Raw genomic sequence first — 117,353 nt, forward strand, 5'->3', positions numbered from 1 at the left:
TTTTGTCAGTCATCTTGCAGGGCCTCCAGAATACCTTTGGGAGAAAGGGAGGGAGCTGCAGGGTGAGTCCTCCTACCCCGCAACCACACAACTTGGGATGACCCATCCCTGGGATTTTTTCCCCAGCCCTGTCCTTCCCAAATACTTTGACCTTCCTTCAAGGTAGCTAATGGATATGTGCCCTCAGGATATTTTTAATCTGGTGGCTTTTGGCACCACCCTCCATAATCCACTGAGATCCTCTGTGTAAGAATAAGGAGTGAAAGAGGCACCGGGTTTTTTGTTGTTGTTGTTTTAAATTTATTTATTTATTTATTATTTATTTTTGGCTGTGTTGGGTCTTCGTTTCTGTGCGAGGGCTTTCTCTAGTTGCGGCTAGCGGGGGCCACTCTTCATCGCGATGCGCGGGCCTCTCACTATCGCGGCCTCTCTTGTTGCGGAGCACAGGCTCCAGACGCGCAGGCTCAGTAGTTGTGGCTCACGGGCCTAGTTGCTCCGCGGCATGTGGGATCTTCCCAGACCAGGGCTCGAACCCGTGTCCCCTGCATTGGCAGGCAGATTCTCAACCACTGCGCCACCAGGGAAGCCCGAGGCACCGGTTTTGAAGCTTATTCAAGGGATGGGGTAACTAGCTGAGGGAGAGATGGGGAGGGGCCAGCAGTATGAGTCTGGGTCTCACAGTGCCCAATTCCAGTTCCATGGAGCCCACACCAGAGATCACCCCGTATACTTTTGGCAAGGTTCCAGGCTAAAAGCAAAGTGTTGAGGGAGTCAGGAAATGAGAGGTGAGGGGTGTACTGGGTGGCAGCAAGTGTCTGAGGCCTCCCACCACCGCCAGTCCATCCGCTGATGTAATTCCCTTGTGAGGGAGAGGTCCATTTCAGAACAGAGCTCCTGGATGCCTCGGCCCCTAGACTAAGGAAGAGAAGCTGGGGCCAGGATACTGGGTCCTTCAGGAAACGGGAACTTCCCGAGGTGCCAGGTGTGCCTTAGCTGCTCACTCTCCTGGGTCAACCTCTTCCAGCTCAGGATTGACCTGCCCAGGGTGCTTCCAGTCCCACCTCATCCTGCTGACTCAGTGCTCCTAGTGCCCACAGGTGTCTGTCCAAAAGGACCTGCCCCGTGTCCTCTACGCCCATCTCTTGCACTGGCCCAACTTGCAGGGTAGTGAACTAAGACCAGGTTGGGGCTGCTGTTTCTAGCACCTGTGTGATCTTTACTAACTACGAAAATGTCAAACAGATCTAGTGGTCAGGGGACCCTGAGGCATCCTGGGGAGGAGCGGGGCGGGGGGTTACTTTGTGGGTCCCAGTGAAGATGGGCAGTGAGGCAACCACTGGAGCTTAAGGCCCCTTCCCTTTCTGCCTCCTCTATATCCCTCCTACCACTTGAAGAATTCATCCCCAACAGTGGGCAAAGGAACTTCCCTACCAGTCATGGACCCTCCAGCTCCACTCACTGCTCACTGCAGTTCCCAGAGTCTCCTTGAGGCCTGCGCCCACTTCTGCCATCCTCGATCCTTCGTGAGTGTCCCGGGTAGAGCAGAGTGGGACAAAGAGAGTCAGCCTGGCTCCTGGGTCAGCCTTTCACTCATTCAGCCACCATCTGCCAAGGGCTTGCCAAACAGACACAAACAAGGCATTGTTTGTTAGAAAGGCATTGGGAGTACAGAGAAGAGATTGATGAGCCAGAATATGAAAGTCAAGGGAAAGTTTAACAGAGAAGGGGGGAAGAATATTCAAAGGAGAGGGAACAAATACAAAGGTGCAGGGAAAGTGTGTTCAGTGGTCCTTCAAAGTAGGGTGGGAGACACAACTGATCAGATTGGGTAGCCTGGAGCCTAATTGTCTGCTAAAGACCTTGGCCTTTATGCTCTGGGTAGTGGGGAGTCATTGAGGACTTTAAGTAGGAGAGTGCCATGGGATGATTTACACAGAATGGTGGTAGGAAGTGAAAACAGGCTAGAGGGAGGACCATGGAGACTGGGAAACTATTAGGTTAGGCTAAAACAAAACAGAGCTGGCCTGAACCTGGGCAGGCCACACCCTCAGCAGTTTCCTAGCTATCTGACGTCTGGGATGCCTGTCAGCCCAAGAGACAGGAGTCAGGGGTGGCCTGAGCAACCACAGTGGAGAAAGCATATGGCATATGCCTCTCCCTGGCCTGCCCTTGTTTGTCTCCTTAGTGTCCCCGTGTGGTGACCCCATGATGCCTGATCTGCCACCCAACACAGCCTCCACCACAGCTACCCACTCACTATGGCCTCATACCCTGGAAAGAGCTAAGCTTCCAGGCAAGAGGGGCTGGCAGAGGACAGGCCTCCAGCCCCCATAAGTCCAAATGGCAGCACTTTCCTCCCCTCCTCCAGGCCCCCTGCGGCCTCGTCAGGTAGTTTCAGCTAATACCCACCCACCAGCAGTGAACAGCACCCAGACCAGCACTGTAAATGGGACAGGCCTAGGGGGTGGCTCCTAGAAGGGAGGCAAGGGGCCCAGAGAGGCTGGGACCTGGGAGGAGACCTGGCCTGGCCTGGCCTCTGTGTCCCCTCTCCTCTTCCCGTGGGCTGTCCTGTCCATCCCACTGCAACCCCAGCCCTCCCACTACCTCTCACACTGATTCTCCAGGCAATGTTGTTACCAAAAGCTCAGCCTCTCTGTACACCGGTGCCAAATCCAGTCTCGGAGACAGAGTTTTGGGTGAAATAAAAAGGACAGCTTTACTACTTTGCCAGGCAAAGGGGACACACTGGACTTCTGCCTCACAAAACTATGTGTCCCAACCCAGGAGGATTTGATGAGGGTCTTATATGGTTCAGAGGGGGGTCTCTGCCAAGATTAGGGTGTGAGCAGGACTGGCACTCCCTTAATCTCCTCTCAGGTGGTCGGTCGCCTAATCTTGATGAGCTTCTCTGGTCCCTTTAATCTTGCCTCAGGTGGTTTCTTGGCGGCCTCTCCCTTGATTAGCAACTGTTGGAATCTGGAACTCAGGGAAGGTCATGGAGGCTGAAGTCTTGCCTACAAGAAATGGGGGACAAAAGGGCCTCCATGGCTGGGAGCCCCACAGGGCCCCACTCGGTTTCAATGTGAGAAGGGCAAGGGTGCCCAAGCCTCCAGTTCCCTGGGTTCCGGGCACCTTTAAGGACTCACCTCCTGCTCTCTCCCTCCCCACGAACACACATATAGACACAGTTGTCAACAGTGGAGGCATGAGGAATGGAATATTCCCTGCCATATCAGTAAACAAAGGATGTCACAGTCATCAGCTTGCAGCCCTCCAGTGTGAGCTGGTGAGCCTTGAGGGAACTCAGGAAGGAAAGAATACCTGCCGTCTAGCAGCCATCAGCCTGCAGCCACTCCCTACGGTGAGCACGGAGGAAACTCAGGATGTGAAAATACAGGATACTGGCCCCAGATAGCTGAGGTGCATATCAAAGGAATGATTTCAGTGAGCCCAGAACTCTTGCATCTTCCCATACATAGAAAAGCACTAAACTCCTTAACTTGGGATATCTGGTTTTCTTTTCTTTTTTTTTTTTTAATTAATTAATTAATTTATTTATTTATTTATTTATTTATTATTATTTTTTGGCTGTGTTGGGTCTTCGTTTCTGTGCGAGGGCTTTCTCTAGTTGCGGCTAGCGGGGGCCACTCTTCATCGCGGTGCGCGGGCCTCTCACTGTTGCGGCCTCTCTTGTTGCGGAGCACAGGCTCCAGATGCGCAGGCTCAGTAGTTGTGGCTCACGGGCCCAGTTGCTCCGCGGCATGTGGGATCTTCCCAGACCAGGGCTCGAACCCGTGTCCCCTGCATTGGCAGGCAGACTCTCAGCCACTGCGCCACCAGGGAAGCCCTATCTGGTTTTCTTTAACCATAATCTTTTGATGTTCCCGGCTACCTGCCCTTTGTTGCAAAATATCTGTAGAACTTGGCTCCCCCCTTCGCCTCCTCTGAGCAGTTCTCTCAGGGTTACTTGAGATGCTGCCTCCCGGGCTTGAAGTCCTAAAAATTCCCTCTGAATAAAACATAACTCTCAACTTTTAGGTTGTGAATAATTTTTTAAGTCCACAGGCATATCATCTCGTTTCTGACCCTGAACCTTCCCCAGGCACCACCTCCAGCCTCTTATCAGGAAATCACATCTCCAGACTGCTTATGTTCTGTCTCCAACTTTTAGCTGGTAGTGTTAGGGTTAGAGTAGGATAATCAAACAGTTAGCTCAGAAACCTCATTAGGGGATTGTAGATAGAGAGAAAACTTCAGGGGGGCTTTGGGAGACCACAGTAAGATTAATGATCACTCAAGAAATTAATGGGAAAATCCTGCAACAATGTGGGCTTGCTTGACTCATAAAGCAGAGCAAGTCGTTTAGCATCAAAGCCAGATTGGCTCGCTTAACAACAAAACCAAGCTAACTTGATTAGCAACAAAAGCATACAACAGAAGAATGAGACATGCCCCAAAACAATTAAATAATGGTGACATGAGACCACATCCTTCCCAGTGAGCTCGGTAAGTTAATGACCCACAAGACATGTTCTTTGGCCCCTAGGACATGCTCTTTGCACACAAAAAAACAATCATTATGGAAAGGTGAAAGACCCTCATTGTACTGAGACCTGAAATAATTTTTCCAAAGTGCCATGACAGTCCTGGCCTGGCCATGTAGGGACAAAACTCCCCTGCCCAAACTGGAGGAGGAGCTGATGATGGAAGCGTGACACCTACTCAAGAAAGACAAAGAAGGTCTTCTCCCCCTCCCCTCTCTTCCTTTGATTAGAAAAATGTAACCCACTAAGTACTTGGGGCAGCACAACGCTCGCCTACCTGCTTGTTAGCCTCACAAGCATCCTATTCTAATAAATCACTTCTTATCACTTTGCCTCTCACTGAATTCTTTCTGCATTGAGACATAAAGGACCAGAGCTCTTCAGAGCCCCCGGAAATACCACCGATCTGTTTCAGTAGTGCAAGTGGGAGAGGTGTTGCAGGTGACCTCTGGCTGCCCTATTCTCCTGCCTGGGTGCGCTCTCTAACCTTACCACACCCATTCTAGTGACTTGGCCAGGCAGGATGACCCCCGAGGGTGGAGACTGAGGTGAAGGTGACAGCAGTCTACCACCACTAATCCCCAGACAAGGGCCTCTTACTGTGTAGGGCAGGCAGGCCAGTAGACCTGGGGCAGCTATGGCTCCATGAGCCCTCTTTAAAGGATTCTCTTAATTCTCCATTTAGGCTTGACTTATTTAATTTCTTTACCCTTTAGTGTAAGGTGATTATCAATTTAAGATTTAAACACATCTTTGGTGTGATATTATGAGGTATAAGAAATATATATTTGGGGCTTCCCTGGTGGCGCAGTGGATAAGAATCAGCCTGCCATTGCAGGGGACATAAGGTTCGATCCCTGGTCCGGGAAGACCCCACATGCCGCAGAGCAACTAAGCCCGTGCGCCACAACTACTGAGCCTGCGCTCTAGAGCCCGCGAGCCACAACTACTGAAGTCCACGTGCCTAGAGCCCGTGCTCCACAACAAGAGAAGCCACCACCCGCACACCACAACAAAGAGTAGCCCCAGCTCGCTGCAACTAGAGAAAGCCCACGTGCAGCAACAAAGACCCAGCATAGCCAAAAATAAATAAATAAAAATTAAAAAAAAGAAAGAAATATATATTTGGTGGTCAGCCCCAGTTCCTGGCACAGAATTCCTAAAACCCTTAGAATTTCCTGTGATAAGAGCAATAAAGGTGTCTTTTGTTATGTTAATAAGGTGACTTTTGAAAAGCTCCAGGTAACCTAAGGGGGGAGGGGGATAGTTGCCAAGGGAATCAATCAAGTGATTAGAGGGTTGGAAATTCCAGTCCCACCCCCAGACCTCTGGGGAGGGCAGAGGGGCTGGAGATAGAGTTATGTTAATGAGGTGGTTTGGACCTCACCAAAGGATGGGGGCTGATTGCCAGAACCAACCTTGTGGTTAGAGGGATGGAATTTTCAATCCCACCCCCCAATCTCCATGGAGGGGAGAGGGGCTGGAGGTTGAGTTCAATCGATGGCCAATGATTCATGCCTATGTAATGAAGACCTCACAAAAACCCAAAAGCGTTGCAGGAAGGGGGACCCCTTTCAGGGCCCGAGAGTGGGCTCTTGTCTTACACTGAGAAATGAATTGTCCAAGGAGACACAGGTGCTGACAAAGCAAGAGACTTTATTGGGAAAGGGTGCCTGGGCAGAGAGCAGCAGGGTAAGGGAAACCAGGAGAACTGCTCTGCCACGTGGCTCGCAGTCTCAGGTTTTATGGTAATGGGGTTAGTTTCCGGGTTGTCTCCGGCCAATCATTCTGACTCAGGGTCCTTCCTGGTGAGGCGCGTATCTCTCAGCCAAGATGGATTCCAGCGAGGAGGATTCTGAGAGGTTGGTAGGACATGTGAACTGGAGTCTCCTCTCTCCTTTTGACCTTTCCTGAATTCTTCCGGTTGGTGGGTAGCTTGTTAGTTCCGTATTCCTTACCAGGACCTCCTGTTTAAGATAATTCATGCAAGTGGTTACTACGGTGCCTGGCCAGGGCGGGTGGTTTCAGTCAGTCGTTCCCCTAACAAAAGGACTGAGAGCTTACAGAGCCTCCTTGACCTTCCCTGAGTTCCAAAATGTAGATTCAAACAGTTGCTTATCAAGGAAGGGCGGGAATGCAGAAATGAAAAAGCAGCAGTCAAAAAACAATAGTGCAGCCATAGGGCAGGGTTCTGGTTCCTCCTCAAGGGATATACATAACAAAATACCTTTGAGTTCTTCTGCTGGAACAAGGCCCCCACCCAGGTGGAGGATGGTGACTTGAGGCTGAGCACAAGACTCCTGGAGCACCACGCTATCACCTCACCACCAACCAATCAGAAGAGAGTCTGCACACAGCAGAAGACAACAAAGACTCTGGACCCCTCCCCAGATGATTCTCCCTTTTCAAACTTCATGGTCAAAGCAGAATCCTCTGAGTTAATCTTTGGACATGAGTCCACCATCTCCCCAGGTTGCCGGCCTCCTGAATAAAGCAAGCTTTCCATTCCTACCAGCACTTGTCTCTCCGGTATTGGCTTTGGAGCGGCAAGCGGCCGAACCTGAGTTCAGTAACACTAGGAGGGGGTCGTGGGAACCTCTGACTTATATCCAGTCTGTCAAAAGTACATGTGACAACCTGGGCTAGTGATAGAGACTGGTGTCTGAAGTGGAAAGAGTTGGGGGGGTGGAGGGGCACTGGTGGCAGTCATAGGACGATCTTTAACCTGCTGTGGACAAAGAATGTCCTGCCTTTTCAGTAAACGAAGGATGTTGAGGCCATCAAGCCCTCAGCCACTGCAGCTGTGCGAGGGTGCACCCTGAGGGGATGCAGGATGGAGAAAAACAGGATACTGGGCCTATCCTTTGATAGTTAAGGGGTGTATCAAAGGAATAATTTCAATAAGCCCAGACTCCTTCATCTCCCCATACATAGAAAAGCGCTAAATCCATTAACGTGAGATGTCTGTTTCTTTAATTAACATCTTTTGATGTTCCACTAAGTAGGGGTTTTTTGTTTGTTTGTTTGTTTGTTTTTGCAGAAACTCCTGTATAGCCTGGTTCCTCCCTTACCTCTTCAGAACAGTCCCTCAGAGCTATCTGAGGAAGCTGTACCTCGGGCTTAAGTCCTCAGTAATGCCCCCAATAAAACATAATTCTCAACTTTTAGGTTGTGCTTTTTTTTTTTTCAGTCGACACTGGAATCTGACGCAATCTCGGGTAGTGTCAGAATTGAGTTAAATTCTCGGACACCCTGCTGGTGTCTGAGAATTGCTTGTTGAAAGTGTGGGGAAACCCACACACACGTTGGCATTGGGTCAAAGAAACCGAAAGACGTGGGGATAAGAGACACACACAGTGAAAAAGCTTATCTGGAAGTGTTGGGTGAAATGAGTTCCCCCAAAATGTTCTGAAGATTTACCCTTTGGATTTTGTGTGTGAAAGCACATCCTCTAAGGGAATTTCATTTCAGAGGGGACACCAGGTCAGCAAATGGAGAAGAGAGAGGAGACGACGGAAAGCTAGACAAGAAAGATAAAAGAGGGGAACAGTCCTCCTCAGCCTCCACCCTCCGACCCCTTTGGGATAAGCAGGAGTCCTGGGGTCTGACCTGATCCTGGTCTGAGGATGGAGGATGTGGAGGTGGTGGATCCCAAGCACCAGTTAATAAAACAGCAGGGGGCCTCCCTGGTGGTGCAGTGGTTAAGACTCTGTGCTCCCAATGCAGGGGACACGGGTTCAATCCCTGGTTAGGGAACTAGATCCCACATGCATGCCGCAACTAAGAGTTTGCATGCCACAACTAAGGAGCCCGTGAGCCACAACGAAGGAGCACACCTGCCGAAACTAAGACCCAGTGCAACCAAATAAATTAAATAAATATTAACCAAAAAATACAGCGGGAATCTCGGGCCTCCTGGCTGCCTACCCCTTCCCCACTCCCACCCCTACTGCCGCCCCTTCAGCTCTGCCATTGAAGCATTGTAGGGCTCCCCAGACAAAGTTCTCACCTCCCAGAAATCAGGGTAGACCAGGCAATACCCATCCCTTACCTGGACCTGACAGAGGCCTGAAGAAGTCTGACTCTCGGGTCCCCCCCATAGTTAAAGCTGTCACCAGACACCATTCTGTGCCCCACTCCAAACAGGAAGGACCCTCTGACAACCCTGAGCACCCTCCTGCCACACTCGGGCTCCACGTGGGATGTCGGGGTGCTGCTAGCCTGCCAGGGAGAGGGCACAGTGTGGCTGTGCAACGGATGTGCGCCTTCCCGCAACAGACCCCTCCCCCACGTCCTCTGCCTCCCTCTTCTCCTTTTTTTTTTTTTTTAAGTTTTTTTTTTTTAATCTATTTTATTTTTGGCTGGGTTGGGTCTTCATGCTGTATGCCGGCTTCCTCTAGTTGCGGCGAGCGGGGGCTACTCTTCGTTGCGGTGCGCGGGCTTCTCATTGCGGTGGCTTCTCTTGTTGCAGAACGCGGGCACTAGCCACGTGGACTTCAGTGGTTGTGGCACGCAGGCTCAGTAGTTGTGGCTTGTGGGCTCTAGAGCACAGGCTCAGTAGTTGTGGTGCACGGGCTCATGTGGGATCTTCCCGGACCAGGGCTCGAACCCGTGTCCCCTGCCTTCGCAGGCAGATTCTTAACCACTGCATCACCAGGGAAGCCCCTGCCTCTTCTTTATGAAAGTTGTAGTCTCCCAGGCCTCCCATGGGTCACAAAATCCTAGCTCAAGAATTAATGAGTGAGGGAATTCCCTGGAGGTCCAGTGGTTAGGACTCTACTTTCACTGCCGAAGGCACGGGTTCAATCTCTGGTGGGGGAACTAAGATCCCACAAGCCACGTGGCAAGGCCAAGATAAATAAATAAATAAACAGTACAACTTTAAACATTAAAAAAAAAAAAAAAAGAATTAATGAGTGAAAGGATGTGAACATGTAGGGACAAAGATAGCAGTTGGGCCAGGAGAACTGGTAAGAATTTATACAGTAAATCAGCCATATGTTGGTCACAGAATCTTTAGTTCCCCCCTGAAGTACCTAGATAAAAGTATCTGATGCACATTTCCTGAGCTGTTTTACAGATGCTAAAACCCCCACCAAATAGAAGTTAAATACTTGATGACCATGAGCTTGCAGTCCCCAGACCAGCTGGAGCCTGAGGATTGATAATGTTAACCCCTGTGACACCACCCTATTACCTCACCATCAACCAATCAGAGAGTTGTGCACATTCTGATCACATACCCTGTGACTCCCCTCCCTCACCTTTCCCTTAAAAACTTTTCCCTGAGACCCTTCGAGGAGTTCGGGTCTTCTGAGCATGAGCCACCCTGTTCTCCTTGCATGGCCCTTGCAATAAACCTCTCGCCGCTCCAAACAATGCTGTTTCAGTTTGCTTGGCCTCACTGTGCATCAGGCACACAAACTTGGGTTTGACAACAGCTGTGTTGCCTGAGCCAGTGCAGCGCTCAGCACAGCACAATGCAGAGGTTTCTCGTGGACATACTCCCAGACCCACCTTCAGGTAGCCAGCAAGGAGGGGGCAAGTCAACCTAAGCACTTAGAGTCGGTTGAATCAGCAGATGTGGAACCCGTGGATACGGAGGGCCTACTGTAAAAGCGATTCCTTAAAAGTTTGGACAGTAATTGCAGTGGAGCAAGAAAATCTTCTTGTTTGGTTTTTCTCCCAAGATAAAAACCTGTGCAGATTTGAAGGCACTTTTACCAGTGTTACACAGATGGTTCAAAGTTTTTAAGACTCTCAGAGTCAAGGTTTCTTTTCATTGCAAGTATGTGACTATATCTCTGCAGCTAGTCTGTATTCAAACTACTAGAATAAAATATCTGCCAGTCAAAAAAAAAGGGGGAGGGTAGACTTCCCTGGTGGTCCAGTGGTTAAGAATCCGCCTTCCGATGCAGGGGACACGGGTTCGATTCCTGGTCAGGGAACTAAAAGATCCCACATGCAGCGGGACAACTAAGCCCGTGCACTGCAACTAGAGAGAAGCCTGTGCGCCACAACTACTGAACCCGTGTGCCACAACTAGAGAAACCCTTGCGCTGAAACTAGAGAGAAGCCCGCACATCGCAATGAAGACCCAGGGCAGCCAAAAAAAAACAGGGGTTGGGGAGCTCAGAGACAGAAGAGAGGGGGAGTTTTTATGACTTACATCTCCTTCGGCCTCTGTGGAAAAGTGAAGGACCAGAGGACTACTGCTATGTGATACTGGCGCAAGCAGGGAGGAGGGGGAGTTTGCACTGAGTACCTTGTGCCATGATGCCTGGAATTTGATAAGTGTTTAGAGAATGAATAATTGAACCAGCACTGGCTTTCAACCTGTTATCCAACTTCAGGGTTTCTGGAAGAGCCTTGCCCAGTCTCCCTCACCGAGGTGTCCAAGGAATCAAGAAAAGATGGATTCTAGAGTCCCTTTCAGCACTTATTTTCTCTGAGCAGGGTTATTATGTAATCTGACTGATATGTTAGCGTGCAGGCTGACCTGGAGGGTACAGAGACTAGAGGCAAGAAGATCAGTCAGGAGGCTGATACAATGCCCTCTTGAGATATAAGAGCTAACTCAAAAAAAAAAGCTAAGTCAATGTGATAAGGAGTGAAAAGGAAAGCATAAAAACAAAACACAGAGTGATTTTCTTCAGAGAATCAGCCTTTGAAGTAGGATTACCAGATAATATACTTATACTAAAAAATTATTTGTTGTTTATCTGAAATTCAAATTTACCTAGCATCCCAGAGTTTTTTGTTTGCTCTGTTTTCTAAATCTGGCAACCCTACTTCGAACAGTTACCTGAAAGGGCTGTGGCCTAACCTGGGGGCTTCCTGTCTAGACACAGATCATAAACCTCTTTTCCAGCCAAGGCCAGCCCCTGTTCTCTGTCCCTGGCACAGGCCTCAAGGACTTGGCCCTTTTTCCTTTCCTCTTCAACATTCACACCGCTTTGTCCCGGGCTTCCTCTTCTGAAAGCCTGATTATGAAGCAGGCTGCCGTTGCCCTAGCTACCCCGCTTCCTTGCCACTTACTCCCCAAATAAGCCCCCAGCCTCTCCTGAGAGTTTTACCTCTAATCACTAGAGGGAAAGATAGAGGGAAACAAACACAGTAAACAACAAAAACTGTACAAGGCTTTAAAAGTTGCCACAGTTGGGGTCTCAGGTTTGCAGCTGCTGACCACCACTCTCCCACAGTGATTTAAACACCTTTATTCCTGAGGACGAAACTGTCAATGAAAAAAATTAATCAATAGTCAATCTAAGAAATGGAAATGGAAAAAAGAAATAAAATGGAAAATTTTATTCAAACCAACCTGAGGATATGTATATATATATATTTTTTAACATTTATTTATTTGGCTGCACTGGGTCTTCGCTGCAGCACGCAGGCTTTTAGTTGCGGTATGTGGCATCTAGTTACCTGACCAGGGATTGAACCCAGGCCCCCTGCATTGGGACCGTGGAGTCTTAACCACTGGACCACCAGGGAAGTCTCCAACCTGAGCATTATAAGCTGAAGACAGTCTTTCAGAAACTCTGAGAACTGTTCCAAAGAGCTAAGGTGGGAGGCTAGGACTTAACGTGATTTTGACGAAGGGGTATGTGCAATCAAGCTCACGTCTTGGTAGACGGTGACTGCTATTCTCCAGAAATAGAGAGCTTAGTTAATGGTTTAGTGCTTTTCTAAGAATGGGAAGATGCAAGAAACAGAGATCATAAAATTTTCTCCTGAAAACACATAACTGAGGGCCAGTTCTGCCAGTTTTCCCAGAGCATGAAGTGCCTCATCCTGATCCTAAATTCCTTTCAGGGTGTACTGTAGGTCATTGACCGCAGTGGCTAATGACTTGATTCTTCTAGAACTGGCTAGTGGGCAACATTCTTTATTTTACAATCCTCTACCTTTCAGTCTTTATTTCAACCAAGGTTTGGGAGGCATTTCATGGCCAGCTTGTTTCATGGTGCTAGGAATGCTCATTCCCAGGTCAGGCAAGGATTTCATTGATAGGCCAATGTGTTATTACTGGACTAGGCCCTGTTAACAGTAACCAAAAGCCTCTGGACTGTCTGTCTTACTTGTCTGTTACGGTCTGGATAATGATTCGCTCTTGTTGTTTCTTCCTATATCTAGAGTTACGCTATTACAATCATTGATCTTATAGAACTATATATTTGGTCAATAGTTTCAAGTTGCCTAGTCATCATTATTTTTATCGGAGGCTCAGTCACACATTTGGTAATGCAAGAAACAATAATCTTGTAAAATAGGCAGAATACAAGTAACATAGTTAGTAACATTAATGAGGTAATAAGTAAACATTTAAGCTAAGAAATTCCATTAGGTATCTCCCCAGGTCATCTGACCTAGTCTGTTCTGCAAGCAATCGCTGTCATTAAGGGCAATGATATATTGGTATTGTACATAAAGTTTACCAAAGATATCTGCACGTACAAGGTGAGTGGTGGGTCATCCTGACGCCTTACAGGATTGAGAAAGGAATGTTATCTTCTAAGGAGTTACATGGTTGGCCTCAGAAGAAGAAAAATTTATCTTTATGGTTGAGCTGGTATTTCTGACATTGGAGAGATCTGGTTAATGCATAATGCAGACGCACACTGCACACTAGAGGGAAGAAAAGAGGCCCAAACGGGGAGAACTTTTTTTTTTTTTTTTTTTTTACTAAACCAGCAGGGAATTCCCAAGCAGAGAACATTTTCATGTTTAAATTTTTCTTGTTTGCCTTAAAATAAGAACTTCATTTCATCAAAGCTCAAGGCTGAACATTCTGGTGCCCATTTATTGTGAATCACTGGAACACATTAGGGCTTAAAGGACAGAGGGCTGTGCCTCTTGTTGAGAATTCAACAAGAGATGTAAACTCTCTGGAAAGCCATGAAAAACAAAATAAAAGTAGGGAAACTTTTTGAGGGTAGATAAAATTAAAATATGGAAACATGCAGGTTAAAAACAATTTTTTTTACTGTGGGAAAACCTATATAACATAAAATTTACCACTTTAACCATTTTTAAGTGTACGGTTCAGTGGCATTAAGTAAACTCACATTATGTAACTATCACCACTACTAGTCTCTAGAACTTTTAAATCATCCCATACTGAAACTCTGTATCCATTAAGCAACAAGCCCCCATTCCCCCTTCTCCCCAGCCTCTGGCAACACTGTTCTGATCAGGAGATAAAACTACATTTTATGTCCATGAATTTGACTGCTCTACGCACCTCATACAAGCAGAATCATTAAATATTTGTCCTTCTGTGTCTGGCTTATTTCACTTAGCATAACGTCGTCACGTTTAACGCATAGCATGTACCAGAATTTCATTCCTTCTTAAGGCTGAACAGTATTCAGATGCAGTTTTGCACATATTTTAGCGCCATTAAAAAATACACTTAAATTTAGAAATATACTATACTATGACTATCATCTGGCTTTCCCACAAAATTAACATGGGAAAGCTATGGACAACTGGGGACATAAGCATTTATTTTTCACCTTTGGAGAAAACAAAACGTACGCTTCCCCAAAATGGTTCCTTCTAGCTCTTAAAGTCCGGAGACTTTCAAAACCTGCCACTTCATGGCCTACAAAGAACTACAACTCCCGGTAGCTCCAGGGCCCGGCCCTTCGCCCCACCCTGCTGGGTCCAGAGACTGCGTTTCCCAGAAATCCCAGGCCGGGGTCAGAGCTGGCACTCCTCGGGCGCCCCCTGGCGGCGCACTTCGGCGGGGTTTCAGTTCCCGGCGGCCCTCGCGGCAGGTTCCGGCCGTAAGGGTAGTTCGTGATGGCGGGAGCTGGTTCTGCCGCTGTGTCCGGGGCAGGAACCCCCGTGGCGGGGCCCGCAGGCCGCGACCTCTTCGCCGAGGGGCTCCTCGAGTTCCTGCGACCGGCTGTGCAGCAGCTTGACTCTCACGTCCACGCCGTCAGGTGCCCTAGAGGGAAGGTTGGGGCGGGGCCTCTCCTCGATTTGGTTTTGTAGGGGCGGGGCCAAGAAAGGGCGGAGACAAGACGAGTTCGGCTTTCGGATGGGACTAAGAATTTGGGGAAACTGATTGGAGGCGGGGCAGACCGTCGGAGGGCCTGCCGGTGGGGGCAGAGGCTGGCTTTTCTGAGCACTTAGGAAACACATAGGGGAGTAGGTTTTTGAGTTCCATTAACTGTCTGACCGTGTAGGCCTTGTACCTCTTTGCAGAGAGAGCCAAGTAGAGCTCCGGGAACAAATTGACAACCTAGCTACCGGTGAGTAAGCATCCCCGTATACCCGGGATCCTACAAGTCACTACAGGACCTTATGTTTTGCCAACCTCTGGGGCTGGGCTTCTGTCATTTGCTTCCGGGGCTGCCGATGGACTCTTCTTAAGTTTCTAGTGACTGTGACCATGTGGAACAAGAGTGCTTTCCATAGCATTTACTAACTTACTTGTTCCAAGAATGAGAAGGCCATTAGGTGTTTAGTTGCATCTTCCTTCCATTTCCCAGAACTGTGCCGTATCAATGAGGATCAGAAAGTGGCCCTGGATCTCGACCCCTATGTGAAGAAGCTCCTTAATGCCCGGCGACGAGTCGTCTTGGTTAATAACATCCTACAGAATGCCCAGGTAAAGGAATTTCCTACCAACAGTAACTCTTTCTTCTAAGTCCTTAAGGTATTCTCCGATTTTCAAGGGGTGTCATGAAGTCCTCAACACGAAAGTCACTGTAATTTTTAGTCTTTTTGGGGAAAGGGAGTTGTCAACTAATGCCAGCCAGAATAGAACTTACTGTTCTTATTCTTAACCCCCAGTTGCTCTCATTTATGTTCTTACATACCTTAGAAGACTTAACGTTGAGATGAAGCAAGCCTAAGACATTTTCCAGCCTAGTTGACAGCAAGCTCTAAATCCTTTCACAGGGCAGTTAATTTGATTCCAAATCTTGTTTTGTAGGAACGGCTGAGGCGGCTAAACCACAGTGTTGCCAAGGAAACAGCCCGAAGGAGGGCAATGCTGGATTCAGGAGTTTACCCCCCTGGTTCCCCAAGCAAGTAACAGGCCAGAAGATGGGCCCATGGCCACAGAATAGCACAAATACCATTCCCCGGCTGCCTGTTTCCTCCAGGACTCCCTGTAGGTGTTGGGACATCAAAAGGGCAGCCCTGTGGTTTGTTTGAAGCACTTCAGTCTTACCCATTTATGTGGGGCCCAAAGAAACCTGTGTAGAGCAGGACTCAGGATCCCAAAGGATTTATTATGGCTCTTGCTTCCAAGAATGAGCTGAGGCCTCTACATTTTTTTTTTTTTAAGCTCCATACTCAAGGCCCACCTCCTCTACCATCTCCGAGCCACATTAACAAGGGAGGGGCTTCCTCTTTTACATGCGAGGTTGTTGGACCTGGGCAGAATGTCCTCTACCTGTGACTTCCAATATTCCTTTGTTTACACTAGAAAGGGCAGGCAAAGTCAAGGTGAATGACCCACCTACCCTCTTTTGTTGACTGCACTGGCTTGACTACTGTAGCAGTGTTACTAGAACCATTTAATTCAATAAATGCTTAAATGGTATTCCAGTTTACTCTGGTATATGGAAAGGTTCCAAGAGTCTTATGCATTAATTCACATATAGCTTCAAATTGAGATCTAGTGTTCACAATGAAAAGACTCAAGTATCATTTTCAATGAAGAGTACAGAAAGCAAAAGGAAGCAAAACAGCTTGCCAGATGCCAAGGAAAAACAAGACCAAGAGCCCTACTAGGAAGTACTTTAATCTTTTTTCTTAGTAAAAAAAACATTGCAAACACTAACAGTTCACAACATTTCAACAACGAAGTACTGGTTGAGAGAGGTTTCCAGGAGCTCGGGATTCTAGAGTATTAGGAATAAAAGTTGGTATCCTGCTTCACTATAGATGGATGGCATAGGTCATAAATGGGAGACTTCTGGCTACTAAGCCAGTTTCAGAACGCAGTGGAATGACAATTCCTTCTATAGTGTCTTTTTAATCTTCCTTCCTGTCTCCCCTATCCCTCAGAAATGCCACCACATAAAGCCCAGCAGCAGTTAGCTTAGGCTCCAGTCTTCTCCTTGGGTAAGAAAGGGGGTGAAGAGACAGGGAGGTCATTCCTGAGTCTCCATGCTTTCCTCTTCCTCTCCTTGAGGTGGCTCTTCTGTATTCTCCTCCTCTTCCTCTCCTTCCTTCTTCTCTGGTGGCTTCTCATAAGCCTTTTCTGAAGGTGTCACTATCACTCCATCCCAGGTAGATATTTCAGAAGCAAGATCTAGAAGAGAAAAAAGGTGACTTCAGACAAGTAGCCCAACATACAAGTCATGACCCACACAGTGGAAACAGTAAGACATGAGTAGTGTAGAGTTTCTTTGTAGATCACAGAGTACCGTAAAGAACCCCTGTCCCACAGTGGTCACTCACAGCTGGCATCACCCTCCTGGCCAAGGATCTTCCTAAAGCCACCATGTGAGAGGATTCGGACCAGAGTCTGAGCTGTGTAGCAGACCATATCCTGAGGGAGAGCAAAGTAAGGGTAAATTAGCAATGAAAATCAAAATACCTTATTTGACTAACATTCTCATGAAAAGTGAGATAAAAACAACTTTTAATTTCAAGACCAAAGTCTGTGAGAACCCCCAAATCCCTGACCACTAAAAACCACATTCCCTTTGCCTTCTGACCAGATATTCAAGAGTGGGGCACAGCAGACCGTTTCAGAGCTGTCCCAATACCTGCTGTTCCAGAGTCATGACTGTGTGTACTCTGAAGTTGCCACTCTCACAGGGGTCAGTGATACCCACCGACCCTGGCAGGAAGAGTCCTGCAGCCAGAATCTGCAAGCATCGTCTGAAACATGGAGAGGTATTAGAAGAACACACAAGACAGCTTACATCCAGCCCCAAACCCAAAGCAGCATGCTATACCTGTATGCCACATTTAGGGCCAAAGGCTGTCTGGTGGGGTTGTTCATCACAGCATAGTGCCCCTAGAAGAAAATGAATGTGGTAGGTGCGCCATAAAGTGGCAATTCTATCTTCAAACAAATTAAAACTTTAAACCATCATGAAGAAAACTGGTTAATGTAAAATTTTAACGTTGAGAAGCAGTTCTGAAATGACTGCTCATTCGGTAACTTCTCTCCATTACCACATTAATGAAATGACAGCAGTAATGAGAAAAACAAAGGTGCAGTAATAACTACTCATTTAGCTGAATACTCCAAAAGCCCAAATAAATAATAAACATTGAATCTTTATTGGAGTACTTGTCCACTAATGAGATTTCTTTTTTTTCCTTTCCCTTCTCCGCCCTTCCCCCCCATTTCTTTTTAATCTGTACCAAATTTCATATTCTGGTAGGTTTCAGAGTAACTGCTGTAACATAGGGAGGATCAGGAATTCCAATTGCCCTTCATTACTTACAAGTAGGTCAAGTATCCAGGGAGTGAGGGGCTCAAAGCCAGGAAAACGAATCCTCAGGTCCTTCAGCAGTCTGATGAGAACTTTAACTCTGAAGGTAAGAGGGACCAAGGATTGAAAGTAATAACAGATCATGAAACAAACTAGTGAATGTAACAAAAAGGAAAGAGACTCACTGATATAGAGAACAAACTAGTGGTTACCAGTGGGGAGAGGGAAGGGGGGAGGGGCAAAATAGGAATAGGGGATTAAGAGGTACAAACTATTATGTATAAAATAAGCTACAAGGATATACTGTACAACATGGGGGATATAGCCAATATTTTATAATAACTATAGATGGAGTATAACCTTTAAAAATTGTGAATTACTATGTCATATACCTGTAACATAATACTGTACATCAACTATAGCTAAAAAAAAAAATAAAGTAATAAGATTATTTACTTCCACACCTAAGGTACAGAGATGAAGCTATTTCCAGATCTATACATTCCCTTCTTTCCCTCAACCTAAGTTTGCTCACTTAAGGTAAAAATCAAAATCCAGACAGAAGATCACAGCCAAAAATGTTCTGTGAGAGGAAGTATTGGTGGTGGTGTTGGGGGGGGTGGTATCCTGCTGTTCAATGTAGTTAGAAGGATTAGGATATATCTTCACTCAAACAGGGAGGGACTCACGTGGACTGAGAAGCATTTTCCTCAAACCAGCGGGCATGTCGGATGGCTGCTAAGGCACTCTGCAACACCTTGATATCCACTAGAAGACAAGCATGACGTCCACTAAGATGAAACATTCCCATTATTGAGCAAGCAATTCAATCCCACTGCCATAGTCCAAGAACGTGGAAGGAGGACAGGATAACATAGTAATTCCTTAAACCACCCCCGTGTTCCCCAGATCAGCAAGTCATCTGTCCAAAAATCACTATTCCTCCCCAAAACCAAATCTGGAAGATGCAAGAGCCCCAATTTTCTCCGAAAGCCTACCCCCCTCCATAAATATTTCCTCAGTCCTTTTTCTTAAATCCTCAAACTGCTTTCTTGGCCATGCTGGCTCTGACAATTTCACTAGGAAGCTGGTAAAACTGTTTCCAAATTACAGAGAAAGACAGCAAAGTTTGGGGGTAAACTTAGTTTGTTGCTATTCCACATGTGACCTTTTGGGACCTAAGTAAACTCAATAGCACTTTATACCATATTTTGAATTTCTCCAAATTTAACAGCAACGGAATAAAAGAACTAACAGTGGAGTTCTGGGTCCAGTTTTCGGAGATTGGGTGGCACTGTTGTAATGAGAATCTTCACTGTAGCATCAGAAGAACTGATTTCAAAGCCAGTTTCATTGGTCAGCATGGTCAAAACTGCAAACAGAAAAATCAAAAGCTGTAACTCATATCTCCATTAGATGACCAAAGGTAAATCCAGGATGAGGGTGGGGGAACAGATAGGGTTTTTTTAATTTATTTACTTATTTATCTTTTTGGCCACACCGTGCGGCATGTGGGATCTTAGTTCCCCAACCAAGGATGCAACCCATTCCCCTTGCATTGGGAACTCGGTGTCTTAACCACTAGACCACCAGGGAAGTCCCCTAGATAGATTTTTAAAAACAGCAACAGTCCAGAATCAGAACTGAGAATACAGAGTTTAAAAGTAAGGGACATCAACTGGATTTTGAACGCTGGCGAACTCTGCCCAAAACTTCCCCAACCTAAAACTCTACATTCGCTCTTCCTTCTAGCCTGACCTGACTTTGTTAAAATGAACTTATAATCATAGACCTGGCTCCTGTGACCACTAAATTACATGTTCAGCAACAAACTCAAACCTTCAGAAGGATCCTGTGCCCTTAGGCTCTCCACGACCTTGTTCCCTAGTGCAGCAACGGCTTCCACTAGATTGAGACAACAGGAGATAATGAAGATTACAATTATTTATGTAGATTTTCTATACATCTCTGTACTCTGATTTCTGCTGGAGCAAGGACAAGCAGCTGAATGAACACTTTTACAAGGGGAAGCTAACACCTGGACAGAGAAATCGGAAGGCTCAGGAAACAGGACACCTCCTCCTATATACACACACCTTTTTCCACAGCAGGGTTTCTTGTCAGTGGGACTAATGCCATATTGGCCTGGATAATTCTTTGTTTGGGGTTGGGAGGTAGGGTCTGTCTTGTGTACTGTAGAATGCTTAGCAGCAACCCTGGCTTCTACCCAAAAACGTTAGCCCCAGGACATCTCCAGACACTGCCAAATATCCCCTAGGGAGCAAAATCACCCCCAGTTGAGAAACACTGTCCTATAGTAACTGGCCATATTCTTTCAGATACAACACACATTAAAAAACTAAATTTCCCATTTGTCTTCCAAACAGCCTTTCTCTCAAGAAATTTGGGCTTTAAAGATCCCTATGCCTCAAATCCAACTGCTATGTTCTGCTCCTAAGGCCAGAGAGAGGCACACTCACATGTTGGCAAAATCTTTAGGATCACCACCAGGTCAGCCACATTGTGTCCTGTAGTCATCGTTCCCTTTTTATACGATCCGACTTGTCGGACTTCTTCAATTTGCTGTTTGTAAAAGGGATTTCAAAAAGAAAACTCAGAAGTGAGAACACTGCCTAGTTCCCCTCAGAACTCAGTTACAACACAGCTTATTACCCGGATTTGGAAGTAGCACAGTTCAAATCATATCCCAAAATAAGCACGTGAAAAGCCTGGTTCATCTTGGTTAGCTGACAGTAACGATATAAGTCTGGTCCCCAAGATCAGCACTACAAAGGAATTCCACTGTACTTTCCTATTTTAAGAGTGGCTTTGAATAGGCACCTGAAGAATTAAGAGACAGGAGCCAAGGAAAGTTCCACAAGGCTCCCCTTTCCTAGGACTAAGTCATCAAAAACTCACCACTTCAAATGTCCCTGGAGCCACAATCAAATTGTCAATCACATTGTTAATTTTTGTCACCAGAGAAAGGATAGAGGCCTGAAAGACAGCAGGAAACAAAAATATCCTCAGGTGAAACACTGTAAGCGACTTCTCATCAAGCTTGACTATTTCCCCCTAATCCCTTCAATAGGAGATGAAGCAATACCTGCACGGGCTCTGAGAACATCCTGACCCTTCCAGCCTTGAATACTTTTTGATCCCAAAGATAGATTCCCCAGTAAAAATATGAATGCACATGTAATTTGTTTATATATTCACCTGGCGCTCTCCCTCTACCCACAAAGAGAAATAAGGAGAACGATTAAACTTTCTGTGGAGTTCAGGCTCTGATAACTGTAACCTCATCAGTAGTTATTTACTTCTTTAGCTTCCTTTGAGGAATCTCAGGAGGGAAGCCAAAATATACCTGTTCAGCAGAGTTAGGAGCAAGGTCCTGATTCCTCTTCAGCAAGGCCTCACTGAAGGAAGTTTCATCAGGCGCTGGCTTGACCCGGGGAAAGGCCATTTCACACTAAACCAGAAATAAACAACTACATACTACTTACCAAAAATAATATACAATAGAGATTTTCTTTCTGTTGCCACAACACAAAAAAATTGAAAACAGAAAATTCTACAGCACTTATTTTTACTCCTTAAGATGTTCAAACAAGGGTAGAAGCTGGAGGGAATATCCATAATTTAAGCTCTTACTGCCGTTACACTAACAGGTAAGCCAGAGATACCACTGACTGTTCAGAACAAAGATTATAACCATGTTACTGCCCACTGTGGCCGAGGAACTGTCTTCCCCATCCAGCTTACACTGTTTATGTATGTAAAGCAACACACGGCTGACTCAAACCCACCCCCAACTCCACACACAGATCCCTTTTTCTGCTCCAACTACCACCTGACTTCATTAATAGGGAGATGCTGGGCTCAACTACAAGTGAACAGTGGCCAAGGTACTCACCAAATAGAAATCAAAGGGGATATGTGGCACAAAGGGCCTGAACCTAAAATACAGAAAACAATTCAAATTACTCACCACAGAAATCAAACTGACTTCGCATAATGGGGCCAAACTCATCTACCAGGAGAGCAAGCAAAGAATGCTTCTAACCCACAGCTGGATCTCACAAAGGCAGGTAAGATTAGTCCACTCCAAACTCCTATTTAGATGACTGAAATGGAAACTAACGGCTGCAGAGATGCTAAAAACTGGCACTCACCCTCCTCCTGGGCCTCCTCTGGAACCAAAGCGCCCGCCACGACCGCGGCCTCTGTCACCCCTAGAAATGCATGAATAGATTTTAACTTTGTTTTGACCTCGTTGAAGCAATCTCCACCATACCGGCCACAGGATTTCGAGTTAGCCTACCTCCATCGCTCTGCACTTCCCTTTGGAAGCCAAGCGATCCCATTCCCACTTACACTTCTCCCCCCCAATTCCAAGTGCCCAGCCTCACCCCCCATGACCTCCGCCTTCTGGATAAATTAATCACATCAAACCTCACATTAAATACTGACGGGGCTCAGTGAACCCTACAAGAAATGCCCCATAATTGCTGAGACACTCCAACCCTAAGACTTCAGAGACTAACGTGACTGCTCATTTATTCGTTCATGTGGTAAAAGCATCAGGCATATCCGATATGTCAAGCACTTGGCACTGAGGATGCATGAGGCACGTTCCAGCCTTCTCAGTCTAGATGGCGGGGTTGGGGGGAGTGCTCCTCCTGAGACCTGAGGACACCCCCTCATCTGAACACCCCAGAGACCTAACTGTCGAGCCTGCCTACCCACTCCTGGGCCCCACCCCCATCCCCGGCCCGAGTTTCCCCGCCTCCTCGGCCCCCGACCTCCGCCACTCTCCCAGCCCAGGAGCTCTCAGGTTTCCGTGCAGCCCCTAGAAACACGGCCCTTTCAAGTCCTCCGACTCCTTTCAGCCCAACTTCCCACAGTTTTCGGTCGAATACCCGAAACCTCTCTAGAGCACCCCACAGCCCTTACCTCATGGCGTCCTAGAGCCCGAACAATGGAAGCCACACCAACCGCCCCTTTCCTCCAAGGGGCAGACAACTGGAGAGGCAGCCCGCCGGCGTGTCCCAACAAACTCCGGCGCGATTGGCTCCCGCCGTACTCCGCCGCTTGTGCCTATTGGTTTACTTTGGTAAACCGGTTTATGAACCAATGAAAAGCGCCTACTGTGTCAGGAACTAGCCAATAAGAACGGACTTGACAGTAACGACTTTTGCAGACGCTAGGGGGCGCTGTGTAAAGAAATCAGGATGGGTAGCATTCAGAGAACTTTCTGTACACTTCATGGAAGATTACACTTCGAGGCAGCAGAGTGGCGCAGCGGAAGCGTGCTGGGCCCATAACCCAGAGGTCGATGGATCGAAACCATCCTCTGCTATTTTTTTCTCCCTAGGAGTTTAAATTTCTTCAATAAATGTAACCGCCATACTCCTTTTTCCTCTCTCAAAAATGCAGGCTTTAGAAGCTGTTTTTGCCATCAGCAAGCGAAATGGAACAGGAAGGGACTTTAGGTGACTGTGAACACTACACGTCTGGGTGTGGTTCACAGCGGCTAGAAACTTGAGACAGGAGAAGCGGATTTGAGTATGTATATTGATTGAATCAGAGGGGGAAAATACTGATGGTGAGGGACTAGCAGGGAAACTGAGACAGACTTTGGAAAGAGAGCTCAGAAAAAGAGCGCAAGGGAAGTGACAGGAGAGAAGGACCAAGACCCCCCTGCCATTTGCCCAGTTTCCCCTCATTTCTCTTTTCCTCACTCTACAACCTCCCTGGCGGATTTCACCCTTGTACGAAGTTTCACAGCCACAAATATGGATATACTATGGTTGCATTTACATCAAGCATATTACTATGTGCTTTTCGTCCTTCTGTAATCTTGTTTCTCCCCCTTCTTGCCTTGTTTTGCATTGATTACTATTTATTATTCCTTCCCTGCCTCTGTCAATTGGAAGTTACACACTCTTTTTCTACTCTTTTAGTGGTTACCCTAAAAATTACGACGTGCCTCCTTGAACTGGAAAGCTCTAATTTTATGTAATACTTTTACCCTCCTCGTGAAAAATGAAGGAATAATTTAATTCCATTTACCACCGTCACTCCCTCCAGAACTATATATATTGTTGTGTAACTTTTTTAAGTACTATATTGATACTAATATACTAATTGTAGTATTATTTACTACAGCAAAATGCACAGATCTTAAGTCTACAAATCGATTAATTTTGAGTAATGTATTCTGCCCATCACACAGATTAACATAAAGAACATTTTTATCACCTCAAAAAATTCACTCATACCCCTTTGCCCTTCCCTTAGAGACAATCACTATTCCAATTTCTATTATCATAGATTAGTTTCGTCTGTTCTTCCCATAAATGGACTCACATCCTATGTACTCTTTTTTGCCTAGCTTCTTTTGCTTGACACATTTCAAGATTCTTCCATGTTTTTGCATTTATCAGCAATTTGTTCCTTTTTATTTATGAGTAGCATGCCATTGCATAAATATTCCACAGTTTGTTTACCCACTCTCCTGTTGATGAATTCAGGACCTCCAACTGGCTGAGACACAGGTGAGCACATCTGGGCTGTTTCCAGTTTGGAGCCATTATGTATAAAGCAGCTATGACCATTTTTGTACAAGGTTCTTGGGGTGAGATGCAATTGTTCCTCTTGGGTAAGTGTAGGTGTATACGTTTACAGAATTTAAATTCCATATATATGTTCAATCCCACAAGACATTAATGCTTATTAATTAAAGCAGTGGTCATTGAGATTTGCCATTTTTAATGCTCTTTATTCCTTCCTGTATCCCCAACACTCATCTGGAATAATATTCCTTCCGCTTGAGAATTAGTGCCCTTCTGCTGGTGGCTAACTTTCTTGGTTTTGGTTTTTCTGAATACATCTTTATTTCACCTTTGTTTTTGAAGGACATTTTCTCTAGATATGTAATTCTAAATTGGAAGTCATTTTCTTTCAGCACATTTACGATATTATTTTACTATTTTATGGCTTCCATTTTTGCTGTGAAAAAAAAGTTGTTAATCAAATGGTTGCTCCTCTGAAGGTAACCAATCCTCTTTTTTCTGCCTATTTTTAAGATTTTATATTTGGTTTAATTTCCTGCAGCTTCACTCTGATGGCTCCAGGTATGGATTTTTTTTTTTAATCTTGAGATTTGTTGAACTTCTTGAATCTGTGGCTTGATGTATTTCATTTATTTTTTAAGTTTCTCAGCCATTATCTCTTTAAATATTGCTTCTACCCTATTATTTCCCCCCCTCCTGGGCTCCAAATAAAGGTGTGTCAGACTTTCTCATGGTATCCTTTATATCTCCAACCCCTCTTTTATATTTTTCATTCCTTTGTATCCATGCTTCATTCTGAGTGGTTTCTTCTGTCCTTTCTTCCAATTCATTACTTACTCCTCAGATGAGTCTAACTTGCTCTTAAACCCATGAATTGGTTCTTAATTTTAGCTTTTGACTATTTCAGGTCTGGATTTTCTGTTTACTTCTGGTTTATCCTACTCCTAGGTTTCCCCTAGGAGTGCAGCCTTTCAGGATCCTAACCCTAAATAGGAAGGTGGTTTACCTAAGCAATCACCTTTGGGGACATTTGGACTCCAAATTTTGTCTCACTTGCCCCACACAGCCTATTTTCTGCCACCAATTTTGGATCAGCAAATGACTCTAGGGTAAAAGCTCTCCTACTGCTGGTCTCCTGCTTTCCTCTCCTTCCATGCTCTCACTGTCTTCTTAGTTAGTTTATTTTAAAAAGCATTTCATCTAACATTTTTAGTTGTCTGCAGCTCAGCTTGAGGATTGGACAAATTATTTAAGCCACCATTGTTGAAAGAGAAGCTCAATTACTAAGTTGGATTTCTAGTCTAGTTCTCCTGAGCTCCAGTTCCACTAATCCAATGGCCTATTGGACACCTCCACTTGGGTATCTACAGGCACTTCAAAAGCAATAAACTAAAATTATCTTCCCCCTGAAACCTTTCAGCTTCTCTTAGCTTCTCAACTAATGAGTCAATGTCACCTAGACTTCAGTTATTTGTATGCTTTTCCTGAATTCCAGTTGATTCTACTTAAAAAGCATCTCCCTATAGTGAACAAGACCGTATTATACATTTAAAAATTTGTTAAGAGGGTAGATCTCATGTTAGGTGTTCTTAACACACATACACACACACACACACACACACACACACACACACAAAAGGACACAAGGAAATGTTTGGAGGTGATGGAAATGTTTATTACCTTGGTGTTGTGGTGATGTGTTTCACGGGCATATGCATATGTCCAAACTCATCAAATTGTACATTAAATATGTACAGCTTATGGTATATCAATCATACCTCAAAAAAACTTTTAAAAAAATTTTCCAATCTCCTATCTACCTCTATAGCCTCTGGAGCCCTCGTTATAGAACAAAGACATTATGCCTGTCCCACAAAAGCTTGCATGATCTGCCCTCTGCTACCTTTTCTTGCCTCTCCTCCTCAGTCATTCTTACACCCATAAACCTTACATCCTAGATCAGGGTTGAAAACATGCACTGCTAATGCAGCCAGTAATGCAAATGAGTGAACAGGGTGAATAGGGACCATGATGAGCTAGACTCATCTCAAAGAAGTAATGGATACTTGGTTCCAGATTATTGTTCATGGAGAGATGCAGGACCTAGATTACCAGCTCTCCAATATTTCAAGACAAGTCAGAATTCCAAATATTCATGTGCCATCTGCTGATTTTAAAATATGGGCAATAAATTTATGGGCAAATTTTATATATATATATATAATATACATATATAATATATAACATATATATATTTGAGAGAGAGAATACATGCCAGACAAAACATGCCTGCCGTCTGAAGTTGGTCCATGGGCTACTTTTGCTCCAGACCATAAGAATATTCAAAATTCTCCTAAATATGTAGGAAACAGACTTCAGTATTCTGCCGTCTCTGCACAGAATACCTTTCTCATCCTCCTACCCTTGTTGAATTATTTCTCGTTGGAGATTTTCCTGGCCCTAATGCAAGCAAAATAGCCCTTATCTGGGCCTCTTAGCAATTTACCTATCTCTCTGTTGTAGTGTTTAACTATATTACATTATGGCTATTTGTCCCAAATAGAGCTCCTCAAAGGTATGGACTATATATATATGATATATATGAGACACATATACACACACACACACATATATATATAGTCTTCATCTTTATGCCTTCAGCCGGTGCTTAACACGTACCAGGTCCTCTGGAAATCTGCAGTACGGAAGAAGTTTCCTGATCTTTAGTCTTGCCTAGGTACAGGCTTGCAGAGGTTGGCAGCGCAATACGGTCAACGACTTCTGCTGGCCATTAGAGGGCAGACTGATTCCACAGCTCTCCGGCCCCCAGCCCAGCCGTCAAGGGCCCCAAAATACTCTCCCCAATTTACCCCTCCGCTTGTCATTTCCAACACTGTCTCCCACCGCCCCGACAAATCCCATTTTAATCATCCTCCTCAAGACACACACTCACACGCTGGCAGGGACCCTGAGAACACACCTCTTCGCTCCTCCAGCCACCCGCAAGCTCTCCCTCCCCGTTCCTACAGCCTTTGGGGAACTAAAGAGTTAACTCCGCCCTTCTACCTGGTCCTTTTTCTCCGCTAATCCGCTCAATCTGGAAAACGGGCCGGGGGGGGCGGGGGGGAGATCCTAGATGGACTGGTTACGGGGACCCTGGATTCACCTACTTTAACGCCTTTTCCAGAAACCGTCACCCTCCCGCACCACCCCGACACACATCCAAACACTCACACTTTTTCCTGCCAAGATCCCAAACCAGCACCTCTTTCTCTCTTCCCCAGACGGAACCAGGTAGGAGGGGAGGGAAAGGTGGGGCGCAAGAGGCCCCCTGTTGCTCCCACACACTTCTCTATTCAGTTCTCCTTCCCGACCCCGCAACGGAGCCCCTTCTACCGGTGCCGCTTCTCGGAGGAGGAAGAAGTTTGGCCGCCGAGAAGCGCGAAGAGGGTCTAAAGGAAAGTGTGCGGGCTGAGGGGCTCGGAAGAGCCCGCGACTTCGGGGCGGGGAGGAAGGAGTTAAAGATCCAGGATTGGTTCTACGGTCACGAAGTCTGGGAGGGGAAGCGGCCGGGAGGGAGGGTTCGGAGCTTGGCTTGGGTCCTCCCCAGTCCCCCCCGGACTGCCGGAGACTTGGGCCGGCCGGACGCCCCTTCTGGCACACTCCCTGGGCCAGGCGCTCACGCACACATACAAACCCTCACACTCCCCTTTCCCTCCCTGGCGCCCTCTCCCATCCTTCTCCACGGAGCGCTCGCTCGCGCTCTCGTTTTCTCTCTCCTAACACACTCACACACACACACACACACACACACTCTCGCTCACACTCGCGTCTTCTCGGCCCCCGCGCTCTCCTCGCACCCACCTGCTCTGCAGCGCCCTGGGCGCACCCCTCGGTCGCGCGCCCCTGGCGCTCCTGGCGCAGACTGTCACAGCTAGAGGGGGCAGCGTGCCCCGGGGTGAGCGCCCCCGCCCCGCTCGTCCTCCCTCCCACAGGGGCGCTCCTGGTGCCCAGGACGGGCCGCTGAACCGGAGGGGACGCAGGAGGCCATGGTGGGAGCGCTTGTCCGCCTCGGTGCCCGCTGAGGCCATGCCGCGCCCCGGCTGCCCCTCCGGCGCTCGCCTGCGCCTGCTTCTCCTCCTGCCGCCGCTGCTGCTGCTCCCGGGCGGCTACGCGGGCGACCTGACGGTGGCCGTGGTGCTGCCTCTGGCCAACACCTCGTACCCGTGGTCGTGGGCGCGCGTGGGACCGGCGGTGGAGCTGGCCCTGGCCCGGGTGAAGGCGCGGCCGGACCTGCTGCCGGGCTGGACAGTCCGCACGGTGCTGGGCAGCAGCGAGAGCGCTCTGGGCGTCTGCTCCGACACCGCCGCGCCCCTGGCCGCCGTGGACCTCAAGTGGGAGCACAACCCCGCGGTGTTCCTGGGCCCCGGCTGCGTGTACGCCGCCGCCCCCGTGGGCCGCTTCACTGCGCACTGGCGGGTGCCGCTGCTGACCGCCGGCGCCCCGGCGGTGGGGTTCGGGGCCAAGGACGAGTACGCGCTGACCACCCGCGCCGGGCCCAGCCATGCCAAGCTGGGCGACTTCGTGGCGGCTCTGCACCGACGGCTGGGCTGGGAGCGCCAGGCGCTAGTGCTCTACGCCTACCAGCCCCGCGACGACCAGCCCTGCTTCTTCGTGGTGGAGGGGCTGTACATGCAGGTCCGCGACCGCCTCAACATCACGGTGGACCACCTGGAGTTCGCCGAGGGCGACCGCGACCACTACACCATGCTGCTGCGCACCGTGCGACGCAAAGGCCGAGGTGAGACGGGCACACCCGTCCGGCTGCTTTGCCTCCGGGCCTTCCCCGGGACATCCTCTCTCTTCTCCGGGCCAGACTTCTCCTCCCCGCCAGACTTCTCCTCCCCGCGGCTCCTCGTTCCTGTCTCAGCCTCCTCCGCCCTTTCCACCTCTGAGTTTCTATTTCCCTCTTTTTCTCCATTACCCACCCCACCCCTTCCAGTTCCTAGGCTCTCCTCTCTTCTCACCTCCCCCCTCCCTCACCTCCTTCCCACAGGTTCCTCCGGAGTTAACCGGAGGGAGAAAATGCCTCCGGCCACCATGACACTTAGTAGGGCCCCAGCGTAGTTCCTATCCCTCATCTCTCCCCCATTTTCCTTCTCTTCCCAACAGGCTTCTCCCCTCCTCCAGCTTCTCCTCCCGGTGCTCCCACACGCCCTCTCCTCTTCCAGTCTCCTCTCCAGCTGGCCCTTCTCTGCTCTCACCCCCTCCTGACCTCACCTTGCCCACCTTTGGCTCCACTATTCCCTCTCTCCCTATCTGGGCTCCTTCCACCTCCCCCTCCCACTGCCTCCTCCCTCCCTTCATCTTCCTCAGGCCACAGCCCAAACTGAGCCAGGAGTTCCACTTAACTACCTCGGGGTCTCTGAATTTCCTCCCCTGGGTGCCCCAGCTTCAGTTCCCCCTCCACTCCCTGACACTTAGGCTTTTCTCTCTCTCTCTGACCCCCCTTCCTCCCCAGTTGTCTACATCTGCAGCTCCCCAGATACCTTCAGAACCCTGATGCTTCTGGCCCTGGAAGCTGGCCTGAGCGGGGAGGACTATGTTTTCTTCCATCTGGACCTCTTTGGGCAAAGCCTGCAGGGAGCACATGGCCTTGCTCCCCACAGGCCCTGGGAGAGAGGGGATGGGCAGGATGTCAGTGCCCACCAGGCCTTTCAGGTGAGTGTTCAGCTTGGAAGCCCAGGCTGTGGGGCTCTGGGCTGGTGGCACATTGTTTCTGGGTCTTGGGTCCCTCAGGGTCTGAAAGGATTCCAGAAAAGGGGTTCTTGATGCTCAGAGGGAGTTAGGTGACAAAGGGCAGGGGGCTGGGGCAAGGGGTATATAGAGGGCCAGGGGACTTCAGAACCACAAGGCTAAAAAGATGAGAGAATACCCTTGAGGTGGGATAATGTTCACATCTCACAGACCATCTGGACTTGGAAAAGCCCTCCCAGTTCATCCTCTGCTTTGAAGCAGGCAGCACCTCACGCAGGACATAGGGTCCAATTTGACCTTGAGCAAGCAGAGATGCAGCTCTGGGAGGTGGGCACCCAGGGTACTGGGAGGACTGGAGTCAGCACCCAGCTCTCCCCTCTCCACTGACCCCTTCCTCAGGCTGCCAAAATCATTACATATAAAGAGCCGGATAATCCTGAGTACTTGGAATTCCTACAGAAGCTAAAACACTTGGCCCATGAGCAGTTCAACTTCACCATGGAGGATGGCCTGGTAGGAGGGGTTCCTGGGACCCTGCAGCGTGGACCTCCAGCCCCCAGTTCACGGCCCTCTGCCGGTCGCCGCCCTGCTCTCTCAGCCATCCCCGTATTCCCAGGTCTCCCCTTCTTTCCCTTCCCACTGTTCCCGTATCTCTCCTGATGATGGAGGGCGGCATTGACAAGTTGTTCAACCTCTGAAACTCAAATCCTTATCAGTAAAATGAGGATGCTACGTCCTGCCCTATCTGCCTAGCAGGATTCAGAAGCAGTGATATACGCGGAGGCGTCTTACAAGTAGTAAAATCTCTCTGTGCTGTGAGCGTGTTTTCTCCCATCCTCTTCCAAGCTCCCAGTGCCTCCCATTCCCCACCCCACAGCGCCCCACTCTGTGCCCTTCACACGTCCCACCCCAGCCCAGCTCTGCCTGCCCCTGCAGGTGAACACCATCCCAGCGTCCTTCCACGACGGGCTCCTGCTCTATGTCCAGGCAGTGTCGGAGACTCTAGCACATGGGGGAACTGTCACCGATGGGGAGGGCATCACTCAGCGGATGTGGAACCGAAGCTTCCAAGGTCAGGCACTGGAGGTGGCAGGAATGGGCTACCTTGGGGTGCCCCAGGCAGGAAGCAGTGAGAAGCCCCTAGCCCTGCAGTGCAGGTACTCACTTGCCCACACCAGTCTCTTCCTCTCTTCTGCCTCTCTTCTTCTTTAGGCTCTTTTCCCCGTGTCCCTAGAGCCATCAAGAAGTCTTCCTAAGTGCCCAACCCCAACCATTCCTGCTGCTGAAATGTCTGTCTGTCTCTTTTATTCCATATATATATATATATATATATATATATATATATATACACACACATATTTGGAAGGCAAGACAGAGAAGATCAAAAGATCAACAGATAGAGATGAGGTGTGGGAACCAATGAATTTCCACCCTGTCAAAACACAGCCATCTTCCTCCATACCCCCAGGTGTGACAGGATACCTGAAAATGGACAGCAATGGAGATCGGGAGACCGACTTCTCCCTCTGGGATATGGATCCTGACACTGGCGCCTTCAGGGTAAGGCTGTGCCCCCAGAAGACAGTGCCAACTGGGAATGACATTTCACCCTCCCACCGCCCTGGATAAAAGAGATCCAGCCAATCTGGAGGAGCAACCAGAATGATAGGGACTCACAGGTGTTATCCTTGGGGAACCCCATGTCTGAGGAGGGAGCACAGTCCTGCCCACAGGAAACTCCATGTCTCCAAAGGTAGGCAGGATCCCCTCCCAGCAGAGACAGACTGACTCAGGGCCAAGATGAATGCACATCATACTGCTCTATAAGTGCAACAGGAGCAGGAAGGGATTGAGACCACAGGCACCAAGGAGCAGATCATCCAGGGAAGGCTTCCTGGAGGAGGGGGTACCTGGATTAGGACTGGGAATGTGTACTGAGAACACTGCATTTTCCTATTTCCTGTGTGCTTCAATCCAAGATTATAAACTCCCTGAGTGTAGGGCTGTGATTCCATACAGTTTTCTTTATAAAGCCCTTAAGTCATTTTCAAATTTGTCCACTCTGATAACATGGGGCATAGGTATGAGGCTCTCTGCATCCAGTCACGGCAGGGACTCGTTGAATAGTTGACAGTGCAGACACAGTCCCTGGCAGCAGAGATGGGGTAGGTGGGGGGCAGGATTTCTCCCTTGGACAGGAGGCCTCACCAAGGGCCCTTGCCCACCCACCACTCCTGCCCTCCTATAGGTTGTTCTGAACTTCAATGGAACCTCCCAAGAGCTGGTGACCGTGTCAGGGTGCAAACTGAACTGGCCTCTGGGGTATCCACCTCCTGATGTCCCCAAGTGTGGTTTTGACAATGAGGACCCAGCCTGCAACCAAGGTGACTGCCCCTTGCCTTCCAAGCCTCCATTATGGAGATGCTGCATCCTTCCTGCTCAGGGAGTCAAATACGTGCTCCTCTCCCACACTGAGGGGCTCCTGGAGAGACTCCTCCTGCCTTTTTCTTCCCTTCATCCATCATCCCAGTTCACTGATTGAATATTTTTTTAAACTTTTTACTTTATTTCATTATTATATTAATTTTATTTATTTATTTATTGGCTGTGTTGGGTCTTCGTTGCTGTGCACGGGCTTTGTCTAGTTGTGGCGAGCGGGGGCTACTCTTTGTTGCGGTGCGCGGACTTCTCACATGCGGTGGCTTCTCTTGTTGCGGAGCACGGGCTCTAGAGCGCAGGCTCAGTAGTTGTGGCCCACGGGCTTAATTGCTCCACTGCATGTGGGATCCTCCTGGACCAGGGATCAAACCCGTGTCCCCCGCATTGGCAGGCGGATTCTTAACCACTGCGCCACCAGGGAAGTCTCTGATTGAATATTAAAAGGTTCTTCAGGGAATTCCCTGGTGGTCCAGTGGTTCGGACTCCACGCTTCCACTTCAGGGGGCCTGGGTTCAATCCCTGGTCAGGGAACTAAGATCCCACATGCCTGTGCAGTACAGCCAAAAAAATTTAAAAATAAAAAAATAAAGGTTCTTCCTCCTGGTGTCCAATGTCTAACCCAAATCTCTCTTGCTGCAACTTGGACTCTCCCCTACAGACCACTTTTCCACCCTGGAGGTGCTGGCTTTGGTGGGCAGCCTCTCCCTCCTCAGCATTCTGATCGTCTCCTTCTTCATATACAGGTAAGCCTTGGAATGAGGGTGGTGATTGAGGCTGGGAGACCTAAAGAACCAATAGCAGAGGAGGTGGCAGGGACCCAGAGGGAAGAGGGAGGGGTAAAGGGACAGCACCGCAAGGCCCAGGGAGATGGGGGAGAAAAGAGACTAAAGAGCCTCAGGACACCTGGAAGAGAGAAGGAGGAGGGGACAGAGGTGGAGTGACCAGCGAGGATCTGGGAGATCCAAGAAGGAGCAGATCTGTTGGGGGCATCATAGGGTGCGGATTCCGGCCTGAGGCTCGTTTATCCTCCCTTCCTGCTTGTACAGACCAGATGGGAAGCAGTGGTCCAACACCTGTGGGCTTGGGCCTATATTAGTTGAGCAGGGATGAAGGCTCTGCTGTGTACCAAGTGCTGAACCCAGAGTGGAGGAGAGAGAGAAGGAAGCCCCACTCCCGCCTTCCAGTGGGAGGCTGACAGGAAAATGCAGGAAAAGTTAAAGACAGAGGGAAGCAAGGAGGGAGAGAAGGAAATCAATGCTGGTCAAGCATATACTGTGTGCCAGGCACTTCCACACACAGTTTTTCTTTTCATTCTTATAACAATGCTTTGAAATAAATGTCGAGGTCCCCAATTCCAAATGAGGACATTTAGACATGAACCTGAGACTCAGAGAAGTGCAGTGACTACCCCAAGGTCCCCAGTGAGGCAGAATTTCACCCAAGCCTCCTGACTCTCAGCCAAGAGGATGTAATTGCCCCACCCATCTCTTAGCAAACTGCAGTGGTCCCAGGGCTCTGAGGAGAGGCTGCTGAAGCACCCCCCAACCCTGGGTCAGGGGCTCAGACATGGACTTAGGTGCACATTTCATGCCTCAGGAAGATGCAGCTGGAGAAGGAACTGGCCTCAGAGCTGTGGCGGGTGCGTTGGGAGGACCTGCAGCCCAGTAGCCTAGAGAGGCACCTCCGGAGTGCAGGCAGCCGGCTGACCCTGAGTGGGGTAAGAACTCCGGTACTGGGGGAAGCGGGCAGAGTTGGGAATGGGCGTGTGGGTAGTGCCTGATCGGTGGGGTAGAGAGCAGGCTTCTAGTCCCAGCCCTGCCTTCGCTTGCTGTATGACCTTGGGCAAGTCACATTCCCTCTCTGAGACTACTGCAGGTAATGATTACATCTACAGAGCTCCCTCACAGGCTCTTTCAAAAGTTAGAGATAGCATATGTGAACATACATTTTACTTTATTTTTTTATTTGTTTGTTTTTTTGTATAATCATCTGAAAGTTTCTGCATATTTTTTTTTAATTGGGGTATAGTTGTTTTACAACGTTGGGTTAATTTCTACTGTACAGTGAAGTAGTAGAGTTCCCTGTGCTACACAGCAGGTTCTTATTAGTTACCTATTTTATACATATTAGTGTATATATGTCAATCCCAATCTCCCAGTTCATCTCACCCCCCACGCCCCACCCCCCTGAAAATACATTTTAAAAAAGTAAATAAATGAGCAAAGGATTTTATGATGTGGAATGAGAGGCAGGGCGACACAAAGATAAGGCAGGGTAGTGAAGATCAGAGCTCAAGCGGTTAACCAGGATGGAGAGCCAGGTCCATGGGCTGACCACCCCTCCTGCATTCCGTCCCTTCAGAGAGGCTCCAATTACGGCTCCCTGCTGACCACAGAGGGCCAGTTCCAAATCTTTGCCAAGACAGCGTATTATAAGGTGGGTCTGGGGAAAGACCACTGGTCCTCAGGACTGGGGCAGAGCTTTCCTGTGATGGAGGACTGGAGACGGTCTTAGCACAGGGGTGGGCTGTCAGGGCTGGGCCATCTCCTTACAGTGACAATCTCCATTCCTCACTCAGGGTAACCTCGTGGCTGTGAAACGTGTGAACCGTAAACGCATTGAGCTGACGCGGGAAGTCCTGTTTGAGCTGAAGCATGTAATGTGGGGAGGGAGGCAATGGCCTGGGGAAGAATCTAGGGACACAGTGGAGGTTGGCCAACAGAATGGGTAGGGAGGGACTGCAGGGTATCCTAGGAAGGGAGGGGCACTGTAGCCCTGGGATGGGCCCCTGCGTGATGTGGGTAGGAGTAGGGGAATCATAGATGGGAGAAGGGCTGGAGATTTTGTAGGGGCTCCATTGGATGGGCTTAAGAAGCAGAGGGAGTAGGGAGCAGGTTCTGGGGAAGGGTTCTTTAGAACAGGAGTGGGAATCACCGGGGAAGGTCCTAGAATGTCTGCAGAGAATGCATAGGGACTTAAGGAGAGTGAGGGGTCCCCAAGGGTGGGGGCAACTTGGCAAGGAGTGAGGTCTCTGTCAGGCTCTGATGCTGGCTCTCACCTGCAGATGCGGGATGTGCAGAACGAACACCTGACCAGGTTTGTGGGGGCCTGCACTGACCCCCCCAACATCTGTATCCTCACAGAGTACTGTCCCCGTGGGAGCTTGCAGGTGAGGCGACAAGGGAGTGTCAGGACAACTAGGTCTAGCCCTGGGTCTGCCCCTGACTCAACATAAGGCCCTGGGCAAGCCTCTCCTTCTTTCTGACCTTTATTTTCCCCATCTGTAAAATGGGAGTGGGGGGAGGGTGGTGGTACTAGAGTAGATCCAAAGCTTTGTCCCGTTCTGCCAGTTTATGTCAGTGGAACCCCTGCACTCCTCCTCCTGGGGGCATGTGCAGGGTACAGGGCTGACTCTCACTGCCCAGCAGGACATCCTGGAGAATGAGAGCATCACCCTGGACTGGATGTTCCGGTACTCGCTCACCCATGACATCGTCAAGGTAGGCCCAAAAGGGCCCACTGGGTGTGGGGGGAGGGGCCAGGCAGTCTTCTCCCCTGGCTATGGTTGGTTGGAGGTCTCACTCATGCCCAAGACCCCTGCCTCCCCAAATGTCCCAGGGTATGCTGTTCCTGCACAATGGGGCCATTTGCTCCCATGGGAACCTCAAGTCATCCAACTGCGTGGTAGACGGGCGCTTCGTGCTCAAGATCACTGACTACGGGCTGGAGAGCTTCAGGGACCCGGAGCCCGAGCAAGGATACACCCTCTATGCCAGTGAGCCCCGACCTGACTCTGACCCCTAACACCACCCCCAGCACAGCCCAGTGGGGAGGCTGATGCCTGGCCTGTGATGGGCTCGGGCCCACCTTTCCTGACTCCCTGCTCAATTCATCATCAGTAGAAAGCGGAGTCAGGGCTTCCCTGCTGGCGCAGTGGTTAAGAATCTGCCTGCCAATGCGGGGGACACGGGTTCGAGCCCTGGTCTGGGAAGATCCCACATGCCGCGGAGCAACTAGGCCCGTGAGCCACAACTACTGAGCCTGCGCGTCTGGAGCCTGTGCTCCACAACAGGAGAGACCACGACAGTGAGAGGCCTGCGCACCACGATGAAGAGTGGCCCCTGCTCTCTGCAACTGGAGAAAGCCCTCACACAGAAACGAAGACCCAGCACAGCCAAAAATAAATAAATAAATAAATAAATATTAAAAAAAAAAAGAAAGAAAGCAGAGTCAGACAAAATGGTCTCAAGGCCCCTTCTAGCCCTAGCACCCCCTGTGATGTCTCCAGATCAGTCCCAGTCACATCCTCTGGGACCTTGTTTCCCCTCATCCCTTAGCTTTGGGGCCCTTCACCCTGTGACTACTGACCTCTGACCTGCAGAAAAGTTGTGGACAGCCCCTGAGCTCCTGCGAATGGCCTCACCCCCTGCCCGGGGCTCCCAGGCTGGTGACGTGTACAGCTTTGGGATCATCCTTCAGGAGATTGCCCTGAGGAGTGGTGTCTTCCATGTGGAAGGTTTGGACCTCAGTCCCAAAGGTGAGAGGACCATGCTTTCCCCTAATGCTGCCACACTCAACTAACCCCAGCTCCAGAGAGAGGGAACCCTGGAAATGCCACCGCCCTTTGCTCCACTGCTGCCAGTGACCCTGAGCATGACTAGCCCAGTTCCCTGCAGGGCTCCCCTGCCCCGTGCCTTGGTCCTGGACCTCCCCACCCCGTTTCTCAACAGGCCCTGGGCTGAACCTACCCCTTGGCCTCTCTTCCCCCACCACACAGAGATCATCGAACGTGTGACTCGGGGCGAGCAGCCCCCCTTCCGGCCCTCCCTGGCCCTGCAGAGTCACCTGGAGGAACTGGGGCAGCTGATGCAGCGCTGCTGGGCCGAGGACCCGCAGGAGCGGCCACCCTTCCAACAGATCCGCCTGATGCTGCGCAAATTTAACAGGTCGCTGGCATTAGTCCTGGATCCTCCCAGCCTCCTCTACCCTCCACAGCGACCGCGTGCCTCACACTTAAGTCTTATCCCTGTGGTGGCAGAGGCCACGCACAGCCCCCCATACACAGGCTGCTCCAGCCCGCCACAGCCTCGCAGCCCCCTCTGTGAATACTGTAGGACCCAGCTGGTCCCACAGTCCCCTACCTCTCATACCCTGCTCCTCCACTGGCCCCTACTCCATCAGCCTTCAGTGGCCGCAGAGTAAATGGCCTCCCACCTCCTCCCTACACCTCTCTGCCCTCCGTGGGAGCTCCCACCCGGCCCTTTGATCCCCTTTCCCAGTGTGCCCCTGGGGGCCGGTTCCTCCAGGCACACCCCTCTGCCAGCCTGTGTGCCCTCACTCTGTTCTCAACTGGTCCCTGTCCCTTTCTGCCTCTTCTACCTCCTTCTAAGCCCCTTGTGTTCAACAAAGATGTTCAAAATAGCCAATACGTCTGAAGCTTGATACTTGACCCTGGGGTCTCAGGGATGAATTGTACTTTCCTCCGACCCTTTTCCCCTGCCACCCCCATCCTGCTGTGCCCCCCAACCCTGACTCTCGCCAGGGACCCCACTGCAGTGGGCTGACATTAAGCCTGGGTAGGGTGAGAGCCTGGGGGAGGCGCTTCAGGGTAGGGCGTGCTGCTCCTCTCTCACCGCCACCCCTGTCCCCAGAGAGAACAGCAGCAACATCCTGGATAACCTGCTGTCGCGCATGGAACAGTACGCCAACAACCTGGAAGAGCTGGTGGAGGAGCGGACCCAGGCCTACCTGGAGGAGAAGCGCAAGGCGGAGGCCCTGCTCTACCAGATTCTGCCTCAGTGAGTGCCCGTGCTTGGTGCTCCCACCACCCCTGTCCCAGCCCCACCTCCCCTTCTGATCCTGCACCTGTCCCTGACCCCCCAGCTCAGTGGCTGAGCAGCTGAAGCGCGGGGAGACGGTCCAGGCCGAAGCCTTTGACAGCGTCACTATCTACTTCAGCGACATTGTGGGTTTCACGGCCCTGTCGGCGGAGAGCACGCCCATGCAGGTAAGTCAGGCACAGCCCCAGGTGGCAGAGCAGCCGGGTGTGCTTGGCTTGGCACCTCCATCCCATAGGCCTGCCTTCTGGTTCCGCTTTTCCCACCCGAGCCCAGGTGGGGTCCCTTACTCCCCACCCCTTTTGGCTTCTCTTTTCTTCCAGGTGGTGACCCTGCTCAACGACCTGTACACTTGCTTTGATGCTGTCATAGACAACTTTGATGTCTACAAGGTGAGAAAAGATGGGAGGGGACAGACAGACGGATGTGGAGGGCAGAATGACATAGTCTTAAGCGAGAAGACCAAGAGACATGGACAAAGACAGTGTCACAGGGAGACCCAGGAACAGGCAGAAAAACCGCGCGGGGGACGGGGGATGAGCGAACACAGTGGCTGGTAGATGGGGGGTGGGGACAGGAAGGCGGTGCCCACATTGTGGGGGCCGCACCGGGAGGAGAGAGTTCCAGTCCTCAGGTCCGGCACCCTCTCGCGGCCCTCACAGGTGGAGACCATTGGGGACGCCTACATGGTGGTGTCCGGGCTCCCAGTGCGGAACGGGAGGCTGCACGCCCGCGAGGTGGCCCGCATGGCCCTGGCGCTGCTGGACGCGGTGCGCTCCTTCCGCATCCGCCACCGGCCCCAGGAGCAGCTGCGCTTGCGCATCGGCATCCACACAGGTGAGGCCGCCGGAGGGGAGGGGAGGGGAGGGGGCTCCCAAAAGCTGGAGCTGCAGGTGAGAGACGAGCCGGCCACGTCGCCACCGCTCCCCATGCGCGCGTATACCCACACCTCTGGGCTCCCACCGACCGCAGATCCCACCTGCTGCCTCTCCTGGAGCGCCCTAGCCCTGTCCTGTGGCCACCCTCCGTTCCTCCCACCTACTTCCCTAAACTGATGGGCTTCCCTCACTGATGGGCTTCCGCTCCCTCCAGGACCCGTGTGTGCAGGTGTGGTAGGGCTGAAGATGCCCCGTTACTGTCTTTTTGGGGACACAGTCAACACGGCCTCAAGAATGGAGTCTAACGGGGAAGGTATGCTGGGTCCCCGAGGCGGGACAGGGAGGGCAGGGTGGCTGTGGCTGAGGAAGGCTCTCCTGGCAGCGGGTGCCTATCCAATCCATGTTCTCCCTCCTCCCAGGCTCCCTTTTCATAAGGGTTCAACCTGGCCAGATCACCTTGAATCTAATCAGAGACTCAGGTCCCAGCTGCACCCTCTTGGCAAATGACTGAAAAGTCTTTCCAGACCAATGTCCAGCAGTTCCCAGCTGGGAACTACCTTTAGAGCCCTCTTGGGTGTGGTAAAGAGGGCTCCAGAGCAGCCCACTTGGGTGTGAATCTCAGCTCTACAACCGACTCAGCTGTGTCAGTTTGCTACACCTCCCTGAGCCTCTGTTTTCCTCACCTGGAAAATGAGAATTAAATATCTACCTCAGAAGAGTTACGTGAGAAAGTCATATAACACGACTAGCAGATAATTGTCATTCAACTTTTCTGAGCCTTAGCTGTTGCTCTTTATTTTTTTAATTAATTAATTAATTAATTTATGGATGCGTTGGGTCTTCGTTGCTGTGTGCGGGCTTTGTCTAGTTGTGGTGAGTGGAGGCTAGTCTTCGTTGCGGTGCACGGGCTTCTCCTTCTGGTGGCTTCTCTTGTTGCAGAGCAGGGACTCTAGGTGTGTGAGCTTCAGTAGTTGTGGCACACGGGCTCAGTAGTTGTGGTTCGCGGCCTCTAGAGGGCAGGCTCAGTAGTTGTGGCGCACACGCTTCGTTGCTCCGCGGCATGTGGGATCTTCCCAGACCAGGGCTCGAACCCGTGTCCCCTGCATTGGCGGGCAGATTCTTAATCACTGCACCACCAGGGAAGTCCCTGTTTATCTTTAAAATGATGCCTGTCTCAGTGTTCTAAAAAACATAGCCCAACCCCTGGAACACAGTAGGTACCTGATAAATGCTTGCTCCCACCTCTTCCCTGGGGCTTGCTTCCTGTTGATCTTCTGCCTCCTGCTGTAGTCAACACAATTAAATTCAGTAAATATTTATTGAGCAACTACTGAGTACCAGGCCCTGGAATACTAAGATGACCCAGACCAAAGTTTGCTAGGGAGTCCACATGGACCCCAGCTAAGCCTCGTGGTGGGCAAAGGGCTACTTGGGAGCCCAGAGGGGGTCTGGTTCAGCAGATATTCCCTGGGCACTGTGTTGAGGCCATCGAAGTGGGAGAAAGCTTCTCACTGAGGTTCAGTCCTCAAGGAGCACATTCTCAGAAATCGTTTAACAGCAGAAAAGGGCCTCTGCGATGCAGACCCCAGGAGTGGTAGGGGCGAGTTCAGAGGGAGGTCAAAGAAGGGCTGTGGGGAACAGCAGTCAGGAGTCAGGAGTCTGGGCAGACCTCAGCAGCTTTGGGCAGGTCTCCTCCCCGAGGCCTGGGCTCCCTCAGCCCTGAAATAAGGGTGTTGAGTTAAGAAACGATGATAGCAAACACTTGTATAGTGCCTCCTAAGTGCCAGACTCTTTTAAAATATGTAATGAATAATGTTAAATTTAATCCTCACTAGAAGGCTTTGAGATGGGTCCTGTTGCTATCAGCATTTTGTAGACTAGGAAACTGAGGCACAGATAGTTTATACTACTTCCCCAAGCAAGTGTCCAAGCTGGGATTCATACTAGGCAGGGCAGGCTCCAGTGTCTGAGCTCCTGACCACTACACTCTACTGTCTGTCTAGAGCCTGGTGATGCTCTGGCGTGCTGTCCGATAGAACTTTCTGCAGTAATGGAAATGTTCTATAAGCTGTGCTGTCCAATATGGTAGCCTCTGAGGCATTGCATTTTTCACTATATTTCAATTACAGTTTAAATAGCCACATGTGACTAGTGGCTTTCATGGTGGACAACACAGTTCTAGAGTTCTTAGGGAGAGGCCCGTGTGGTCAGACACTACATGGAGGGGGTGGGACTTTGAATTAGGAGGCTTTCTGGTCCAAAGGAAGGAGGGAGAGCATCTTTCTAGCCCCACAGTCCCTGATCTCCTGCTCCCATCTCTTGCATCTCTCACCTCCCTTCTCCTACCCAGCCCTGAAGATCCACTTGTCTTCTGAGACCAAGGCTGTCCTGGAGGAGTTTGGTGGTTTCGAGCTGGAGCTTCGAGGGGATGTAGAAATGAAGGTAGAAAAGGAAGTCCCTATCCTTACCACCCCTTAGGGTCCCCGAAGGGCTTACCCTCCCCCAGGCCCCTTCTCAAGCAGCCAGCCCCACTCCCAACATTTGGGAAAGTGGATGAGTCACTCCCCACCCCAAACACCTCTTTTTCCCTCCAGGGCAAAGGCAAAGTTCGGACCTACTGGCTACTGGGGGAGCGGGGGAGTAGCACCCGAGGCTGACCTGGCTCTCCTCCTGGCCTTCCACACCTCCCTTCCCTGTGCCAGAGGTGAGAGAGAGGTGCCAGGCCTCAGCCTCGCCTGCAGTATCCCCACCATTGCCAAAGAAGTAGTTTGAACAGCTCAGATGTGCAGACCCCAGTGGAGACACCAGACATTACCTCTGAAAGTGGACTGGTATTGAGGGAGAACTTGGAGCTCACAGGACCAGACCAGAACTCACAGCCATGCCCAGGGACACAAACACACACACACACAAACACACACACACACACACACACACACACACACACACGTAGGCACACGCACCTGCTCTCCACCCTGACTCAGGCCAGGCCAGGCTGGGATATGGATTCCTGGATCCTCCTGCCCCTCCCTGTGCCCTCTTCCCTCAACCTTGCTACACTGTGACTTTTATGGGGAGGAGGAAAAGGAAAAGGGATTATAGGTGAATCTAGGGGCTGGGGGGAGTCCACATCTGGGCCTAGCCCAGATGGGCCACAAACATGCCCCCTGTCCCCCACCACCCAACCTAGGATGCAATGCACAGGGGAGAAAGGGAAGGACAGAGGGCTGTGGGCTTGTATGCCTTGCTTCTCCTGTGAGTGGAGACCATTAAAATCTTTATTCCAGTGACAGTGTCTTTTCTTGAGGGAGAGCGGGTTGCCAGAAAACACAGCCATATTCTCCATCCTGTGCTTCAAATAAGGTGTTTCTCAAGTCGGAATGCAGTATCTGAAAAAGGCTGCAGTGCCCCTTCCGTTTTGAGGAGCCAGTGTTACAGCCTACGAATTACCCCAGCAGTGCTGATGCTGTTGGTCTCAGGACCCATTTACTCCCTTAAAAGCTACTGAGGGCCCCAAAGAGCTTTTGTTTATGTGGGTCATATCTATCAGTATATTCTGTATTAGCAATTAAAACAAGTCTTTGTTAACTCATTTAAAATAACTATAATAAACCCATCACATGTTCATTTTTTGCAGCTTTATCAAAGACAGTCTTAAGAGAAACTGGCTTTTTTTGAAGACTACAGTGAGTAGTTTGGTGCTACTGCCTTGATTTATGCTAAGACACCAGCAGTTTTAACCCCACTGTTTTTGCACCATCAGTGCAAATATCAACACAGTCAATAAGGCAAATAATATAATTAGTAGGAGTGTGAAAATCTTGTGTGTGTGTGCGTGTGTGTGTGTGCGTGTGTGTGTGTGGCTTGAGGGATCTTAGTTCCCCGACCAGGGATTGAACCCGGGGCCCCTGGCAGTGAAAGCACCGAGTCCTAACCACTGGATTTCCCATGAACGTCATTTTGACCTCATCCATCCCCTGAAAGGATCTTGGAGACCCACAGAGTCTGTGGACTACACTTTGAGAACTGCTCTATTACCCAATGCCCAGCATACAGTAGGAATATAAGGAGTGTGGACTGAATGGAGAGTCCTGGCATCTGCCCCAGGAGGCCTGGGAGCCAAGAAGGAGGGGTGAGGTGGGAACATATGGATCCCTTTTTACCTCAGTTGAAATGTGGGAATTGTCCACCTGCCCATCCATCCCCATACCAGTGTAGACAAATGTGAGTGATAGTTTACAACATGACTCTCAGCTGGGCTAAGGGCCCTCCTTTCCCTGCTCTAGCCACCCACCCCACCCCCTTCCTGATCAGGCAGGAATGTGAATGCGGGGGAGAGGTGGCTGCAGCTTCACCTCCCCCATGGGGAAAGAAAGTGCCAGACATTTCTTCAGTACCATCCATCAAGTGCAGACAGGCCCCTCCTCCGACCTCCCCAAGCCTCTTACTGGAGTCCACGCCCAGCGCCCAGTGGGACTGGAGGTCTGTGTGGGCTATGGAGAACTTGGACGTCTGCCTTCAGGACAGCGCGCCCTGATACACAAATGGTGGTCTGGAGGTGAAGAAAGGATAAATTGTTCTCCCTTTGTCTAATGACCCTTCTTGATGTCCTGTGCTCCCTGCCCACCCTTTTTGGCCTCAGTCAGATTTGATTTATTGGGAGAAGGAGCTAACACAGTCAAGTCCGCACCCTCCTCCGCTGGGGATGAATAGCTCTGGGAAGGCCTAACAGAAGGGTGGTTGCCTTGGTAACCACAGCACATCCACCTTTCTGGTGGGCCCTGGTGGCCATGTTGACTCCCAAGCCCCCATTCCTCCTCGCAGGTAGTGGCAGTCCCAGCAGAGAGTAGAAATACTAGAGAACTGTGGGACCTAAGAAGTCAGATCAGGGACTTCCCTGGTGGCGCAATGGTTAAGAATCCGCCTGCCAATGCAGGGGACATGGGTTCCAGCCCTGGTCCGGGAAGATCCCACATGCCGCAGAGCAACTAAGCCCGTGCGCCACAACTACTGAGCCTGCGCTCTAGAGCCCACAAGCCACAACTACTGAGCCCGCGTGCCACAACTACTGAAGCCTGCGCACCTAAAGTCCGCGCTCCACAACAAGAGAAGCCACCGCAATGAGAAGCCCGCGCACCGCAACAAAGAGTAGCCCCCCCTCGCCTCAAGTAGAGAAAGCCCGCGCACAGCAATGAAGACCCAATGCAGCCAAAAATAAATTTAAAAATAATAATTAAAAAAAAAAAAAAGAAGTCAGATCAGGCTGGAGGCTGGGATATCTAGAGAGACTGGGGTTTGGGGAGGGGAGACTGTAAGAGATGAGGTGGGGAAGGAGGGGCGGGGAGCTGATTGACTGAGGAGCCCCGGTAAGACAATTGTAGGAAATTGCCGGTCAGATCCTTCCGGGGCAGCCTGGCTCCACTGCGGGCACTTGGGGGGAGGGGCTGGGGGAGTGGGCGTGAGGAGAGGCCCGAGGAGTCGATGACTTCAGCAGCTCAAGAACTTTCACTGGAACTGAGGAGATTTCCTTCCGGAGGAAGGCCCCCGAAGCCAGGAAGGACTGGGAAGGCCATTACTGAGGGGAGGTGCGAGGGGCCGGAGTGGGGGGCGGCGTTCTGAGGGTAGCAGTAGCGCCCCTCCTGCTAGCCAGGGAGACGGATTTGCGCCAGAACCTCCGCCCACGTGGGAGGGGCTGTCTAGCCTCACTGAGTGTCCCAGGCTGTCCTGCTGCGTAGGTCTGGGAGGGTGGGGGGCAACAGGGTTTCCCTGGAGCATGATAAGAATAATAACAACAGTAATCATTGGCATTCGATTGTGCCTTGCAGTTGACAAAGGCTTTCACATATATTATCTCATCAGCCCACATGACACCCTTGGAAGGGAAGGGCAGGGAGTGCAGCTGAGGTAGGAGGGCCCAGCTGTGGTCCAGCTGTGGGTAGGAGGGCCCACTGCAGAGAGTGTGCAGAGGGAACCAGCCCTGTGCAAGGCTGGGACCCAGAAAAAAAAAAAAAAAGCTGATAGAAGAAGACAAATATCCTCCCCCTACCCCCTCTTTTCTCTATATCAAAGAGCTTGGGTAATTTATTTATCATAACGGTACATTTAGTGATAATTTTTTTTTAGTGATTTATACCTTTCAGGACAGATCCATGGAATCTAATCAGCAGTGGAGGCCAGTTTTGCAGCCTGAAAGTCATTTTTTCATTAAATTGCAAGAGCTGTAAAAATACAAAAATAAGTAAATTAACCATAAAAAAAAAAAAAAAACCCTAATGCTGTCCAGGGAGATTTAATCTCATTGAGCTGGAACGCAAGAAGAATTCCAGGTGAGGTGTTTACCATCAAGATGCTGATGAATTTGGATACTGGTGAGGAGGATGAGGCCATGGGAAGAGAGGAGATGCGGGGGCAGGAACCCTGGTAGTGCTAACCCCAGGTTTAGTGAGAGGGACCAGATAGGGAAAAAACCCACCCACCCAGTTCCCTATCACACATATTGTACCAGTGAGTGGGTGGGTGGGTTGGTTGCCCTTTAAGAACCTTTCCATAGCGAAGACTCCATAACCAAATACATCTGTTAATCACACTGGTACCCCTTCTGGACTTGATGCAGCCGTCCCACTGTTACTCTCTGCCTTTGGCTTTCAAATGTGGACTGCATATGGCATACCTTGGCTGTTGATAATGTCCTATGATCAGGTTGGCTTATGTTGTCTCAGCCCACCAAACTCCCAGCAGGCCAGAACCAGGCCAAAATACCACATAGATCTCAGTATTCAGAACTGGAGTAATTTCAAACGTCTATCAAGTGAGAGGCAGTGTGATGCTGGGTAAGAGGCTAACTCTGGATTCAAACCCAGCTCTGCCACCTCTAATCCGTGTAGCTTTGGGCAAATTTCTCAACTTCTCTAAGCCTCAGTTTTCTGCTCTAACACGGGAATGGTCATAATAAGACCTACCCCACAGGGTTGCCTGGAGGATTATAAGAGGTTTTTCTCATTACATCCTTAGAACACTGAAGGGCAGGTAGTAAGAACTAGTTGTTTACTAGTGTTATTAAGAGTCTACATTATGCAAACCATAATGCTAGATGTAAGGAGTTCCTGATGTCCAGGGAACAGTTGGAAGCAAAATGCAGCCCATGATTAGACCCCTCAATGAGAGGTAAGATCTAAAAATCTTAGAAGAAAAACTAGAGGTTATGCACCCCAACCGCTTATCCAGGGCTGAAATCCTTTTAAAAACATCTGTGTAACTTCCATGTTCTATTGGAAAACTTTCAGGGACTTGGAACTAAGACCATTCTATTTTTGAACAGCTGTAATTAGAATGTTCTTCCTGATATAAGAAGATGGAGATATTTCTATCATCAGAATTGCTTTTGAGGAAATCATCTTTGTTTATGGACAAGGAAGCATGCTCATGCTCCTTCAACTGCCACCTAAGGAAGGCACATCTTGTTGGATGAAGGGTCCTTTGTTTTGCTGAGCCTGAAGCTGAGTTTTTATATAAATTGTGAAGCTCAGGACAAGCTTGTCTGATAAATCCACTTGTGTGACAGTTGAAAGAAGAAGCAAGGGTAGAGGTATTCCAGTAGCTGAATTGAGACTTTGCAGACCACCTATAGCTAACAGAGACTTTAAAAAAAAAAGAAGAAGACTAGTGTGATGGGAATTCCCTGGCGGTCCAGTGGTTAGGACTTGGCTTCCCTGGTCGGTCGGAGAACTAAGATCCCACAAGTGCCGCCAAAAAAACCCAAAAAACAAAAAACTTGTGGCTTTATTGTTTTCTGGAAATGACACACACTTCTATAAAGAGGTACAGAGAAGAAATTTAAATTCTGCCATTGAAATAGTTACTGTTAACATTTGATGAACATCATTCCAATGTGAATTAAAAATTGTTTGATATTGGGTATTTAATACAAATTCCCTTTATGTTTATGGAAAGGCCAATCTGCCTCTTATTATCTCTTCCACTGGCCCTACCACTGCCATTCCTAGCTCTGTAAAAGTCTCCTCTCTCTTCCAACAACAGCCAACCCCTCCACCGCTTCCCCCCATTTCCCCGACGCCCACCCCCGCCCCATATTGGAGCCTTAGCCATATAACATCACTAGTTCCTTTAGAGATTCCTCTAAGATCTGACTGCAAACTCTGTACCATTCTGGGTGAGCTCCTGTGGGTTCACCCTGGTCCGTCAACCTCCCTTTGACAGCCTGCCTCCCTGTCAGGAGCAGAATCATCCAGGTGAGTCTGAGGAGTGCAGAGATCAGGCAGCTCTCACCTCCTTGCCTCTGTCACACAATGGGCTATTATGGAACTTGTGGTCACACATACCTCTCCCTTCCCCCACCTCCACAGTTTTTCTCACATTGCTGCTGTTAATCCAAGTCTCTCCCACCTTGTACTCTGTTAAATTTTAAAGTGAAAAATACCTATTTTACTAAAGATTTCATATAAGAGATGAAGAAGAGGAGGGTTATGTCACTGAGAGCACAGTGTTTCTACCTAGATACTCATTAGACAGGCTTACTGTCTCCTCAGAGTCCCTCTCCAGCTGGCCCCCAGCCAGGATGGATCCAGGTTTTGTGGGGCTTGAAGTTTATGCAATCTGGTGGGTCCTCTTTAAGAAAGAGAATACAGGGCTTCCCTGGTGGTGCAGTGGTTAAGAATCTGCCTGCCAATACAGGGGACACGGGTTCGAGCCCTGGTCTGGGAAGATTCCACGTGCCGCGGAGCAACTAAACCCAGGCGCCCCAACTACTGAACCTGCTCTCTAGAGCCCGTGAGCCACAACTACCAAGCCTGTGTGCTGCAACTACTGAAGCCCGCGTGCCTAGAGCCCTGCAACAAGAGAAGCCACCGCAATGAGAAGCCCGTGCACCGCAACGAAGAGTAGCCCCGACTCACCGCAAGTAGAGAAAGCCTGCGCGCAGCAACGAAGACCCAACGCAGCCAAAAAAATAAATCAATAAAATAAATAAACTAAAAATAAAAAAAAGAGAATACAAAATTAGGTATGAAATATTTAATTAGAATGTGAAGATAAATTACAACAAATTACAAATTTAAAATTTCGAAAAGCTAACAAACATCCAAACATACCAAAACCTAGAAAAATAACAATATCTTTTTTTCCATGATGCTTTATTACAAGATATTGAATATAGTTCCCTGTGCTATACAGTAGAACCTTGTTGTTTATCTATTTTATATATAGTAGTTTGTATCTGCTAATCCCAAACTCCTAATTTATCCCTTCCCCACTCCCTTTTCCCTTTGGTAACCATAAGTTTGTTTTCTATGTCTGTGAGTCTGTTTCTGTTTCATAAATATGTTCATTTGTGTCATATTTTATTTATTTACTTGTAATAAATTTATTTATTTTTTGGCTGTGGTGGGTCTTCGTTGCTGCGCGCGGGCTTCTCATTGCAGTGGCTTCTCTTTGTTGCGGAGCACGGGGTCTAGGCACGCGGACTTCAGAATTTGTGGTTCACGGGCTCTAGAGCACAGGCTCATAGTTGTGGCGCATGGGCTTATTTGCCCTGCAGCATGTGGGATCTTCCCAGACCAGGGCTCGAACCCATGTCCCCTGCATTGGCAGGTAGGTGGATTCTTAACAACTGCACCACCAGGGAAGTCCATGTGTCATATTTTAGATCCACATATAAGAGATATCATATGGATTTGTCTTTTTCTGACTTTCTTCACTTAGTATGATAATCTCTAGGTCCATCATGTTGCTACAAATGGCATTATTTCATTCTTTTTTATGGCTGAGTAGTATTCCATTGCATATATGTACCACATCTTCTTTATCCATTCATCTGTCAATGGACATTTAGGTTGCTGCCATGTCTTGGCTATTGTAAATAGTGCTGCTATGAACATTGGGGTGCATGTATCTTTTTGAATTATAGTTTCTTCTGGATATATGCCCAGAAGTGGGATTGCTGGATCATATGGCAACCCTGTTTTTATTTTTTTAAGGAAACTCCATACTGTTTTTCATAGTGGCTGCCCCTATTTACATTCCTACCCACAGTGTAGGAGGGTTCCCTTTTCTCCACACCCTCTCTAGCATTTGTTATTTGTAGACTTTTTAATGATGGCCATTCTGACCAGTATGAGGTGGTACCTCACTGTAGTTTTGATTTGCATTTCTCTAATAATTAGTGATGTCGAGCATCTTTTCATGTGCCTATTGGCTATCTGTATGTCTTCTTTGGAGAAATGTCTATTTAGGTCTTCTACCCATTTTTTGATTGGGTTGTTTGTTTTTCTTGGAAAAATAACAATATCTTTATTAACTGCCTGACACGTCTATAATATTATTTCCTTCTTTTCTTGTTGCATATTCTTTGATTGGCTTTTCATATGACAATGATTTTTTTTTTTTTTTTTTTGGTTGTGTTGGGTCTTCGTTTCTGTGCGTGGGCTTCCTCTAGTTGCGGCAAGCGGGGGCCACTCTTCATCGCGGTGCGCGGGCCTCTCACTGTCGCAGCCTCTCTTGTTGTGGAGCACAGGCTCCAGATGCGCAGGCTCAGTAGTTGTGGCTCACGGGCCCAGTTGCTCCACGGCATGTGGGATCTTCCCAGACCAGGGCTCGAACCCGTGTCCCCTGCATTGGCAGGCGGATTCTCAACCACTGCACCACCAGGGAAGCCCGACAATGATTTCTGTGATATCATTCTCTATGGAGGGAATAGAAAGATAATTCAGTCCTTCTTCTGTCAAAGTTAAGTGAAATTTTTTTTTATTATCAATAAGTGGGATACAGAAAGCATGTAACTTCATATACAAACTTGCTGTTTATAATACTGCTGCAGGTTTATGCCCTACATCAGAAGTTCTGATGAAAAATTATATTTTGCACAATTTTCATCAAAAAGTGAAAAAACTATGTTTATAATTATATACTAGATAACTGAGTATATTCCTGATGGGAGAGAACTTCTGTTTTGACTAGGTATCAAGGAAAGTTGAATTCTCCCTTTACAATTTTACACATCTGGTGACTAGAAGAATTTTCCATAGACTAGTTTCTGGCTCTCTGTGTATTTCAAATCTTGTTTCTTCTCTACTAATCATGTGCTTCCAGAGCTCAGCATAAAAGTTATGTTCACATCCTATGTTCATATAGTCTCTGGCCCTGTACCTGTCATAATGCTGGATGAGCCTGCTTAGTCCATGGTAGAGTACTCCCGAAAGCTATTCCTACGTGGAAATGGTTAGCAATAACTGTGTATGAAAGTGACTGCAAACTATGGAAATATATCCCACTGAACTCGAACGAAATGTATTTCCAACTAAACCTCACCTTAGCCAGATCACCAAAACACCTCTCATACTACACAACAGAAGGCGAAGCTTGCAGAGGTGCCAGAGTGGAAAAAGAGTGGTGTTAGCAAATTATGGCTAAAATATCTCCCTTTTGCAAATTTTACAAACGCACGTGAGCCCATTGCTAGACACTCTCCCAGGGTCTTGGAAGCAGTCAGTGCAAGTGAGTAGCTCAGAAGCCTAAGCTTCATTAGTCCATATTAAATCTGCCTCTTCTATTTCCAGCCCTTCCCTATACCACCTCTAAAATTCCCCAGGATCCAGTCCCCAGGGAATCACAGCCAACCCCCCCCCTCCCTAAATGAGATATAATCAACATATTATATTAGTTTCAGGTGTACAACATAATGATTCAGTATGTGTATAGATTGCAAAATAATCACCACAGTAAGTCTAGTTAACATCCAACACCACACAGAGTTATAATTTTTTTTCTTGTGATGAGAACTTTTAAGAAATGCTCTCTTAGCAACTTTCAGATATACAATACAGTATCATTTACTGTAGTCACCCTGCTGTGCATTACATCCCCATGAGTTATTTATTTTGTAACTGGAAGTTTGTACTTTGTGGCCATTTCGCTGCCCCACCCCGACCACCAATCTGTTCTCTGTATCTGTGAGTTCAATTTTTGTTATTGTTGTTGTTTGTTTGTTTTAGAGCCCACATATAAGTGAGGCTGTACAGTATTTGTCTTTCTCTGATTTATTTCACTTAGCATAATGCCCTCGAGGTCCATCCATGTTGTCCTAAATGGCAAGATTTCCTTCTTTTATGGCTGAATAATATTCCATTGAATATACATACCACATTTTCTTTATCCATTCATCTAATGGAAACTTGGGTTGCTTCCATCTTGGCTATTGTAAATAATGCTGCAATGCACATGGGGGTGCATATGTCCTTTCAAGTTGTTTTCCTTTCCTTCAGATCAATATCCAGAAGTAGAATTGCTGGCACACATGGTAGTTTCTTTCTTTTTTTTTTATTTTTGGCTGCGTTGGGTCTTCATTGCTGCAGGCGGGCTTTCTCTAGTTGTGACGAGTGGGGGCTACTCTTAGTTGCTGTGCACAGACTTCTTATTGTGGTGGCTTCTCTTGTTGTGGAACAGTTGCCGTGCGTGGGCTCAGTAGTTGCAGCGTGCAGGCTTCAGTAGTTGTGGCACGCAGGCTCAGTAGTTGTGGCTCGCGGGCTCTAGAGCGCAGGCTCAGTAGTAGAGCACATGGGCTTAGTTGCTCCGCAGCATGTGGGATCTTCCCAGACTAGGGATCGAACCCGTGTCCCCCTGCACTGGCAGGCGGATGCTTAACCACTGCACCACCAGGGAAGTCCTATGGTAGTTTCTTTTAAATTAAACTAGTTGAATTTTAAAATCAGCAATTACACAGTTGAAAAATAAAATATGTATATAAAGATACACAATGAAAAGTTTCTCTTGCATCTGCCCCATTGTCATCTATATCCACGTAAATATAAGTAAACACTTTTATTAATTTCTTTTTGTCCTTACCAAGTTTCTTTACATGAGTGTGAGCACACATAAGTATATATTATGTTTTCCCCTTTCTTACACAAATGGTAGCATCTTGCTTAGCTCACTTAATGACATATCTTTGAACTTTTTCTATATCAACTTGGAAAGAGCTTCCTTATTCTTTTTGAGCTGCATAGTATTAATTTTGTGGATATGTCATAATCTATTAACCTAGTTGATGGACATTGACATGTTTTCAATCTTTTGCTATTACATACAATGTTGTAATGTTTAATCAGATACCTATACCTAATGTGTAATCTTATATCTTTGTCGTGTTCCATGCAGTATATCTGCAAGAGAAACTCCTGGAAGTGGGATTGCTGAGTCAAAGAGTATATGTGTTTGTAGTTCTTATATCTGTTTCAAATTGTCCCCATATAGGGTTTACCAATATGTACACCCACCAACAAAACATGAGTATGACTAATTCCCTAAAACTTTGACAACTGTTTTCAAACTTTGGGATTTTTGCCAACCTGACAGATGAAAATTAGTGTCTCAATTTCATTTCATTTGCTCCGTTTTTAAAAATTGAGGTAAAACATATATATAGTAAAATGTACAGCTCAATAAAATTTTACATGTGTATGCCATCACCCAAATAAACCACATAACCGTCACCCAAATGAAGATCTGATTGTTCCTAGTACCTCAGAAGTCGCCTTCATTACCCTTCCCGATCAGTACCTCCTCCAACCCTCACCTCCTCAGAGTCAGTCATTATTCTTATTAATATTGGCATAGATAACTTTAAGTATTCTTGAACTTCATATGCGTGAAATGACACAGTATATAGTGTACCTAGTGTGTCTGGGTTCTTTTTTTTTTTCTTTAAGACTTTTTTATTTTAGTTAATTAATTAATTGATTGATTGATTGATTTTGGGCTACATTGGGTCGTCATTGCTGCACGGGCTTTCTCTAGTTGTGGTGAGCGGGGGCTACTCTTCGCTGCGGTGCGCAGGCTTCTCATTGCGGTGGCTTCTCTTGTTGCGGAGCACGGGCTCTAGGTGCACGGGCTTCAGTAGTTGTGGTGCACGGGCTCAGACTTTTTAAAGAGCAGTTTAATGTCCCAGCAAAACTGAGGGGAAGGTACAGAGATTTCCCATATACCCCCTGCCCCACACATGTATAGCCTCCCCCATTATCAACATCCCACACCAGACTGGTACATTTCTTACAATTGATGAACCTACATTGACATATTATTACCATCCAAAGTCTATAGTTTACCTCAGGGTTCACTCTTGGTGTTGTACATTCTATGGGTTTGAACAAATGTATAATGACATGTATCCATCATTATATCATACAGAGTATTTTCACTGCCCTAAAAATTCTCTGTGCTCTCCTTATTCATCCCTTCACCCACCACCCACCCCCTGGCAACCAGATCTTTTTATCATCTGCACAGTTTTGCCTTTTCCAGAATGTCATAAAGTTGGAATCATACAGTATGCAGCCTTTTCAGATTGACTTCTTTCACTTAGTAATGTGCATTTAAGGCTCCTCCATGTCTTTTCATGGCTTGATACATGACTTCTTTTTGGTGCTGTGTCTGGATTCTTTCAGTCAACATTATGTCTGTGAGATGAATCCAGTGTTGTGAGAGTAATGGAGTTTGTTCTTTTTTACCACTATATATTATTCCATTGTATTAATATATCTATAATTATTTATCCTTTTTATTGTTTTTCTTTTTTTTTAATTTTTTAAAAAATTTCTGTTTTTTTGGCTGCATTGGGTCTTAGTTGTGGCATGCGGGATCTTCATTGAGGCATGTGGGATCTTTCATTGTGGCGTGTGGGCTCTGTAGTTTGTGGCACGCCGGCTTAGCTGCCCCACGGCATGTGGGATCTTAGTTCCCTGACCAGCGATCGAACCTGCTCCCCCTGCGTTGGAAGGCAGATTCTTTACCACTGGACCACCAGTGAAGTCCCTATTTTTTCTTTTTTTTTTTTTTTGATTGAAGCATAGTTGATTTACAATGTTGTGTTAGTTAAGGTGTGATTTCAGCAAAGTGATTTATATATATATATGAATATATATAATATATATATTATTCCTTTCTGTATCCTTTCTATTGTTGATGGACTTTTGGATTGTTTCTAGTTTTTTTAAAAAAGACTATTTTTTAGAGTAGTTTTAGGTTCACAATTGTTTCTAGTTTTTTACTGTAATAAATAATGCTACTGGCCACACCACTTGGCATGTGGAACTTCCCTGATCAGGGATCAAACCCACGCCCCCCTGCAGTGGAAGCAGGGAGTCTTAACCACTGGACCACCAGGGAAGTCCTATGAACTTTCTTATACATGCCTTTTAGTGGACACATACACTAATTTCTCTTGGCTGTAAACTTAGAGTGGAACTACTATGTCCTGGGACAGGCAACTGTTTAACTTTGGTAGATACTGTTCAATGGTTTACTAAAGTAATTAGACTAATTTCCACACCATCCAACAGTGTTATGATAGTGCCAATCACTGGACATCCTCACCAACACTTGGTATTGTCAGTCTTTTCATTCTCATAAGTGTTTAGTGGTATCTCATAAGTTTCTTTTTGAAATTTTAAAAAATTGAAGTAATTTTTAATTTACAGAACTGTTGCAAGAAGGGTACAAAGAACTTCTGTACATCCTTCAACTAGATTTACCCATTAACATTTTACCACATTTTCTTTATCATTCTCTTTCTCTCCCTTTCTATCTACCTATCTGTATACATCTATATATCTATATCTATAACATGAAGGGTTAGGATTTTATATATATAAGTATAAATATACATATTAATATATTATTTTATATATGTATAAATTATATATGACATTCTCTTACATAACCATTATTTATTTGTCAAAATCAGGAAATGTACTTCTATCTAGTCTATAGCATGTATTCAAATTTTTCCAATTTCCAATTGTTCCAATAATGTACATTATAGAAAATATTTTTTTTTTTCAGTCCAAGATCCAGTCCAGGATCACACATTACATATAGTTGTCATGTCTCAGTATTTTTTAATCTAGAAGAGTCCTTCAGTCTTAGGTCTAAATGACCTTAACATTTTGGACAGGCCAGTTATGTTTTAGAATGTCTCTCAATTTGGGTTTCTCTGATTCTTGCTTAAATCATTATTACTATAATTTTTGTCAAACGGTGATTTTTTTCATTGTAGTTTTTTAAAATTATTTTTTACTGTGGTAAAATACATGCAACACAAAATTTGCCATTTTAACCATTTTTAAGTGTGTAAGTCAGTGACATTAATTACATTCACAATGTTGTATAACCATCAACATTATTCCCAAAATGTATTCATCACCTCAAAAAGAAGGTCTATAACCACTAAACAATGATTTCCCATTCCCACCTCCCCTAACCCCTGGTAACCTCTAATCTACTTTCTATTTTTATGAATTTGTCTATTGTAGATATTTCATATAAGTGGAATCATGCAATAGTTATCCTTTCCTGTCTGGATTATTTCACTTAGCATATTGTTTTTAAGGTTCATCCATGTTGTAACATGCATTTGATTTGTATTTCCCTTATTACTAATGATGTTGACCATCTTTGCATGTGCTTATTGGCCATTTGTGTATCTTCTTTGGGCAAACATCTATTCAAGTCCTCTGCCCATTTTCTAATTGGGTGGTTTGTTTTTTTCTTTTTGAGTTTTAGGAGTTCTTTATATATTCTGGATATTAAACCCTCATATGACATGAAAATATTTTCTCCCTTTCCATGGGTTGTCTTTTAACTTTCTCGATAATATCCTTTGATGTACAAAAGTTTTAAATTTTAATGAAGTCCAGTTTATTTCTTTTTACTTTTTTTGTTCATGCTTTTGGCATTATATCTAAGAATCCGTTGCCAAATCCAATGTCATAATGCTTTTATCCTATGTTTTCTTCTAAGAGATTTATAGTTTTAGCTCTTATATTTAAGTTGTTGACCCATTTTTAGTTAATTTTTGTATATGGTGTGAGGTGGGTATCCAATTTCATTCTTTTGCATGTGGAAATCCAGTTGTCCCATCACTATCTGTTGAAGAGACTGTTCTTTCCCCATTGTATGAACTTGGCACCCTTGTCAAATATTGACTAGCTATAAATTTATTATCTTATTTCTGGACTCTCAGTTCTATTCCATTGATCTATAAGTCTATATTCATACCAATATAATAACACTGTTTTCATTACTGTAGCTTATTATAGTAAATTTTTAAATTGGGAAGTGTGAGTCCCTTGACTTTGTTCTTTTTTTTTCAAGATTATTTTGGCTATTCAGAGCCCCTTGGAATTCCATGTGAATTTATAGATTGGCTTTCCATTTCTGCAAAAAAGGCTGTTGGAATTTTGATAGAGATTGCATTAAATCTGTAGATCAGTTGTTTTGTATAGCACTGACGGCTTAATATTATCTTCTTACCCACGAACATGGGGTGTCTTCCATTTGTTTAGGTCTTCCTTAATTTCTTTCAGCAGTAGTTTGAAGTTTTCAGTGTACAAGTCTTTTACACGCTTGTTTAAATTTATTCCTAAGTAATTTATTCTTTTGAAGATATTATAAATATTATATAAATATTATAGATATTATAAATGGAATTGCCTTTTTTTTTTTTTTTTTTTTTTGCCACACCATGTGGCTTGGAGGACCAGCAGTGAAAACTCAGAGTCCTAACCACTGGACCACCGGGGAATTCCCATAATTGCCTTTTTTTTTTTTTTTTTTTTCCTTTCTTAAAGCCTTTACTTTTCAGACATGACAGAAAAATCTTACAGGTACACATGGAAAAGTGATACATGATCACAGTTGAAAGTGAAGACAGTCTAGTCAGAAAGCTTTTACTCCTGTCAGCTAATGTTGAAGCTGGAGTTCTGAGTATGACATGCTGCAGGGCTGAAAGGAATGGTAATTAGTACTCTTCTCCTTCTTCCTCTCCCTCTCCCTCAACAGCACCCACACCAACCTCCTCATAATCCTTCTCAAGGGCAGCCATATCCTCACGGGCCTCAGAAAACTCTCCTTCTTCCACGCCCTCACCCACATACCAGTGAACAAAGGCACGCTTGGCATACATCAGGTCAAACTTGTGGTCCAGGCGAGCCCAGGCCTCAGCGATGGCTGTGGTGTTGCTCAGCATGCACACAGCTCGCTGTACTTTGGCCAGGTCTCTACCAGGTACCACAGTGGGAGGCTGGTAATTAATGCCAACTTTGAAGCCAGTGGTGCACCAGTCCACAAACTGGATGCTGTACTTGGTCTTGATTGTGGCAATGGCAGCATTGACATCTTTGGGAACCATGTCACCACGGTACAACAGGCAGCAAGCCATGTATTTACCATGGTGAGGGTTGCATTTCACCATCTGGTTGGCTGGTTCAAAGCAAACACTGGTGATCTCTGCTACAGAAAGCTGTTCATGGTAGGCTCTCTCAGCAGAGATGACAGGGGCATATGTGGCCAGAGGGAAGTGGATGCAGGGATAGGGCACCTGGTTGGTCTGGAATTCTGTCAGATCAACATTCAGGGCTCCATCAAATCTCAGGGAAGCAGTGATGGAGGACACCATCTGGCTAATAAGGCGGTTAAGATTCGTGTAGGTTGGGCGCTCAGTATCGAGGTTTCTACGACAGATGTCATAGATGGCCTCATTGTCTACCATGAAGGCACAGTCAGAGTGCTCCAGGGTGGTGTGGGTGGTGAGGATGGAGTTATAGGGCTCAACTACAGCTGTGGAAACCTGGAGGGCTGGGTAAATGGAGAACTCCAGTTTGGACTTCTTGCCATAATCGACAGAGAGACGTTCCATCAGCAGGGAGGTGAACCCAGAACCAGTTCCCCCACCAAAGCTGTGGAAAACCAAGAAGCCCTGAAGACCTGTGCACTGGTCAGCCAGTTTCCGAATTCGGAAGATGAGGTCAATGATCTCCTGGCCAATGGTGTAGTGACCTCGGGCATAGTTACTGGCAGCATCTTCCTTGCCTGTGATGAGCTGCTCAGGGTGGAAGAGCTGGCGGCAGGTGCCAGTGCGAACTTCATCAATGACCATGGGTTTCAGGTCTACAAACACTGCCCTGGGCACATGCTTGCCAGCGCCTGTCTCACTGAAGAAGGTGTTGAAGGAGTCATCTCCTCCCCCAGTAGTCTTGTCACTTGGCATCTGGCCATCGGGCTGGATGCCGTGTTCCAGGCAGTAGAGCTCCCAGCAGGCATTGCTGATCTGGACACCAGCCTGGCCAACGTGGATGGAGATGCACTCATGCACGGTGGCTGTGGGTCAGCAGGCGCAGGCCACAGGAGTAGACACCGGGTCCCGGTTACCCTCCTCGACAAACTAAGAGGCGAGGTAAGTAACGCACTGAGGCGAGGGCGGTGCGGGAGCCACTTAAGTAGCGGTCCAGGGAGGGGAGGGGCTGGCGGGCACAGTTGGTGCCATGGCCGCAGGCCCCTTCCCCCGGCCCAGCGCACCCTCCGTAATTGCCTTTTTAATTTCCTTTTTGGACTGTTCACTGCTGTTGCACAGAAACACAGCTGGTTTTTGTGTGCTGATCTTGTACCCTACAACTTTGCTGAATTCATTTATTAGCTCTAGGGTCTCTCTTATGGATTCTTTGGGGGTTTTCTCTATATAGGATTGTCATCTGTGCATAGATATTTAACATTACTTCTTCCTTTTCAATTTGGATGTCTTTTATTTCTTTTCCTTTTCTATTTGCTCTGGCTAGAATTTCCAGTATCACATTGTAGTTTTAATTAGTATTATTGCCCTAATGACTGTTGATGTTGACAACCTTTTCATATGTTTGTTAACCATTTGGATGTCCTTCTTTGTGAAATGCCAGCTTACGTCTTTTGTCCATTTCTCAAATGAGTTGTCTGTCTTTTATATATCTATATCTATCTGTCTGTCTACCTATCTATCATCTATCTATCTGTCTATCATCTATCTATCTATCATCTATCTATCTATCATCTTGTGATACCAGTCTTTTGTCACATATGTGCATTACATATATTTTCTCCCAGTCCATGGCTTGTCTTTTATTCTTTTAATGATGTCTTTTAATGGACAGTTCTTAATTTTAATGAAGTCCAATTCATCCATCCTTCCATTATGATTTCTGTGTCTATTAAGAAATCTTTACCTGTCCCACTTCACTAATTTTTTAATATTAATTTCAGGAACTCACATTTATCCCTGTTTGTTTTAAATCCTTTCTGTTGGGTTGGCCAAAAGGCTCATTCCATTTTTTCCATAAGATGGCTCTAGTAGCACTTAGTTGTCTTTAACTTCATTCAAAACAATTTTGTTAGATTGTATGTGACAGCTGTTATATCAGTGTGCATTTAAAAAAAGACTTATCAAAATTGGTGAATTTTTATGTAGCCATTTTAATATTGAAGACGGAAGAAAAAAAGCAACATTTTCGGCATATTATGCTTTATTATTTCAAGAAAGGTAGAAACTCAATTGAAACGCAAAAAGATTTGTGCAGTGTATGGAGAAGGTGCTGTGACTGATCGAATGTGTCAAAAGTGGTTTGCAAAGTTTCGTGCTGGAGATTTCTCGCTGGACGATGCTCCATGATCGGGTAGACCAGTTGAAGTTGATAGCGATCAGATCGAGACATTAATTGACAACAGTCAACGTTATACCATGCGGGAGATAGCCGACATACTCAAAATATCCAAGTCAAGCCTTGAAAATCATTTGCACCATCTTGGTTATATTCATCACTTTGATGTTTGGGTTCAACATAAGTTAAGCGAAAAAAACCTTCTTGACCATATTTCCACATGCGATTCTCTACTTAAACGTAATGAAAACGTTCCCTTTTTAAAACAAATTGTGACAGGCGATGAAAAGTGGATACTGTACAAGAATGTGGAACAGAAAAGATCGTGGGGCAAGTGAAAGGAACCACCACCAACCACACCAAAGGCTGGTCTTCATCCAAAGAAGGTGATGGTGTGTATATGGTGGGATTGGAAGGGAGTCCTCCGTTATGAGCTCCTTCTGGAAGACCAAACGATTAATTCCCACAAGTACTGCTCCCAATTAGACCAACTGAAAGCAGGACTCGACAAAAAGTGTCCGGAATTAGCCAAGAGAAAACGCATACTCTTCCATCAGGATAACACAAGACCGCATGTTTCTTTGATGACCAGGCAAAAACTGTTACAGCTTGGCTGGGAAGTTCTGATTCATCCACCATATTCACCAGACATTGCACCTTCGGATTTCCATTTATTTCGGTCTTTACAAAATTCTCTTAGTGGAAAAAAATTCAATTCCCTGGAAGACTGTAAAAGGCACTTGGAACAGTTCTTTGCTCAAAAAGATAAAAAGTTTTGGGAAGATGGGATTATGAAGCTGCCTGAAAAATGGCAGAAGGTAGTGAAACAAAACGGGGAATACATTGTTCAATAAAGTTCTTGATGAAAAATGAAAAATGTGTCTTTTATTTTTACTTAAAAACCAAAAGCACTTTTTGGCTTTTAACCCAATAGAATAAGGCCTAGGCATGTAAATAAGCCATTTTTCACTATTAAATATCTTCTTATGTTCAGTTCATTCTCTGATCTCATTAACAACTTTTTCAGTGCAATCTGGCAATCCAGTCTATTAGCTAGTAGTCTCAACTTTATGTTTTTCTGTATATTTTATAAGCATGCCTTTTTAGTCTTTACCCAGATCCTTTCTTTAATTCATCATTCTGTCTGAGGTAGGGAGAAATCCTCCATTGTCACAACCCAAAAGCCTCTCAGGATTATTAGGCATTGGGTTGTTTTTCTCCCTGATGGAGGAACTTTCTGCAGCACTGTCTTTTTAATTTTATTTTTTCTTGATTCTAGGGCCTTATTATTTGATTCTTATTAATGATAACTATAGTTTCCCCTGCCTCCAAAAAAAACTTTCTATTTGCAATCTCAATTACCTTCAACACAGGTAATGCAATCTCAATTACCTTCAACACAGGTTTGGATTTTGACAAATGGAAGGTCTTTTGTTCTAGAAATCAACTAGGTAGGGGCAGGATCAGGGAAGAGCTCAGTTTCTTCAGAGGAGAGGAGGAGAATATTTTGAGGTTGTTAAATAGAATAAAGTAGATTTCCATGTTTTGATTTGGGGAAAAAAATTGCCAGGATATAAATGTTAATTGAGCAAGAAGGAAGAAATTGTAAAACATGATTTTATTTTTGTTAAAAGCCAAATGAAAACAACCAAAGAAATAAACTGTGGATACGTGTTTATGCATGTTTGAAAAAGTAGGGAAAGATATACAACAAATTAGTGACACTGATGACTCAAAAGAAGTAAGACTGGAGGGGTGAAAAGGAAAAAAGAGGGTTCACTTCAACTTTAATGTTTGAATTGTTATGAGTTTTTATTACTGACAGTTTTTTTTTAATTATAGGAATTTAAAGTCTTGGGAGACTATATTGATTAGGTAGGGATGAGTCAGATAGGTTTACTAAGGACTTGGGAAATTTAGAAAGTGGCTGAGAGGGTAGTTTAGTAAGATTAGAGAAGTGGCAGGATGTTGAATGGATTAGAATCCATTGTAACCCCTAAAGATATACTATATATACATATATATATATATATATGTATATATATATATAGAGAGAGAGAGAGGCTAGAGAGGAACAAATTCCAGAGATATTTCTTTTTTTTTTTTTTTAATTTTTGGCTGTGTTAGGTCTCTGCTGCTGCGTGCGGGCTTTATCTAGTTGCGTGGAGCCGAGGCTACTCTTCACTGAGGTGCGCGGGCTTATTGCGGTGGCTTCTCTTGTTGCAGAGCATGGGCTGTAGGCATGCGGGCTTCAGTAGTTGTGGCACGCAGGTTCAGTAGTTGTGGCTTGTGGGCTCTAGAGCGCAGGCTGGGTAGTTTTGGTGCACTGAGCTGCTCCGCGGGATGTGGGGTCTTCCCAGACCAGGGCTCGAACCCGTGTCCCCTGCATTGGCAGACAGATTCTTAACCGCTGCACCACCAGGGAAGCCTCAGAGACATTTCTAAGAAAAAAAATCAAACAGCCTTTAGTGACTGAATATGGGAAGAAAATAATGAATGTCAAAAACAAGCTTCCACACTGGGCTGCTGGGGACAAATGCTGACACGAACACAGATAAGGCAGGAGAACAATATAGGGCTTCCAGAAGCCTGTCTAATAATGAATCCATGCACGATTCTAATGAATCAGTACACGATTCTAGTGCACAAGTGGGCCCATGAACTTTTTTTTTTTTTGGCAACGTCCGGCTGATAACTGCATTTGCATGAACGCATACACTGGCTTGTGTGACGTAGTCTTAGCTCCGGGAGCTGGCTCCACACCATCCGATGACACTTGCTCTGGGACTGCTTAAGGGTTAGGGCTCCACTTCCTATGAATTGATAGTGAATGCACTATCAATTCGTAGCTAGCCTTCGGGTTTCCCAAAGCTACCTAGGAACGGCGCCAGGTTCCCGTACCCACCCTAGCTTCCGAATAAGGGAGGAAAAGAGGGCGGAGGCCAGCGCCGCGCACGCGCTTTAATATACGCAAGCGCAGCCTCTCTCCTTCCTGATAATCTCTCACACCCACCCCACCTCCGGGAAGTCGTTCTGCCCCGCCCTCCGAGAGCAAAGGAGGGATGCGATTGGGCACGCGGTTGTCCATCAGGCCGGTGTCTCTTCTGCTCAATACCATTGGCAGCCCGGGAAAAGGCCAGCGGGCCGACGTCGGCCTACTCCTTCGAGACTCAGCGCCACCGCGGAAGCCGCTATTGGCGGAGGCCAGGGACCGCGACTGCTCACTTCCGGCGCGGGCCTCCACGATTCCTCCCCCTCCCCCGCCGTCGCCCTTGGTCTTCCCACCCCCCGCCCTTCCACCATGGCCGCCTCTGTGTGGTGTAGGGAGAAGCTGGTCCTCCGTGTCCTCCTATAGCGCTTACTGCATCACCCTCACTCCTGGGGGCCGGAACCAAAGGAACCTCGCTCCCCAACCCTTGGGGCACCAGCCAGGAAGGTTTCCTACCCCATGCTTCAGGGGCAGGACTCCTCTTTCCCCCACCTCCTGAGGCAGAAACTTAGGGTTTTCTTTGCTTCTCTTAGGGTCAGAAGGCAGAAAGGGCTGCTCTTCCACTTCTTCAGGGACAGAAGCCTCTCCTACCCTTCCCGTAGGGGTGCAGACCCTTACCCCAGCATACTTAAGAGCTAACGGTGTTTCCTCAGCACTGCCACTCCAGAGGCAGGACCTGGAGGCCCGTCTGCCTTGCCTCCTGCACAGGAGCGGCCCGTCGGAGAGGAGGGAGGAGTGGAGAGGCCAGGGAACCTTTCCTTCCCCTCCCCCACTTGTCCCTCTTGCCCCCCAGTCCCTGGCAATCCCCAATTCCCCCTTTCTAGGACTTCCCATCCATCCACTCCCTGGCCTTTTCCCGTCTCCCGGCTGCAGCCATGGAGTTACAGAAGGGAAAGGGGGCGGCAGCAGCAGCAGCAGCAGCAGCAGCAGCTGCTTCGGGAGCAGCGGGAGGTGGAGGAGGAGCGGGAGCAGGAGCCCCAGGAGGGGGGAGGCTGCTACTTTCAACCAGTTTGGATGCCAAGGATGAGTTAGAGGAGGTAGGTGTGGGGGGGTGGGGAAGGGAGTTAAGAAGTGGGGTTGAGGAGGGAAACTGGAGCGAATACGGGGTGGGGGTGGGGGAGGAGGCCTTCACGTGTTTTCTAAGACAGCACAAACACTGCTATAGACTTCCTGCTCGTGAAGGAGGAAGTGAAGGAGGAAGTGTGGGCCAACTTCCTGGACAGGTCGAAACAGCAACAGTAGCTACTAGTGTGAAAATGGGGGGTGGGGGCGCGGGTGTTGATCAGGAAGGGATACAGACAGCATCCAGATCAACTGAATTTATTTTTGACATTCCTTTCCCATTACAGGCCACAGCTATTATAAATAGTTACCCTGTTTCATCTTAGGTCATATATTGAGTTGAGAAGTAATGTATGTGTGTGTAGGTATCTGGGGGGCTGAGAGGAGCTTGCAGGAGACCGTGGACCCTCCTGTTAGATAGTATTGACTTCATGTAGACACCGTCAATTGCCAGTGATGTTAACTGGGCATTTAGAATGAGTGAGGACTTAAGGAAAAGTGAGTTGTGTTTTGTTAGGTAGTGGGGTGAGGTGCGGGGTGAATGGGACCTAGGGGACTCTCCTTCAGAACCAGATAGCACACACACAAAGGAGAGAACACACAGATGCTGAGAAAGAGGGTAGGGTGAGGCGATGCAGTGGGCCTGAATGGGGATTTTAGACTACTGAATAATTGACCTGACCCTCCCCGACTTGTTCCTCTTACCCTGTCCCTGACAGTCCAGAGTTGATCATTTATCCCTTTCCACTGCTATACATGAAAAGACATACTTAGGAATGTGAGACCCAGAAGTGGGACATGATTGCTGGACTGTTTGCAAGACCTAATGCATTCAACTTAGTGGTTATCCAGGGACAGGATGAGTAAATTATTAGGCTCTGGCTCTTCACTGGCCATTTCCCTGCTTCTAACTTTGTCACTGCTCTTTATCAGATGTTAGAGGGTGGTCAAGCAGCTAGGTGGAGTTCATAGTTTAAATTTGAAAAAAATGTTGGTGCAGATACAAGATGGTGGAACATACATGCAAAAATGAGCTTTGTGAATCAAGGAGCGGCTGGATAGCAACTTTGTGAATTATCCATCGCAAGTGTCTGTTCACAGACTGGCTGGCTTCCCATCATGCTTCTCCCCGATAATTCTATGTGCATTTAGATGAATCAAAGTTTGTTTTCTGCTGTTGTTTTTATCAGCTAAGGTAGATATAATTAGGAACATAAACAATACTTCTAAAAGTAATGTATTCCCAAAATAAATACAAGTGACTTTGCCAGGATTGCCTGGCAATTTAAATTATCTGCTTTTTTAGAAATGGCCACTGTCATTGTCAAAGTATTTATTGAGCCCTGTGTTCTAGCACTGAAACTCTAGAATTGTAGCAAGAAAGTCATTGACTACCTTTGATCCCTACACCAGTTGGGTGGAGGGGAAGAGACCCCAAGGGTGGTGGAACTCTGTTTATTCCCCACCCTGATTGCTGGAAAGGTCGTCCTGCTCTAATTTGTACCACAGCATCCTGTTCTGAGTAGTGACATGTTTGCTAGTAAGCGAAATGATATGGCAGAAGGGGACCACAAAAGAGAGGAAGCATTTATTTTCTTGCTTTTTTGGACTGTCTTGAGAGTGAACTTTCAACTGTTTCCAGAGAGAAGGGGGAGGGAGGGTCTCCTTTTTTTCCTGATATCCTTTGTGGTGTAGGTGTTTCCCAGAATGTGTCGGCCTCCCCTCTTTCCTTCTCTGCCCTTTGTTCTTTGCATTTGAATTTTCCAACAAGCCTTGGCACTGCTTTTAACCCCATGTATGTGGTTCCCACTAGAGCAGAGTGTCTCTAAGGTCAAGACTTATTGGTTTCTTCCTCTGGGTCTCCGCACAGATCTCTGCACACAGAAGTTATCAAAACGTGGTGTCAACTGATCTCTGCTTGTTCTGGCTTGGTTATTTTCCAGCATAGGCCCACCTATTGCCCAGGAACACAGAGGCAGTAGCTTGCTGACCAGATATATACTTACTCTGTGCTGAGTCTGATAGGAAAATAGAATGAGGAAGACCCAAGGCCTGCCTTCCAGAGCTTATCGTCTAAAGACTGAGTTAACGCACTCACAAGAAAGGTAAACACAAAAACCCCGCGAGGGTAGTGAAGAGACTGCAGTCATTACAGCTGGGTGTGATGAGGAAAGGCCCTTAGAGGCCTGGAGTATAAAGCACTGGTGAAGAGCATCCCAGGCAGGGACTGTGCCTCTTCTACCCAAGGGAGCATTTGTTGTATCCTTTCTTCTCTTTGGCCCTGTTCTTCTCTTTGAATGGGGAATTCTTGCTCATCTCCATCCAGATTTGAGGAATGAGATGAAAATAGTGCCAAAGATTGGAGGGGTTTAGAACATGTAGCTCCTAGTTTCACAAGGCTTCAAAGCTCCCGGTCACTCCTCTGTGGAGAATGACCCTGTCCACTTTGAAATCAGGCTAAAAGCAGGAGCTGTGGCCCAAACAAGTTAGAACTTCCTCTTAAGCTATGGACAGGTCTCAGGGTTGCGTTTGGTTAGAGGTATGTCCCTTCCAGGTTTTCTCCAAGGAGTAATTCACGTCCGGTCTGTGAAGATTCTCCAGGGAATGGGCTTTGAGTCACCTCTAATTTTTTTCCCCTTAAATCCTCATTTCATATAAAAGTGACTCTTGGTTGTAGAATACTTGGAACCCAGTTCTTTTAGTAGTTCTTTACTAATGTGGGTCCTTGGGGATTTTGTAGGTCAGATCATATCTTCTTTTCCTTAAGCCTTTGGATTTAAGTCCCTCAAGGCCACTGACTTCCCATAAAGGGGCAGTATTTAATATACAGTTGTTTTTTTTTTAATTAATTAATTTATTTTTAGCTGCATTGGTCTTCTTTGCTGTGTGCGGGCTTTCTCTAGTTGCGGCGAGCGGGGGCTACTCTTTGTTGCGGTGCGCGGGCTTCTCATTGCAGTGGCTTCTCGTTGTGGAGCATGGGCTCTAGACGTGCGGGCTTCAGTAGTTGTGGCTCGAGGGCTTAGTTGCTCCGCGGCATGTGGGATCTTCCTAGACCAGGGCTCGAACCTGTGTCCCCTGCATTGGTAGGCAGATTCTTAACCACTGCGCCACCAGGGAAGCCCAATATACAGTTTTTAACAAACTGTGTATTCACCTGGCCGAGGGAGGGGAAACTGAGAGGTTAGAGCAATCCTCAGACTTCAGTCTCCAGCTTCAGGTGTATACTTGCAAACTAGAAGACCTCCCCGCTTTCCACCCCCACTCCATCTACTGCTGTTGTCATGGAAACCATGGTCAGGTAGTTTTAGTACTAGAAAAATTATTTTAGAAGCTCCTAGAGATGGTAAATATTTACTCAGCTCTCTGAGGTGCTGTTGTGAAGGGCTTACTCTGAACAGAGTCATTCTGCCAGCAATTGTTGGCAGCTGCGTGTGTGATTCCGTCTTTACTAAGGGCCTCTGGAGACTGGGGGGAAGAGGGGTACTGCTACTTGATTGTAGGGATCTGGCTTCCTGCAGCCCTCTTTGAGGGGATGTGGTCCTTCAGTCATTCTGAATGATTTGTAATTAGTTCTCCCATCTCTGTTTGGAAAAGTAGTTTCTGTAGTTCAGGAAGAGCAGCATCTTTTATATACTTCTATTGCCTAGGAAGGACTGACCCTCACATTTCTTTCCTCATTGCTTTTATCCACGCCTCCAAATTCTGGACTCTCCCACTTTCTACATCCTTAGCTGGGCCTCCCTGTTCCAAGAGGCCACTTTTATTTCTTGACTGGGCAGTGACCCATAGAATTGACTCAGGCCTCTGAGTGGAGCTTAGAATATCGAGGAGAGGCCTAGAGAACCCTGGTTTAGTCCAAGGTCTCTGTGTTACATCATAGCTAGAAACTAGGCCACCCCATAGGGCTGTGTATCCAGCTTTGTGTGAGGACCTTGGTGCAGGGTCCATCCGTCAGACCTCCTCCCCTCTCCCGTTACTCTTCTCTCATAGAAGGCAAAAGTAGGAGAGGAAGCTTTGCAGCCTGGTCAGGGACTTACCCATGTCCTGTAGTAGGAGGGCTCGGTTTTCAGGGATCTTTGAGGACATGCCATTAGAAGTAGTGGCAGGGGGCGTTGGGGGGGGTGGTCTGGTCCTCATGGACTTAGTTGTGTGATCGCTGAGCTTTTTCACAGATGGAATAGAGGCTAATTCAACTGAGGCTACCTGCTAGGTGCTTTCACGTATGTTATCTTGTTTAATCCTCAGAGCAACCTTGTGATATAGGCTTTGTCTCTATTTTTCAGGTAAGAAAACCAGGGTATTATAAGTAAAGGATTAAATAAGTCTTGGTAAGTTAAGTAACTCACCTAAGATTAGCCTAAGACTTGCCAGTGGTGGAGGAATCCTCTTCCTTGCTTGTCAGTTGGCTCCTCAGCCAGCTGCTCTTTTGACTTCCCTTGCATCTCTGTTGATTCAACAGATATTTCTTCCTTTTAGTAGGAAGTAATATCTAGGGTTTTAGGATGCTGTGCTGCTGCTTGCTCACCGTCTTCCTCCACTCTGAAACTGTTTGTTAAGCCAGGCCGGGTAAGCAAGGCCTCGCAGAGCTCCCAGCAAGAACACCCTGGATTTAGCAACTGGAGGAACTGGTCCTCCAGTCGTTGATAACTATCTTAGGAGGAGAGGGATAAGATTTAAAAAGAGAAAATACAACCTGAGGTTTTTTTCTTCCCTCCCCCTATCTTATAGGAGCTGGGCTAGGTAATGATGGATCTCAGAGTTTGTGGGAGAGGTGGGTTGTGAGATTTACAACTCAGCTTTCCTGTGATCTCACAGCTCCTTTTTACAAGTACGCAGGTGCTGTTGATTAAGGCTAAGCACGCTTATCTGACCTATTTTGGAGGATAGTCAGACCTGATGCTGGGTAGTGACGTTGTCACACCTGGGTGGCTTTGGGCCTAATTTAGGTTGAATTTTTGTGGCTATGGGAGCTCCTCGTCTTAACACTCAGTTCTACTTTGCTCTTGGGTAGGGACGGACGTAGGCAAACTCAGGATGATGGTCAAAGGAGAAACGTGGTGGTCTTTCATTCCTAGACCTCTTTCCTGTTGTCCTTATTTGTCAGTTCTTGACAATGTGGTAGTTCTCAACAAGATGTTTTGTGATGACCTTTAGGATTGGGGGAGGTAAATTGTCTGCCTTTGTCCCTGTTTTGCTAGCATCATTATCACTGGGAATTGGGAAGTGGTTTTCTTAAACAGTTTTGGGGTTAATCCTCAAGATAAAATTTTAAAAGACTCAGGAAGTAGTTTAGGTGGTAATAATGGAGAGGCTCACTGACTTAAATGAGATACATTTTGTCAATATTTTCTCAATGTTTAGTATTAAATGCTTTGGAACAGGATCAGTGACTTAAGATCTCCTTGGAAAGTTGAGCACATGCTGTCTTAGAGTTAGCCTTTGTAATTAAGAATGGTCCTTGGATGGACTTTAATGCAGCTCTCCCCACCTTTGTTTGACTAGAGACCCAGGAAGGTTTTAGTTTGGCCTTTTGTTCTTCATTAGTCCTTTTCTTTCCTACACTCATTTTTTTTACAAGTTTGTTTTTATCTTTTTGGAGCGACATTTCAAACATAAAAAAAATAGAATAGTATAATTGCCCTGGAGCCATCACTCTGCTTCAGTACTTATCAGTACATGGCAATCTTGTTTTATCTCCCTTTAGTCTCCTCTGGATTATTTTGAAGCAAATCCAAGCTGTATCATTTCATCTGTAGGTATTTCATATATATGTCTATGAGAGATGAACTTTTTTCTTTTTAACATAGCCACAATATCATACCTAAAAATATTAACAATAATTCCTCAATGTTAATAATATACTCATTGTTCAAACTGACTCTCTCATAAATTCTTTTTTTTTTTTTTTTAAAGGTTTTTTTCCTTAAGTTCCTCAGGTGCTTTATTGGGTTTTTTGGGGGTTTTTTTGCCCTGTGGCATGGCTTGCGGGATCTTAGTTCCCCAACCAGGGATTGAACCTGGGCCCACAACAGTGAAAATACAGAGTCCTAACCACTGGACCACCAGGGAATTCCCATAAATTCTTTTTATAATTGGTTTTTCAGATCAGTAATCAAACAAGGATCACCCATTTGTTACATTCAGTTGATATATCCCTTTAATTTTTTTTTTTTTTTTGAAAGAATGGAAGGAAGAGAGGGAGGGAGAAAAGAGGAAGGGAGGAAGGAAGTAGGGAGTGAGGGAGATTTTTTTTTTTTTTTTTTTAAAGAAATTCACGTTCTTTTATTTATTTATTTATGACTGTGTTGAGTCTTCGCCTCTGTGCGAGGGCTTCCTCCAGTTGCGGCAAGTGGGGACCACTCTTCATCGCGGTGCGCGGGCCTCCCACCATCGCGGCCTCTCTTGTTGCAGAGCACAGGCTCCAGACGCGCAGGCTCAGCAATTGTGGCTCACGGGCCCAGTTGCTCCGCGGCATGTGGGATCTTCCCAGACCAGGGCTTGAACCCGCGTCCCCTGCATTGGCAGGCAGACCCTCAACCACTGCGCCACCAGGGAAGCCCTAATTTTTTAATAACTAGAATAATTTCAAGCTTAGAGAAAAATTGTAAGACATAGAACTCTCATATACTCTTCACCCAGATTCACCAATTGTTAACATTTGCTGCATTTGGTTTTTCATGATCTCTCTATATACATATTATTATTTTAACGTTTTGAGAGTAAGTTGCAGCCGCAATGCCACTTAAGATATAAATATTTCCGGGAGTATTTCCTAAGAACAAGGATCCTCTGTTACATAATCCCTGTTTTATTATCTAAGTCGGAACATTTAACATCGATACGTTACTCTTATAGTACATATTCATATTTTACCAGTTGTCCCAATAATGTCCATTATAGCAGTCCAGGATCACACATTGCATTTAGGTGTACTATCTCTTTAATTCTTAGTCCTATCTCTGTCCTTCACCTTAAACACTTTGACAGGCCAGTTATTTTATAAATCTCTCTCAATTTGGGTTGTCGAAATTTCTTCATGATTAGACTGAGATTATTCATATTGTGCAAGAAAACCATAGAAGTGATGTTTAGCCTTTTCAGCGCACCATATCAGAGGCACGTATGTCAGCTGTCAGTTTGTCTTGTTATTTGGGATATTAACCCTGATCACTTAAGGTTAAGGTGGTATCCTTCAGGATTTCCTACAGTTATTTTCCCTTTGTAATTAGTATTTTGAACCTATGTAAATATTCTCTTGTGAAAGTTTTGCCTCTGGTTTTAGCATTCATTGATGATATTTGCCTGAATCAGTTATTATTCCTGTCATTCCTTCTGCATTTTTAGTTGGCATTCCACTGTAAGGAAGAGCTTTCCCTTTATTTATCATGTATGTACATATCTGTCTATCAGCATGGACTCATGGATTCTTATTTTATTCAAGGGGTTGAAATCTTAAGGCTCTTTTTTTTTTTTTTGGCCATGGCTCGTGGTTTGTGGGATCTTAGTTCCCCTACCAGGGATCGAACCCAGGCCCCGGCAGTGAAAGCACAGAATCCTAACCACTGGACTGCCAGGGAATTCCCTTAAGCTTCTTTTAATACATGGGGTTCTCCCTCCCTGCTTTTTTCCTTGCAATTTAAATGTTAAAGAAATCAGGAAGCCTGTCATGATTTATACATTCTGGACTCTGCTGATTATATCCTCATGGTGACTTGACTTGTAAACTGGTAGTTAGGTCTAGAGACGTGATGAGATTTAAATTTTTAAAAAACTTTATTGGGGGCCAGAAATACATCACAGGTGGTGGTATGGAGCACTCTGAATTTTTTCTCACCCCTTCACAGAGGTTGGAAAGATGTATGAGCATTGTGACATCGATGACTACTGGTGTCTCAGAGAGAGAGGCCAATGACGCCCTCAATGCCTACGTGAGTATAATACTCTCCCCGTACCCATTTCTGCTTCTTTGAAAGCTTTCAGACATGATCAAAAAGATGGAAAGAAAGAAAAAAAAAAAGATGGAAAGACTTCAGTGGTTAAGAACTAGGGGGTTGAAGTTAATGTCTTGGTTTCCTGAACCAGGCTTCCCAACTCCTCTCTTTCTTTCTTTTATTTATTTATTTACTTTTTATACAGCAGGTTCTTATTAGTTATCTATTTTATACATATTAGTGTATATATGTCAATCCCAATCTCCCAGTTCATCCCACCACCACCCCCCTCTCCCTCTCCTCTCTTTCTTTCTTAATGTGGGAATCCCATCTGTTGGAGCCTTAGGTGTCTTTGAATAACAACTTTAAAAAATAACTCATCGTTCTGTGGTGGCTTTTTTCTTTGTAAATCATTCTCACATATTTGATCTTTTACATTTCTTAATCAGTCTGTGAGGGTGAAAGGATTTAAAGTAATACATGTAAAGGATTTAGAGTAGTTTCTGGCGCATGGTGAATGTTCAGTAAATATTTCTTACTTATTAGTAGTAATTATTCTTATTATGTCTTCACCTTACAAATATCAGAGGTTCAGTGATTTGTCCAAGGTCTTGACTTGGTAGGTGCACTTGTTAATCCATGAATGACTGTTTGCAGCTCCCTCTCTACTAAAGCCTGTTAAGGTCTGGTAAAGGTGTGGAGTAGGGGTTTTTTTTTTTTTCTCATTTTAAACACTCTTTTTATTTTCTGCCTCCGTCCTTCATCAAGCCTTGGAGAAAGCAGTATGGATCCATCCTTTCCCTCCACCTCTCTCCTAAAACAGATGCTCCATCACTTTTAGGAGAAGGAAATCATCAGATTTAAGAGTTGATGATTCTCCTTTGCAGGTCACTCAAGAGTCCCAAATTTTCTGGGAGCAGCTGCGCTCAAGAACTTTCCTCCCGTGAGTGACAACTAGTTTTTTCTTTCCTCATATCCCAGGTATGCAAAGGCCCCCCCCAGCACGAGGAAATCTGCCTGGGCCTCTTCACGCTTGTCCTCACCGAACCTGCCCAAGCCCAGAAGGTAAGACTCCCTTCTCTGGACCCACACTCCCTTCTCAGATATGAGCTGAGAATACGGTGGAACTTATGGTTTAACTGGAATAGTACCACACCCTTTGACCAGGGCTAGATCATCTTGTTCTCCAAATACAGTTGCAACTCCCTTTTCACTCAGTAAATTGGTCACTCTGACTAAAGTCCTTTCTCTTTTTCCAGATTCTGAAGCTAAAAGGCAAGAAAAGGCAGTTGTGAGAGTGAAAAAGCATTTAAAGAGTTTTAAATTGTAGACTTAGGGACTTCCCCGGTGGTCCAGTGGTTGAGACTGCGCCTTCCAATGCAGGGGGTGTGGGTTCGATCCCTGGGCGGGGAGCTGAGATCCCACATGCCTGGCAGCCAAAAACCCAAAACATAAAACAGAAGCAATATTGTAAAAAATTCAATAAAGACTTAAAAATTGTAGATTTATGAGTCAAGGCTAAAAGAGTTGGGATTTAATCCAGAGAAGAGCACAAATATAAGCAAGTCCATTGAGAGTTCTTATCCAGAAGAGTGTGACTTGTAGTTTGCAGGTTTTATCAGTGCAGGTGAACAGAAACCAGGTTTAACATTGCAGCAAGTAGGATTTAAATTAGACAGCTTGGGAGTTCCCTGGTGGCCTAGTGGTTAGGATTCCGGGCTTTCACTGCTGTGGCCCAGGTTCCTGAAAGCCTCGCAGCGCAGCCAATAGATAGATAGATAGATAGATAGATAGATAGATAGATAGATAGATAGATAGATAGATAGATAAATGAGCTTAATGTTAGGTGAGGCAGTAATAATGTAGTGATTAAGAGTACACTGGAGTCAGACTTCGTGAGGACTACTGTATAAAAATTAGTCTGAGGTTCTTCACAAATAGAAGTGTCTCCTTTATGTAGAATGGTTTAAGAGAAGTCCTTCCTTGAGGCGAGGGACTGAGCAGGATGATCTCTTTGGATTCCATTCTTTCTATAATAAAGGAGCAAAATCCTGTCTTTTGCCTCTCTAGATTTCCACTTTCTTTGTCCTTGAGTCTTGCATGATGGTTTAGAAACATATGTCTGGTATCTGGCATTAACTGCATGACACTAACAGAGAAGAGCTTGGAGAGGGGGAATTCACTGTTCTCCTTGCCCCTTCCGTGAACAAAAGGAGTGTGGAAGGAAACAAACATGCTCTGTGTTCAGCATTGTGTTCGGCTCTATCCAGACACATTTCATTTATTTATTTGTTTTTTCTTGGCGCTGTCTGGTCTTCATTGCGGCACACGGGATCTTCATTGTGGTGCGCGGGCTTCTCTCTAGTTGTGGCATGCGGGTTTTCTCTTCTCTAGTTGAGGCGCGCCAGCTCAGTAGTTGTGTCGCGCAGGCTTAGTTGCCCTGCGGCATGTGGGATCTTAGCTCCCCGACCAGGGATCGAACCTGCGTCCCCTGCATTGGAAGGCGGATTCTTTTTTTTTTAATATCTTTATTGGAGTATAATTGCTTTACAATGTTGTGTTAGTTTCTGCTGCACAACAAAGTGCATCAGTTATACATATACATATGTCCCATATCTCTTCCCTCTTGAGCCTCCCTCCCACCCTCCCTATCCCACCCCTCTAGGTGGTCACAAAGCACCGAGCTGATCTCCCTGTGCTATGCAGCAGCTTCCCACTAGCCATCCATTTTACATTTGGTGGTGTATATGTGTCAGTGCTACTCTCTCACTTTGCCCCACCTTCCCCTTCCCTCCTGGAAGGTGGATTCTTTTTTTTTTTAATTAATTTATTTTATTTATTTATTTTGGCTGCATTGGGTCTTCGTTGCTGCGTGCGGGCTTTCTCTAGTTGTGGCGAGCAGGGGCTACTCTTTGTTGCAGTGCGTGGGCTTCTCATTGCGGTGGCTTCTCTTGTTGTGGAGCACGGGCTCTAGGCGCATGGGCTTCAGTAGTTGTGGCACATGGGCTCAGTAGTTGTGGCTCGCGGGCTCTAGAGAGCAGGCTCAGTAGTTGTGGCGCACGGGCTTAGTTGCTCCGCGACATGTGGGATCTTCCCGGACCAGGGCTCGAACCCGTGTCCCCTGCCGTGGCAGGTGGATTCTTAACCACTGCGCCACCATGGAAATCCCAGAAGGTGGATTCTTTATCACTGGACCACCAGGGAAGTCCCAGACACATTTCATTTAATCCTCTCAAAAAACCATGTGAAACTGGTGGCTTTGTTCTCTTCCCCCAAACCACTCCCAGTGTACCTGTAAGAAACCTGGAGGTCAGACACATTGTTGTTTGTTCAAGGAAAACCAAGGGAAAATCATTCCCAGGGACAAGGACGGATGCCCATGGTCCCCTGGCCTAGCTGTTTGAATTAACCTCAGGGGAAGGACTTACGGGCGTGGCAACCTGATGTATTTGTACTCCTCATGCCAACTGGAGCAGGATCTGGGGTGAGGGTGGGTGGTAGGGCAGCAACTATTCACAAGTTGGTGAATGGCCTTGGGAACCTATGGCCTTGGTTTCCCAGGCCATTTCTGGGCTCGGACATTGTTGAGTTAAATTGGCATTTCAGGGACTTCCCTGGTGGTTCAGTGGTTAAGACTTCACCTTCCAATGCAGGGGGTGCAGGTTCGATCCCTGGTCGGGGAGTGGAGAGCCCTCATGCCTCGTGGAAGCAATATTGTAACAAATTCAATAAAGACTTTAAAAATGGTTCACATTAAAAACATTTTAAAAAAAAAAATTTGGCATTTCATTTTCATACTGAATTTATCATCGAGATCCTTGAAGACAAATGAATGTCTCCAATCTGGTGTTGTTAACCAGTAATGTGATCCAGCCCAGCCCCTCTACTTTAAAGAAAGTATTGGCAAAGATGGGGGTGAAGGGTTGGGGTTAAGGTTTAGTTTTCTCTCACGTGGGTTTTTATACATACAATTAAAATCTTATTTAGTCATCTCAATGCAAATTCATCTTGCCCTCTGGTTTTATTTGTGTTTCGAGTGAGATCTGAATCAGCTAGGGTACATCAGTAAACTTCAGTGAAGGGGGCAGGGCCCTGTGGTATTTCTAGCTCTTTGCCTGACCTGGCAGTGAGAGGCCACAGGGCTATGCGTTATAAGTGCTTATTATGTCATGAATTTGGCCATCCACACATGACAAGGGACTAGAGCACCTTGTCTTCTTTTTGCTCTATGACAGCCCCATGAGGGTGGCCCAGGCCCTCACCTTGGGTCTCATAGGTGGTTGATAGCTGCACCAGGATTATGTGCACATGCTGGAGGTTTCCAAGTACATCCGCTACCTGGGAGCCTCCTAGGCTGACAGGCCCCTAGGTCAGGCCTTTTCAGACAAAGGGGGTGGAGACGGGAATTAGGAGGATACAGTTTTAGGCAAGTGAGGAACTATCAGGTAGTGACTCATTCAGAGGCCTTGAGCCAGGTCAGAGTATGGTGGAAGAATCTGTGACCTCTTACTGCTTTAATCCTTCTCCTTAAAAGGGTGATTATCTTACAAAATGCTTTCTGTACTGCAGAAGTTTTAGGTAGGCGTTACTGATGAGGACTGATCCTAATGCATTGTTTTAGGCTTCAGCTTAAAACAAAGGGAGTGTTTCCTAAGGGTTTATTTGGAGTTAATTCTGTCACTGGAACAGAAACCTCAGGGTGGGTCGGAGATTCTGCTGTTCCTACATCTCCATGGGCTGAGAGGTGGGAGGTGGGGATGCCGGAGAAGGTGGTAGTGGAAACTGAGTCTTGAACACATCAGAAACCTGCTCGGGGAAGGCATGAGCTGAGCAGCCTCTGTCAGTGCTGGCAGGCAGGTTCAAAGTGTTAGGACCAGCTCTCTGGGACTTCTTAGTAGGTGGAGCTAACACGAGAACTTAGTTAAGGAGAGAGCAGTCAGGTATTGGTGGAGAGTGGAACACGCATGGCGTGGATTCTGTTCCAGTTCTACCTTCTTAACTTGCGTTGGCAGCTTTTGTGTTTATATTCTTTGAGTTTATTTCCTATTTGATGTCTGAACTGAATAGCTGGGAGCAGGCCTGGCTGGGGGACTGCAGTGTGGTGGGAGGCTAAGTTGGAGGCCTTAGCTTCTGTGCAGCCTCTCGCAGTCAGTAGATACAGGTGATAGGAAAGGATTTAACATCGATGCCAAGTTCCCTCTTCATCAAAGGTCAAGTCCAGGCCCTGGCAGTTTTTGGTTCAGGTGCTTCTCTCAGCAGGCAGCTCCAGAAAGAAAGCTGGGGGCTATGAGGGCCTAGGCTGGAATATCACTACTCCCAACACAGGACAGATACGCTACCTCAGCACCATTCTGTCACCTCTCCTTTCTTTTGAGATCCTCTGTTTCCCACTGAGTTTTTTTCCCCATCTACTTATCTTCCAAGCCAGGCAGCAAACTGGCACAGAGTTTGGAGAGACAACTGCAGCATCAGGAATGTGATACTCCTGGTACCCAGCTGCCATGTGTTACCAGCAGGTGTGGTTGATAAGGTCCCAGATGGAGCATGGAATTAGGCAGACAGAATCTGCTTGCTTCATCTGACCCTATGTCTCCTGAGGGGCTGTCCTCCTTCCCTGTCCTGGGTCTCTTCTGCATTTCTGGGATTTCTGCTTTTGTTTTGAACAGACAGGGCTCCTCTCTGTTCTCCTCTCTGCTCCTCCACTACTAATTAGTAGTGTCTCTATCTTTGGCCTGACATAGGTTTCCCTTCTGCCTCTGCTTCCCTCAATCCTCTGCCCATTCTGTGACTCACTTCTCCAGGGGAGGCTCCAGGGCTGAACCACATTTACTGACCAGCACGTTGGCAGTAGGTCACTGGGTTCTCTTATCTCTTTCTTGTTCCCTTGCTTGTACTTTTGATCTCCCAGCCCTCCCTCTGCAGATGAATTCAGAGGATAATCAAATTCTCCTTTGGATATGAAAAGTTTATGGCACATGGGGGAATCTCTAAGTGTTCTTATTTTTATCAGATAGATTGTTTTGACTTAAGGGCAATAGAGGAAGTAGAAGTAGCAATAGCTAATGTCTTAGGAGTCCCTAGACACACCAAGGCCAGGGAGCTGGGGTCCTGAGGAGTATCAGTACTTCTCTTTTGAATGTTTAGGATGAACGTGTTTAGAAATGTAGTAGTCGCTAAGCCACTCTAAACGCTTACCTCCATCCCCAGCAGCCTCGTTTCCTTTTAGTTATTTCTAACGGTGGTATGGGGTGGTTAAGAGCATGGAGTCTAGAGTTGCAGTGCTGGGACTTGAATCTTCCTTTTATCTCTAATGTGACCTGGGGCAAATCACTTTAACCTCTCTGTGCCTGTTTCCTCATCTGTAAAAACAGAGATGATAATAAATAGGGTGATTATGTGATTCAAATGCAATAAATAGAATATAAAGTTTGTGCACAACGCCAATGCATGTTCCCTATTATAATTGCTATTATTGTTGATGCTGTCCTTGCTACTGGCCTTCTGAGGTTGTAGGATACTGCCTATCTAAATTTTACCCTTTGTGCTGAGACCCTGACAGCATAGAACTCAGCAGGCTAAGGAGATTGCTAATGAGGTCCCCTAAGATGGTCCTCCAGGAGTCTGGTCTCTTTAGAGAGACAGGGTGAGAAAAGCCCTAGCGGGAAGAGAAACAAGAGCTCTCAGAGGAAATTGGCATGCCTTCCCTCACCTCCCCCAGAGTTGGGTGTGCTTAAGGACCCCTCCTTTTTCAGTACTTGGCAGAAGCAAAGGGCAGCCCAGAGAAAAGAAGAAAGGTGTTTAGTGAAGGAAGTTCGGTTTGGTTCTGCCCTTTCTTTCCAGGGTCCTGGTCCCTGGAGCCTCTTTCCTTAATACTCCTAGCCTTTTGCTTCATCTGGCTGTGTCAATACAAGTCTAAAAATCTCTTTGAGATCCTTTCCAAGCTGTTCAACCAAACCCATTCTGCAGTGACCTTTTACTGGCAGATGAAAAGCAGATGGCCTCCACCTGGTTTTGCTCAGCTGGTGGCATCAAACAGTGTGACGCTTCCTAAGAAGGGAGGTAGGGGCCAGGGAGCCTTTCTTAGCAGGCTTTTCTGCCTTATTAGAGTAGGTCAGTCCCTTTTCCCCACCCTGTGTGATGGAGCAAGGGGTAGGCTTGGGGGTGGAAGGATGGCATCCAGAGTGGAAAGTCTTTGCGTTGGTGGTATAGTGGTGAACATAGCTGCCTTCCAGAGTGGAAAGTCTTTCATCGCCACTCATATCGCATTGGTGGCATTTAAGTTGGAGAGGGCAGGGGGCCACTGTGAGTGGGATCAGGAGCCTGTCCTCAGCTTGCTGGTTGCTCACAAACCTCGCTTCTCACAGTGTTACCGGGACCTGGCTCTGGTGAGTCGTGACGGCATGAACATCGTCCTGAATAAAATCAACCAGATACTTATGGAGAAGTACTTGAAGTTGCAGGATACCTGCCGTACTCAGGTAAGGCCAGAAAGAAAAGAGAGATCCAGCTCAGAGACGTAACAGAACGGATCCTCTCCTAAGGGGAAGGGAAGGAGGAATCGGGGGTAACATACTACTGCCTTTGTACACCTAAATTCTAATGTGATTGGATTAGCCCCTTTCTCAAATTCACAGGCCATTCTCTTCATCTGTCTTCTCCTCTCTCCTTTAGTTGGTGTGGTTGGTACGGGAACTAGTGAAGAGTGGGGTTCTGGGAGCCGATGGTGTTTGCATGACATTCATGAAGCAGATTGCCGGTGAGTTGGATGGCAAGAACGTAAAGAAGAAAGGAGAGCAGCCCAGTGCGTAAATCCAGGCAATGGAGAATGATTAAGTACCTAAGGGACTTGATTCCTGGATTGCTTAGACTCTTTCCTTTTGACCCAGGCATCTTCTGGCCACGTATGTTGCAGAAAGAAATTGAAAAATTACTGGGGGCCTTTTGAAGCAATAAGTCTTGCCTCCTTTTCCTTCCTGCCAAACTCGAGGCCTGGTATAAAATAGGTGGCCTATTGTAACCAGTCCTCACTCTGGGGTTTCATGGCATATTGGATCAGAAAGAATCTGGAAAGAATGGGGAGAGAAGTAAGGGCAAAATAATTGGTTCTCATCACACTGTACTTTCAGAAACCCAGGCATCTTCTCTGGCTCCACCTCAATGTTCTGAACACTTGGGGCCAGTTTGAGGGACGAACCGTGTCACAGAACAGACCCTGACATTTAGGTTTTGTTATCTTCTTGGCATCAGTGACATCTGTCTGAGCCACTGAATATCCAAGAGGCCTGCCCCTGCTACTTCTATTCCCAAAGTTACATGTGTTTGTTTAAAAATGACCCTGCCTCTCTATCTCACCATTGCCCCTTGGTTCTTTGCTTCCTCTTCAGGATTTTGTACAACACCGATGCTCCTGTTGTGATGTGTATAAACCTTAATCTATGTGATGTGTGACTCTGTGACCGTGGAATTTTTAAATTAGGACCCGGGGCAAGGCGTAGCATTGTTGTGCTGGCTGTTTTTATCCACTCTCCTGGTACTTTCTTCCCTGTTTGGCTTCTCCCAAATAGGGAGTCCCCACTTCTCATCCTAAGACTTTGGTCTGGCATTACTGAACGTTTAATTCAGCCCCAGGAAGTTTCATAGCAAGCACTCAAGACTGTGATACGTGGAAGCAAGAAACCCTTGGCCTGTCCTGAGCCTGACACAGGATTGGGGACATCCAGTGGCTGGACTGCAGCTCTTGCTAGCCACCTGCACTTCTCAGGCCCTGTCTGAAATACCATCCTTTCTTTCCAAGCATGGGCTTTTCATATCTCCTTCCCAGACATTCCCTTTCAGGGTTCACACTATTCCCATTCCAACCCCCTGTCTATGGAAAAGTAGCAGTTCTGGTTTCTGGAAAAATCCCAAACCTTCCCTTCCCTTCTCTCTGGAGTCAAAGGGGGAAACTTTAAAGCGTGACAGAACAGAAGACAGTTTTTCCAGCACTCAGAACATCAGTGATGGGATAACAGTTAGGGACGGACCAGTAGGATGGTGAAGAAGTGTACTGGATTAGCTGAGTCGCTAATCAGAGCCATTCTGATTCTCTGTTTTCTCCCCCTTTGATCAGGTGGGGATGTTACGGCAAAAAATATCTGGTTGGCAGAGAGTGTTCTGGATATCCTGATGGAGCAGAGGTAGAGTCTATCGTGAAGGGTGGGGCAAGAGCCAGATATGGCCTCAGTGGGTGTGAGTGTGGGAAATGGGGATGCAAGGGTTGTGTGAGGACTGTTAGTGGCCCAAGAACACCTTAGGTTAGAGGGGATGAGGTGGGGGAGGGAGAGACCAGTGTATTGGTGGCAAGTGAAGGAATTAATGCCATGGTATGGCCCAGGGATGAAGGAGTGGGAAAGAAGGTCTTTGCTAAAATCTCTCGGAGCCCAGGAAAAACTCGTTTCATCTGATAAGGGTTTATTTTTGATCCAGACCTCCATGGAATGTTTATCTTTGGGGGGAGGTGGGGGAGAATGAGCTCAGCAGAGTAGGGCCAGCCAGCCACCCAGGCCTGGCAGGTACCCCTTTTCTCCCTTCCAAGACTATCCATCCTACCCATGCCCCCCTTCTGTTTGAAGTGGCACAAGGGGTGGTGGGAGTGAGGAGGTCGCTGAGACCAGTGGTGCAGAGGGCATGAGGGGGCATGTTGGGCTTTCCAGCTGATTCTTTCCCTTCCCTGTCAAAGTAAAGGACCAGAAAATATGAGGGCTGTTCCATATATGAACTTGTTTGGGGGTGAGGCCTACCTCTGAGTCCTGTGGCCTCAGTCTTCCTGTTGCTTGATTTCAGAGTCTATTTCTGGGAGAGGACAGCAGAGTAGTCACGTGATTGAGAGGGCTGATAGCCTCCATATTTCCGATGGTTTAGAAGAATGGACCTCCTCCCTTATTCACACTTGTGAAAGAGGTGGCTGTGTTCTGTGCTCTGCCGGAGCTTGAAAGCTGTGCCAGGTCTGCCGTGCAGTGCCACCTAGTGCCCTGGGCCTGGATGCGCAGCTGCAGGTGCGACTGGCGGCACTTCTTCCGTCTTTGGTACCAGCACACGGCACATGAGATCCTAGTGGTTTCTTACCAGGTCTCTGCTTCTCTTAGGTCGCTGTGCCTTCCTAACGTCCTGGGTCAGAGGGTTTCACTTTCATCTCTCTTTCTGTTCATTACCCCATCCCAGGATTCAGATACATTCATCACCTCTACTAGCAAATCTTCCTAAAAAGTGATTTTTCTCATTTTGTCCCTGGTGCCAGATACCTCCTGTTCCCATACCTTAAAGCAGAATTCCACTCATTTGGGCAATTAGAGTGCAGTCTCAGTGTACAGGTGTCAGATAACTGCCCTACCTTTTCTCCTGCCCTCCAAAAAACTCACCTCCTTTGATACAAGTGAGTCCCTAGAAGTTTAAAACTGTCCTCTTCCACACCTTCCCTCTCACTCCTTCCCAAGTGTTTCTAGGGCCGTGGAATTAAAAGATAGCAGGTGCGGGAGGGAGACCCATCCCTGTGTCCTTGGCTGCTGCTTTCATTCTGTGAAAGGAAAAGGCCAGAGTCTCTTAATTAGGTGACTTGAGCACTTTTCCGGAATCAGGATGTTGCCTGCTTGGATTAATTAAACTCCCTGTCTTCTTCCTCTGGTTCCCTGCCTTCCAGCAGGGGTGCCAAAGCCTTACAAACTACTTGCTTGGGGGAGACAGCTCCCCAGTTTTGGTGCTTTTGAGCCAGCATTGGAGTCTTTGGAATCTCCCCACTGTGTCTTAACACCCCTTTTCAAGCAGCAGGGAATGCACAATTCTTTCATTCCCCCCTTTCCTCAGGGAACGTCTAAAACTCCCGGGAAAATAGGTTTGCTATCCAAAATCTCGTTCGTCTTTTCAGATTATGATTTAAGGCAGGTGACTCATTGACTGGGAGCGGGATCAGTGGCCAGAGAGCAAGCCAGGGGAAGGTTTGTGACGTGGTGGGCTGCTAATGACGAGCTGACACAGTGTGTTCTGAAATCTCCGGGGTCCTGAAAGGGTCTTGGTAATCCCCAGAGTCCTTGGGCCACACTTTACGAACTGCTGACTGAGGGACACTTCCAAACCTTTTTCTTCGTAGTCTGAGCCAGGTAGAAGCTCTGGCTTATCTTTGTCCCTTGTACCTCGACAGCGCTTGGCACACGATAGGCACTCAGTTAATGTTTGAGTGACGGAGTCAACAAACAAAATTATTTTATTGGAAGCTAAGTTCTTATGTGGTAAAGAGAGATTGCTTTTATTTAGCACTTACCTTTATTGGGCACTTGGTAGAGTGGGAGGAAGTTGTCCCTACCTTAGCCAGTTAATAGTCCAAGATAGATAACGACAGCAGGAGCGGGCAATTAAGGAACCAAAAACTTACTCCCAGTGCTAATCATCACACATCTGTGAGGCACTGGAGCCAAGTGTGGGGGTGAAGTGGGAGGGTCTAGACGGAGTACAGGTGCCAGTGTCTTCCCTCCCTGCAGGGAATGGGTATTGAAAAGCAGCATCCTCATTGCCATGGCTGTTTACACATACCTCCGCCTCATCGTCGACCACCATGGGACCGCCCAGCTGCAGGCCCTGCGGCAGAAGGAGGTGGACTTCTGCATCTCACTGCTTCGGGAGCGGGTGAGGACAAAAACAGTGTGGGGAAGTGAAACCCAGGATGGGACACCTCTTTCTGTTCTGCATGGTGACCTGGGGCCAGAGATGTTGTGTTGGAGAGATGGAGGTGGTTCAAGGTTGGTTGTTTTTTCATCACTGTAAGACAGATGAGGATAGAAGGGTGGAGAAATCAGTGTGGAGTAACCCTGGTTCCTAGAATGCTACCGGTTACGCTGGCATCCTAGGGATTTTCCTGGTCAGCTTCATGAACACTGTTGCACAGCACACCACAGACAGAAGCTATCTTGTGTTCCCACTGTTATGTTGTCTCCCCCACCTACCCACCTGGGTAATTGCCATGATCATGTGGGATTGTGAATTGTCCACTGTCAGATCTCCCAAGAGAGACATGCTAGAGTTAAGCTGTCTAATGCAGTAGCTGCTAGCCACATGTGGCAATATAAATTAAAATGAATTGAAATTAGGGCCTTCCCTGGTGGTCCAGTGGTTAAGACTCTGTTCTCCCAATGCAGGGGCGTAGTTCATTCCCTGGTCAGGGAACTAAGATCCTGCATGCCACACAGCGTGGCCTAAAAAAAAAAAAAATTAATTGAAATTAGATAAAAATTTTTAATTCAGTTCCTTAGTTGAATTAGCCACATTTCAAGTGCTCATTAGCCACCTGTGTCTAATGGGTGTCCTTTTGGACAGCACAGATAGAGATCATTTCCATTACCATAGAATGTTCTGTTGGACCAAGCAAGTTCTGGGGTAAGATGTCTGGGGCTCAACTTGCCAGCCCTAGCCTTTTTGAGTCTTAGTATCCCTTGACCTGGAGTGAAACAATTCTCAGAGGACAGGGCAACGGATTAATGTGAAAACCAGCAGGGCTTCCGCAGTTTCCAATAACCTCTCATCCTTGATATCAGTCCCCCACTTCAGCTGTCTTCCCCTGAACAGCTTGGAGCCAACCCTTGGTTCCAGAAAAAATCGTATAACCCCTTCGACCCTCTTTCCTCCCCTCCCTAGAACATGTTGTTCCTTCCTCCCTGCAACAGGTAAACAATCCATGTTTCTATTCTCTTTCCTGTTTCCTGCCATCCACCCCATCTAGTTCATGGAATGTTTGATGATTGGCCGAGACCTCGTAAGGCTACTTCAGAATGTTGCCAGGATACCAGAATTTGAACTGCTTTGGAAAGATATTATCCATAACCCTCAGGCCTTGAGTCCTCAGTTCACAGGTAAGCAAGGGTTGGGACAGCCTGTCCTTGAGAGGTGGCGTCAAGAGGGCAGAGGTTGGTGGACAGGAGAACGTTGGCAGTCAGATTGAGGAAGCTTGGGACTGGGCAGTCTCTGCCAAGCACAGCTGGGTGTAGGAACGGCAGGGCACACAGAACAGTTCAGGTGCTTCCCTCCCAGACAGCCCCGACTTGGCAGGCTCCAGCTGTCATTCAAGAGAAAGTGAGACAGAGAACTGTGACCCTCCTCCTCCTCCTGTCCCGGCAGCTCTTTGGCTCAAGAGGGGAGCTGATGACCAGTTGCCAGCTTCACTGAGTCTGTCAGGGGTGTCAGAGGTCAGCTTGTGAGACTGAGTCAGCAGAGGGGCTGGAATTTGTCCTGTAAGCGAAGGCTCCTCCCCAGGAGCAGTCATGCCTCTGAATTCCAAGGATCCAGCTTGGCCAAAATCCTCTTTGGGGGAGGAAAAGAGTCTCTGTGTGCCTCTGCCAGCAAGGCCCTTTACATTTCCCTTCCCCTTCCCAGGGTCCTCACGGTCTAAACAGTGACTGTGCAGCTTTGCTCCCCACCCCGCGTCCAACACGCACGTGGGTGCGCGTACATGTGCACACATAACATGAGTGCAGTAGTCAGGAAAGGAGAAGAAAGCCCCGGTTTTATCTTATGTTGTACTGCTCTTATATTGAACATGTATTGAGTTGTTTTGAGTGCCTACTGTGTGCTAGGCTCATGTATGTTAACTCATTTAATCCTCAGGACACCCCTGTAAGATGGATATTTTACTTTCCATGTTTACAGGTAAAGAAAATGAGGTTCAAGGAGATTAAGTAATTTGCCCAAGGCCACACAGCTAGTAAGTGTCAGAGGCAGGATTTGGATCCAGGTCTGTCTGACTCCAGAGCTCGTGCTTATGCCACAACCCACATTGATCCCAGGAGCCAGTGATGGGACCGTCAGGAGCAGGAAGAGAGGCTAGGGTTCCCCATATTTTTCCCTAACTTTCCCACATGTTACCAACTGGAATAATATGAGTAGGGGGCTCTGGATGGCCAGTAGAAGAAAAGAATGAATATATCTTGGTCCTGGGGATGGTGGTTGGTTAGAGCAGATCATTCAGGTGCTGGTTAGAACCCCAACTTATACCTGTGCTCGACCTCTTGGTCATGTCTTAGAATTTCCCCATGAGCAAGACCACTGGCCATCAGTACCTGGCTCAGGTTGCCCACCTGCTTTCTATTCCTTCTGGTCCTCAGTCTTCTCTTTTCTCTTCCCTTGCACACTTGGTTCAGGTATCCTACAGCTTCTTCAGTCAAGAACATCTCGAAAATTCCTAGCATGTCGTTTAACTCCAGACATGGAGACTAAGCTCCTCTTCATGACATCCCGGGTAAGCTAACCTACTGCAGCAGGAAGAGAAGCTGCAGGTGCTGGCCTAGGCTTCTTCCTTCAGCCTGTAGATGTCTTACCATTGGTTACTGCCGGGTGGAGGGGTGGTCAAGTGTGTGATTGGGCATGGAGCTAAGAACTGGGGATGTAGTGTTGAGTAAGACTTACAATTCCAGTTCTTGTGAAGCTTTCAGTCTGTCTAAAGGGGTCATTAAACCAATACTTGTGTACAAATAATGTAATTTACAAGTGTGAAATGTGCTATAAAAGGGTAGAGTGAGAGTGCTCATTCTGGGAAATTAAACTCACGGTTCCTCTGGGTGAACCATGACCTCTCAGGAAGAGAGCTACGGCCTTTTGGTTTCCAAACATGGCTGAATTATGGCAGCATTGCTTGAGGAGCATGTTAAGAATACATCTTCCTGGATCTTGCTCTCCCAGAGAATCTATTTGTGGAATCTGTATTTGTAACAGACTTTCCAGGCAGCAGTGCCTCTGCAGCCAGTCTGGTGTTAGGGAACCACTGCTCTAGCCAACTTACGGTTTCCCACGTCATCCAGGAGAACTGTCTAGATCTGGGCTGTCGCATGTGGTAGCCACTAGCCACATGTTGCAATTTAAATTAGTTAAAATTAAATAAAATTTAAAATTCAATACCTCAGTTGAAGTAGCTACATTTTAAGTGCTCAATCGCCACCATCTAGAAAGTTGTATTGCAGAAAGTTCTATTGGACGGTGTTGGTTTAGTGTTTTTTTGCTTTTTTTTTTAACCTTTCTGCTCTCTATTTTGGTTGAATTGGGAATAGAAGAGGAAATCTAGATCTTTCCCCTTAGGGTTGCTATTTGTATCCACTTAGAGTCTGTTTAGGGGAAGGACTTGATGCAAGAAGGTTTGGAGAGTCTGTATGCTTTGGATAATGATCCTGTTAGGTCATTCAGCCTCAGGAAGCTTTCAGTCAGTGCTGAGGAGACAACATTTTTTTTTTAAATCAAGGAAGATTTAAATCAGGATGTCTTCCCAAAGGCAGGGAGACTTGAGAGACAATACGAATTAATGAATAAGTTGTGGGAAGAAATTGAGGTCTAGGTTAAGCCTAGAGTTGAATGGTGCTCATTTCCCTCTGTCCAGAGACCCCACCCTCCCTTCCCAGTTTTTCTTTCTAACGTCCCCTTCCCCCAGGTGCGGTTTGGTCAACAAAAGCGATACCAGGATTGGTTCCAGCGCCAGTACCTGTCAACCCCAGACAGTCAGTCTCTGCGCTGTGACCTCATTCGCTACATCTGTGGGGTTGTCCACCCTTCTAATGAAGTGCTGAGTTCAGATATCTTGCCCCGATGGGCCATCATTGGCTGGCTCCTGACAACATGCACGGTGAGGGGCTGGGCGTGGGGTGGAGGCTGTTGGGTGGTGAAGGGCCCCTCTTTCCCTTGTGTCTCACACTTCCATGCTTCTTCCTGACCCTCTGGGCCACCCGACCGCTAAGGACCGTTCTTTCGCTCTCTTCCTCCTGAGTGTCTCAGCCGTTGCCCCGCCTCCCTTAGTGTCTCTAGAAGTTTACTTACACTTTTTATTTCCCATGTGGGTTTAGGGTTGAACAGGTTCATCTACACCTTTACTGCCAATCTCCAAGCCTGGGTTTCTGAGGCAGCCCTGTCTTTCCTATCAGCTTCCAGAAACCACATGTGATTATTCCTCTGAATTGTTCCTGACTCAGATTCAGGTCTTGTTTTCCTTAGACCCTCACTTCCATGCCTTTTGGCATCAGCTCTGGATACTTCCCTTCTCCAAACATAGTGAATCCGCAGTGGAGCCATTTCCTTCCCAGCGTTTCCTCCCTGTGCCCGGGGTGGGAAACTTGTTCTCTGGCATCTAGCTGCCCTCTGACCTCTTCTGACAGAGTTCCCCCTCCCCCGTCTGACCGGGTCCTTGGAATGTGCTGATTCAGATATAACAACAAGCTATGCCTAAGGGTCTTTCCTTCAGGAATGTGCCTGGGGAGCTCAGCACAGGCAGCCGAGGGGCTAGTCTGAGTGTCTCAGCTCAGGGGTGATCAGGGGACCGCCCCCCCAGGCCCAGCTGTTCTCCCTGTGGGATCAAGGATGTGTTCTCCTGAATGCGTGAGAACCCAGGCCGTTGGTTGGTGAGACCACAGGGTACTCATACTCATTTACAGATTTGGGTGCCTTCAATCCTGCGGGAGGTCCACCCTGTCTCACAAGAAACTGAATTTCATGGATGGAGCAGTCACGTGGGCCCTGGAATCTGCCTTGGGCTTCTGCAGGAAAGGGAGCTGGTTGATGAAACTAGCCCTCTTTTTTCCTCTTTTTTTTCCAGTCAAATGTCGCTGCCTCTAATGCCAAGCTGGCTTTGTTTTACGACTGGCTGTTCTTTAGCCCAGACAAGGACAGCATTATGAACATAGGTATGTGACCGGGACCAGGCAGCGCCTCTCCCCATCCCCCAGGCCCTGCTGCCTTGTCTCAGTGATAGCGGCCATAAATCTCAGGGCGGCGTGGTGTGGAGGCAGCTTATCTGGGAGCAGTTCCGTTGTTCCTCATCACTGCTCCCTTGACCTAAAAGGAAAATTGCTTTGATGAGGCTAAGCGATCATTCCACCCCCTTCGCCCTATAGCCTTAGGCTTGGGCTTGAGTGGGGAGGGCCCAGGCCGAGGAAGAGTCTGTGCTATCTCCTGCTCCTCATCTCCTACTGCCTCCCTCCTCCAAGCTGAGTGCTAGGGACAAGAAGGGAGATGAGGGCTATGAGCTGTTTTGGGGGTTGTCTGCTTTGGGGTCTGCTCAGCAGGACGAGGGGGGCGGGGATAGACATAGCTTTCTCTGGAGCCATTCATACATATTGATACCTCATTTTATGGAGCTGGAAATAGACTGTCTGATGTGGGGGGACCTTTAATTGCACATTCTCCAGAGCCAGCCATCCTGGTCATGCATCACTCTATGAAGCCCCACCCAGCCATCACTGCCACACTCCTGGACTTCATGTGCCGTGTAAGTGCCATAGCCCTTTTTTTCTCCCCATGCTGCCGGAGCAGAGTTAAGTGTGTGTCCCTTCTAACCTTGTTGGTCAGTGCATAGGTCTTCCCAGTGCCCCTTGACTGTGGGAGCAGAAGTGGGTCATGGCCGTGGGTCCTATCTCCCAAGTTAGTGAATGCTTCTTTTCCTCGTTCCCACTGTCTCCAGTTGAATCTTTCCATGTCTCCACTGGGTTTCTCAGCTTCAAGGATGATGACTTAAGGTAAAATCTGGTCTCCTTGAGGAGCAGCCAGGTTGAGTAAGAGTTTCCCATTTTAGCAGCACAGGACAATCAGGAACATTCCAGTCCTTTCTGCAGCCATACTTCCCAGTGTCTCCTGATTAAAACCAAAGCAGCTTTTTAGATCTAGTTCAGCAGAACACTCTGGATGGAAAGTCCTGTGCTCATTCGCTGCTCCTCTTCTTCCCTTCCAGATCATTCCCAACTTCTATCCACCCTTGGAGGGCCATGTGCGGCAGGGTGTCTTTTCCTCCCTCAATCACATTGTGGAGAAGCGGGTCCTGGCGTAAGGACTTTATGTGTCTGTGGGGCAGGGAAATGGGTTGTTTTCTCATTTTTCACTAGGTCGGGCACATCCAGATATTGCTGTACCACTGCTGACCCTTTCCCTCAAGAGGTATAAAAAGTACTGGCCCCACCGCAGACTGCTAGGCATACGTCCTCTTGACTCTTAGAGGAATTTCTCTCTCGCAGAGGGCTTCCGATGCCTTCCCTGTGCCCTGGTGACCCTTCCCAAGGATCTGAGTATGGCCCAATTGTACCAGTTGGGCTTAAACCTATTTGCTTAACTCCATGTTGCGTTAGAAGTGAGGAGCTCTGATACTGACCTTCATTCATGTTCCCCATTAGGCATTTGGCTCCCCTATTTGACAACCCTAAATTGGATAAGGAGCTGCGGGCCATGCTGAGGGAGAAGTTTCCTGAGTTCTGCAGTTCTCCCAGCCCACCTGTGGAAGGTACAGACCCATCCATTCCATCACCTGTTTCAAAAGAGGGATGGAGACATCCAGGGTGCTCAGACTAGAGCCCTTGTTTAGGATGTCATCCCTGTGCAGTGCTCTACCCTGTGACACTGTCCCATTCAATTTTTCTTTCCCTAGTTTTTTCTTTTATTCATTTTTGTGTCATCTTCCTTGGTTCTCCCTCTCCATCTAATCTTATCTGCTTTTCACTGAGCTCTCTTTACTCCTATTTTTTTCTCTTACTAACCTCTCCTCAGTAGGTAGAAGGCCTTCATGGAATGTGCATTTATCTCACTTAAGCTTTGCCCATCTCTTCTCTCTTCCCAGCCCCAGGTCCTGGCCTCTGATGAGAGGTTGTCATATTGGGTCTCAAATCTTGCTTCCAGTTCCAGACACACACACACACACACACACACACACACACCCTTCCTCAAATCTTGCTTCCAGTTCCAGACACACACACACACACACACACACACACACACACCCTTCCTCAAATCTTGCTTCCAGTTCCAGACACACACACACACACACACACACACCCTTCCTCAAATCTTGCTTCCAGTTCCAGACACACGCACACACACACACACACACACCCTTCCTCAAATCTTGCTTCCAGTTCCAGACACACACACACACACACACACACACACCCTTCCTTTTTTGTTTTGGGGTAAGGGCTTAAGCCAAGCAGAGCTTCCCAACTTAGTTTTAAATTAAAGAGCACTTGGGACTGTGCCTGGTCTTATCTACTCGCTGATTCTCAGCTGAGCATAGAGGAGGCAGGTTCTGTGCTGCTCTCATTCCTACCAAAATCCCCACCAGAAGCCCTGGAGGGTTGAGGACAAGACGCCTGTCCTTCCGGAATTCATATTCCATTTAGGTCATGAACTCCTTATCCTCCCACTTGTCCTTTAGTCTCCCGTTCCCAGGAGCATGGGACCGAGGAGCCATCAAATGCCTTGTCTTTCTTTACTCCCAAGTCAAAATTGAGGAGCCAGTTTCCATGGAGATGGACAACCACATGTCAGACAAGGATGAGAGTTGCTATGACAACGCAGAGGCAGCCTTTAGTGACGACGAGGAGGATCTCAACAGCAAAGGTGAGGCTGGCAGCAAAGGTAGTTCAGGCTTGTGTCAATCCCGAGAGGACTGGTTGGCAGGAGCAGCCTCTCTGCGGTCTCTCTGTCATCTTTGCCTCTCCGAGTTAGTTTTGTTAACAGGATTCCTGGATGAGACTCCAAGGTGCAGAACCCTGCACTTGGCACTGCAGCAGGAGGGTAAAAAGGAGAAGTGGTCCCTGCCCTCTCTTGCTTCCTGAGGCTAGAACACGCACACGCTCAGGGAAGTGCTTCAGGCACTCCCAGCTCTGAGTGAACGGTGCACACGAGGCGCATGTCAGGAGGGCCACACTGTTCAGGGGGCTGTCTCTGCGTCTCGTGTCTGGGCCAAGTGACTTCTTTCCTAAATCACTCTCTTCAGGAAAGAAGAGAGAGTTTCGCTTCCACCCAATCAAGGAGACAGTGGTGGAAGAGCCAGTCGATATCACCCCTTACCTTGACCAGCTGGATGAGTCCCTGAGGGACAAAGTGCTCCAGCTTCAGAAGGGCAGGTGGGTGCCAGCCCTGCTCTCAGCCTCCGGAGGTCCAGCCCTGGGCTTCTTCCTGGAGCTTAGTGGGGTGGCAGAGTGGTGGGTTTGGAGGGGACGTGGTGGGGGTGTGTGGAGGGGTGGTTGAAGCTGCGTGGGAGATGCCTTCTGCAGTGTTGGTTGGGGGGTGTGGGCTGGGAGGGGGCAGCCGTGTGCCCCAGCATCCCGGGCTCTCACTCCAAGGTTGAGTAGAAGAGCCTCTGGGACCCGAAGCAGGGCTCTGGGGATTTCCCTTGTCTTTGGCCTCTGCCTAGAGAGCAGCAGATTCTGCCCTGAGGCCTCCTCAGCCACAGCCCTGATTCCCACAGAGCTCCTTTGTTTTGTCTCTGTGCACCGGAGTGTGCTTGAGCACGCTGTTCTGGGTGTGTGTCCTGCCCTCTGCTATCATTTACGTCCCTGAGATTTCCTCTCCCTTCTGCACTGCAGTGATACAGAGGCCCAGTGTGAGGTCATGCAGGAAATCGTGGACCAGGTCCTGGAGGTGAGGAGGAACCCACCCCCTTAAGGGAGGAAGCAGCCCAGCCTGCCCAGCTGAAAGCCCCGCAGGCATCTGACTGCCTCCTTCCCCTACTCGAGATGGGTCCCCCTCTGATGGGGGAGGGGCCAGCTGATCCTGGAGGGAGAAAGCTCTGGGTAGTGGGGGCAGTGAGGCTTGGGCCTGGGTGGTGATAGTCCCTCCTTGTCTTACCACCCAGGAAGACTTTGACTCGGAGCAGCTGTCTGTCCTCGCTTCCTGCCTACAGGAGCTCTTCAAGGGCCACTTCCGAGGGGAGGTGCTGCCCGAGGAGATCACTGAGGAGTAAGGCTCATCTTTCCTGACTGCTCCCCCACCCCCCCCCACCCCCCGGCCTCAGGGGGCTAGAAGGATGACCCAAGTGCTAGAGGCACCTTGCTGAGGACTTGCGAAGAATAATCTCTTCACTTGTTTTTATTCTCACACATACTGATTCATTTAAACGAGGATTTATTTTTGCCTGCTGAACAGCGAGCGTACTGGGGCAGTGGACTGGCACCCCTCGTGTGCGTCCTGCCCCTGCTGCTGCACCCAGCAGCCCCCGCCTTTGCTGCTTCAGGTGGGATCGGACCCTTGCCTGGAACCTCCCTGAAGGGCAAGAATCTCACTTGCAATGACAACAACCAGATTGTGGCTCAGTGTTAGGAACCTGACTTCTCTGTGAGCAAAGCCTCTGGGGCAGTGGGAAGTTTAACGTTGGTTAGGAAAGGAGCAGGCTGGCATCTAGCCTCAAGCTGGTTCTCCATAATATCTGCCTGCAAGCCACCCTTCCTCCCCTCACACGGACTCTTATATATCACCCTCCTCTTGTAGGTCCCTGGAGGAATCTGTGGGGAAGCCTCTCTACCTAATATTTAGGTAAGCCTCTCTACCTCATGTTTAGGTCCAGCTGTAGGAGATGCTGCTCTGCCATCCATCCTCCCTGTCAGCACGCTTATGTGTCTGTCCTGGGGTAATGGGACTCCCTCTCCAGGAGGAGGGGTATGCAGTGGGCACAGATAGCCATGCCCCCTGAAGTGCCATAGGAGAGTCTCCCCTAGGTAAAGCTGTCCTCTGTACTCCCATCTCCCACTCCAGGAACCTATGCCAGATGCAGGAAGACAACAGCAGCTTCTCTCTGCTTCTGGACCTTCTCTCTGAGCTGTATCAGAAGCAGCCCAAGATTGGCTACCACCTGCTTTACTACCTAAGGGCCAGGTGGGTGTGGTCCCCACGTTTAAGAAGGTGCCGGGAAGCATCCTGGAGAGCCTCTGTCCTACCATACCTCATTCCCATCCCCCTTTCCTGTCATCACCAGGGCCTTCTGTGTGTGTGTGTTAATAACAGCTTTAACGTGTATAATTCAGTGGTTTTTAGTATATTGACAAAGATGCACAACTGTTACTACTGTCTAATTTAGAACGTTGTCATCACCGCAAGAAGAAACCCCATTAGCAGTCACTTTCCCATTCTCCCTTTCACCCAGCCCATGCAACGCTGATCTGCTTTTCTGTCTCTACAGATTTACTTATTCTGGATAGTTCATATAAATGGAATCATACAGTGTTTGATTTTTCATGACTGGCTTTTTTCACTTAGCCTAACGTTTTCAAGGTTTATCCCTGTTGTAGCGTGTATCCGTACTTCATTCCTTCTTATGGCTAAATAATCCACTGTATGGATATACCACAATTTATTTACCCATTCAGTTGTTGATGGACATTTGGGTTGTTTCCACTTTTTTGTCTGTTGTGAATAGAGCTGCTGTGAACATTCATGTACAACTTTTTGCATGGACAGATGTCTTCAATTTTCCTGAGTATATAGAATTGCTGAGTCCAATGGTAACTCTATTTTTAAATTTGTGAGAAACTGCCAAACTGTCTTCCAAAGTGACACAACCATTCTATGTTCCCACCAGCAGTGTGTGAGAGTTCTAATTTCTCCACATGCACCCCAACACTTGTTGGCTTTTGACTATAGCCAGCCTAATGGGTGTGAAGTGGTATCTCATCCTTGTTTTGATTTGCATTTCCCTGATGGCAAATGATGTTGAGTATCTTTTCATGCGCTTATTGGCCATTTGCATATTTTCTTTGGAAAAATTTCTGTTTGAATCTCTATTTTTTAATTGGGTATTTGTCTTTTTCTTGTGGATTTTTAAGAGTTCTTCAAATATTCTGGATACATGTCCCTTATCAGATATATGGTTTGCAAATATTTTCTCCCATTCCATGGGTTGTCTGTTCAGTTTCTTGATGGTATCCTTTGAAACAGAAAAGTTTTAAATGTTGATCAAGTCCACTTTCTTTTTTCTTTTGTCACTTGTGCTTTACTCCTATGTTTTTTTCTAAGAGTTGTGTAGTTTCAGTTCTTACATTTAGGCCTGTGACCCATTTTGAGTTAAGTTTTTTGTATATGGTGTGAGGTAGGGGTCTCGGGGTCTCTATGTGTTATTGCCCTCATTGCTCAGAGCCCGAAGAGCAAGAGAGAAAGCTTTCTCTAACCTGACCTGAGCCCTCTCTCTCTTGTTCTTTACTCTCACCAGATAGTAGCTTCTTCACTAATTGTGGTCTGAGCCCTGTCTGGAACACTGGGGAAAGATGGGGAGAAAGAAGAGTGTCTCCTAATTCCCATAAGTCACCAAGTCCTTGGGGGGAAGGCAGGGGGGCGCCATGAGACAGATTAGCCCAGGGCATCTTGGGCAGCAAAGGGATTCTAGAGTGAGGGTCTACTTAGGAGATGTTTGAGACTGGGGGCTGGGGTCAGGCTGCTGGCTGAGGCCCAACTGGTCTTGCAGCAAAGCCGCCGCAGGGAAGATGAACCTGTACGAGTCATTTGCCCAGGCCACCCAGCTGGGCGACCTGCACACCTGCTTAATGATGGACATGAAGGCCTGCCAGGAGGACGACGTGCGACTGCTGTGCCACCTCACACCCTCCATCTACACAGAGGTCAGCACCTCTATCCGTATCCACGGGGATGGGGCAGCAGTGCTGGCGGGCTCACGGGAGACTGCATTATCTCACGGCACACAACCCTGACCCTCCTCTCCCCATCCCTGCTGGCCTCGGTAGGCCCTTTCCTCCCACACCACAGCCGTCCCCTCCTTCTACCTCTCTTTATCAACTTGAAAAATGTCTAAAACCCCTAGAATTCTTGTTGTGTGAGTTGGGGTCTGGGATTATACACTTGTCTCCTCTGCTTTGGCGCCATCCTCTGGACCCAGGACAGGGCCTCCGACCAGATCCATGTTCACGTATCCAAAGCCCTCTCGCCGTCTGATGGCTCACCCTCCGATCTCTCTAATGGTTCTCAAAGACCGGGGCCTCTGTAGTGGAGACTCACCTTTCATTTCCCTGGTTCATGAAGAGTCTCCTCTAGGAATTGGGACGTAGGAGGAGGTATCAGCGCTTCCTCCTCTTGGTGAAAGTTACCAGGAACAGGGAAATCAGGGCATAACAGGAGGAAGAGTGAGTCAGCCAAAAACTGGAGGGAGGAGGGGTGCAGATGCCCAGCTCCCTCCCTGGTGAACTGGCCTCTCCAGAAGGGACCCTGCCTACCCCATACCCTGCACGCTCCCCAAATATACACACTCTCTACACCTCGTCTTTGGCAAGGGTCAGTATAGACTTGATTTCTTTGCTGCCAGAGATGCAAGTGCTAATTCTGTCACCACTCCACACAGGGCTAACCAACCACCACGTCCAGTCCCTTTCAGCTCTAGCTTTGTCTCTAGATGGCTCCCCATTCCTTTCCTTACACACACACACACACACACACACACGCACACGCACTGTGTGCACACACAGATTTAAAAACTTGGGTTCTGTAAGGATTAAATTCCCAGCTTCATAACTATTGGATCTTTGTTTAGGGATTTATATTAGGACCCCATGTCTGGCTAGCCCAGCATCCCCTGAGCATGTGGTAGGGAGAGGCGAAGAATTATGAGGTGAACGCTGAGGGGTGCATTTTGGACTTTTGCCCTACTTTCCCTCTTTTTCCTCCAGTTTCCAGATGAGACCTTGCGGAGTGGGGAGCTGCTGAACATGATTGTGGCTGTTATTGACTCAGCACAGGTGAACATAGAGCTGTCATCCCGAGAGGCCTGGGGGCAGGCCTGGGGAAACGGGGTTCTGCCTCCCCCTCGGCCTGCAGACAGGGAGCCTGTGTTCTCAGGCACCCTGCTCCTGGCTGCAGCTGTGTGCACCTTAGGCCCTGGGGGCTGGGAAGGAAAGCGGAGCCCCTGGGAGGCGAGCTGGGGCCATGCCAGTGTTGCTGGAGTTCCCCTTATTCTCCATATTTTTGGGCACCCCCGTTCTTCAGGGAAGCCGAGGGGATTGCATTTTTAAGCTCTCAGTCGGTCTTCCCCTTGGCTCAGAATGAAAATGGTCAGACCATCTCTATTTGACCTTTCTATCATGCATAGGTCCCTACGAGGCTGTAGCTTGGCCTGTGTCCCTTCTCAGGCCTCAACTGGGGTCCCGTTTCTGCTCCTTCTCTCCACTCGTTTGCCCCCTTCATAGAAGGGGAAGCGTAGCACTCAAGAGCCCTTCCTCCTTTGCTTTTCTCCTACCCACACCTGTAATCCCGCCCCCCACGGCCCTTCCCTCAGCACAGACTGGGATGGCTCATAGGCCCAGACTACATCCAAGTAGAGGAGCTGCCTGTTCTCCCTCTGCCATCAGGACACAAGGGGTAGTTTTTCTTAACTGTTTTTGCTCCGAATAGGCCTGTGTTTATCACTGAAGCCAGTTACTCCTTTGCCAGTCCCCTTCATCCTTCAAAGCCCCTGGCATCCGTCATGTGCCATTTCCTCCCCATTCCTTTGACTAGGTTTTCACTTCCTCTGGTTTTTTCCCTGAATGAGCCCTCCTGCTTCTGCTTCCATACTAGCTTCCTGGCCTCTTTTAGAACCAATGGGTTCTGCCTTCTTCCTCCTCCCCCTTAGCTCCAGGAGCTGGTCTGCCATGTGATGATGGGGAACCTGGTCATGTTTCGAAAAGACTCAGTCCTCAATATACTCAGTAAGTGAGCACGCAACGCCCTGAGGTGCCCAGGGAGAAGAGAGAGGGGTGGCAGCCCTGTGTATTTTCTAGTAACAGGAAAGCTGGTTCTGGGGCTGAGAATGAGATAGAATGTCATTCCACCCTGCCGTGTGGCCTCAGGCAATGTCTGTCTGGATCTGTTTTTTGCTCTGTAAAAGTCCCTTGGCCCTCCAGCCTCAAGGCTGATGGGAATACAGAAGCTGTATGAAGACTTTGGAACTATGCTTTGTGTGAAAGGGAGAGTTTCTGTAGTCTTAGGATCACTGTCTCCACCCCTATACCATCCCTGCCTGGGGTGCTGATAGTCAGTGGATTAGCCCTGTATGTGTGTGTGTGTGTGTGTGTGTGTGTGTGTGAGAGAGAGAGAGAGAGAGAGAGAGAGAGGGAGATTGAGAATATGAATGAGGGTATCTCTTCTCTGTCTCCTCAGTCCAGAGCCTGGACTGGGAAACCTTTGAGCAGTACTGTGCCTGGCAGCTCTTCCTGGCCCACAACATCCCCCTGGAGACCATAATCCCCATCCTGCAGCACCTCAAGTACAAAGGTGAGTCGGGTTGTGGGTGTGGAACACAGCAGGGAGAGGGCACTCCCAGTCCAGCTGCTGCAAGGCTTAGGCCTCTGGGCTTCTTTCTAGATGAGCCCAGATCCACCGTTCCCCTTCCCACCAAAGTGCCAAGTGCGAAAAGGCAGGCTTCCTGTCAGTCGCGTCTGCTCTTTAGGTGTATCCTGCAGGCCTCCTCTGAGCCAGGTGCTAGACTGGGGCTCAGGTGGCTCGGGATTTTAGAGGAGTGGGTTAGGGGATTGTTCTTCCCGGTTTCTTGTTGAAGATTATCTTTGCTCCTTGCAGTGGCTGTTGGTTGGGGGGTGGGAGAGGTGCCAGGATTTCTTGCTGGAATTTTGCATTCCTCTGAACAGCCTCTACCCTCCCCCACAGAGCACCCAGAGGCCCTGTCCTGCCTACTGCTTCAACTCCGAAGAGAGAAGTGAGTTCCGCCCTCGGGGGCTCTTTAGTCCTCAATCTCAACATACCAAGAGATGCTGCCATGTAAAGGACTCCTGTCCTGCTCCTTTGGCCGTGTTTTTTCCTATTGTTGACATCTGCTTATTCTACCCTTCCCCCAAAGTGATTTACAAATAAGCAGCTCCCTTGGGATCTGGGCTTCCTCTCGACTTTACCCCCCTGCCCACCAGGAGCTGCCCTCAGAGGTGGGGACCGGACATCCCTGTTTCCTGCTGCCACAGCAGTTCTAATCCCCGGTGGCTCCTGCCCCCCTCCCCCGTGCTCCTGAGGCCACCATACGGCTAATCCAAGAGGAGGAAGGGTCAGAGTATAGGGGTCAGACACCATCCTCTCGCTCAACCTGCGGAGAGCAGAGCCAGCTGGACCCCCGTGCTCCCTGCCAGGGGTGGGGCGGAGAGGGCGAGAAGGCAGAGGCCCCTCCCTCCATCACAGGCACTTTTCCAAAAGCCCCAGATAAATGGGGCCACAGCTGTATATCTTTTCCTTCCTACCTTCTTGCCTTCCTTCCACCTTTTCTCCTCTCTTGGCTGGGAGAGTAGAAATGGTCCAGCGCTTCCTAAAGGAGGCAGGAAGGTTGGAGGGCTGCGTGGGGGCTGTGGCTTCCCGCCGCCTCCCCTGTACCTTCCTCGGGCTAGGCACCAGGGTGGCCCACCCACCTAGTCGGGCAGGGGTTGAGGAGCACGCACACACCACACGCTTGTCCTCCTGCCTCCCTGGCCCACTTCCTGAGTGTCCTGGGCAAAGTGCGGGAGACTCAGTGGGCCTCCCTGCCAACACATGCACGCGCACACACGCACCTTCTACTGTCACAGAAACTGAAGAGTCTCACTTCTTGTCTCCTGGCTTCCGCAGAGGATGAAACTAGGCATTCCTTGGCCCAAAGAGAAGAAGGAGAGGGATGTGAGAGTAGGAAGCTACTGCAAGTTGGGGGTGGCGCAGGGATGGGGAGGCCGAGGTTTGGGGGAAAAGCCGGTGGGAGAGCCTCAGGGGTTCCTGTGGCCAGCTGTGTCAGCAGGGCGCTCCGCTCCCCTTGCCCCCCAGGCCCAGCGAGGAGATGGTGAAGATGGTGCTGAGCCGGCCCTGCCACCCCGACGACCAGTTCACCACCAGCATCCTGAGGCACTGGTGCATGAAGCATGACGAGCTGCTGGCTGAGCACATCAAGTCCCTGCTCATCAAGAACAACAGCCTCCCGCGCAAGAGGCAGAGGTGGGACCCTCCACGCCAGGGCTGCCCGCTGTCCACAGGCCGGCACCAGGGCCATCCAGTTTGGTCCCTGCCTGGCTTGTGGGCGACATCTAGTGGTGTGAAGCTACCTGGCGTGCAGGACCACTGTGGCCCCTTCCCCTCCTTTCCTAGTGCCCTGTCTTTGGTCCCTGTTCCAGGCACACCTCCCTTACCCTGCCCAGCCCTCCTAGCCCTCCTATCCCCTTCTCTGTATGGGCTGCTGTCGCCTTAAGGAGGGACCTCAGTGGGGGAGGGTGTCTCATTCACCTGGAGCCATCACCCCAAGCTCAGACTCTGGCTCTTGTGACTTCCCTGCAGCCTGAGGAGTTCCAGCAGCAAGCTGGCCCAGCTGACTCTGGAGCAGATCCTAGAGCACTTGGACAACCTGCGTCTCAACCTGACCAACACCAAGCAGAACTGTATGCTTTCCTGCCCTCTCCGAGTGCATGGCACTGCCCTGGCTCACACCACCCGTGGATCCGAGTGGGGCAGCTCTCAGACACCTCACTGTTCCTCCTTCCCTGTTCTCCCTCTAGTTTTCAGCCAGACCCCCATTCTGCAGGCTCTGCAGCACGTCCAGGCGAGCTGTGACGAAGCACACAAGATGAAGTGAGGCTCCTTGCACTTTGGGCCTTGGGAAGTAGTGGGAGAAGGCCTGGGTGAGGGTGGCCTGCTGGGGACACAAACTTAGTGACCAGCAAGACCATGGAGTTGAGAACAAATGGAGACCCTGGCATGGGGGCAGAGAAAAGGGTGGGAGGATGGCCATGGGGCCAGGACCCCCACCCTCTGAGAGCCTGTTCTCTCCCTCAGGTTCAGCGATCTCTTCTCCCTGGCCGAGGAATATGAGGACTCTTCCACCAAGCCACCCAAGAGCCGGCGAAAAGCAGCTTTGTCCAGCCCCCGAAGTCGAAAGAATGCCACACAGCCCCCCAATGCTGAGGAAGAGTCAGGCTCCAGCAGTGCCTCGGTGAGACCCCTGGCCATGCAAGCCATGCACAGGAGGAAAAGGAGAGTTGGGGTGCAGGTAGAGTTGGGGCCAGCCGCTGCCCAGGCTAGTGATTCCCTCCCCTCCATCTCTTCCAGGAGGAAGAAGACACAAAACCAAAGCCCACCAAGCGGAAACGGAAGGGGTCCTCTGCAGTGGGGTCTGACAGTGACTGAGGCCCTGTGTTCCCCATTCCACCCCCAGTTGGACTGCCCTCCCCTCCTTGGTGAATCAGAGGTTAATAGGGGCTGGGGAGATCGTAGGGGAAACACCCTGTCCCCATCCCAGAGCTCACCCTGGGAGAAGGACGAGCTGCCTCCTTCAGCGCAGCCTGAGAAGCTGCCGTGCAGCCCCCAGTCCCTCCTCCCTCCTCTCTGGGGCCTCCAGCTGCATCACACTGCTGCTCCCACTGATACTGGGGTTCCCACTGAAACCAGAGGCTGTACAAAACCTGGACTGTGGTGGAAGTCTTCAGCCTCCTGCCCCCTCCCCCAGCTTCCCCCAAAACTATTTCAGTAGAGAAGAGAAATGGCAGAGGGGGCAGCTGGCCAGAGAGGCTAGGATGAGAGTGAAAACTGTGTGGGTGCCCCTTCCAACTTCCCCCTTCAGGTCTTGATTTGCTCTGAACAGGCATTTTATAGTTGCCCTCCATACACTAGTATGAAGTGGGCATTTAATCTGTGACATGGTCAAGTCGCCTTTTCCTCTCCACGGGCCAGATGCCACAAGTGTTCAGGAAGGAACCTGAGAGGGAGGCCACAGCCCCACCTGGAGGCTTGTGCTGGCCTGAAGCTGGCACCTCAAGTCGGGCCAGAGTCCAGGGAGTCCCAGAGACATGTTCCACAGAACTGTCAAATGGTCACATTTCCTTGATTCTGTCTGTCTTTTCTTTCTTTTTTTTTTTTTTTTTTTGGCAGAGATAATCGCATTTTAAAAGTTGTTTTTAAATGACAATAAAACAAGCCAGAACCTCTTTTGTGCCGGAGTTGCTGCCCCCACTTACCCTGTGCACGCACAGGTGGTCTTGATTTAATGGGCATCCCCCCCCCCTTCACAGCTTCCCCTTCTCTCTTCCTGCCCACCCCCTTCTTTGTCTGGAGCAGAAGGCTTGGCTTTACCCCCCCCCCATCCTTCTTGCTGCTACGCCCCCATCCTTGCTGCTACTGGCTGTGCAGGCCAGGCACTGACCTGTCCAGGCAGAAATTGATGCTGGCACCACCTCCCAAAAGGCTGTTTGTCTTTACCCATCTCTCAAGAAACCAGAGGCTTCCAAAAGCTGGTATTTGTCATACTCTGGTGCTTACCAACTACTGGAGGACTAAATGCTTGGGGGTGAGGGAGAGAGTTCAGATACCTGGGAAAAAGAACTCTCTTCCACAGTCTGGCCACTTGCCCATCCATGTGTACCAGCAGAAAAGAGCTCCTTGGCTATGCTTTTGTTCCCCTGCTGTCCTGGGAGGTTGTGAGGGGCAGGCTGAGGGGAGAGGAGTGAAGTTTGGCCGACTGCAGACAGCTCCTCCTGTTCAGCCTGCAAATTTGTCTTTTACAGAATCCAGGTCCTCCCTTCCCTCAAAGCTGCTACTTCTTCCTTTAAACTGCCGGAGGCCTCCTTTTTTCCTTCCTCGCTCGTTCCCCAGTTTTCTCTGCCCCAATTAAAACTAGGATGGAAAGCATTAGCTGGCTGGCCCCAGTTATTGTACCTTTGCCCAAAGGGAGGGGCTTCCGCCGTGGCCCCTCCAGAAATCTGGCTGTCTGGGCCTCCACCTTTCCCCTACTTCACTCTCGGCTCCCACCCCTCTGGGGTTGCTGCTGCTGCTGGCGGCTGGAGGGAGGGCATGGCTCCGGCTTTCGTGCCGGGACGGCTTTCGTGCCGGGACGTGCAGCACCATGTGGGCAAGGGGCCGAGTTCTTCAGTCTCTTTTGGGAGAGCAGTGCCACCCTCCTGTCACGGGTGAAAATGGGAAGAAAGGGAAAGATGGACTTGGATCCTAGTGCCCTGGCTCTCTGGCCCGGGGTCCAAAGTCCAGCCAGATGTCTAGACCTCCCTTGAGGAGAAAACCTAAAACGGACCCGATCCTGGGACTGAGGGAAGGCGTGAGCACCGCCCAGGACCTGGTAGGGTGCGGGCTGCGAGTCGTCCGGGAGGGAGCGCGCCTAGGGCGGAGCGTAGCTGTGGGGAGGGCCGGGCGTGCGGGGCCGCCCCCACTAGCACTCCTCCCGGGCCTCTGCTCTCCGCCCGTGGGGAGGCGGTGGCGGGGGGTGGGGTGGGGGGCTGGGTGGGAAGAGGCGTGTGCCAGCGCGCGCGCTCCCGGGAAGGAGAGGTCTAAGCACTAGAACCAGCGGCCCCAGGTTTTCAAAAGGGAGTATCTGGGCAGTCTGCGAGCGGCTGGGGCCAGACGGTGCCGAGTCGAGGAAGCGGGCACGATGGCCGCCCTCCTGCTGCTACCCCTACTGCTACTGCCGCTGCTGCTGCTGAAGCTGCGCCTATGGCCGCAGTTGCGCTGGCTCGCGGCAGACTTGGCCTTCACGGTGCGCGCCCTACGCTGCAAACGGGCCCTTCGAGCGCGCGCCCTGGCCGCGGCTGCCGCCGACCCGGAAGGTCCCGAGGGGGGCTGCAGCCTGGCCTGGCGCCTGGCGCAGATGGCCCGGCAGCGCCCCGCGCACACCTTTCTCATTCACGGCGCGCAGCGCTTTAGCTATGCGGAGGCCGAGCGCCAGAGCAACCGGGCTGCGCGCGCCTTTTTGCGCGCGCGAGGCTGGGACGGGGGACCCGGCGGCGGCGACAGCGGCGCGGGGGCCGCCGGGGAAGGCGAGCGGGCGGTGCACGGCGTACGAGACGCGGCGGCCGGAAGCGGAGCGGCGCGGCCCGTGCGGGAAGGGGATGGCGCGACCCCTCTGGCACCTGGGGCCACCGTGGCGCTGTTGCTCCCCGCCTGCCCAGAGTTCCTGTGGCTCTGGTTCGGGCTGGCCAAGGCCGGCCTGCGTGCGGCCTTTGTGCCCACCGCTCTGCGCCGGGGTCCCCTACTGCACTGTCTCCGCAGCTGCGGCGCCCGCGCGCTCGTGCTGGCGCCAGGTAAGGCTGGAGCGCTCGACCGACGGGGGCGGGGCCAGCCACAGAAAGGGGCGTGTCGGAGGGGCGCAAAGAAGGAGTGGGCTGGGAAGGAGGCCGTACTGTCTCCCTGGGGTTCGGTAAGGGTGAGGAGCCGAGTCTCTGGGTTCGCGAAGGGATAAAGCTGGGTCTCTGGTTTCCCAAGGATTTCCAAAGACTTGGGCTCCAGGTCCCAGACCCATGATGGCACGTCCGTACCGTACTCTTCAGCCTCACTCGGGAGCTCTGCGAGGTGGGGGTGGGGGAACAAATGGGGTAAAGTGTGGGGAAGGCTTCTGGTAGCGGTAGAGCGGTGGAGCTATGCTTTCCCGCCCCATCCAGAGTTCCTGGAGTCCCTGGAGCCTGACCTGCCGGCCCTGAGAGCCATGGGGCTCCACCTGTGGGCTGCGGGCTCTGAAACCCATCCTGCTGGAATCACCGATTTTCTGGCTGAGGCCTCGGCTGAAGCGGATGGGCCAGTGCCCGGGTACCTGTCTGCCCCCCAGAACATAATGGACACGTGCCTGTATATCTTCACCTCTGGCACCACAGGTGAGGGCTGGACACGATATTTACCTCCCAGAAACTAAGGACAAGGAAGGCAGGGGCCTGGGAACAGGAACTGTGACCTCCTCAGCTCATAGGCCACTCCTCCAAAGCCCCCAGAGAGGAGGCTGATCCCAGCGGCCATATTTCCTGTCTCGCCAACCCTCCCACCCCTCTTCATTGTCCACCTCCCCGAACTTACCACATTTCTAGGACGGCCTGGCCTGCCTTCTTCTTAGTTTCAGCCTTGCCTCTGCCGCTTTCTATGGGAAACCCAACAGGGGCAAAGGGGGAGACAAGGCTTGGAGCTCAGACCTTTCCCCTGATCTCCCCCTCCCCCATCCCCCAGGCCTCCCCAAGGCTGCTCGGATCAGTCATCTGAAGGTCCTGCAATGCCAAGGATTCTACCAGCTGTGTGGCGCCCACCAGGAGGATGTGATCTACCTCGCCCTCCCACTCTACCACATGTCTGGCTCCCTGTTGGGCATCGTGGGATGCCTGGGCATTGGTCAGTCTCCCCCACCCCAACCCCCCATTCAGCCCTCTGGCAGATGTTTATGCCAGCAAACATTTATTAAGTACCTACTGTGGTGTGCTCACCTGGGGATGCTTCCTGAGTCCTTCAGGGTAGAGAATCCAGAGGAAGGAGGCAGGGCCTCCTCTCCAGGAACTCCTGGTTCAGTGGAGAAGCGTCACCTGCACAGACCTACAGGCTGAGCAACTAGGGCGGCCATGCAGTTCACAGAACTCCGGGCGCCAGGGGAGGGGAGGGCCGTGAGTGTCAGCCCAGGAAGAGGCAAATGGAGAAGAGGGTTGGGACTTGGGGGCAGGGTTCGGACGATGGACTGCTTGGGGATGGGAAGTAGGGAGAGGGCATTTACCTCTCCAAATCACAGGTGGGAAATGATGGGGGCCAACTTGGCCTTTGGAAAGTGTGACTGTCACAGCCAGGCCTTTCCGGGGAACTACAGTACAGTGAAGGCTGATGCCTGAGAAGGAGGGGGTCACGACTCCTCACCCCCCACCCCCCAGCTCTTAACCTCACCTCCTTCCTTCCTCCTCGCCCTCTCCGATTCTGGCAGGGGCCACAGTGGTGCTGAAGTCCAAGTTCTCAGCTGGTCAGTTCTGGGAGGACTGCCAGCAGCACGGGGTGACTGTGTTCCAGTACATCGGGGAATTATGCCGATACCTCGTCAACCAGCCCCCGGTGCGTGGGCACAGATCCTGGGCAGAGCCACGAAGGCAGGGAGATGGGCAGTTGGCAGGGGACACTGAAACGGTTGTCTGGGAGTTGGAGGGAGAGGAAGCAAGAAGAAAATGGAAGGGGAGGGTAAGGAGCCTGGGCTGGTAGGATTCTGGTGCTTAGGGCACCTCAAGGAGGTCACAGTGGAAGTGGTGCAAGGAGAGAGGGAAACAGGGCTGCACCTGGGGGAGCTGGCATCTTGGTGTTGAAGCCCCCGCCCCTCTCCCCACTTGTCTCAGAACAAGGCAGAACAGGGACATAAGGTCCGGCTGGTGGTGGGCAGCGGGCTGCGGCCAGACGCCTGGGAGCGCTTTGTGCGGCGCTTCGGGCCCCTGCAGGTGCTGGAGACATATGGACTGACAGAGGGCAACGTGGCCACTTTCAACTACACAGGACAGCGGGGTGCTGTGGGGCGCGCCTCCTGGCTTTACAAGGTGAGTTACAGGAGGAAACTGGAGAACCTGTGGAACGTCGGGGGGCTGCTGGGGAGGGGGCTCGTGCAACTGAAATGACCCAGTGCCTGGGTCTCCCTTCCCCCAGCATGTCTTCCCCTTCTCTTTGATTCGCTGTGATGTCACCACAGGGGAGCCGATTCGGAACACCCAGGGGCTCTGTGTGGCCACATCTCCAGGTTTGTGTCCAGGCGGGGTGGGTAGGGGTGGTGGAGCTGGCTGGCAGAGGATTGGACTTGGAGAGTGTGGTGGGCGGCGCCCCCCCCCCTGACCCCAGTGACTCTACCAGGTGAGCCAGGGCTGCTGGTGGCCCCCGTGAACCAGCAGTCACCATTCCTGGGCTATGCTGGGGGGCCAGAGCTGGCCCGGGGAAAGCTGCTGAAGGATGTCTTCCAGCCTGGGGATGTTTTCTTCAACACTGGGGACCTGTTGGTTTGCGATGACCAAGGCTTTCTTCGCTTCCACGATCGTACTGGAGACACCTTCAGGTATCTGCCCCTAACTTTCTGATTTCTCTCCTGGGCATCCCATCTCTGTGACCCAAACCCTCTAAACCTCCACTCCCTAATCTGCCCCAACCCAGCTTCTGACCTAACCTCTCATCTCCAACCTCCTAAACACATCTTCCCCAAGACCTTCTGGCACCTCGCTCTCATCCCTGAACTCTTTCTCTCCCCACCAAGCTCATTAGGCCCTGACCCCTGACTCCCAGTTTCCAATTTCTGCTTTCTGGCAGGTGGAAGGGGGAGAATGTGGCCACGACCGAGGTGGCTGAGGCCTTGGAGGCCCTGGATTTTCTTCAGGAGGTGAACGTCTACGGAGTCACTGTGCCAGGTGCCCAGCCATGGGGCGGGGGGGGACCCGGCCCACCACCCTGAAGTGGTATTACTTGGGCGCAGGGAGCATGAGGCCTCGTGGTGGTCAGCTACCACGGCTGACCCTGCCCCCCACACCCACCAGGGCACGAAGGCAGGGCTGGGATGGCAGCCCTGGTTCTGCGTCCCCCCCACTCTTTGGACCTTGTGCAGCTCTACGTCCATGTTTCTGAGAACTTGCCACCTTATGCCCGGCCTCGATTCCTAAGGCTTCAGGTAACCAGCCCCTCCTGCCCTGACCCTTTACCTCACCCCGTATATCTGCAGCAGTCAGTGGCTCCCAAACCCCACAAAGGGACCCCCACGTAATACACTCTGTGAAGAGAAAGAACAGTTCCTTCCCAGACACATGCTTTTCACCCCCTTCATCCTCCAGGCCTGGCCCCTTCTCTTCCATTTCACCCCCTCCCCTAAACCCTGACCTCATCCCCCTTTCCCCCAGACCTGCCCCTTAACGAAACTCAGGCGATTCCCCCGAGCCACTGGGGCAGAATACCCCTTCCTTCAGCCCCCTTTGACCCCTCCCCCTCCCCAGGAGTCACTGGCCACCACAGAGACCTTCAAGCAGCAGAAGGTTCGGATGGCAAAGGAGGGCTTTGACCCAAGCACGTTGTCCGACCCCCTCTACATTCTGGACCAGGCTGGGGGCGCCTACCTGCCGCTCACACCTGCCCGGTACAGTGCCCTCCTGGCCGGGGGCCTTCGCATCTGAGAGCCTCCACACCAGTGCGCCTGAGGGAGGGACTTTGTGGGGTGGGGTTATTGCAGGTGTATCAGCCGCTGTCAGGGATCTCTTCTATACCAGGTTTGTAATCTTTATTTTGTAATAAATGTGGCCAGAGCCCATTTGGCTCTGTCTTTCTCATCTACAATATTCGCTTCCCTGTCTGTCTGTGGAACTGCTTTTCCCACAGACATTTTCTCCTGCCCGGAGCCACAGGCGCTCCTGCCCTGACCACGTGGCCTGAGCTCAGTGTCTGGACCTCAGTGTTTTTCCTCTCAGGTGACCCCGTGTGATCCTTGTCCTTGGAAAACCCCTGATGACTGATGTCTGTCTGTGCTTGTGGATATCCTGTCCCAGTTTCACTCCCTGAGTGCAGGGCCCCCACTGCTCTCTCTGGGGAGCCGGAGGACCCAAGGGATTGGTTCAAATGGCCGAAGTGGACAGAGGCACAAATGCTACCCCTGTGGGCAGCCAAAACATCTCCACAAACTCACATGTGGTTGGGGCCTGGGGAAGGGTCTCAACCGGGCAAAACAGAGGTTTGATTTTGGGTTAAAGGAACCTCCCTCTTCCCTCACTGGCTGGCTTTGATAAGCCAGCCAGTGAGGGGGAAGGGTGTGGCCACTCAGCCCCCCAACTCAAATGTTCCTGATGTTACCCACGCTTAGTCCTATATTCCCAGAAGTAGCAGCCCAGGGTGGGGCCCCTCAGGTTCTGGGGAGACTTTGACTGAGGCCCCTCTTGGAGCAGGGCTCAGAGTGCATGTATGCACGTGGTGGCAGAGGGATGGGGGAATCAAAAGGAAAAAGGCCTGTCCTTGGTCCCTAAATGAGGCGTCAAAAAAGTTAATCATCAGGGAGTTCCCTGGTGGTCTAGTGGTTAGGATTTGCGCTTTCACTGCTGTGGCCTGGGTTCAATCCCTGGTTGGGGAACTGAGATCCCGAAAGCTGCGTGGCCAAAAAGAAAAAGAAAAAAATTTTTTAAATAAATAAATAAAACTATGATTCAAGATAGGTAAAAAAAAAAGTTAATCATCTAAAAGCTTTCAATGCTGAAACTGCTGCTTGTCTTAGAACTAAAACCCCTTCCCCCTGTTTTAAGCTGTGGGTCCTCAAAAAATTCTACTATGTTCCCTTGGGTTATCTTTCCCCTTCCAACCCCCTCTCCCCAACCTGAGAAGTCTAGGGATGCACCCCATCACCAATTTTGGGTCCTTATGGCTAACCCTCCTGTTCCAAAACATACACCTTGTCCCACCCTCCACCAACAAACGCAGTTCAGAGTCACCAACAGACTAGAGGCACACACAGTCCGTTTCATTTGGTCGAAATCTGTGCTGTACAATATGGTAGCCGCCAGCTGCATGTGCCCAGTGAGCGCTTGAAATGTGGCTGGTCTGCAGCGAGATGTGCCGTGAGTGTGAAATGCACACTGGGTTTTAAAGACTTAGCACCAAAAATAAATTTCAGGGAATTCCCTGGCGGTCCAGTGGTTAGGACTCGGCACTTTCACTGCTGGGGCCCAGGTTCTCAATCCCTGGTTGGGGAACTAAGTTCCCGCAAGCCACTCAGCCAAAAAATAAAAGATAAAATAAAATAAAATATTTAATTAATAATTGTTTATATTGCTTACATGTTGAAATACTATTTTGGACGTATTGGGTTAAATAAAATATATTAAGATGAATATCACTTGTTTATTTTGTAGATTTGTAAATTTGGCTACTAGAAAATGTAGAATTACATATCAGCCATATTATATTTCTACTGAATAGCGCTGGCCTAAATCCTGTCCCCACATCTCCCTCTGCAAACACACAAATACTGAGTGTAATATATCAGCTGTCCCTGTATGATGCCTGCTTTTGTGCAGCTGCACTTTAGCAAGGGCAGTGAGAGGAGGGGCTTCTGTTCCAATGGGCCGATCCAGGTGGCTGGGCCTGGCACGCTGCCCTCCAGACAGAGTCGCAGCTCTTTGAACCAGCTTTGTCACAGAGGCTATATAACTAGTGCTAGAAATTGACAGCTGCAAGAACACACAGTCTGGATCCAAAAGAATTAGGTTTTCTGTTTACCACAATTAAAAATAAAGTAAAATGCACTTTAAAAGAATTAAGTTTTCCTACCCCCCCCCAAAAAAAAAGTCCAGTGAAATAAAATAAAATGGAATTATGAGAAATTTGCCAAGATCAAATAGGCTGGTCCTCAGGTGGTGAGTTCCCTTTCTGATGAGTCTTGTCCCTGAGACGTTGGACGCTGGAGTGGGAGGGTGGTGGAATCAGAGAACTGTCTCACCCCGTCCTCAGACCAAGGCAATGGTCTCGGCTTTGCGTCTGTGGATTCCCCGGGCTACTTAGGCCACGTGTCCTTGACAAATACCGGGAACCTGTAAAAGGGCACTGACGTAGGCAAACCACGCTGTCTTTTTTACAGCCGGCGGCTAAGAATGGTTTTTATATTTTTACATGGCTGAAGAAATCAAGACTATTTCATCACATGTATGGGATCCAGACTTCAGAGTCCATGAGTAGTTCTATTGGAACAGGCCACGGGCATTCCTTTATATACTGTCTATGGCTGCTTCTGTACTACAGAAACAGAGCTGAGTAGTTGTGACAGAGACCATATGGCCTGAAAAGCATAAAATATTTACCATGTGGCCCTTGACAGAAAGACTGCCCACTCCTGTTCTAGGGCCTCGTCCCTACCCCGCCGCTGGGCTGCAGGGACAGGGAGTGTCAGGAGGGGCCGCCCGGCGATGCTTGGTGACCGCTCCTTGTAGGGCTTGGCAGAAAGCTCCCAAGACTGGGCGCTGCCTGAACCGATTATGCCGGGAAAGGCAGTAACGCGCCCCCACTCCTGCTCATTCCCGAGCGCCCACGCGCTGGCAGGCTCCAGGTGGCGGCTAAGCACACTCGGGGAAACCGAACCTGGGCAGCAAGCAGGGATTGGCGCCGGCGGACTCGCCGCAGCCCAAGTCCCCGCGCGAGAGGGAGGCGGGGCAGGCCGGGGAATGGGAGGAGTCATCCTGCATGGGCGGGGCGAGCCCCTCCGCGCCTTCCGACGCAGAAAGGCGCCTGCGCACTGCCGCCGCCCCGAGCTCCCGGTAAAATTAAGAATGGAGGGGCAGGGTCAAGGTAACTAAAGTTATCCTCTTTGGGCCTCTAGGGAACAAATGCGGAAACTTTTTTTTTTTATTGAGCTATAATGCAAGTGCCATAAAATTCACCCTTTTAAAGAGTAAAGTTGTATTCACAGGTTTGTGCAGCCATAGCCACTATCTAATTTAGAACATTTTCATCACCCCCAAAGAAATCCCTACCCATTAGCATTCCTCCGTCACCCAGTTCCTGGCAACAACCAGTCTGCATTCTGTCTCTATGGATTTATCTATTCTGAACATTTCATATAAACGGAGTCATATATGTGACCTTTTGTGTACCTAGTGGCTTTCACTTAGCGTAATATTTTCGAGGTAGGTTCATCCCCGTTGTGGCGTGTATCAGTACTTCTTTCCTTCTTATGGCCTAATAATATTCTCTTGGATGTATATACCACAATTTGTTTATCCATTCATCAGTTGATAAAATTTGGGCTGTTTCCACTTTTTGGCTATTTGAACAGTACTGCTATAAACATTTGTGTACAAGTCTTTGTGTGGACAAAATATTTTCAGTTCTTTTGTGTGTATACCTAGAAATGGAATTGCTGGGTCTTATAGAAACTCTGTGTTTGACTTTGAGAGGAACTACCAAACTATTTTCCACAGTGGCTGCACAATTTTACATTCCCACCAGCAATGTATGAGGGTTCCAATTTTTCTACATTTTTTAAAAAAATATTTATTTACTTATTTATTTTGGCTGTGCCGGGTCTCAGTGGCGGCATGCGGACTCTCAGTTGCGGCATGCATGTGGGATCCAATTCCCCGACCAGGGATGGAACCCGGGCCCCCTGCATTGGGAGTGCGGAGTCCCACTCACTGGACCACCAGGGAAGTCCCTCTACATCTTCACTAACACTTTTTATTGTCTTTTGACTGTAGCAGTCACGGTGGGTGTGATATGGTATCTTATTGTGGTTTTGATTTGCATTTCCCTGAGGACTAATAATGTTGAACATCTTTTCATGTGCTTATTGGCCATTTGAATATTTTCTTTGGAGAAATGTCTTTCCAAATTATTTCCTTGTTTTTTAATTGTGTTATTTGCCTTTTTACTGTTGAGTTGTGAGAGGGTTTTGTTTTGTTTTTTGTTTTTGTTTTGTTTTTTTTAATATACTGGACTCAAATTCCCTATCTGATATATGGTTTGCAAATATTTTCTCTCATTCTGTGGTTTGTTTTTTTGCTTCCTTGATGGTGTCCTTTGAAACACAAAGATTTTAAATTTTGATGAAGTACAGTTTGTCTATTTTTTTATACAGGGAGAATATTGCAAGAGTTAGTTTTTCCCTAAGGACAAAAAAAGATGTAAAGATATGTTACATTTCATTTGGTAGTGTACATGTTAGTAGAATTGGTGTTATTTGAAACTATGGCATATTGTATAATAATAAACGTTAGGAGTCACTGTTTCCAGGGAAAGAGAAAAGAAGATATAAGTATAAAATAAAATAAGTGAAGTAAAAATCTTATAATGTCACTGAAAAAGCCTAGAAGCAACGGGCAGTTTGACAACAGTGAGATCTCCCAGCATCCAGGTCCTTGGAGGAAAGGTTGGTTCCAGGTCGGCAGGAAATACTCAGGATGAGCATTGGGGCATCTTGTGCTGGAAAGCAAAGATATCAAGAAATGGGGTAACAGCAAAAGGACACCGAGCTCCCATTGCCTAAGATAGGGCAATCTGAACTGTCAAAAAGATTAATGAAGGCCCTTGAAACATTGAACATACAAAATGTAGCCATTCAGAGTGATACTAAAAGGGGCTAGGAGGATAAAGGGCTAGAGGGGGAGAGAAACACGTTGGGTAGAGCACCAACTCCTTACTCTGAATACTGGCAATTAAAGGAAAGAACTAAGCATTTGTCCCTCCTTTCCTGCATGAATTGTACTTCAGGGTTACCAAATTGTCCTAGTTGTTGAGGGAAAGTTCTTTACAAAAGAACTCCAGTTAATGAGTGAGAAAGGAATTATAGAACTGGAAAATTACCATTTTGCAACCCCTAATGAAATTGAGGCAGGAAATTATCATCAATGAATAAAACTATCAGATGAAAGGCTGATGGGGAATTTTACAAGGGAGCAATCAGGATGTCACCACCTGAAGCCACCACTCAATCTTATTTATTTATTTATTCATTCATTCTTGTCTGCGTTGGGTCTTCGCTGCTGCGTGTGGGCTCTCTCCAGTTGCGGCGAGCGGGGGGCCACTCCTCGTTGTAGTGCACGTGCTTCTCATTGCGGTGGCTTCTCTCATTGCAGAGCATGGGCTCCAGGCACGTGGGCTTCAGTAGTTGTGGCTCGCAGGCTCTAGAGCGCAAGCTCAGTAGTTGTGGCGCACAGGCTTAGTTGCTCCGCGGCATGTGGGATCTTCCCGGACCAGGGCTCAAACCTGTGTTCCCTATACTGGCAGGCAGATTCCCAACCACTGTGCCACCAGGGAAGTCCCACCACCACTCAATCTTAGAATCACTAAAAGTGGAACCACGAGGCATTGCTTGCCTCCCGAAGAGATGCAGTATGCAGCACACAGCACCGCCTATAAGGTTTTCTTTCTTAAAAGTGGAGCCTGAAGCTAACCAAGCCTCTAGGGCCAACATCCATTTACAGAGGAACATATATAATAACACCAAAGAAATCAAACAGATTCAGAATACAGGTACTTCTACTGGAAATTTTAAATAGTCTCTTCAACAACTCAATGATATATGAGAGAGGCGGAGTGGGGGCAGGGTTTGCCTCAATTAGATCCTTAAGACATAACCAAATGTAGCGTAGCGTATAGACCTTGTTCCAACTGAAAAAAAAAAAAAAAGAGTAAAAAGACATTTTTGAAACAATTGGGGAAATTTTATTATGGACTAGTTATTAGGTGATATTAAGAAATTATTGTTACTATAATAGGGAAGAAATTGTATTCTATTACAAGTTAACCACTAAAGGATGTTGCCTATAAGCTTAGATTATACATAATGGCCCATCTCTGGGAACCCTGCCTTCCAGGAAAAGAGAATTAAGCTAAAATACCTTTGATCAGCTCACAGAAAACATCCTGACCAGGCCCACCTGGGAATGGCTTCAAGAAGAGAGAAATTAACACATCCTGGAACCAGGACATTACTCCCTCCCCTATTAGTATAAAAGAATCCTGAATTCTAATTTGGGGAAGGTGGTTATTTGGGAAGTTAACCCGCCATCTTCTCGGTCTGCCGGCTTTCCGAATAAAGTCGCTGTTACTTGTCCCAGCAACACATCTCTCAATTGATTGGCCTGTCATTCGGCAAGCAGTATGAGCTTGGACTTGGTAAAAAATTTTGGTGAAACCATCTAGGACCCTTGCTGCTAGTGGCCAGCCAACCCAGTTGGGGAATTTTCGGGTAAGGCCCTAGCAGCTACCAGGACCACTTGTCCTGAGGATCTTCCCCACAAAGTTCCCCAAAATGGCACCGGCTGCCCCAGCACTTGGCAGTTGGAGCAAAGAATCAACATCTGGAAGGCGACGGGCTCAATACAGTTGGGTAAGTCGCTCGCTCTGGTGTGCAGCTGGAACTTGATTACCTCTGTTTGGGGCTTTTTTTCTCTGGAATAAGCCAGTTTGTTTTGTATTCGAGTGGGGCACCCTGTTAGAGGAAATAATTGCTGGTTTTTTTACCCAATTTGGAACCGGTTCGTTTGTTTCTCTGGATGCTAGCACATGTGTGCGCCATTTGGTTTTTTTTGGTTTTTGGTTTTGGCTGCATTGGGTCTTCGTTGCTGAGCACAGGCTTTCTCTAGTTGTGGCACACGGGCTTAGTTGCTCCGCGGCATGTGGGATCTTCCTGGAACAGGGCTTGAACCCGTGTCCCCTGCATTGGCAGGCGGATTCTTAACAACTGCGCCACCACGGAAGTCCTGCCACTTGGGTTTTGTTTGTCTTGTATTTCTGTCTTTAAAAATTGGGGAATGTTTCAACTATCTGTAAAGAAAGTCCTCTGGGGCGCATTTTGGATAAGTGACCTGATGACAGCTATGAAGCCATGACTGAGAGGAAGATGATATTTTATTGCAACAATGTAGCCGTAGTACCTGTTAGCATCTCCACAAGGGGTTTAGGCAGGTTTACCTTGGGACCCTGTGCACCATGTACTGTCACCTTTGCTGTGTTAATTACGTTGTTTGGGGTCTCCTGTGTTGTTGGTCTGGATCCAACAGCTCTCCGAGGCATCACATTACATGGGGGTTGAGTTGATTGTTCTTGTGATATGTAAAACCCCATGACCAAACTTGAGGGTTTATTTAGGGTTTTCTGTTCTTTGGGGTTTTCATTTCATTTTGTTTTGGTACCATTTCTCCACTTACAGACTGATGTCAGTGGAGGAAAGGACATTCCCAGGGAGAAGAGAAAGGTTCCACTTGGTTTCTAAAATCACCAAAAGCCCCACCCCAGAACCCAGTGCGGCTGGTGGATGCCAAGGCAAAAGGTATCCTTCTAATGGTTAGAGATGATCGATTGCTATTTATGGTTTTACGGTGGTCTTTGAATGGCTCTATACCTATTCTGTGAAGAAGTGGGGAAGAATAATGAAATCTTTGTGCAAGCATTTGTGCTGTTACATCAGGGTGAGAAAAAGTCAGACAGTTGTCACTTTATGGTAAAAGAAACCCAAGGGAAAATCTGTCATACAGGAAGAAAAGAAAGGGAATGAGGGTGAGGGTATGTTGCTCCAACCTCCGGCCAAGCTGGCTGTCCCAGTGGCTCCAGCTGTTATGCCAATATGTCCACCCCTTCCACCGCCTCCCATTCCTATCCAGCCCCAACTCCCAACGCTGGGGCTCAGGAAGCGGTCAGACTGTCTCCCCCTCCTTACAGGGTTCAATTGGAAAATCCTGTGTTTAGTTCCTGGGGCACAGGGACCTGGTTTGGTATCACCATCTAAGACCCGACCAGGCACCCAATTGGGGCCAAGAGCCACTCCCAGGGCTTCCCTGGTGGCGCAGTGGTTGAGAATCTGCCTGCCAATGCAGGGGACACGGGTTCGAGCCCTGGTCCGGGAAGATTCCACTGCCGCAAAGCAACTAGGCCTGTGAGCCACAATTACTGAGCCTGCGCGTCTGGAGCCTGTGCTCCGCAACAAGACAGGCGGCGATAATGAGAGGCCCGTGCACCGCGATGAAGAGTGGCCCCCACTTGCCACAACTAGAGAAAAAAAAGCCCTCGCACAGAAACGAAGACCCAACACAGCCAAAAATAAATAAATAAATAAATAAATAAAAATGCGTTTGAACTTAAAAAAAAAAAAGAGCCACTCCCAGAGCAGGACAATTTCCCTTACGCAGTTATTTAGGGGATCTAAATGCAAATGGCCAGCTGGCTATGTTTCTATGGGCTTTCTCCCCCTCAGACTTGTCTAATTGGTGACCCTTCTTATAGGGAGGATCCTCTAGATGAAAGGAGAATGGTCACTGGTATGGCCAGGTAAGAAGCGTAACAGCTCCACCTAACAGACCCAAATGGTACACCTGAAGCCCACTCGGCAGTACCCACAGCTGAACCAAATCGGGACCCCAATGAGGGAGGAATGCCCTTATTAGAGCACTACCATAAATGCATCTTGGCAGGACTTTGAAAGGGGAACCAAAGCAAGAGTTTGAACAAAATTCAAGAAATTCAGCAAAAAACAAATGAATAGTTACCAGCTCTACAGACGTTACACTGTTGCAGATCCTGAGGCCCCTGAAAATACTAGAATGGTAAATTTATCCCTTTCTGGGCAAAGCACCTCAGATATCAGGAGAAAGTTGCAAAAATTAGGTGGTGCATTTTTTTTTTTCTATTTTTTGGCCGTGTGGCCATGTGGGATCTTAGTTCCCTGACCGGGGATCAAACCCATGCCCCCTGCAGTGGAAGCGCAGTGTCTTAATCACTAGACCGCCAGGGAAGTCCCTAGATTGGTTCATTCCCAATGTACCTTCTCAGTTGGTAGCATCAACAGGGAACAATGACAGAAGAAAGAAGATGCAAAATGTAACACCACTTTTCTGACAGCAGCATTGGATTCCTGGAAGGCGAGTAACCCAAAGAGAGGTGAGCCACCACTGGAGAAGGAACAATATGCTTACCGTAAGGAGGAAGGACATTGGAAAAAAGATTGCCCTAGGCTAAAACATAAGAAAAACAATAAAAAAACTGGAGCCTCTCATATTGCTAGGGTACCATGGACCAAAGCTGCCTGCCTTGGTCAGGCACGATGTATGATAACAACTTGTCTTACAACAGGAGGTTCCGATAAGGAATATGGTGCTGCCCCCAAAAACTAACTGGGAGAATTCGGTAGGGGCCAAAAGTAGGGAAGAGATGCCAGTCCATAATATTGTCCTACCAACGTCCCAGGATCCTTCTCGCTGGAATCCATCTTGGCTGAGAGATGTGTGCCGCACGAGGAAGGACCCTGAGTCAGGTCAAATATGGGCCAAGCAAGATGAATGGCCAGAGACAACCTGGAGACTAACCCCATCACCATAACACCCGAGACTGCGAGCCACGTGGCAGAGCAGCCCTCCTGGGTTCCCTTCCCCTGCTGCTCTCCACCCCAGCGCCCCTTCCCAATAAAGTCTCTTGCTTTGTCAGCACGTGTGTCTCCTCGGACAATTCATCTCCGAGTGTTAGACAAGCACCCACTC

The 117,353-nt window shown here is 48.4% G+C and overlaps 6 protein-coding genes, 1 long non-coding RNA gene and 1 other non-coding gene across 14 annotated transcripts; 5 read left to right on the forward strand and 3 right to left on the reverse strand.

Annotated features, from left to right (window-relative positions):
• The first annotated feature begins 14,294 nt into the window (after positions 1–14,294).
• Positions 14,295–16,110, forward strand: SNAPIN (SNAP associated protein). The gene is made up of 4 exons (XM_036872949.1): positions 14,295–14,497; positions 14,763–14,809; positions 15,050–15,168; positions 15,496–16,110. Exons 1-4 carry the CDS (start codon positions 14,355–14,357, stop codon positions 15,595–15,597), a joined length of 411 nt encoding a protein of 136 aa, XP_036728844.1. The 5' UTR covers positions 14,295–14,354; the 3' UTR covers positions 15,598–16,110.
• A 181-nt stretch (positions 16,111–16,291) lies between these two features.
• On the reverse strand, positions 16,292–23,026 carry ILF2 (interleukin enhancer binding factor 2). The gene is made up of 14 exons (XM_036872935.1): positions 22,919–23,026; positions 22,138–22,197; positions 21,879–21,921; positions 21,330–21,434; positions 20,882–20,959; positions 20,443–20,545; positions 19,802–19,867; positions 19,218–19,334; positions 18,652–18,730; positions 17,975–18,062; positions 17,477–17,538; positions 17,285–17,399; positions 16,974–17,064; positions 16,292–16,824 (listed from the first exon to the last, which is right to left on the reverse strand). Exons 1-14 carry the CDS (start codon positions 22,921–22,923, stop codon positions 16,664–16,666), a joined length of 1,173 nt encoding a protein of 390 aa, XP_036728830.1. The 5' UTR covers positions 22,924–23,026; the 3' UTR covers positions 16,292–16,663.
• A 226-nt stretch (positions 23,027–23,252) lies between these two features.
• On the forward strand, positions 23,253–23,324 carry TRNAM-CAU. The gene has a single exon. It is a non-coding gene; the product is annotated as a tRNA-Met (tRNA).
• A 4,134-nt stretch (positions 23,325–27,458) lies between these two features.
• NPR1 (natriuretic peptide receptor 1) lies at positions 27,459–43,217 on the forward strand. 6 transcript variants are annotated; one of them, XM_036831046.1, is made up of 23 exons: positions 27,459–29,341; positions 30,062–30,261; positions 30,697–30,810; positions 31,234–31,369; positions 31,766–31,857; positions 32,546–32,681; positions 33,395–33,479; positions 34,333–34,453; positions 35,098–35,172; positions 35,315–35,392; positions 35,801–35,905; positions 36,162–36,236; positions 36,355–36,511; positions 37,118–37,273; positions 37,514–37,682; positions 38,388–38,534; positions 38,620–38,743; positions 38,897–38,965; positions 39,236–39,410; positions 39,666–39,764; positions 41,802–41,893; positions 42,046–42,155; positions 43,089–43,217. In XM_036831046.1, exons 1-22 carry the CDS (start codon positions 28,630–28,632, stop codon positions 42,106–42,108), a joined length of 3,180 nt encoding a protein of 1,059 aa, XP_036686941.1. In that variant the 5' UTR covers positions 27,459–28,629; the 3' UTR covers positions 42,109–42,155; positions 43,089–43,217. The 6 variants fall into 6 exon arrangements, with proteins under 6 accessions (XP_036686941.1, XP_036686951.1, XP_036686964.1 ...); XM_036831056.1 differs by lacking the exon at positions 43,089–43,217 and adding an exon at positions 42,739–43,073; XM_036831069.1 differs by lacking the exon at positions 43,089–43,217 and having other exon boundaries at positions 38,695–38,743; positions 42,046–42,737.
• A 13,923-nt stretch (positions 43,218–57,140) lies between these two features.
• LOC118892824 (tubulin alpha-1B chain-like) lies at positions 57,141–58,621 on the reverse strand. Its single transcript, XM_036847797.1, has one exon. It carries the CDS (start codon positions 58,503–58,505, stop codon positions 57,258–57,260), a length of 1,248 nt encoding a protein of 415 aa, XP_036703692.1. The 5' UTR covers positions 58,506–58,621; the 3' UTR covers positions 57,141–57,257.
• A 3,418-nt stretch (positions 58,622–62,039) lies between these two features.
• LOC118892832 lies at positions 62,040–63,625 on the reverse strand. The gene is made up of 2 exons (XR_005019352.1): positions 63,540–63,625; positions 62,040–62,305 (listed from the first exon to the last, which is right to left on the reverse strand). It is a non-coding gene; the product is annotated as an uncharacterized LOC118892832 (long non-coding RNA).
• Positions 63,213–102,281, forward strand: INTS3 (integrator complex subunit 3). Its single transcript, XM_036847764.1, has 30 exons — positions 63,213–63,948; positions 71,818–71,901; positions 72,886–72,969; positions 79,269–79,382; positions 79,576–79,660; positions 81,014–81,080; positions 83,415–83,559; positions 84,650–84,779; positions 86,064–86,161; positions 87,341–87,532; positions 88,496–88,583; positions 89,088–89,167; positions 89,627–89,718; positions 90,063–90,169; positions 91,162–91,281; positions 91,661–91,790; positions 92,253–92,307; positions 92,522–92,625; positions 93,154–93,198; positions 93,418–93,537; positions 95,120–95,273; positions 96,333–96,401; positions 97,274–97,349; positions 97,801–97,914; positions 98,305–98,353; positions 99,433–99,600; positions 99,937–100,037; positions 100,155–100,227; positions 100,432–100,588; positions 100,705–102,281. The coding sequence occupies exons 1-30, from the start codon at positions 63,787–63,789 to the stop codon at positions 100,780–100,782; spliced, it is 3,141 nt and encodes a 1,046-aa protein (XP_036703659.1). The 5' UTR covers positions 63,213–63,786; the 3' UTR covers positions 100,783–102,281.
• Positions 102,282–102,897: 616 nt separating this feature from the next.
• On the forward strand, positions 102,898–108,458 carry SLC27A3 (solute carrier family 27 member 3). Of its 2 annotated transcripts, none has more exons than XM_036847776.1 (10): positions 102,898–103,679; positions 104,037–104,246; positions 104,590–104,748; positions 105,323–105,447; positions 105,723–105,917; positions 106,024–106,114; positions 106,225–106,423; positions 106,672–106,769; positions 106,896–107,026; positions 107,346–108,458. In XM_036847776.1, exons 1-10 carry the CDS (start codon positions 103,031–103,033, stop codon positions 107,520–107,522), a joined length of 2,034 nt encoding a protein of 677 aa, XP_036703671.1. In that variant the 5' UTR covers positions 102,898–103,030; the 3' UTR covers positions 107,523–108,458. The 2 variants fall into 2 exon arrangements, with proteins under 2 accessions (XP_036703671.1, XP_036703679.1); XM_036847784.1 differs by having other exon boundaries at positions 106,067–106,114; positions 106,332–106,423.
• The last annotated feature ends 8,895 nt before the right edge of the window (positions 108,459–117,353 follow it).

This window comes from Balaenoptera musculus, chromosome 1 (genome assembly GCF_009873245.2).
Source record: "Balaenoptera musculus isolate JJ_BM4_2016_0621 chromosome 1, mBalMus1.pri.v3, whole genome shotgun sequence".
Taxonomy (NCBI): domain Eukaryota; kingdom Metazoa; phylum Chordata; class Mammalia; order Artiodactyla; family Balaenopteridae; genus Balaenoptera; species Balaenoptera musculus.

What these genes read in the sequence shown, in the direction of transcription:
- SNAPIN (XM_036872949.1), top strand. Translation starts at nt 14,355, where the DNA reads ATGGCGGGAGCTGGTTCTGCCGCTGTGTCCGGGGCAGGAACCCCCGTG. An exon ending in TCTCACGTCCACGCCGTCAG is followed by an intron (nt 14,498 to 14,762) that starts GTGCCCTAGAGG and finishes ACCTCTTTGCAG; the next exon opens with AGAGAGCCAAGTAGAGCTCC. An exon ending in AATTGACAACCTAGCTACCG is followed by an intron (nt 14,810 to 15,049) that starts GTGAGTAAGCAT and finishes TCCATTTCCCAG; the next exon opens with AACTGTGCCGTATCAATGAG.
- ILF2 (XM_036872935.1), bottom strand. An exon ending in AGAGGAGGCCCAGGAGGAGG is followed by an intron (nt 21,922 to 22,137) that starts GTGAGTGCCAGT and finishes TCTGTATTTTAG; the next exon opens with GTTCAGGCCCTTTGTGCCAC. An exon ending in ACTGGACCCAGAACTCCACT is followed by an intron (nt 18,731 to 19,217) that starts GTTAGTTCTTTT and finishes CTTGTCTTCTAG; the next exon opens with TGGATATCAAGGTGTTGCAG.
- NPR1 (XM_036831046.1), top strand. Translation starts at nt 28,630, where the DNA reads ATGCCGCGCCCCGGCTGCCCCTCCGGCGCTCGCCTGCGCCTGCTTCTC. An exon ending in TCACCCATGACATCGTCAAG is followed by an intron (nt 36,237 to 36,354) that starts GTAGGCCCAAAA and finishes CAAATGTCCCAG; the next exon opens with GGTATGCTGTTCCTGCACAA. An exon ending in GAGGGGATGTAGAAATGAAG is followed by an intron (nt 41,894 to 42,045) that starts GTAGAAAAGGAA and finishes TTTTCCCTCCAG; the next exon opens with GGCAAAGGCAAAGTTCGGAC.
- LOC118892824 (XM_036847797.1), bottom strand. Translation starts at nt 58,505, where the DNA reads ATGCCAAGTGACAAGACTACTGGGGGAGGAGATGACTCCTTCAACACC.
- INTS3 (XM_036847764.1), top strand. Translation starts at nt 63,787, where the DNA reads ATGGAGTTACAGAAGGGAAAGGGGGCGGCAGCAGCAGCAGCAGCAGCA. An exon ending in ATGACGCCCTCAATGCCTAC is followed by an intron (nt 71,902 to 72,885) that starts GTGAGTATAATA and finishes CTCATATCCCAG; the next exon opens with GTATGCAAAGGCCCCCCCCA. An exon ending in GGAGGATCTCAACAGCAAAG is followed by an intron (nt 91,282 to 91,660) that starts GTGAGGCTGGCA and finishes CACTCTCTTCAG; the next exon opens with GAAAGAAGAGAGAGTTTCGC.
- SLC27A3 (XM_036847776.1), top strand. Translation starts at nt 103,031, where the DNA reads ATGGCCGCCCTCCTGCTGCTACCCCTACTGCTACTGCCGCTGCTGCTG. An exon ending in CGTGGGATGCCTGGGCATTG is followed by an intron (nt 104,749 to 105,322) that starts GTCAGTCTCCCC and finishes CGATTCTGGCAG; the next exon opens with GGGCCACAGTGGTGCTGAAG. An exon ending in CTGTGTGGCCACATCTCCAG is followed by an intron (nt 106,115 to 106,224) that starts GTTTGTGTCCAG and finishes TGACTCTACCAG; the next exon opens with GTGAGCCAGGGCTGCTGGTG.